The 124,401-nt window shown below is 35.0% G+C and overlaps 3 protein-coding genes and 4 pseudogenes across 7 annotated transcripts; 2 read left to right on the top strand and 5 right to left on the bottom strand.

The window, feature by feature from the left end:
* The window catches only part of LOC107512621, a 2,476-nt pseudogene extending 1,242 nt beyond the window's left edge, over window positions 1-1,234 (bottom strand).
* Window positions 1,235-11,936: 10,702 nt separating this feature from the next.
* ZFC3H1 (zinc finger C3H1-type containing) lies at window positions 11,937-61,111 on the bottom strand. 4 transcript variants are annotated; one of them, XM_016148377.2, is made up of 35 exons: window positions 60,304-61,111; window positions 55,493-55,906; window positions 47,622-47,686; window positions 44,761-44,959; window positions 44,305-44,528; window positions 42,864-42,987; window positions 40,879-40,976; window positions 39,726-39,935; window positions 39,371-39,535; window positions 38,318-38,452; window positions 37,468-37,589; window positions 36,912-37,061; window positions 33,618-33,792; window positions 33,226-33,357; window positions 32,318-32,860; window positions 32,124-32,233; window positions 31,177-31,308; window positions 30,949-31,070; window positions 29,894-29,995; window positions 29,522-29,641; window positions 28,482-28,665; window positions 26,716-26,902; window positions 25,169-25,357; window positions 24,255-24,492; window positions 21,538-21,643; window positions 21,256-21,454; window positions 20,615-20,709; window positions 17,392-17,502; window positions 17,019-17,123; window positions 16,723-16,888; window positions 15,517-15,617; window positions 13,935-14,036; window positions 13,260-13,299; window positions 12,943-13,005; window positions 11,937-12,813 (listed from the first exon to the last, which is right to left on the bottom strand). In XM_016148377.2, exons 1-35 carry the CDS (start codon window positions 60,890-60,892, stop codon window positions 12,676-12,678), a joined length of 5,955 nt encoding a protein of 1,984 aa, XP_016003863.2. In that variant the 5' UTR covers window positions 60,893-61,111; the 3' UTR covers window positions 11,937-12,675. The 4 variants fall into 4 exon arrangements, with proteins under 4 accessions (XP_016003863.2, XP_036093815.1, XP_036093816.1 ...); XM_036237922.1 differs by lacking the exon at window positions 60,304-61,111 and adding an exon at window positions 58,433-60,259 and having other exon boundaries at window positions 55,493-56,248; XM_036237923.1 differs by lacking the exon at window positions 60,304-61,111 and adding an exon at window positions 60,166-60,181 and having other exon boundaries at window positions 55,493-58,574.
* A 239-nt stretch (window positions 61,112-61,350) lies between these two features.
* On the top strand, window positions 61,351-73,426 carry THAP2 (THAP domain containing 2). The gene is made up of 3 exons (XM_016148379.2): window positions 61,351-61,836; window positions 67,459-67,654; window positions 69,663-73,426. Exons 1-3 carry the CDS (start codon window positions 61,766-61,768, stop codon window positions 70,050-70,052), a joined length of 657 nt encoding a protein of 218 aa, XP_016003865.1. The 5' UTR covers window positions 61,351-61,765; the 3' UTR covers window positions 70,053-73,426.
* Window positions 73,427-76,597: 3,171 nt separating this feature from the next.
* On the top strand, window positions 76,598-93,376 carry TMEM19 (transmembrane protein 19). Of its 2 annotated transcripts, XM_036237924.1 has the most exons (7): window positions 76,598-77,076; window positions 77,191-77,229; window positions 78,802-78,915; window positions 88,828-88,965; window positions 89,349-89,603; window positions 90,465-90,674; window positions 92,006-93,376. In XM_036237924.1, the coding sequence occupies exons 1-7, from the start codon at window positions 77,061-77,063 to the stop codon at window positions 92,167-92,169; spliced, it is 936 nt and encodes a 311-aa protein (XP_036093817.1). In that variant the 5' UTR covers window positions 76,598-77,060; the 3' UTR covers window positions 92,170-93,376. The 2 variants fall into 2 exon arrangements, with proteins under 2 accessions (XP_036093817.1, XP_016003864.2); XM_016148378.2 differs by having other exon boundaries at window positions 76,599-77,229.
* A 20,138-nt stretch (window positions 93,377-113,514) lies between these two features.
* LOC107512620 lies at window positions 113,515-119,284 on the bottom strand (annotated as a pseudogene).
* LOC118613933 lies at window positions 115,242-115,357 on the bottom strand (annotated as a pseudogene).
* A 340-nt stretch (window positions 119,285-119,624) lies between the features above and the next one.
* On the bottom strand, window positions 119,625-119,718 carry LOC118614476 (annotated as a pseudogene).
* Window positions 119,719-124,401: the final 4,683 nt, after the last annotated feature.

Genomic DNA, 124,401 nt, shown 5'->3' with positions numbered 1-124,401 from the left:
CTGGGCAACTACGAGGCTACATTTATCTGTCATCGTAACATACCTCCAGTCAGTGCACACCTAGTTCCACTCAGTTTTTAAAGTTGGTCTGCTAGGTTTTCATTTTCCAGTCTTGAAGAACTTCTTTATCCCTGTAATTCCTGGAACTTCAACTCCAATCCATTCCAGGGGTCAATTTATAGCTCAGAGAAGATATAATGTAACCATTTTGGTAAAGACAGATTCTCTTGCAAAACTCAAAGGTGCCAGACATAACTCTGAAATATGGAACTATATTCAGTAAGTTGGCTGCCAATCCATCCCAGAGCCCCAGTATCCCCGGACTTCACTATCTGCCCTAAGTTGTCCATGGCTCTTGAGAAATGGGCATTTACTCCTCCACAGTGGAGAAGGTAGGGGCTCTGAACCTGTATCTTGTTTTGCATCTTCACTGTGTAGAAAGGAAAAGGTTACCATAGAAGCCAGGCAGACATTGGCTAAGTTCTGGAGGAGAGGGAAGCGATCTCGGGGTCCACCCCAGATTTTCTCCAGGTTTATGTAAACTAGAAAGAGCCCACAGAGAAAGGGAGAGCACCTAAAACTGTAAGGAAAATGCCTCAATAAAGAGCCAGGAATCTTTCCGATTGATAAACAGTAGAAAAGGTGTGGAGGATCCCCTGTAAGATGGTTCCAGCATGTTCTGTACAATCGAGCGGGTTTTGATGAAGTCTGTGGGATACACTACAATGGTGAAGACCATGCCTGCAAGACTCCCAGACATGATGGTGCTCCACTGAGAAATATGGCCCACGTCACCCAAGAAAAGTGTGATAAAATTGAGGAAGGAGCTTCACAGAGCTGTAAGGGAAGAGGCATGGACAGCCCACTGCTCTCCCCTTCCTCACCTTGCAAATACTCCATACTTGCTTAAAACCAGTGCTGTTTGTATAAAAACATATACTCATCTATGGACGCAGCCTCTAAAAACCTCAGTAATCTGCCAAGATCAAAATACTATATGGCCGAAGCATTGAAACTCATTGGATTCGAAGGCTCCAATAAATAGCATTCTTTCTCTTGGCCTGAGTTCCAAAGGGGTGAGAAATAAGAAAAACTAAGACAAATATGGATCAACCTGTCACGTTTTCTAATAATAAAAGCAATTTTGCAGAATGTGGCTTAAATATCTCAGCAAGTGAACCTTCCAGAGTTACCCATATTCTTTTCCCAGATGCAGGCAGCACTGGATGACCATAGCCTCACCACATCGAGGCTAGGCTGTCTATAGTTACTCCATGGAGCAGCAGAATTAATGGTTCCTGTGAAGAGCCGAGTTCCAAATTTTTAAAAAGAGAAGGGGTTGGGGATTCTCCAAGCAGGCCAGACACCCTTCCCAAACTCCCCAGTAAGATCTAACATTCGTAGTCCCCTAGGAGAAATCATCGAGTGGGCTGAGAGACCAGGATAGTAACAATAATGGAGCTCCCTCTAATGAGAAGGAAGTCTCAAGAATGAGAAATACCTTTTTTATTGCTAATAGCTATTTTGTATTATTATTAAATATATTTTAAGTAGTTTAATGTCTGGAAAAGCCAGCGCATGAAAAGCTAATCTTTTTTGGAGACTTGATCAGCCCAGGCAGTATTAAGTACTCCTATGTACAATACCTCATTTAATTAGGAAACAAACCTATGTGATGGGTCTTGTCATCATCCCCATTTTGTAGATAAAAAGTTGTGCACGAAGGTTTGGTTGTGCACTAATAAATAGTGAAGCTGGGTCTCAGACACACTGTGAACAGCGACGCTAGTGATTTTCAAAGTGTGGCCCCTAGGAACTTGGTAGAAATTCACAATCTCAGGCCTCACTACAAACCTAACTGAATCAGAAATCTCGGGATGGAGCACAGCAAAGTGTCTTTTTAATCCTCCAGGGGATTCTGATGCAGGCTCAAGTTTGAGAAGCTCCTCATTCTATTGCCCCCCATGAGCTTGGTCTTTAGATGGGTTTGAGCTATCACTCCTAGGGAAAGGGAGAACAGGAATCAAAAGGTAAACAAAGGTAGCTATCCTGAGTGTAGAGAAAAGGGGAGTTGTGGAGGCAGACAGGAGAAAATTTATTTCAAATTAAAGAAAAATGAGTGAAAATGTTGACCAAAGACAACAAGGAGAAATATTTATAGGACTCTGTAGATGCCTCCATCCTTTGTTTACATTTGTCTACAGAGTTTGTATAGTACACATTTAGCACACATTATTTAGTAAACATGCACTGAGCAGTTACTTTGAGGAGGACTATAACATAGTGATTGAACAAACATTCAGAATCTCAACTCAAATCCCATCTCTAATTCTTAATAATTGTGTGAACTTGGGCAAGTTTCTTCACTTCCCTTCTTTAGAGAGCTAATGTATAAAATGGAGTCAATAAAATATCCACATTATACTGTATCCATCAACAAAATTCATTTTCCAATTAACTGCAAAAATTCATTTTCCAATTAACTGCAAAAATCAAGAGTAAAATGGAGCATGGGGATATATTAATGATAAGAAAGGTTTTATTCTCATTGGAGGGATTTGAGTTCATGTGTATTTGAAATGTATCTAATTTACTCCTCAAATGTTATATCTCTATTCCATAGTAGAAAAAGATCTTGCTTTACATTTTGGTCAAATCTTGCAGGCCACTGAGGTAAGGTTTACTGGAAGCAACAATAAGGAAGTTGTCCAAAAAAAAAAAAAAGAAAAAAAAAAAAACAACCTCCTACTTTTTAGCCAAAGCTTTTGTCTTAACAAGAGAATTGACCCTCTGGTTTACGCGAAGGGGCCTTTGATCTAAAGTAGGACAAATGTCATTGTTTCTGATTAATGTAACTTTATTTTCCAATAGAAAAATGAGAATTTTTGATATGTTGCTTTGTTATAATTAGAAAAGATGATTTTACCTACTAAAATCTCTAAAATATACAGTTTTTCCTTTGAATACCTTGTAAAGAGGAAGAAAGTTTAAATATTTTTTATGTATGACTGGAAGTACGTATCCCGGCCAAAATTCAGTGGAGGTAGACAACAAAGCTCTTCTATACAGCTTTTTTCAATTTTCTTAGTTTATGGGCAATGGGATGTAAAGTGGATTGGATTGGTCATATGCCTGGTTCAGTGTGGGAGACTGCATAAAGATGCACAAAGCTTATTAAGCATCACCTGAAGCAGAAGGATGCTGTCTCATTTCAAAGGAAAATGATACTAAAGTGATGGAAGTTTATTTCATTATCTGAAGGCCTGTTGATAAGAACTGCAAAAGTTTACCCAACATTTGGTTGTACTCATTCATTGCTTCTTTGGCTCTAGTCAAAAAGTCCAACCTTTGATGTGGGAAGATCAGTAAAACCAGCAGGTTTAAAGGAGTCGGTTTGACTTTTTCTAGTAAAACATTCTTACCCACTTTTTAATACAATTACAAATTGAAGAATTGCCAGGACTGTTCTGCATCCTAATTTTTTGGAATACAGTGGCAGTCTCAATTGAATGAGTGAGTGTTCTTTGCTTCCATTCCCTCCTTTTCTCCATCCAATTATGACTCGAATCTATTTCTGCTTGTATCAGTATCTCTTGAAGTAATTTAATCATGAGTGTGAGATCTGTAAGTCATTCATCGCTTTGGATCCCTCCTTTCTATAGAGACCGAAGAGGATCCCAGCTGTACAAGCTGCACCTGGAGCTACTGATGAGTTTCATTGCTCAGAGGAAAGAGCTTCCTCCACCACTGCAGAAGCCAGACCCCAAGATGCCCCCTCAATGATCTCCACCCGTTTGTATTCACACCCTTGAGTACTCCCTTCCCACATTGTATCAAGGTTGGTCTGTGTACATATGGCAGAAGTGATGATACATCATTTCCAACGTTAGATTTTTGGTGTCCTCTGTTTTCTTATGTCTCCCTGTCTCTCTCTCTCTCCCCATCTGGCTCACTCACTCTGGGGAAGTGAGCTGCCATGCCATAAAGCCAAGCAGGCAATCTATAGAGACATATACGTGGTGGGAAACTTGAGGTCTGCAAACAACTGTAAGCTTGGAAGTAGATCCTTCTGCCCTAGTTAAGCCTCAGATGATTGACAACAGCCCCAGCCAATAGTCTGATAAAACCATAACAGATCCCAAGCCAAACCACCCAATTAAGCCACCTCTGAATTACTGACCCACAGAGACTGTGATAGAAGTTTGTTGCTTTGAGCTGTTTAGTCTTTGGTGTAATTTGTTACACAGCCATACATACCTAATACAATCCTCCTATGAATAAACAAGGAATTATCATCTAAATTTCAAGAGCACTTGGAGATTTAAAACTTGGGGAGCCAGAGCTATTCTTTAGCATTAGTTTTAGAGTAAAGAGTACTGATGAGGATGTATGTAGATCGGTGCTTAGTGATGTGTTTCCAAAACCTGGTAGGCACACGCCTTTAGAAAACTATGTGACTTGTAGCCACTATGTTCCAGACACGTAAATAAATGTTCCAGTGATTTTATATTTTAAGCAATGCATTTCTCACTAGCCTAGAGCAATGCTTCTCAAATTTTAATGCTTACAAAAATATACTAATTCAGTAGGTCTGGAGTGGGGCCTGAGATTCTGCATTTCTAATAATCTCTCAAATGTTCATGATGCTGTAGATCTAGAACCACACTGAGGAGCGAAGGCCTAAATCATTGCAATCTCTTTAGTGCATTCCCCACACTACAGAATCTCCAACTGAAATAGCTATACTTTCTTTTCATCTCTTTACAAGGGCCAACCCCATCCATCAACACCATTTCGTTTCCAAACCTTCATTAAAACTTTTCTTCCAAATAAATGTAGGTCCAAACACATTAATATATATAACTTACTTGATTATTCTTTCTGTCCCAACTTGTTCTTTAGGTCTTCCTTACTTTATCGAGTAATTAGACCCCACCACCACAAGCCTTCTCTTGTTATATTGAAATGCTGCCCTAACCCACATTTCTGAGGCTTCTTCCCTCAAACTGCTTCTATAATCGCACATCAGCTATGGAGAGCTAATACTGTTGAGTGTTTAGTGTACCAGGCACTATTCTAAGCCCTTAACCTATATGATCGATCTTATCCTCACAAGCCTGTGTGGGATAAATACTTATATTAGTGTCATTTTACAATGAAGGAATGTTGGCTTCGAGAAGTTCAGAACTTTCCCAAGGTTGTTATAGCCAGGTGTTGAACCCAAAGGAGAAGATCTTAAGCATTATTGCTGTAGTATTTTTCTTTCTGAAGCTTCAGCCTTCCTTTCTCAGCCCCACCCCCTACATATCTAAACATGCAACTCTCTCGCTGTCGATTCTTCCGTACCTCTCAACTTGAATATAAAGTTACTACTTACGTCACTTAATTCATGTAGTTATAAGGACTTGCTCTATTTTCTGTCCTCAGGGTCTTAATCAGTTATGCTACTTATGCTTTTCAGGCATAGGTTCCCAAATGTTTCATTGAATTTGCTTAACCTATTTTGTTGTCAAAGGACTAGAAACTCTACTAATTCTCAAAAGCTCAAATTTTTAAAAAGTCGGGGAAAAGGTAGTAGATGTAAAGGAAATTTTTTAAATACCTGAAAAGTCCAGAGGTATGTTTTCAGACATAGTGAATCCTGCTGTCACGTCATTTTACTGTGCTTCACAGATACTGCCTTTTTTCCAAACTGAAGGTAAGACCCTACACCAGAAACATTACAACTTGCTTTATCGCGGTGGTCTGAACCAATCCCGCAGTATCTCTGAGGTATGCCAGTATCTCTTTCCACCTCCGTTTTCCTCAGGCCTCACATTCAACAGGTTCTCACAGTGCTGTGGTGAGGTAGCTATCAGTTCCAGACTAATATTCTGCTAACTTAGTAACAACAAAAAAAAAAGTGTCTCTTTCTCAGTAATTTTTTCAAAGGCCCCAGGATTGCTTCTCAGTGGACCAACTTAGTTCACTTTACAGGTTTTAGGTTGCCAATTAAGGACATGTAGTCAAGAACTTCCCAGGTCTGTAATTTATTATCTTTGTAACTTAAACTTTCCTGTTTGTCATCTGTAAAGTGGGGATTATAACAATTATCTCATAGGGTTGTTGTGAGAATTTAGATAAACCTGAAGCACTTAGAACACAGTCTGATAATGTCTCCATTAAGTGTTTGTTCTTAATGCCCATTCCTTGAACTCTGTCAACCAACTACATTTGGGAAATGTGCTTTCAGCTTTCCTATCTCAACTAAAGATTTATACAGTAGGATTATAGAACTGGAAAGGATTTTCATGGTTCATCATTAAAGTTTTTTGAGTGATTAGAACAAGCTGAGGCCACTAACCTCATTCTATATTGTTTACTCTACTTAATAGTGGTGTGGTGTATTTGGGTGTTCCCAAATATGTATTTTATCCTTCATTCCTCAATTTTTGCTGTCCACATAGCCACCCAAAATAAAGACTATTTCCCAGCCTCTCTTGCAGTAGCCAAGTGTCTGTGCTAAACAATACGACAAAGGTATATGTAGTTATGTCCAGCTTGAGGAAAATACTCAATTTTGTTTGTCCTTCCTTCCTGCTACATAAAATGTGAACAAAAGGGTTAGCACTGCAAAAGGCATCTTAAATCATCATTACCATTCACCACCCAGAATGCTCGTGTGCAATTTAGAAAAAGGCCCACCCTCACCCTAAAACTTTGGGTTCAGGTGGTCCCTTTGTGTAAATTAGAAAAAGGCCCCCCTTCCTCCAAACCAACTCAACCAGTGCCTTAGGATGCTTGATAAGCTGATCCTGGGCTTAATTGCAGACTCTACGATTTCAGCTCATGGCCATGTGCAGAATCTGACTGGCAGAACCACATGTGGCAGCACTTGGGAATGGAAGTCACATAGGAGAGAACAGCAAAATGTCCCTATGTCTCTTATCACTGAGGAATGCCATACCAGTCAGCCCCGGTCCACCTACTTGAATTTTTACTTAAAACATTCTATCTTGTTTAAGCCACTGCTATTTTCATTTTTTAAACTCCTAAGGCTCATTTGCAACATACTGGAAACCCTAGATTTTACTCTTGACTATTTTGACTCATACTTTTTTCCCCCTCCCAACTAGATCACATTTTTAGTACCTCATTAGTCACCCAAAGTGAATACTACCAATTATCCTCCGCTCTGCATTTTGTGATTTTATCTTTCCACCACTGGAGCCAGAGCTTCTGCCAGGTTGGGCCTCATTACAGTAAAACCTTATTGGTCTCTTTGGACCATCTGCTAATACAGTTTTACCTGTTACTTTGGGCAACACCAGAAATGATCCACTGAATTTAGATGGCAGTGTTCTCTGTTGTGTTTCTTAGAGACAGCATCTAATCCACACTTGAGCATTAGTAGATTGGTAGGGTTGTATGCTCCAAATGGCAGTAATGAAATCATGTCCAGAAAAAGTAAACTGTTACCTTGTAGCATCTCTTTGCCCTCAGAACTTTGGAATATGACCCCAAACTCTAAATATTTAAAGATGATTTCTATAATATGATCTCTCAACATTCCTGAGGTAAAAGCACATACTTCTGTATTTTGTAGATGTGGAAACAGATAAGGAGCAATGAAATGGCCTGTCACGATCACACAGCTAGTGGAGCTAAATCTAATATCCAAATCTCTTAGATATGTTTTCATTACATTGGTTCATTCTCTTTATCTTGAAACTATTTATTTCTAGCTCCATTACACTAGCATGAAGTGCCAACCCTATCCATAGGCAGTCTCAGAATCTTGACTATGATGTGGCAAGTTGAGTGTTTGTTTTGGTCTTGGCAGTAGATACCTTGACTATCTCCATTAATGCAAACAACTCCTAGTCCTCAGTCACTCTTCCTAATTGGTTCAGCTCCCTTAGGCTGTTGGCTATCATTCTCTTTCATAAGATTTACTTCAATTCACTAGGTGAAGAACATTTGCAAGATTTAATTTGCTTGATCGACCGACCAAACCTTGTAAACACATCTTTAATTCTAAGCTGATGATCAATCTTGATGCTTTCAAATTACTAAGGGCAAATGTAGTATATTCTCTTAGAACAGCTGTGTTTTCATGTTTGCATTTAGGCTTTTACTTAATTCATAGAATATGGCCCCTGAAGAGTCATATTCATTTTTATCTTAGGTGGCCTCCAAAATTTATTAGCCTTGCATGAACGTAAAATATGCGTTATTCTAGGTATTTGTGATATAATTAACTCATCTAGTTTTAACATTCTATTCACTGTCTCCCATGTAGTAAGTTGTATTTTTACACTAGAGGAAAAAATCCAGACCTACCAGCATTCAACCACAAAGCCACATTATTTAAGATCAGAACTGGCCTCAGATACTGTGGATCTTCTGCTTTCTTGATGAAACCAGGAACCATATACTCCTTTCATGCTCATGCAAATTTTCTTGCTCCCCAACTGATTTTATTCTGGCATTACTGATTTCTACATTGAAACACTTCTGGTATTGGACTAAAACGTCATTTTGGAAAATCAGTTTAAAGTACTAAAGACTGGGCCATCTCCAGGAAGTTCTACATTGACAGAAAAATAACCATGATTCTTAAAGAGAGTAATGGAATATAACTTTACAGCCTTGACTAGCACTGGAACAGGGCTCTGCAAAAGTTGTTGATAGTAGTAAATGTTGAAAGTAGCATTTTATTCATGTATTAACCCAAGAAGTTTATGGGGGAGGGGGGACTAGTAGCAACAGACTGCTACTAATTCCAGTCACTCTCTCCACATCAAGGCTGTTCAAACTGAGCCTGATAAGACTATCTCCTACTCAGTCATGCTCATGTGGACTTAGAAGCACAATGTGCCCCAAGAAATCTCCCTCTCCTGGACAGATGTGGCTTCTATAGAGTTTTACATGTCTTACCTGCCATCATGTCTAACAAATTTCTAGTTGTGAATGAATTAACACCAACACCAAAGAAGCTTTTCAGGAAGCTTTGAGAAATGTACAAGTTTCTAAACATGTGCAAACTCTTCTACAATATTCAAGTTTAAGTGGCACATATTTTTTGAAAATAGTATTACTGGCCTCAACTTTTTCTCTTCCTATTTTATGTCTCAACCATCCATAATTCACTGCCATACAGGAAGACGTTCCCAAGCACAAATCCAAATTCGGAGCCCCTTTGGCGATGCTTCTTGGTATGTACTGTTAAGCTCTTTATTCATCTTTGTATTGAGAGTGTCTAGCAGAGTTCAGTTAATTCTGAAATGGAAAAAATGCTTGGTTCTCCACTGTGGGGCCCCTGAAAATGTGTTGTGGAATCCCCTTTTGTGAAGGCCTCTACAGTGGAATAAGTGGAAAAGTGGAGACAAATCCTATACTCATTTTACTGTCTATGAAAAACAAACACAGCTTTCTATTATCTACCTCAAAGATGTAAAGAAGAAAAAAATGAAAACTCTTCACATTAACTGCAGCTATCTCAATTTAGTAGTACTCAGAAACGACCATATGGCTATTTCTGAGGAAGGCTACGTGTGTGGTAATGAAAGATGGGAATGCATGCAGGGTGGGGCAGCACGTCCTTAGATGGCTGTTCACTGGTCAATGAAATAGTAAACAGACAACTGAAGAAAACCTGCAGAAAGTGAGGACACTTTTTGGTGGTATATAGAATAGAGCCCTAAAGATATAGAAAAAAGAAACTCAACTCAGCTTTACCACCTACATTAAGAAAGATAAAGATATACATTCACTTGTAAAATCATGAGGGACAAAAAAGAAACAACCAAAAAGGTTCTTTAGAAGTTTGCCTTTTCTTGAATAGTTGTTCCAAAATGTTCTGTTAATTTGTACGGAGAGGCAACAATACTTTTGCAGGCATAATCCTCAAACCTGAAAGGTCACTAAGATTGTTATTTCCCCATTCTTCCCATGAAGTAAACTTAACACAGTGATATGAAAGCAGACTTAAGGAAACTATAACTTATCTGTGAACATGAGACAGCTTTAAGCAAAAATATTGGCGCTGCTTTGTATTATAGCCACATGTTCCTACTTTTTTCAACAACCTTGAAAAATAAATATTTGAACTACAATCTTCAATAAAGTCCCTCTACACTTGTTGTCAGTCTTAATCACCTTATGCTTGTCTGCTTAGTGCTTTTAGCTCTTAGATGTTGCACCTGGGATTCTAGCTTGCTTTATGATGTAGGTTTATATGCCCTTTAATTGAAAGCAAACCGCCTTAGATAATCCAGTGACAACAATGTTACAAGGTCCACTTTCCGTTAAAAAGCAAATAGAAATATTAGGCTGTTTCCTAAAATGAAGAAAAACACATAAAAATCACCACAATCTGCCACACCACTTCCTTTATAAGAGATAAAACCTCACAGCCTAAAATGCCTCTTTTGTGCTTTTTCTCCTTCCAACCCCCAACCCTTGGCAGGAGTGGGGGAGTACAAGAGACTGCAGTTCTCAATGACTAATCTTTCCTCATTGCATATTTCTCGGCTCAAAGAAAGACTTCAGTTGTACAACATGTTATATGTTAAATATTGTATTCATAGCATTACAATAACTATATCAACTTTAACCCAAAGTTTTATTTAATATTCTAATTGTTGAAAGCTCTTCGTTAAAAAACAAGTAAACTTGAATATCGTAGGATGACCAAAACATAAACCTCACTTGTAAGCAGTGTTTGCTTTTGTGTGTGTAGGTTAACATATCTGTAAAATGACAGAAAGAAAAAGTGATGTAAGAGGTACCTTTAAGGCAGTATTATTTCCATGAGAGCGCTTCATAATCTTAAAGAGCAATATGACAACTGATCAAAAAGGATACAGCTGCTTAATATATGCTAAGGGCTCTGCCTGAATGACTGTGTACAACATAGGAAAGGTGACCCCTGGAATTGTTACAGTGCATAGCCTGCGTGGCTGGACTAGAAATGTATGTACCAATGAAAGCTTTCTTTTTTAAAAAGAGGCAAAAGTTACTGCTGATGGAATTATTTAAGCAATAAATGGTAGGCTTTAGAACACAGAAAAACTCAAAACTTAGCACTGCCCTCCAAAAAACTAACAATGGCTTTCAAATAATCAGAGCAGGAAAAGCATTCAAACTTAGTTAAATGCATACGATGAAGCACGTCTGGGATTACTGTCTTCCACCCAAATTTCTTTGGTTTTAGAGAAAAACTCATTAGCTACTTTTTGGTTTAATGAAAGACACTAGACAAATGGGCTATGCTCTTGGCCTCACTAAATAGCACTTACTAGCCAAATATGCACTCCCTGTCTATTATGCACAGAGCAGGGTCTCAAAACATGGCTTATTCTGACTAAGCATCATACAAATGTACAGATGTACATATTGTCTAGTATTTCATAGGCCTGCTGCTCCACAATAATTAAGACTGCATTATAGCTGTAAGACCTGATTTGTTATAGCTGTGTGTGTGTCGTCAACCATTTTTCTATCCAGGTGCAAACAACCCACTATATACTGAAAACAAAAAGCAAGGTCCCCTTTATATTTGGTCATACAGATATTCAACATAAGACAGCATGTCACTAAGCAAGTCATTCAAACTACAGGTGGGAGATACTTTCTAAACACTGTGGTCTTAAGAAGTAATTTAATGGCAGTGCAAACCTATCTGATCACTGTCCTCAAAACAGAACAGGACCATCTTCTCACAAATTAAAAAGTCACTGAAATGTTTATGGGAAAGCACATTCAGGATAAGAAAGTATTGATATAGTCATAGTGAATAACCCTATCTCCTATTTCAACTCTTTCCCAGCAAGGTGTGAAAAGTGAATAAAGACAGCAACATTTTTAAAAAAGTTAACTTATATTAAAAATATTTTGTTTATAAACAATTTTAATACTACAAAGTAGTATTTCAATACAAAGCAGTTCAAATATTAACTGTTCTTTAAACTGTTAAACTTTATTATAAATTAAATTTCTTTACAAAAAATTGCACATAATATTTGACCACTCTTAGGTTCTGATGCACTGGCATTTGCAATAGTTTCTTTAATCTTCAAGTTAAACAGTCTCGGCAAGGAGTCCAGAACGTAGAAAGGGCAATAAACAACCCTGTTAGAGCATTCAAGTGCAACTAGCAGACTTGTGGCCATGGCAGTTACACTTTCCTTAAGGTGGACTGCTTAAGTTTAAATCCTGAAATAAAGAATCTCAAAAGGTTTAAAAGAGGAAGAACTAAAAGGGGCTACCTGCTTTTTACTGTAAACACAGCCCTGGAAATTAAATCCCAAACAAGAATCTCTCAGGCATCAGAGTGTGTCAAGTGAATCAGGACTAGCACAACATAAAGGGGAAAAAGTAAAAAATAAAAACAAAAACAAAGCAAAATTAAAATATGTCAGTCACTTTGAGGAACTATACTTACGTACATGATGTTATGAGAATCTGGCTGGGCCTAGAGGCAGGCCAAACAGGAAGTTCATTTATCCAATCGAAGAGGGTCATGTTCATTGCTTCCGGTTTTGAGAATAGGATTTTGTAGGGGACTTGATATGATCAGTAATGCTTGTCTGCATGACACAGACCTTAGCCAGGGATCAGCCTAATCTTGAAGGACCATTCAAATAATTTTGGCAATTATTATAAGGACTTAGAACTGACTGCACCCAGTGTTCAGTGATTCTTGCTTTCTGTTTTGTAACTGTTTAAATTTAAGAGCTCATTTAGGCTGACTCCAATCTCTTGGCACTTGGAAACTAGTTTTCTCAGGTTATCAGTTTTACCTCCTTCTGAAGCTTCAAACAAGAGTTGCTGTAAGAGACAGGGAAGCATAGAAGTAAGACTGAGCTACATTCTGAGCATTACCACATCAATGGATATGGCACATGCAGAAAATTTATAGAAAAACTTCAAGATGAAATAAAAGATAAAAAGCATTACATCTTTCCACAGTGATGCACAAAGAGGTAACTTCTGTAAGGCTCTCTGATATAAACGGTGGACCTATAAGATAGATATACACACAATTCCATCAGGAAACATGATGAAAAACACCTTCATAATCCTAACTATTTGAATGATACTTCATAATATAACATTCAAGACAAAATGGTTGCATGAGTTTGAGACTTTCCAAACATCCAGAGTTCCTGGGATGTTAACTTCTATGTTTTAATCTTTTTAAATTAGGAAGTCAAGAAAAGGAACAGAATGGCTTTAAAAAAAAGTGACCCATCTGATAGTAGGTTATGGCTTACCTCTCTTTGTCCCTTTAGAACAATCTCAGCAGCAATGGCTCTAAGGAAAAAAAAGGAATATAGAAAAGGGGGAAAAATTTACATATCTTTGAACAAAATGAGATACTACCACTGGCTGAATACTGACTGTGGGAATTTGAGTACAAAACTTCCTGAAAGTAACACGCTAAACTTCCAAGGAGGGTAACCTATAGTAAAAAGAAAAATTCAACAATTTTTATCAACTTTACAAGAATAAAGCAGACCAGTGTTTTGAAAATTAATAACGGTCAAGAAAAATATTCATAATTACTAGTAAAAAATATCTGGCACTAGCACATCTTTAAAAGAAAGAGAACATCAGACTATAAGGGAGGCGATAAAACCCTGCATTTCAAAAGAAATGATCTTAAAATGTGCATAACAGATTTCTGTATTTGATAATGGCACTGTTATCTCAATGTTCTCCTTCAAGGAAAACTATAGCTCTATTCATTGTGCTTTTAGAAACAATTGTTAATGAGCGTTCCCTAACTCAGTATAAACCCTTAGCAAGAGCCAAAAACAAATTCTAAGTTAGAGATCTGTCCTGGGGGGGAGGGGAGGGGAAGATGTCATTTCAGATTTACCTGTCTGGAGCAAATCTTACAAATAAAAGCAATAGCTATAAAAACATGTACATGATTGTTGCATTACATTTTCCAGGTGGCCAGGCATGTTGGGATATTATATGTAAACATCTTGGCTTGAAGTTTCAGAATCTGAACATTGCTTTCTTCCCATTCATGATGAAGTAGCCTGTAAAGTACATTCAGTAAAATGAACAAAGCACTACAAGTGTGGGAAACCCCAAATGTGTTCTATGAACAGAATATCTGATGAAGTACAGTTTTTGATCAGTTAAATTTCATCAAGACTATGCAGCAAGTATTTGCAGAATGCCTCTTACAAAAACTACAATGGGACAGGAACATGCCAACGAGCAAGAGGTCAAGAGTCATGCCAACTTCAACAAACTAAAATAAGGCTCTTATATTCCTACAGAATATTAAAGCATTCTCTCCAAATTACACTCCGGGTGTCTCCTCCCCCCGATATTCTAAAATAATGACTTGACATATTAATGCAACTTCCTGATATTTTTCTCGTTGTTAATTGCATAATCATGAATGACTCTTGAGCTAAAATGTTAAATACATTTGCTAATTATTAAGTTCTCTATTCTGAAAAAAAGGACAAGGAAATAAGGAGTATCAAAATACAGAAGTGGAGCTTTACCAGGAAAATCAACAATCAAACTACTACCTATATTGCAAAAGTACCTAACATAACAGAAACTAGTCAAAATATGACATCTTTTATTTTACGTGTTTTTACTAAAGGCGATATTCCACAATACGATGTTCTATAATTTGCTTCTGTAGATCAACATGCTGAGAATTTTTATTATAAAATGCTATGGTTATTTCTGACACAGCCTTAGGCCTTTGAATTTTGTCAGTCTCTTATAGCATTTTCCCCACATATATGCTAAGTGGAATGTAAATATTTTAAAACGCAAGAGAATATCTGATAAAATTAGGTACCTTTAAGTATCTTATGATCCATAAAACAAACAGAAACATAAGACACAAATGATGCAGTAAGAATGACTACACAAGTAGAAGCCAACCCATTAGAATGCAGGGTACCTTTTTGAATTAAAAAGTACAATTCTTGAGAGTAAAAATGGTTTTCTCTATCAGATAAGAGAAACTACAAAAGAAATGCTTAAAAATCTCTTTCTAATTGAATGTATGAAATCCCTAGATAAAGTGTCTCTCAAATGTGGTTTGAGGGCTCAAGCTCAGGAATCTGCGTTTTAAAATAAGCACTCCAGGAGATTGTGGTGCATGCTAATATTTGAGAGCGACTGACCTATCTGAAAACGAATCACAACAATCAGAATATAGATAGTTGGCTTCTATGTCTGTAATACTTTTAAAATCTCTTAATGTTCCTTTGACATGTAAAACACACTTACTGCTTATAATACACGTGCTAAGAACAGATGGCATGTGCTTAGAGAACACAGATGAACCTTACTGAAGTATATGCCCCCTTATAACCTGTAGTTTACTGGTGACCAGATTTTTATACTGACTTTTACACAAAATAGCTGGCTATCCTATTGCTTAACAACTCTGAATTATCAGTGAAGAAGTAGTGGAAGACCAGACTGTTCTTATCAAGTTCTCAAGAATAATTTCGTATGAAGAGCCTATACTATTGCACTTACCTCAGTGCAAGTCCGGAATTAGTTGGCATAATGGAGCAAAAGCGTTCCAAGGTTTTGGAATGCTGGGTCTTTGGAACACAGCTCAAATAAAAGTAAATAACCTGTAAAGGTTGAGGAGAGGGGAAAATGAGAGAAACAAGATGTGAAATCCAATTATCTATGTGTTTTAAAGAGAAAACCAAAATGGTCTTTAAGACATGAATGTATAAATTATAATGCATAATGCTGTTTCAGTTCCTACCATTAATTGTGACTTTCCAAATATGACTTAGGAAATGTGGTCTAGTGATGAGAACTATGGACTGAGAATACTGACAAGAAGCCAGGAGTCCAGGTTTTCATTCCTGAAACTACCTCTACTTGCCTTATAGCTGGGCAAGTCATAGGGCTAATAATACCTGCCACGTCTTGTTCATGGAATGCCCATGTGTAAATGACTTAATATCCATAAAGTAGTTTGAGATCCTGGGATAAAGAATGGCATAGAAGTATAAAGCATAATAACTGGTTAACCCGATAAGCAACAAAACCACCTGACCAAAACAAAAACAAAACAAAAAAAACACTCGATATGTTAGTATGCACTGAGCTTTAAGGGGGTGTTGTTAGCCTACTTTGCACTAAATGAAAGAAAGAAGTCTCTGAAAACAAATAACAACCAAAAAAACCCATTTCATTGCTTATAAGAAGATAACCTTATAAACAGATCAATAAATTCTACTCAAAATTCTAAACAGCATCTGCTTTCAGCTTTTTTATGTCCTAGTTATAGATATATTTGCTTGACAAAATATTAAAAAAGAGCAGTTACACTGTGTAAGCCCATTCTAATTTTGAAGTTACAGAATTTTTCATTCAATAAAACTTCTAACTATTCAAGCAAAACATTAGATATTACATTTATCTTCTAATCTTTCTTCTTTAAAGTGTATTTAAACCACAACATCTCTTCAATTTTGTTTCGATGTTAGATTCTTTAATGTACCATTATCAATATGTACATTTATCTTAACTGAACCTTAAAGGGCTCTGTTCATAAGTCTGAAAAGAGATAAGTAGTAAACACCGTCATGAATAATAGTAAACTGCTAGGAAAGTGGTCTTCGGAAAAGCTCTCTTGATATAAAACGGGAATTTTGCTGTCTTTGTTTAAGTCCCCTTCTTTTGTATTAACGGCTAAAGAAAAAAAAAGTTTTAAGTTCTTACCCTATTATGAAATTCATAGTTGGACCAGTAATCAGCACTGCTAAAAGGAATGGGGTATCGGGCCGGGACTGTAACCAAACATCTATTCACTAAATCGGTAAAAAGTTTGAATTCTTGGACTTTGTTTCTGGATCCAGCAGCTCTATTATTGGCAAAGACAAGATAACTGCCAAAAGAAAAATATTATAATTCAGAATAATTAAGCCAGTAATTCTCTTACCAAGAACACTGATCACCCCTTTCCCCACCATATCCCTTATTCCAATCCCATTCTTATTAAGAGGAACTAAACTTACTCCATCCAAATCTTCTGCACTATATCAGATCTCATGGCCACCCCTAATGCTGCCTCATATGCCTCCACTGTCTCTTTAATACTTGATTGAAGAGGATGACAAAGGCTGTTTAAAAAATGAAGGAAAACATTGTATGTCTACAGCTCAATTCTATCAGGTAAAGGAATGACAAAGTATATTTTAAACATCACAGATATTACTACAATGGAATCCTTCTTTTGATCTTTCTTCTTTAATAACATATAAACCTTAGCATCCCTTCAATTTTGCTCAGACTTTAACATTGGGTTAATTTTAACAGTGTAAGTCAGTTATAAATAACGAATGCAACCCTAGTATGCAACTTTTATCTCCACAGCAGAAAATGTCTCACCAGTAAATCATCCATAAAAAAGGAACTTGGTGATTCAACATCTCATCATCAAAATTCCCTTTACACAAACGAGCTGGAATGTCAAGTGGTCCTGGGATATTTAAGAGATATCTGGGGGAAAAAAAAAAAAACATACTGTTTGAAATTATGCCAATAATTTCACATAGAAATTATGAATACTTGAAAAAAAAATCTCATTTTCAACTTAAATTTTCTAATGAGAGTTTAGCTTACATGTATATCATACTGTTACATCTCTATCATCACTTACTTATTATTTTACACCTACATGAATAACTTCTCTCCTAAAATGAAATTTTTATTTTATCCCTGAAATTAAACAAACCACAATAATCATGTAATTAAACCTAACTAAAAACAGGAAAAAAATAAACTACCAAGTATCTAAAATTTTCTTACAAAATCTGTGCTTTCTTGTAAAAAAAGTTCTTTAGGAGTTACAGAATTTGATATAGAAAAACAATCTCTCCCATATATACAAACACAGACATAACAGTATCATTTTAATTTGAGACATATCAAAGTGTATTCCGTAATATGTTGGCCCATAAATCACTCGTCAAAAAGAGGTCCATGATCAAATAAAATTGGGAAATACTGAAAATTATAGCCCCCTCTTGAAAAGCCACAAAACATATAAGGATAGTAAAAGCTCTAAGATTAGTAAAGAAATCTATTTGACTTTGACTAATTCAGGTCCCCATCCTCAATACATTTCAATTTGTGTGTATAACATTTACCAACATCTTCAAAAATCATGTTTTTGAAGGAAATACATTGTTCTCAATGACAACTAGCATAACTGTTTACATTGGATTTAAAAATTATTTCAAGGGACTAAATTTTAATGGATTAAAGAAGCTGTATGGGGGCTTGGAGGTGAGGGAGAAAAACCAAAAGGAAGGGAAGAAATGGGACAACTAGAAATCAGGTTATCATCCTAACTTGGCCATAACTGGCTGTATTACCATGAGTTAATCACTTAACTTCTAAGGATATTAGTTTTCACAACTGAAAACTGAGGTAAGAAGAGATGACTTCAAATATAATCTATGTAAGACTCTATCCTTAAGCTACCTTCAGTATAGTTAGTGAAATCTCCACATTAACTGTTAGGGCCATCTACTAATCTTCAAATTGATTTGAAACACATGACAGTTACCCCCATCTAGTTCTTTCTGTATCTGTTTTTATAGTACATGTTATACAGAAAGAGAAATAATGGAATTCAACTCTAGGTATATACTACAGTTCTAAGTAATTTGCTTGTTAATTTCTACTCATGAAGTTAAAATATAAGATTTTGAACCTATTAAGAGCACTGACTTCTCCTATTAATAAACTTTAGCAGTATTTATAAATTTAAAAAATTTATATCAGTAAGTATGATAATGCCCAAAACTATCTAATTTAACTGTCATTCTCCTAATATTTGACTCAAAAAAGATTTCCTAAATTAAGAGAAATGCAAACTCTATGTAAGGGCTTCAGTATTATCTTTAAAAAACAAACAAATGAACAAACAAACCCTAAAATCAGGATACCTTTTTATCCCCAATGAATTATGAATTGACTATTTCCACAAAAAAAAATTTAATAAAGCTGACCTAGTAAACAATGAGATTATTTGGAGGCAACCCATTTCCAAATTTTTATTGATGCCGTTATTTATTCTGCTTTATTTAAACTGAACAAGAAGATCTGATGATCTCTGATTAGTTACCATGGCAGAAACTGGCAAAATCTTTTAAGCTAAACCAACTACCTCCATGCCAAGGAAAGATCAGAACTGGCAAGTATGTAAAACATTTGGTTCAGCTTCAGACTTATCCTGTGACTGAATTTGAGATGTTTAAGCAATCTAATTTAAACGGAAAGAAAGTCAACATGGGAAAGATGAACAATCTCTAAACTCCTTATAGAACAGTTTAATTCTTCTCTATTAATTTGCATTTTTAATCATTCCTTTGTAATTAATTTTAAAGTATTAACCTGGATGTAGCAGAGCAGAATTTCAGGAAGAGTACTAAAATCACTATGGCAATAAACTGGATACAAGAGGACAGATGTAAAGATGCAAGTCTAGGAAAATATAGTGGCCCCAACCTTATTTACCAAATCTCAAAAAAAACTGCCATGCTCACAAAATATTCTAGGGTAGACAGAACACTGACCTAACTGTGGGTTGTTTGTGAAAACATTTTTATATAACAAATGGAGGGAACACTTAAGAAAATAAAAATATCTACAAGCACTAGCCTTGCATACATAAAAATAAAAACTAAAATTTTTCTTCACTTATCAGTATTTTCCACAAGAAACTCTTTTAGGAGATATTTGGCTTAGGCCTTCCTTCTCTCTATTCTTCCTAACATAAAATTATAGAGTATAGGTCACAAAATATTTTTCTTTTAATGCTGTTTTACTTAGGATCAGCAACTACACCTATTTTTATAAACAAGGTTTTACTGGAACAAAGCCATGCCCATTCATTTATATATTGTCTATGGTTGCTGTTGCTATAACAAAATAGTCGACTAGTAGTGATAGACCATATGGCTTACAAGCCTAAAATACTTACTATCAGGCCCTTAAGAAAAAGTTTTCTGATCCCTACAGAGAGATGAAAAGGAAGAGGGAAGAGAACTTTAACAGCCTTCCAAGAAATCATTCTTCAAAATCTTCTGTGGCCTTTTATTGTTGTTAGAATAAGAACTCATAGCAAAACAAAGGCAGTAAATACAGAGCTTGACATTAGTTACTGAGAAAAGTGATGGTTGAGAAAAGAAGAATCCTCTAAAGCTTCTTCTTAACATCATTGCAGAGATTAGAACAGTTCTGTTTAAAATTTTAAAGGCGTATTATTTACATCCACTTTAGATCACCAAATAAATTTAAACTCATTTTTTAAAAATTCACTCCCAGGGTAATTCATAGTATTAAGTACTACAACTAACAATAATAAAACCTGAATGAATCACCATGGTGTTAACGTAGCACTTTTATTAGTGTCTTTAATATAAAAAATATAATGCATTTTACATCTTTCCTTTTTGATTAAATCTACTGCCTTCATTACAGTCTGAGAATGTTAAAGTGCTTTTTAAAAAGGTAGTCATCCACACAAAAAAAATATTGTAATCTTTCCACTAAACTATACTATTTCTCATTCCTCTGCAAATCAAGAGTTCCAAAAACTTACCGAAACAGATCCAAGTTACTATACTTCTCAAACCCAGGTTTAAAGAAGGATGCGATAAATTTCCGCAAAAATGGAAGAAGATTATCTTCTCGATTCTATTTTAAAAAGAGGAAGGAAGAATACACATTAAGCTCATCATGTTGAATTAAAATCTTTTGAGGGAGGAAAAACTAATTAGATAAGTGTCTTGAGTAGGTGAGGGGTAGAGATAACTTCTAAATTCTGATCTCCAAATTAAATTTACCAAACCATTAAACAGCTTAACACCCAATATACCACAGGCTCAAGTTTTATCCAATTACTTACTAGCTTCTATTATATGTTTGGCACTGTGCTAGGTATTGGGGCTCTAAATCTGAGTAAGACATGGTCCTTCATATCCTCAAGGAGTTCTTAGCATAGTATAGAAAGCAGCTATAAATAAAATTACAAACCAATTTAATAAGTCTAATGGTAGAATTATGCACATGGTATATATAGCAGAGAGAGTAAGAGTATCTAACACAGTTTGCAAAGGCCAAAAGGACCAGGAAAAGCTTCCTGGAGAGGCCAATGCCTGAAACATCTCGAAAGATAAATAAGAATTTGAGAAACATAAAAACATATTTAAACATTAAGAGACTTTTTTTTTTTTTTTTTACCTGCAAGATGAAGAATTTGCATGTGTAATAAAAAACCTCTGCATTCTGAGGATTTTTTTCAAATGCAGTAAGCCATACTGCCCTGGCTCTATCATGCTGATTTGTTTGCAAATATAAAGCAACAAGGGCTTCCAATAACTGGCAGTTCATGGGACACGACTCCAATAAATGTTTACAAAGCTCCACTGCATCCTCATACCTAAACAAGAAAAAAAACACATCTAAACACACTTTAAAATCAATTTTTAATAAAAGGGGAAGAGCTTGTCAATTAAGTTTTACCTCTCCAGCAGCTGGTGCAAAGCAATCATGTTTGTGTAAATTGGCACACAGACCTCTACCCTTTCCTCAACAGTAAGGCTCTCGTCTGTGCAAGCTTTTACCGCATCTATCCAAAAAACATCACAATAACATGAATCAAACATAAAATACATGGCTGTGTTATTTAAACTCTAAGAGACCAATTGGTGAAGATGGCCTATCCCCTTGCTTCACCATCACCTTATAATGAACTCCTGACTTTTTAACCCAAAAGAGGTATTTGAAATATCTCCAAATTCCTAAAATTCAATCTCTTACCCTCACTTTCCTAGGAAGAATAAAACCAACCAATACGAGATCTCACATCTATCAAAGTTTTCACTTAAACAAGTATTTCTGCATCTACCCTAAATTCCTTAAAATTGATCTCAAAAAAAAGCAATTAAATGAATTATTTTTTCATCTTTCTCTGACCCATTAAAAAGAGGCCTTACTCTGTTACATAGCCATTTAAATGTCTCCCCTAAACTAGATCCTTTCCTAATTCCTTTAAAACACACTTCTCCCTTGTAAAGAATCCTTTGATCATACTGCTGACTAGAGAATGGTTGTTTTACTTTGTACAATTGTCAGCATTTCCTCCTTGCCCAATGTATGACTTTCCAGGTTTGTGGAGTTTAAAAAATGAATGCCATTCAGAAAAACAATAACAGCAACAACAAAAAATGGGAAAAGGTGAAGAGGAATAAGAGGTTCAAATTTCTAAATATAAAGCAAGTAAGTCATGGGGGATGTGGTGTACAGCATAGGGAACATAGTCAATAATACTATAATAGCATTGTACTGTGTCAGATGAGTGCTGGACATATTAGTGATCACTTTAGGTAAACGTTGAATAACTACGGCATACACCTGACACTAATACAATATTGGATGTTAGCTATGTTTTTTAAAAAATCTTTAAAAAAATGAATGCCACTCTGAAACTGTACTTTTAAAGGATACCTAAACAAAGCTAAAGGCCTACCTTTGCATTCATTTTATTTGATTAGTTATTTGATAGTGTCCTTGCTCTTCTTTTAAATTTCTTTTTGCCTCTGCTTCCAAGAGATTTATATTTCCCCTTAGTCTCATTCATTGACTCTATTCTCCCTTTTGCCCCTTTACTGCTATACACTTAAATCTCTATTTCCTCAGACAAAATATCTCATAGATTCAATTACTGAATAATTTACTGCAAGAGTATATTAAAAAATGTAAAGCACTTTGTAATAAAAAAACTTCTATTTTAATAACTTTCAAATCCATTTCTCTCTCCATAATTGTCCACTTAAGGTCTACTTCCTTATTTCCTTCTGCCATCAGGCATTTCCCAGTTCGATGACCAATTTCCATTCACAGTTATCACTCTTAATACCAAAATCAGTCTTCCAAATTTACCAGTTTTCTATTATTACATTTTCCTTTTCCTAGTCTCAAGACCCAGAAATCATCTTTGACTATTTCTTCTCTGCTTTCCTGACAATGAATTTGTCCCCCACATCTCTATGTGCTAACTTCAAATATCTCTAAAACTCTTTTTCCAAGGTTACTTTTTGTGTGCCTGTTATAGCAATGAGTTTCTGGGTGGTATTTCTACTTTGGTACCACATCTTTTCAGCACATTTTTCCTTTCTAAAAGAGCCTCTACTGCCATCAAGTCTACCACACTTACAAAGTTCTTGAAAATTTGGTATCATTCCACTTACCAAGGTTTATTACTAGTATTCTCTAGCACAAAATTTTGACTTTAATAAGGACTCTCCCTTCTTCTAATCTCTCTTCAAATCCAATGTACCAATTCCTACTTTGTGCTTTTTGTTTACTTAGCTCTCCTAACAGGAATGTCCTACCTTTCCTTCCTTTTGTAGTTGGTTTATTCAAAAAACATTTACTAAGCACTTAGTACACAGCCATACATTATAGGCCCTTGGAAAATATAGAGGGAAATAAGATTAGGGTCCTATCTTTGAAGAGGTCCACTATGTTACATCATAGTTGAGCTTTGAAGTCCAGCTTCAAGTCCTAATTCCTCTATGAAGACTTCCTTGATCATGTCAATCTCTAATTGTCTCTTCCCTTTGGGTTTACGGCTTGTACCAATAATTCTATCAATCACATATCTTAATCTCTTCCATAAGCATAGAATTTAGACTACATACTAATGTCCAGTTCTATGATCTCGTTAATTTAATAATTATGTCAAACGCATTGATCTTATCTTCTGACTAGGCTACATATTTCTTAGTAGGAAAGAACAGGCCTTATACCTTATATATCTGCTCTACAGCAGATATATCATTTAGTATACAGTAACAATCAAATTCATTGATTGATGGAGAAAATATTAATTACTTGAAAAAATAAGATACTATCTTTAACGTCTTTCGCCTTGATAGACTACTTTAAAAAAATTACCTGATTCTGTGATTCAATCAATCCATTAAACCTATATAATCTACATATCCAGCTGATATCCTTTTGCCATAATCAGAAAATTAATTATGTAGTATGGTACAGATCTCAAGCTTTCACAGATGCCAATGCCCATCTTATCTGATTCAATCCTTAATCTTTTAAATATTTATGTATTAAAATATGAAACTATAATTTGCAATATATATTTCTATTCCAGTTATGAAGAATTATAATAAGGGATAAGCTGATGTTCTAAATAATTTATAAACTTTTATACTTACCTTCGAATACTGCTAACAACATGTCAGGATTAGTCTTTACATCTTGAACTGTTTGCCATGGCATTATAAATGGTTCTGTGTTAACAATTCTTGAAGGATTGGCATTAGATGGATCATAAAATTTTGAAGGCAGACTGTTGAATTCAATAAGATGTACATAGGCCAGCCATGCCAAACATCGATCACTTGTTTTAAGGTATTCAGCTACTATTCCATCATTAGCTGATTTCAATGCATTCTAGGTAAAATAAAAAAAATAATCTGAAAATGTTTTTAAAATAATGACTCCTAGTCCTAAAATTCAAATGTAAAGACGAAGAAGAATAAAAGTGTTGTATTTCTTTAGAGTGGTTCTTAAATAAATACCAGTCAAAATTTTGATAATCACCAATTTGTTTCAAATCACTTTTGAGAGATAGCGATACCAAATTAACATATTTTACTATACTAAAGTTCATGCCATACTTAATGAAAAACTATTAAATTTATTTGTACATTTTAAGTGTTTTGGTATTCAAAAATATAATAAAAGAAAACAGTAAAAACAAACACACACACACTTTACCCACATAGACGATTTTCACTCTGGACTAATTTTTTTCCCTTATTGTTAGAATACTGAAGTTTATTCTGGTGGGTACTGAACATATATTATTTTCATTTAAACCTCATAAACACTCTAAAGAAAGTATTATCCCTACAAAGCAAATGAGGAAACAAGCATAAATTTACTCACCTTCACACAGTTTATCAGTAAGTGGCAAAATAAGGATCAGTAAGTGGCAAAATAAGGATCTGAATTTAAAGCCTGTGTCCTTATCATTGAACAATGCTATACAATGCTATATCTATATGTTTTAGATCTTTTAAAAATTCTCAGCAAAGTATAATTTAATACTATAACAAATGTTTACCTGTAAAATTGCAAGTGCACTTTGGCATCTTCCAGTAAATATGTGCAGCTGAACTCGAAACAAAAGAGCCTCTAAAAGCTGAAAGGACAGAATATCTGATGCTTCTTGCTTGGCTGCTCCCATCAGAAACTCCACCATTCTCTCACATACGTAATCCTTTTCTTCAAAGGTGCTTTCTAGGTGCAGAAACTGCCCAAAAGGGTTTCATATAATTAATCTTGCTTTGTAAGAATAAACTGCAAAACTACTGATTTTTCACACTTCATTAATAAACTGTCTCATATTAAATCTTAAATTTCTATAAAAAAGATAATTATAAATATAATTATAAATTATAAATCTATAAACCCATCTTCTAGTACTATAACCTAGATTTTCCTTTCTACAAGTTGGAAAGTGAAGTCAGATGAAAACTAAAACACAGATGTACTCTCAGAATTATCACAGAAGCAATTTCATCTTTCCTTGAATCAATGGGTAAATGACAGCAAGACCATAATGGATCTCCAAAAGCTTGCATGCTTATGATCACGTACAATTTGTACTGCTTAGGTGTGTGACTATAAAGATTTTGAAAATTGCATTCATATTAGAACTAAGTGGCAAAATCAAAATACTTAAAAGACTTAATTAATCAACTTAAAAAATTAAGAGGCCCTTTAAAGACCAAATAACTTTAAGGAAAAACACCCTAAAAATCTTTTACACCCTAAAAATCTTTTGACAAATACCATTAACTTTGGTACAAGGCTCTAGGTCAAAAATCAAGTATAATTCATTGTCCAAATCTATTCCGTACTTGAGTGAGGAGAGTAAGAGTTAGGGTGGCATGTTCACTTATTCAATTTAAGGGATATGTTATCCAAATCTATTCATTCTGAATTTCAGTTAGCAAATAAATAATGGACTTAACAATAATAAATTTATCTGAAAATTTATCTTACTCTATCTAACAGTTTGAGTTCAGCTGGTAAAAGTTCAAATATTAATGAATACTTATTTTACAAGTGGATTAATTATCATTTTAAGTTTATAACTGGGTAAGAAATATCCCATTCTCTCAGAAAATGAAGAATCCATTTTTTTCACTAAATTTTTGTATCTTAGCAAGGTTTAATATTAGTATGAATTATGAATTAAGATTATTGCCGTGAGTAATGAGGACACTATTTCCTGGCATTCATGAAAATGTTAAAGATGCATAAGAAATTTTAAATAATTTTTTTTTCAGGTGTTTTGTACAAAATTCACTTAACTTTGTCCAAACTAAAACTGCTTAAAAATAGGTAAATGTAAAATGTTTCAAAGTATTTATTTTTTCCCCCTACCAATAAATTTAACAACAAAAATTACCTCTTCACTAAATATTCTTGTTTAATATAAATTAATCCTGACCCAAGGAAGTGGTTTTGAGGTTACTGGACACAGAATGCAAGATTATCTCTATAAGCAAATAAAATATACGATCTATTAAGCTATAAGTCAATATTTAAGATGACCCAAAGAATTAAGAACACACAAAGAACTATGTTATCTTTTTTACTCACGGTCCAAAAACTCTGATAATCAGGCGCATATTCAACAGCTGTTTCACACATTTCCTGCACCTCCTCCTTGGTTCCTCTTTTAGAAAACAATCTGAGGTAATGGCACCAAATTTCTGGATTGTCTTTGTTGTTTTCCAAAGCTCGAGCCAGAACATTTAAAGCAGAATCCAAGGACTCTGAACATAGCCTACATGTTTAGAAGCAGGAACATGTTTTAATGCTTGCAAATACTTTTAACCCATTTCCCCTGAGAATACTCACTAGTGACACCTGGAGCGTTTACCCCGAGATAACTCGTGGATTACAGTCCTACCCTTACCCTATATCTCACTTTTATTACTATTTTCTCATTGCTCTAGTATATTGATAGTCTTTAGAAACAAATGACATCATTCTATTTAATGCACTATTTTTAGTAGTGGTATTTCCATTTATAAAACATAGTAATTCTCGATTGCTAAAAATGTCAAATCCTAGAAAACGAAGCATTCCTAAATGTGATGTTAAACTAATGCTGACAGCGAGGTGCACTTTGTTTTTCTAAACTAGTCTAATGAGTTCATTTTTAAATTCTATTTTCTATTAGAACCGAACAAGAAGCCAGAGCCTCCTATGACAAAGGGAGCTAGATTAAAATTTTATATCACATCTCCGAAAATGATCCTGATTTCTCACACACCCAGCAATTCCTTTTTAAATGGATGTTCTATGAACATTTACCAGATAAAACCACTGTGTTATAAAACCACTAGATTATCAACTTCAAATGTGCTTTATGTTCATACTCAGCAATACCTTTTATGATTTACACTGGTCCAGGAATGGAAAAAGTTAAACAATTCTCCCTCAAGGCCAGCCACTGCCAGCACAAAATATCAAAGCTTTCAATATAATAGTTCTTTTCAACCGTCAAGGGCTTGCTATCTCTTGGAGAAGATAATTGTCTCTCGTGATCCTATTCATAAAATAATGTACAGATCTTTTGGCCTTCATTCAGTAAATGAGTCAGAAAAGAAAACACTGTAACTTATCCCATTAATGTGGAAATGACACACATCAAGTTAAATAAACACCATATTCAGGTATGTGAGGTGTAATAGCATTCTGCATTGCTGCTTTATCAAAAAAACTTCTATACCAAGTTTTAAGACAAATACATTCAGAGTAGTCTGTAAAAAAACAACTTAGTTATTATAATTTAAAAATTATAGTAATAAAAGGTTACTCTTGGTAATAAAAGAATATTCCTGGTAATCCTATCAAAAAGCACAAGAGTTAGAAAATGCACTTATGCAACAGGAGCTGTCATTTGTGAGATAAATTACTATGTACCTTAGCTGAACACCACACCCAGAAAAATAGTCAATTTACCAGTATTTAAAGGTTCTTAGACAAGCTTTAATCTCCAAATGAAAATTAAAAAATTTAACCTGTTCCACTACTCCTTTTTAAAAAACCCAATAATTAATCCTTACACCACTGAGAATTTACTGTTTCAAACTAATCCTACTTTGAAATAAGAGTCTACTACAATTAAAAACTGTAGCTAATTTATTACCCATACACTGAGCCATGTACACAACTCAAGATCTAATCTTAAACTTTTTCTAATAGCTTTTAAACAATAAAGTACTTTTGGCTTTGTCAAAAAACAAAGGCTCCATTGATACGAGGAAGGAAACATGATTACCAAAGATGAAAAAATCCTCAAACACATAAAAATATAAATGTGCAACAGTTTACACAAAGATTAGAAGAGGACCTACCCGTCATTTTGATTCAAGTACTTGTATGCAAGCTTGAGCCAAAGTTGTACATGTGAAGGATTTTCGAGCACACTTGCTTCTAAATTAGCAATGTCATCAGTTTCGTTTGTAAAGTATCTGACATCATCTGGAGTCACGACAGTATCCAAGGCTGGAACTTTTATTCGGTTCTCTGGCTGAAAGGCTATAAGAAAGTATCATTAGCTTCACACTTTCTCTTACCCACAGACCCAAAAAAAACCAATTAGCCTCATCTTTAAAATCTAAAAATCTAAAAATTCTGATGACATAAATTAGCTCAGAGTTTTAAGGTAAAGCAATTACATAATTTATTGTCCAAACCATGACACATCTAAGAGTGAAAGGTGTTATTAAAAATTACACCAGGACAACAGGCATAAACTAGGACTCTGCTGGGCAAACAAGTTGTATGGTCTCCCTACTTTGACGGTAAAGTGCCGTCAAGTGATAATTCAGTCATTAAATTTAAGAGAAAGTTGTAATTTATGAAGATGATTTATTCTACTACATCTAAATTACAGAATAAAACAAATAATGCAAACCTGAAATTACAGCGTAAGATATGCTTTACAATAAAACACTCATTCATACATTCCTTATTCACTGATTCATTCATTTTGTTAGCCTACTTACTGCATGTAAGTAGACTCATAGACTCAATGGTAAAATAAAATGAACACTGCCCTCAAGAAGATACAGGCCAAGCAGTGGTTCTCAAATAGGAACAGTACTGCTCTCCCGTCCCCACTAAAGCATGTTCAGAAATATTTGAAGCCCTCACATTTACTAAAGAGTAATCCCTGAATTTAGTGGGCCATAAATATAAAACATCCTGGAATATAAGAGGTAGTCCCGTACAAGGAAGAACTAATTGCCTTAAACGTCAATGGCATGACTGTTTTTAAAAAATAGATATTAAAAAAAATGGGCTAGTAGACACATCAAAAGATTAGTAAAACATATTAGACAAAGAGGGAACACTACAATTTAATGATTCTGGATCTTAAATTACTTCTTACCATACTTAATTGGTCCTGTAGACTGTTCCTCATCACTACTCAAGCTATTCTCTGAAATAGGTTTTCTCCAAAACTTTGGTTTCCACTTTCTTTTATCTTTGTAAGTTGTAAACGGAGGTGCTAAAGTAGAAAAGATTGTTAGCTGATACACTTAGATTTTGTAGTTCTGCAGGCTACCCAAATAATAATACTCAAAAAGTTAAATTTATTCCATTGTGTTAGAAATGACATACATATGGAGAACACAATGTCAAAAAATTTGCTGTCATAAACTACAAGATCTTTCTATGAGACAGAGAGAGAGAGAGAAAGAGATAGAGAAAGGGGGAGAGAGAGCGCACGCGCACGCGTGTATGTGAGACAGATACTCACTATGACCTTTACTTTCATTGATATTGCTAACAAGGAGAACGGCCATCTGGTCCATTGACATTCGATCTTTGTTTACTCCAAAAAGTTTCTCAACATATTTTTCTGAAATTAGAGCAATGCTATCTTCATAAAAAGTATAAAAAACATGGATTACAGAGATGAAGCTAATTAGAATATAAAATGAAGAACAGTTTAAGAATTAAAGTGATGTATATGGTACTACACAAAAACATCTTCTAAATGGCAAGCAAGGCTTACATGATCTTAACTACTATGGCAAACCCTACCAAGTCATGCATTCAATTTGGGCTGAAAAAATATATATTTCCTAAAACAAACTAATAAACAAGTGAAAGTTAAAGCCCCCAATTGAGAATGATTAAACAGATTCAGTTACTTTATGATCACTTTGGGTTGTGATAACACTAAATTAAATAAACACCAATTCCCTTATTTCCAAAAGACTTATAACTTAAGGTTTAATATTTGGCACTAAATCAGGGGGAAAACTTAACAATATTACTCACAATGTCTGACAATAACCTATGCTTTCTACTATGTCAAAGTATATCAAATCTTTTTTATTTCTTCAGTCATCTTCAACTCTACTTTTGATAAGAATAAATAAAAATAGGGGTCTATTTTAAAAAGTTACTAAAATGTCTATATAAATATGTTAACATACTCTTCTAAATAAACTGAGCTGTTTAGATGAGCTCTGTCCAAGGAACTTTCTGCAATGATATAAATATCTTATATTTGCACTGCTCTACTGGCAAGCACTTAACGATTATTGAGCTATTAAACTCAACAGTGGCTATTGAGCACTTCAAATGTGGCTAGTGTGACCTAAGGGAGTAAATTTTAATTCATTTAAACTGATGAGCAACGCATGGCTAGTGACTACTGCACTGGACAGAGCAGATCTAGATAGTGTCACAGGTGAATGTACATAATTATAGCTATTTAAAAGGGTCAACAAAAACTGAGTATAAAAATTTAAATTGCCTAAATTCAAATTTTCACGTGGGAAACAATAAGAGGTCTTTAAAAACCTGCTGCAGCAGCAATTTCTTCATCAGTGCTTGTCTCTGAACAACCAATTAAAGATAGATTATATGACAGAATGTCCTGGAACAGCTGTTTTCGGCTAAGCGTATAGTCTTGTGTATGCTGCCTAAAATAAAATGACAGCACAGAAAACATAATCATGTACATATCAAAGCTAAATAACCATGACTACCTTTTAAATCATAAAATGTTCACAAAGTAAAACTACTCACCACTGACAATCATCATCGTTACATGTTCCTGTTAAATCAAACCGGCAGAAACACTGATCCGGTTCAATCATGTTACTGTATGATACTGAACTCAGAGGTAGTTTTTCCTTGGTTCGATAGTATGGACTAAATCTAAGGAGAAGAGAGTTGGACATATTATGCTCTATTCATATTCCTCAGAAAATTTAGAAAATTTTCAATTTTCCTTCTCAAATTTCTGTACTTTGAGCATACTATTTACCTTTTTACTTAATACAAAAATTAACTCTAGAAAACAACCAGAATATCAAGTAATAGGGACAAATTACTTTTATACTTAGAATAAAAAAAAAAAATCTGAAATAGAAAACAAAATACGCTATATTTTAATACTGTTTTCCCACTACATAATAAAATGTGGTATTTCTTATGTTACCAGCCAACAACAAAAAAAAAAACTAGAAAGAAGTCTATATTACCTGTCAGGACCTTTACAATTTTATAATTAAATCATGCCCATTTAACAGTCTCACACCTTTTGGAAGTCTAAAACAGATAACTTTCCACAAACTTAGTCATCTGAGATATCTAAATCAATTTTATAAAATCTGGTCGATGAGCAACAGTAAAATTAAAAAAAAAATTAATAATTCTCATAAAACTCCAATTAATTTTTCCTAAAATCTCTAACAGACTAATCTAGAATTCTCCACAATTCTACCAGTGGCTAGAAATTAGAATTTGATAGAAAATAAACCCAAGTGTGAACTAAACCTTACTTCCTGATATGGTCTGTGTCTGACAAGAAGACAACTTAATTTTTATTTTCCCTAAAAGGACAAGTTAATTTTTCAGTAACCATGATCCTTTTTTTTTTTTTTTTTTCATTTTAATAAAGTATTCGAAGTTAAAATAGTAAAAACAGGAGCAATTCTGAAACTCAAGCTCTTTGAATCTTCCTTTTATACCTGTAGGACTTAAAAACTAGAAGAGGACTGTGGTAGGGTCTAAAAGGACATGGCTTCACTTCTGTTGTTTTACTCTGTGCTGTCACGAAATCTACATCCACGGAAATCTCCTAAAAAAGAAAACAGTGATTTCATAAGGCAAATAAGGTTAAAGTAAATTCTATATTTATAAAGGATATAAAATGTTCAGTTACCTGACCATGCAAAACTTTTTCTGTAATGCCTGTGGTAGTTTTTAAAATCAGTTGTTTTAAACTGTCAGCTTTTGAATATAATTTTTGCAATTCACCGATTTTTAACCCTAAGAAAAGTTCTGGTTTTTCTACTGTATTCTTAGTAGGTTTATTTATGCATTCTTTGTTAGGTGTATCAGTGTGCTTAAGGTTAGGTTTAGTAAAAGAATTGGATTCTAGGAAGGATCGTCTTCGTTCTCTGTTTGAACCAGACAAAATCTCATCATCAGCATCATTTTCCTCAGTGTCCAGACTTAATTTATCTTGAGTCAGATCATGAAGTGAGGGTTGAGGTAAAGAAAATTCAAGTTCCTCTTCCACAACTGGAGCAATACTTTGCTGTTCCTTTGCTTTAAGGGCCCGAGCTTCTTTTAGTTTCTGAATTTTCAGCGCATATTCATATTCTAGCTTTTGTAATCGTCTTTTTTCCATAGCAATTAATTCTGCTGAATGCTTTCTTGGACTTGATACTGGAGAATTGTCTAGTTTCATCAGTTTGTTTGGCTGAGGGAGAAAAATTATATAGATATTTTATTGTGCTATGATTTTATAAACAATTTTTGGTAAGATAGTTGTGCTACTTCCGCAATTCAATGCCAACATTATAACATTAAATCAGTAACAAGAATAAAACTTTTACAAAAGTCTCCAAAAGTTTTGCTAGTTAAACTGTAATCTATGAAAAACGAAAAAATAAAAAAGGTTGAAAAATGTGGATGTCATTTAAAAACAAAGCTTTAATCTTATTCTCTTCGAATATGTACACACACAAAAAAAACAACCAAGTTATTTTATACATCTCTTATCCTCAAAAGTATCATAAAAACCTTCTCCTTTCCAAAAATAAAATATATCTACAAAAAACTTACTCCAAGACGATCTTGTTCCAGTTTACGTTTTCCTATTTCTTTACTGGCCACTGCCTTTGCTCGAGCAAGCTCTTCTCCATACTTTAGAGTCAAAGCTTTCTTAACTGTAATACGCTGTTGTACTTTCTGAATCTGAAAATACAGGATAATTGTGAAAATGTAAATATAAACCTTGTAAAACAAATACTTAAAATACCTTCTTAAAACAAGCGGTTTTAGGGTAATCAACTAAAAATAAAAATATTCCAATATTATATTTCAGTGGAGAAAAATATATAGGTTATACATTCTGATTGCTTTAGTTTATGGCTTTGTTTTATAAAAAGTTTAGCCCATAAAAATGTGCAGTAAACAAAAGGCTACAATATTTTAATTTAAAAAAAGAACATTACTTGTTCCTGAAGCTTCTTCAAAAACATTCTGTTGACACTGAGAATTTTCTCTGTTGCTTGAAGTTGTTCTGTAAGTTTTATAATCTTTGTTTCAGCATTTCGAACAGATTCTTTCTTCTTAGCTTCTTGCTGTATTAGATTCTTTAAAACAGATTCATCTTTCATCAAGAGAATCCTAATTGAAAAACAAAAAAATTCTCATTAATGTTTTTCTAAACTTGTGCACTAACACCATTAGAATAAAAACTTAACACAGTAGCTCATTTTTAAAAATATATTTATTATATGCAGGTGAGAATTTAAAAAGATGAATATTTTCATATTCATCAATCACGCAGGTTTTCAACAGACACTATTACATTTTACAAAGTAACTATGGGTCTGGTCTTTTTAAAAATCATTTAAATCTAAGTAATGTGAATTACATTTGAAAAGCTATTAACAGTATATATTTAATGCTGGCTAAATCTGACCCTATATGACTCCTAAAAAATGAGGACTTAGGCAGAAAATTGTTGTTTAGCTTCATTTATAATGCTAATAAACACAAAAATAAACATCAAATAAACACAATTAAGCACATTTAATTATCTTTAAATCTTTAACTCATTTTATCTATAGCAAGGCAAGAGAAAGGAAAAGGAATTCTAACTTTTAAAAAATATACAAATGTGACATTTGGAACTAAGAGGTAATTACAACAGGACATAAGACAAATTTATGGATATACATTTTCATCTTTTAAACTACTGAATATTATGGTTTTAAAAAAAATGAAGCCTCTTTCCCAGAAAGATACCATAGTTCAACAGTCATAACAACTGACATCTAGAAAGAATCATACAGAGAATATGTAACAGAAAGACAGGCGGTAGAAAAATAAAGAATTTTTTAAAACCTCTTCATTTTTTAGAAAGTTATTAAAAGAGTTATTTTAAAAAATCTAAAATTGTAATCTTACTTTTAAAACAAATACAGTTACCACTTCTCACTGATAATTTTTGAAATTTATGGTCACAATATTTCATCTATAAAACACATTTTTCAGATCTTTAATATCAGGATGTGTCTTAGAATTATTGCATACCATAGTTTAGCTAGCAGCATGTTTTCCTAACAATGCATAAAATAACGTCTTGTTCATAAATGGACAAAACGTACTTTTATATACTTACTATAAAAGCTTACAAAACATAATCACTATTTCCTTAAGATATGTGTTGCCTTGTAAAAACACCTCAAATGACACTCTTTTTCATGATTTTACAAAATAAAGCGCACCAAGGTGCCTATAATGTTAGAAATGAGGCTGTAAACTTCTACCTTTTTTCCTTAATTAACTAACTATGGATGGGTGAACTTTTGAAGCTTATTCTAAAAACCATTTAATTGTTTATGTATTATTTAATGATTTTTCAACATTAAGAGTTAATTCATTACTGTAGTCATTTTTTTTTCTAACAAGATTTAAAGTTTAAGAATCAATTAGTCAGTTACTAAAAGCAGGAAAGGGAAAGTCTTACCATTTTTGCATAGAACCTCCCCCTAACATCTGTAAACTTAAAAGGGGACTAGCAGAACAAAACTCAGAAATATTGATGTTAACTAAAACTATTTTGCCTTTCATCGATTAATGATTTCAGGGTGTTTGGAGTGGAAAAAAAATAAGTATCCATAATATGATGTGATTATTTTTATCAAATAGATACTAATGGTCCTTACAAGAAAAAAATTTTCTAACTATATAGGGACAGATGTTAACTAGACATTGTAGTGTTCATTTGGCAATATATACAAAACATCAAGTCATTACACTGTATGCTTAAAACTAATGTTAAAAGTTTCAGTATACAAAACCAATGTTCAAAACCCCACAGCATTCCTATAGTCTAATAACGAACTATCAGAAAAAGAAATTAAAAAAAAAAAAAAAAAACAATTCCTTTTGCAATTGCAAGCAAAAGAATAAAATATCTAGGAATAAACCTAACAAAACTTAAAAGCCCTATGTAATGAAAATTTAAGACTCTATTAAAAGAAATTGAAGACACAAGGAAATAGAAAGATATTCTGTGTTCATGGATTGGAAGAATGAACAAAATTAAAATGGTCATATTATCCAAAGCAAGATTTAATGCAATCCCCATTAAATCTCAATGGCATTTTTTAAAGAAATAGAACAAGAAGAAAAAAAAATTCATCAGATTTGTATACAACCACAAAAGACTCCAGTCAGTAGCCAAAGCAATCCTGAGAAAAAAAGAACGAGGATGAAGGTTTCACACTACCTGACTTCAAATTATGCTACAAAGCAACAACAATCAAAACATCATGGGATTGGCGAAGAACAGACACACAGATTAATGAAAGAGAACAGACAATCCAGAAATAAACCTGCATATATACAGGCAAATAATTTGACAAAGGAGCCAAAACATACAAGGGAGAAAAGAAAGTCTCTTCAATAAATGATGCTGTGAAAACTGGAAAGCAACATGCAAAAGAACAAAACTAGATTGCTATTTTTCACCATTTATAAAAAATAACTCAAAATGGATCAATTTTTAAAGTTTTTAAAGTGATATTACTGATCCTAGATTTGTTTGATATTATTCTTTGTATGGTTAATCATTTTTTGAATAAAACATAGCAACTAAAAAAAAAACTGTTACATGTCGATTATATCCCCCAATAAAATAACCCCCAATATATGCTAATGAAATCAAATAAATTCTATCATTCAACATGTTCATCTTGTGAGGTTTTACACATGTTCTCAAAAATATGAAACACCACTTGAACACAGTAATTTCACAGAACGTGTAAGAAGTATATGGTCGTAACTTTATATTCATAGTGTATTAAAAGCGCCATATTTGACCGTATGTCTCATTGAACAAACTGGGTAATGACTATTTCCAACAATCGAGTCCACCTTTAACAATAAAAATATGCCTCCAAAGAAGGTGTTTCAGAAATCACGCCAGAAATTTTAAAGAAAATTCCAAATGAGGAGGTTCATAAATGTTATAAGCAATAAATAAGTTATATATAAATCTGTAGGGGGAAAAACTCCTTTGAAGTCTTGGTATTTTTATTTAAACATACTTCATTACTATTACTTTATGAAAATGTACAACTCAATAAAATGACAGCCTTATATAGTTCTACCAAGTATAGAAAAATTTGTAATCATATAGTATATTTAGCATTGGCATACACCACCAAAAATATACCCCTTCTAAAATAAGAACATTAAATACATACGGTATTTAATTAGATGATAAGGCTCACCTGTGTTTTTTAAGTTTTGCTTCTGCATCTGAAACCTGCTTCGTAACCATTGCTATTCTGCCAATCCCATCAATTTCCACATCGGAGTTTGCTGGGGATGATGAACTTGTCTTCAGGTGATCTGATTTAATCAAACGCTGTTTTTCCCGACTAAAATAATCAATAAAGACAAATGAACTGCATCAAAGGATACACTGAATTTATTACTTTAAAGGTGTATTCTATTTTATAACATAAAGTAAAAATATTAATCATATCAACCAATAATAATATAATGATGATGACCAACCAATATGCATCACCCAAGCTGGCACTGAAAGTTGACAGCAATAGTTTTTCTTTTTCTAAACTATTATGATCTCAGTGCATCACTGTATTCGTCTATAGATGATCATCTGGCTCTCCCTCCTGTGTGACTTGCAAAAACATTAACTCTGCATCTTGGATAAAATCATCCTTATTCATTTCCCAATGCCAATAATCTGTATACAGACTTAGTTCTAAGTACTGAAAAGAGCACATACTTTCAAAGCTGAAGACATAAAATGCCACTTACTTGGCAATCTCTTCCTTTAACAATCTATATTCAATCTTCTTTTCTTCAGGCAAAGCTTCAGGTGTTCGCATGGGATCATTTTCTTTTTCAGATTTCGGAGGTACTTTTGGTTTTGAAGCTTGCTAGAAAATATTTGAAGTCAACCAGATCAACAGTTTTCAATAATCCAACACTAAGATGTATTATTTTAAACTGCAACCCCGTGCACATTCATGTACTTAGAAATAGCTGAATATTGTCATTATTTTCTATTCCGTTTTAAATTAATTTTATGGGGGGAACATAGGTTAATAACATTATATAATTTCCAGGTGTACATTATAATACAATATTTGCATACTCTACTGAATGCTCATCACCTGAAGTCATCTCCTTCTGTTACCATATATTAGACCCCCTTTACCCATTTTGCCCTCTCCCCAGCTGGGTGTTAACCACCCAATTAATTGTACAATCACTAAGTAGTCAAGATCAACAGTTTGAAAATAACTGGACTAAATCATATCTAAATAACTTGTGCATTAAGAATAGGGATAAAAGTTGCACTTAGATTATCTACTTAAAAAAACTTGTTTTCTGGTAATATAAAACAATTTCAAAACTATAAATTTCCATAGTACAAAATTACCCACTATTTTGAAAAAGGGACAAGTCAACTGAAAACAAAAATAAATAGCTAAATCTATACACACTTCATTATATAAAGTCCTAATAATATAAATACTTAAAATAGTTCCACAATTTAAAATATTAATAATCAACAACTCTAAGGACTAATTTTCAGGAAAAAATAAACTTTAATGATTATCAATAAATCATCTTTCTTTTTATCTTTCATTATTGCACTTACCTCAGCAGTTCGTCTTGCTTCTTTAATCATGGACTCCAACCCACCAAAAACACTATTTGACTTGGAAGCCTCTCCATCAGATTCACTGTCATCTGAATCATTTAATGTTACCACCACTGATTTATGCTTTGGAAGCTGCAAACATTATGTATTTGTTACTCTAGATGACAAAAGTGTCTCTATTCTTTTCTTAGTTCTACCACAATTATCTGTGTGGTCTTGAATAAGTCACTTAACCTCTTCAAATTACAATCCATAAAAAATACAGGCTCCAAGTTGTCAGTCTAATCTTCCTTCTGGTTATACTGCATAATTAACTTTGTCCTACTCCACCAATACTGGTTATGTCAAAACATATAGCATTTTATATTGTCTTTAAAGGCACTACTATGATCACTTTCTTCATTAAATTTTATTTTCTTCAACTTTCTATAAAGAACCATATGTTGTCTAAATTAACTTTTACAACCAAGAAAAAAATTAGTAACTCTACATATTTATTTTTAAAAAAACCTTTTTGGCTTTCGCAGTTATGTATAGAAGGTAAGTGGCCAAAGCAGTTATACCTAACAAAGGCAAGCTTTCAATCTGGCTGCGTCCCATTTATTTTCCTTTGAAACTATTAGAAAATAAGGTAGAAACTGTCATTTCAATCTCCTTAATAAACATCATAAATCCTTAATTATAATCATTAATTAGAAAAATATGAACAAAGCATAAACAAATGGGGAAATTAAAAATTACACAATGTTAAAATTAAATCTAGAAAATCTAAATGAACCAATTTATACAGAAAAAAATAAAATGGCAGAGGAAAACATACTTCTGATAAAAAAAATGCTTCCCCAAAAACATTATCATAACTCTACCATTTTTCAATTGAAGAATCTGTTCCCATTTCACTATTAATAAATAAAAAATAAATTTGTATTTATATATGAATATGTGTATATAAATAAACTAAGAGGTAGGGAACAAGACAGTGTAATTGCATACAAATTTCTCACAAGCTGTTTGAATAACAGTAGAATTAAATATTTTGTTTATTTTTACCGAGATCACAGTTCGTGGAAGACGAGGTCCTCTATGAAACTTTGGATTCTGTATCCTAGGCTGAGATACTGTATTAATACTGACTATTGATAAATTACTTCTTGGCACAGGCTGTGAATTGCTCAGAACTGGAGGTGAAGGTGGGTCACTATTACTAGATGTTTCCTAAATAACAAAAAGATATGGAACATTTTTAAATAAAAAGAAATTTCTGTCATCTTTAAAAATCTCAAGCAAATTACTATCAGAGGTATCCCTACTTTACTAAAAGCTCAATGAATTCCAAATAAGCAAAGAGGGGCTACGTAGAACTAAGCTCATGAGCACCACCTAGAGGTCCAGGCACCTAAATTACCTCTGGCTTAAAAGCTCTTTTATTCGCTAGAGATTTAAGCAGCTCTTCTCGAAGAAGCATTTCTTCTTCCTCTTCCTCATCTGCAAATGGTGGTTTTGGAGGCTGTTCTGGATCTTCAGGTGGGAGAGGTGGTAAAGGAGGTACAGGAGGTAGAGGTTCAAGAGAAACACACAAGCCTTCGACATAAGGCTGGCTCAAAGGTGGCATAGACTAGTTTTTAAAAAAATATAATAATAATTAGCAATTTTACCCATTCCAAATGTTTATCTCTGAAGCGACATTCAATTAGAAAATAGTCAACTTTAGATTATTATTTTAGCTGTAAGCATAAGCTAACTAAGCATACCATAAACTAAACCAGAATTCAATATTTAGCCATGAAAAAGTATAATTTTTGCAATAAAAAAAATAAAATCAATATCTTAAACATTTACTTTATGAACTTCAAGATAATACAAACTTCTCCACTGCCATGCTTATCTTCACTTAGCAATCTAAAAGACACAGAAATCAAATTTCACAGGGTCTATCCCTCTAAGATGACTACCTGAAAATAAGTAGAGACTGAAAACTAAGAACATGATATTTAAGTAAAAATCTAATATTAGCAACCAAAGCATCAATCACCACTACTCTCTTAAATCACTGTGAAATGGCTTCTTAGAGATTACCAATATAGAAAACAAATTTTACCCAAATTCCTGAATTTGCATTATTATTGTTTCAAAGACCTTCCAGTATTACCCTTGGCATTTAAAACAGTTCAAGGAAAAAAAAAAAATGTTTTCTCTCTCCCTCTCTACTCTGTTATTTCCTCTATCTTAAACTTACTAAAAGGACACTAGATATCTACCTAGAATTGATTCCCTCTAACCTCCTGAGAAAGATCCAGTTTGATCTCTAGGTTCTCATAATCTAGAAATAACTCTGACTTTGTGATTCCACCACTTCTTTTTTCTTTTGAAAAGTCTACCAAATGGATAGCCTACCAATAATCAACTGCTTATTCCATAGCTATTAATTTTGGTAAACAAGTCTATTTTAAGGCTCTCTTCAAATCTAACCATTCAATTACATGCCAGTTTTTCAAAACAAGTTAGAAATGACAAAAAGTAACAAAATTCTCTTAGAAGTAATATCAATTCTCACTTACAGTAACCTGAGGTGGTGGAGGCAAAGAAATAGATGGTGCTGAAGAAAAATACCCCAATGAACATTCAGAAAAGAATGGTGGTTGCACCGGTGAAGGGGCTGAAAAAAATGTTTGTAGGCGTTTAATAGCGGAAATACTTAAACAGGAATATATTAATTTATATTTGAAGAAATACAAATGTATCTAGATAGAATGCAAATTACTTTATTAATTTCTGATAAAATCTTTAACCTCCAAGAGACCACCTCCACCTATTTAAAACTGCCCTTATGTCATCATAAAGTCAACCAACCACTTAAATTGAACATTAGACCTCAAAAAAACTCCCCACTTTGTTCTACTTTTGACCTAATGATGATAACAGGGAACAGAACAGGAAAGGCTAAAAACATTTTTTTTTTTTTTTTTTTACAAACATGCTGTTTAGGGAATAAAACAAATATTCCTTTAAATCTGCCAAAGGGCCCAAACAAAAGGAAAACAGTGCTTTGGTGACTTCATTGTTCCCTTTATGTGGAGCAAAGAAAAGTAAAGAAACGAACTAAGTTATATAAAAAGCAAATAGGACTAAAAATGGAACAAATGACCTACTGCATATAACCAATAAGTGTACATTTTTCCACACTTTAATAATTCTGAAATAATTATTGATGCATCTTAAACTGTTAGCACTTCTTCTTCCTTGGTAACAGATAAAAATTGTGCATTTTACCTTTAGTAGTGGCTTAAGATTCAGCGAAATATGGCAGATTCAAAATCTACTCTTGCTACCTAATAAACAAATAACCTTACGGAGAAACTAATGTTTCTTCTTTGTCCCAGTTGTCTCACAAATCACTATGGATATTACCTATATGCGTTATATGAAGCTGACTGTGGCCCAAATGTTACTATTTGAATATACAGTGGCCTTTAGAATATTTTACTTCTTAAAAATGTAAGTATCTTTAGTGAATAAAGAAAGTAAAAATTTGACAAAGCTGACAATACATTCTCTGTATATTTTACAAAATTATTTTTAAAGTCTAGATCATTAAGTTATTTTATAAGAAGAGTATTAAAAATATGGACAATACTATTATGAATCATCTCCAGGAACCTAGAAAGAAAATTTAAGATTGACCAAAGAGTTAAATTATGAAATCAAAACATATCATTTAAGATTATCAAACATGAGCCTAAAAACACTAACCTGAATGTGAGCATTTCTGGTAATTACCAAATCATATAGATTTTGCCTTGTTTCTAGTCTAGACACAGTAAAGTATAATTCTAGTTTGATTTGGTCTCACGATATGACCATAGGGGGAAATACACTGATCATATAGTCTTTTTAAAAAGTATTCCAGTTTTGAAGCCAACTGCATTTGGTTGACTCAGTCTTATGTGTTTTAATTAGTGAGAGAACAGGTATCTCACAGTCAATCACCCCTGAATATCAACTAAAGCAAATCTCTAGCCCTCAAAGATAAAGTCACATCTTAGAATATGCAATCTAATTGAAGTACACTCTGACCAATTTTAACCAGCCTTTCCTAAGATGTCACTAGTATCACTTTCTATCTTCAAATTCCTACAAAGCATCACTGGAAGGAGGAAGAAAGCCTAAAAGCAAGAAAGATCCTTTTAACTAAAACTCAAAATAGCTTGGATATAGAAATACTTAAGAGATTAAGGTTTGTTTTTTTTTTTAAAGTGTTCTCATCTGCTTTCACAATCTTCACTTTTTAGATCAAATAGTTAACAGCAGAGTTCAAAAACTGCCTTTTTATTTAAATCCTATGCAATGTAAAAGAATCTATTGGAAATATAGCTTAATATTACACACCTGAAGTTTGCTCTCCAAGTATTTACAACACCAAATAATGTCTATGGTTGAAAATCTACTAGCAAATCTCACTTTCATTCAAGGTTCTGGATAGCTTCATGACCATTTTCTATTTAATAATTATGAATATGCAAATATTTTGTTTTTTAGCTCATACCTGGAGAACTGGTTTCACTATCTGTATCCATAGCAACTTCTTCATAGTTATCATATTGATAAATGCCTCCTCCACTATCAGTAGGTTGCTTATCTAAGGATCGTCTCAGGTCAGGATCTGAAGACTAATTACACAGGATATTTAGTTTCACAACATTTTGTCTTAAGTCTATACTTAGGCTAGTAATTATAAAACAATAGTTACCTTTTAGGAAACAGTATCAAAAATCATAGTGATCCAGTTAAACCTGCCTATCACAACTGATTTGGGAAATTCAATGACAGGTGCACGGTAGTTGATATTTTATAACTGTCAGACAGAAAATGGAAGCTATCTACACATATGAAATCTTCCACAGCTGAGCTACTAAATAAGCAGCTAGTCCCCTCTAAAATAAAATAGTAACACCAGGACCATTCATTTAGTATAAAAAACTAGATGAATAAATTCAAGTGTTCTGTCATCAAAATTATAAAGATTATTTTGAAAAATTCAGTAACATTTTAGCTATGAATAATAATAGCTGAAAACTAGAAACTCTTGGTCAATGTGTTTGCATTTTCTTTTTTTTCTTCTTAACAATGTTTCACTCACAGAGATGGTGTGTAACAAACTAAAAAGTAGCAAAACCATACAGATGGATATAAGAGTACCGTGTAAATACTTTTCTCTAAAATAAGATTCTATCAAAGTGCTTTTTAGAAGTTTAAATTATGAATATTTATACATTCCTTGTTTAAGCAAACCAAACTCCTGACTCCCTAGAATTAAAGAGCTCTTACTTTTAATATCCCTCTATTCTTCATTAGTATATTCAAGTGTAGTCTCAAAGCTTTAAATTCTGAGAATTATCACTGAAAATAGCACTAAATCAATATTAAATCTCCAATATACTTCTTGATATCATCCGCAGAAGACAATAAGCCATTCACAGTCATTATCAATGACTTATATTAATAAAAGCTCACGAATGCTTGATAACTAATTAAAGTAGTCACTAAGCTTATTACTTAGGGATGATTTAACTTTTTTTAAAGTACTCTATACCTACTAATCATGACCAAACACACTTATAATTCTGTATTGCTGAACAATAAAAAACTAATGAAATTTTGCCCCTCTACTAAGTCATTATTCTAAGTCATACTTAGAATAAGTCATTATAAATTAGTAATTCTACCTTCTAAATAGAAAATGATGAAACAGCTAAATGCAGGCTCTGCTAACCATAAGCTGAGTCTTTCTTCATTTCTTCTATTTCTAATATCTATAACTATAAAAGGTTCATTCTCAATTATAACCTACCTTTCCTTCTCCCCAAGAGTTATTTAATAACAAACTCTATCAAACACAAGAGCTTTATGTTTCTTAGCTGACTGAATTTATAAAAGCACACTTAAATTTGAGCAATATTTTGATTTTTTATTTTTGCACTCCTTACTTTACTTCTTGATCGCCTCTTTCCACCAACCAATTTCATGAATCGATTATACTGCTCTTCCTGATTTGACAGATCTCGAATTTTTCTGATTTCTTCTTCTCTTTTCCTTCTTTCTTCTTCTTCAGCTTGTTTCCGCAAATCCTCTTCTTTCTGTCTTTCCTGTTCTTTTTGTTGCTGTAGTTTCTTCCATGCCTTTGTTTGCTGCTTCCTCAATGCTTGTTTAGCTTTAAATAGAAAACACAGAAACATCACTATCACATTGGAATTTGAGAATAAAATAAAACAAGAGTTTTAATTATTTTCATTATCATTAACTCATATATATAGCATTGCTCAGTTCATAGGACTGTTCTCCATTCAGTGCCCTATAATTCCCCAAACTCAAAACTATCTGAATTAAAATCTAACTATCCTGATACATAAAATAAACTAAAAGAATTTAACAGAAATGATCACCTGTAGTGCTAACTTTTTTGGCCGAATGTGTTTTTGTACTGGTTTTAACTTTCTGCTGTACAGTTTTCGTCTTAGTCAACTTTTCTTTGCTTTCTTTCATCACCTGCTGTTCTTTTTGTTGCCATTTTTTACTGGCTGACTGAAGAGCCAAAAGACGAAGTTGTAGTTCAGATAGCTCCTCTTCCTCTTCACCAAGTTTCTTTTAAAAAAGAAATAGTTGCAACTTTTAAAATTATTTGATCTTAAACATTTCACCAAATCGAATCTTTTATAAGATCAGAATTTAAAGTTAGTTTTAAGACAAATATAAATGGCAAATATAAATAAAATAAAGAAACCAGATTACTTACCATAGCCCTCAACCCTAATTTAGTTCCTATAATACAAACAGAAGATCAATCTGTGGACAGTGTGTGTATATATATAGAAGTGTAGGGTTGGAGGAGGTACAAGTGATGGAAGATGATGCAAAAAAAAAAAAGAAAGTTAAGAGTCAGAGATTAGCATTTAACTGGGCTTCCCAAGTAAGAAAGAGTAAAAATCTGATGCCAGCAAACATAAGGAAAAAAAATCAACCCAGGAGAAAGAAGGAATAAAGAATGAAATGGTTATCACGTGATTTACTAGCCTTATTAGTAATAGAGAACTGGTACACTGAATGTCAAGATTCAAATTGCAAGCATTTTAAAATATATATATTATAATTCTATAGTGTTAAAAGATAAAATATGTAAAGATTTGCTAACATCTGAACACTACATGTTCCAAAACTATAGATATATATCTAAATATTTAAAATATTTTAAACACTCAAGACTTATCTTCAGGGAAGCTAAAAGAGGAAAATAAAGAACGGATGTTTGCAAACTTGTTTCCAATTGAACTAACAATTTTTCACTCTACCTTTTTTGAGATAATTTTTTAAATTAACCTGTTCTTTACATTTTAGCTAAAATATAACTGAAAATGTCAGACAACCTATGCAAAGGTTCTTAATTGGAGTACATAAATTTGCAGGGGAGGAATGTAAAAAAGATCTAGTCCTTCGGCCTCCCCACACCTTTAAGTAAATGCGAAATTGTCTGATTTTCCTTTATGTAACAAGGGAGGGAAATCAAAAACATCTAAGACTCAAAAAGGTTAAAGTCCAATTATCTAATAACTTTTTCTTTATATATACAATACTGTATATAATATATATGCAATATATTACATGTATACGTAATATAATGTTACATATTCATTGCAGGGTGTTGGCTTATATAATTGGGAGGACTGGACTAGACCATCAGGAATGGTAGGCTGGAACTGTTGGGCAAGAATTGAAGGTGCAGTTCGCAGTCAAATTTCTTCTTTTCTAATAACTTTTTCTTATAGAATTAAATTAATTAATTCTTAAGCACAAAGTAAACAGTTGATTGGTTTCACCTTAATATGAACTATTATAAATCACTAACTGAACCACAATTATAATTTCGGTATTTCAGTTTACCCAAACCAGGGTATAGTTACCCTTTCCACTGTTGAGGAATATATGTAATGAATGAGTTTAAAATTATCATGATTCTTTTTAAAGTCGCTTAAACATACCAAATTCTACTGGTTGGTGCTGAAGTTCTAGGGCCGTGCTATATCCAATCTGGTAGCAATGAGACATGTGGCTACTTAAAATTTAAATAACTAAAATTGAATTAAAAAGTTTAGTTCCTCAGCCATACTAATCACATTTCAAATGCTTAACAGCCACATGTGGTCAACAGCTACCATACTGGAGAGTACAGAAAGAAACATTTCCATCATTATAGAAAATTCTATTTAATTTTGGAAAGTGCTGATCTAGAGAATTTAACTAAAGTAAAGCTGTCATCACTGTTTCAGAGACTTAAAAGTCTTTGACTACTTTTTAAAACTACTCCTTTTGGAATGCAAGAAAACTGATTTTGTCATGCAACTACATACTACTTAAAGCAGCTACTGATCAGCAAGAAGAGCACTGAACCTCATTCGACTTGCTCTGACACTTAAGTACTCTGAACTTTAGGCAAGTCACTTAACTTACCCATATGAATCTTATTTCATCTCTAAAACAGATTTCAACTTACTTTATAGCTATCGTGAGATTAAAAAACATATACACTTATATACGCATTATGTGCATGTGTATGTGTGCATGTGTGTGTACCTGTTATATGATCATCCTTAAATCATCTGTTTTAAAGCTCCTAGGCTCTTTGCTCATTATAATTTACTTATAAAAACTAACTGGAATCTTAATGGAACAAACTGTGGTTATTTCAGATGTCCAATTCGACAAAGAAAAGGCCTGGCTTATTAAGTGCTATTAAATGTCAAACACAGTGCTTGATGCTTCTAGATTTTATCCTTAACCTCACAACAACCCAGAGAAGAGATAACATTAAACTCATTTTGTAAGGAAGAACAGAGGTAAGCAAAGGCTAAATAAATAGCTTATACATGATTAGTCAGCTAAGAGGAGGAGCTAGAATTGGATATCAGGTCAAGGTCTTTCTAACTCCAAAGCTTTCCCACACAGGATAATCCCCCCAAAAGTGAAAAAAAAAAGTGAATAAAAATTTAAAGTTTCAAAAAACAAATAAAAAGATCACCTATAGATATGTAAAACACTCCTGTTAAACACAATTTAACTAAACCCAGTGAAAAAATACTCCTAGACATCTCTCCAGATTTTATCTTTAAAGGCTTATGTCCAGACTAAGGTACAGCAATATGAAAGAAAATTAGTGGAAAGCAAGACAGAATTTCCCTTTCAAAAGAACAGAGTAAAGCAGTACAAGAGTCAGTCTTATAGAAATATCTAGGCTCACAAAGCAATATCTTACCTTTTCAGATAGAATATCTGAGGCACTAATTCTTCTTGTTAAATTTTGTTCTTTATCTTCTAATCCTTTAAAACAAAACAGCACATTTTAAATACTCTAAAAGACAGCTACGATCAATTTAATTATTTTAAAGGGTCTCATTAAAGGATCTCATTTTCTTAATCTCTCAACCAAAAGAATGCTGTTAAGAGAAAATAAAAATCTGACCAAGCTTCTCATATCGGTCTCAATTAAAAGTTACAAAGCAAAATGATTCAAAATATTAAATAATAATTGAAAGCCTATTTTGATAAAATAACTTCTAGAGCAAAAATAATTATTTCTAATGAGAACAGAATTTATAGAATAGACAAGAACCAAAGCTGCATTACCAAATAGATAATTCGCATTGATAAACTATAATAATTATTAATTCAAACTTCAAAATTTAATGAATTCAACATTTAGATATGTACTGGACTTAGGCATTAAAGAAATAGTCCTCTGTTTTCGAAAAGCAACAGAAGTAGGTAAGTATCAACAAAATTAAATCCATTCATACATTTTTCCCGAATTCTAGCCTTGGGCCCAGATTTCTCAAGTTATTTATAAAATCTTACACATTTCATAATCTATGACAGCTCTACAAATCATAATAAAGTTACAGTACCTTTACAACAGTATTGAGATATACTGTTGTAGCTAAAACAGAAGTTAAAAACTATGAGACTCTCCTCACAATAACACAACTGAAGTCTACTCCAAGCCTAATTTTTTTTGATAATGCCACCTATTAGTGTTCCAAACATCCTAATTTGATTGCTTAAGGAGGTCTACTGTAAAAGAATAAACAACTTATGCAATAAACATAAAATAACTATACAAAGTAAATAGAAGGCAACTACCAAATTTTGAGTTAGGTCAGTTCTGCAATAAGGCCTGTTTTGGAAATGTGAATTTTTTGCAACCTGATATATTAGAAAAAAATGTGAGCGTAACATAAATTTCATATTGGCTTATGTATGATTTGTCTCTGAGGAACACTGAGAGAATGCAGAAAACTTCACCCAGGTGATCAAAGCCATGTAGAAAAACACAAACCCCAACAGTTTTGAGTATCTATCAACTATACCTCAGTTTACTGTGCTAATAGCCACACCCATCCACATCTGGTGTTACGGCTAACTGTCCAATTTCAGATAACCTCCCTTGCTCCACCTCATAATTCATAAGCTGAAAATCTTCTACTTCTATAAGCATACTTTAAATCATTTTCAAGGTAAAATGATATACATTTCAAGCATTTTTTTACCCACTTAACGTGTAAAGCTGTGCTGCCTATTAGGGTCCTAAGCTTTTTCATGCATCACAGACACGTGTTGTTTCCTGAACACCATTTTGTCCATAAACCCTTTGGTTTTCATTGTGTAATTCTGCAGTATAAGTGATGTTTAGGAATGCGTGTCACATTATAGCAAAACTGACCATACTTCAAAGAATACTGGAATAATAACTGTTAGAGAAAAATGAAAAAGGAAAATAAAGACAAACAGACTTCCAATAATACATGTAGAAAGTACTAAACTCTTCTCTTACATAAGAAACCTATGAGTTTCATTAGGTCATAAGAAGCCTATTAGTTGATGAGGATCTCTTTCATCTATAAAAAGTGGCAGTACCTCCCTTTAAGGTAGCATAGAGGAAATATCCAGCAAGTTAACAGGTACCTTATGAGTATAACATACCTTAAAAACAAGCACAAACCATAAATTTCAGACTATAAATCTAACTTTAGATTTATAAATCTAAAGTCATAAGTATTATAAAAGGTTTTTATTTAATCGACCAAATGTGAAGTTAGGGCACCATTCTACCTATCATGTGTCTCTACAATAAAAGTATTTCAATTCTTACTCAATACTGCCAAAATGAACATTGGTCTTGTGCAGTCATACAGTATTTTAAATTTATTACATGGTGTTCTAAACTGAACTAAAGATAGTCATCAAGAAATATATGAACTGTAATAACTGAAAACACCCCATGAGAATGGAATACTTACCAACTAAAAGGTTACGAAGGAAAACTATTTTTTAGGAAAAGAAAAATCAGAAAGTTATAAAAAAGTTGAGATGTATATGGTATCAGAGAAATCCCCAAATTTCTAGATCAGTGAGATAAACACCACTGAATATAGTAGACCTGTCTACTATATTCTCAACATTGTGGCCAGAGTGATCCTCTGAGAATATTAAACAAATTATGCCAGTCCTTTGCTCAAGACCCTGTAATAGCTCCCATTTCACTCAGAATAAAAACAAAAGTTCTCATAAGGCTCCACATGATCTGTTCTAACCTATCATCTTTGACCTCTTCTCTCCTGCTACGCATCCCCTCACACCATCTTTTAGTGGAACAAGCCTCTTTATTATTCCCTAAATACGCCAGGCACCCTTTTGCTTTAGGATCATTACTCTAGTTGAGTGATTCTCAAATTTTAGCAGGATGTCTTGTTAAATACAGATTGTTGGGCTCCATTTCCAAAGTTTTCAATTGGTAGGTCTAAAGTAAGGCACGAGAGTCTGTATTTCTATCATATTCCCAAATAATACTGGTCCAAGGACCACAGTTAGAAAATCATTGCTCTGGCTACTTAATCTTTGCCTAGAAACCTCCTCCACAGATATCCATTGGCTATTTCCTCACCATCTTCAATGCCTTTAAATCTCACCTTCGAATCCAGGCCTCTCCTGATCACTCATTACTACTACAACCTGTACGCTTTCATCTCTTCTATTCCCATCCTACTTGCCCTGCTACAGTTTCTCTCTTTCTATAACAATTATTTACTGCCTCCCCTTCTAAAATGCAAGCCCATGAAGGCATAAATGACTATTTTGTTCACTTATGTATTTCCAAGAGCCTGGAATAAAGTGCTCAATTAATTTTTAAATGGATAAAAGAATGAAATGAAAAAATAAAATGGAAATGAAAAATGAATTCTGCAATTTGGTCAAAGTAACCTAGTATTCTAGCAGGGGTAGAAAAGCAGACTGCATCAAGTTAAGAGGGAATGAGAGGTAAAGAGAATAGAGTCATCACAGACTAGCCTTTCCAGAAGTATGATTGAAAAGAGAGAAGTTGACAGAGAATGCAAAATAGGGAAGAGGAGGTGTTTAAATTTTGGCATGGAACATTCTAACATGTTATAATAAGAACCCCATTCAGAGAAAGTGGTTAAAGATGAATAAAAATAAAACAATGGACCAAGGTCTCAAAGAAGATGAGAGAAGTTTAAGAGCCAGGAATATAGGTGAAAATAAAATGGCCGTAAACAAGGAGAGAGTCACCACTTACTCAGAGGGAAGGATCTGAAGTGAAAATCAATACAGATATAAAGTTTACAGTCAGGAAGTGAGAAGTTGGAAGTTAAATGAGATCACCTGAAACAGAAGGCAAGTTCATATGCTGACAGCAGTTGAGTAAGTAAAAGCCTAAAAAATGATGATAAAGGTTTAGAAATGGAAGAAATGGGGGGGGGGGGGGGCTAACCAGTAATTTAAAGGTTTGATGGCAGAGCTGAGAATCTGGCTAAAGACTGGGGGCAGAAAATACATATGTCAAAAAACTAATCGATATAACTTAGTGATTCAGATAAATTTTAGCTTTTTGTTTTTCTCCATTTCCTCTTCCACACTAGTGCCAGTTATTTTTCTAAAGTAGATACCTGATTACACCATTTTTCTATTTGTTTATAAAGTAAATCTAACTTCTTCAGCAAGATATTTGAAGGCCCTTCGTAATCCAATCTCAACCTATCCTTTTATAAATTTATATCCGACTGCACCCAGAAACATACCATATAGCCCACAATGCACCTATAATCTTAATATCCTTTTAAAATTCTCTGTGCTTTCATCTGCTCATTTGGTTCCTTCTATCTTCACAAGTGGGACACTCATTTTTCAAGAAACAAATCCAACGTTTCCATCACTATGAAAACTTTCTAAATACAGGTGGGGATACTTGATCTTTCCTCTGTATTACTGCAGGCTTTGAGACATAATTCTTATACTGTATGATACTTATGTGTATCTTTTCTATCCCACTGAGTTATACTTTTCAAAACTACATGTCTAGAATCATTGTTTTAAATTGAAGAGGGTGTGGGAAATGTCTCTGAGAATGAGTAGCCAACATCAGTCACTACTAGGTTTGCAACCAAATTTACACCACATCGATGGCCTTGAAAACTTCAAAAATAAAATGGTCCTGGAGCAAAAGTCTACTCGAGTGCCTGGCAGCAGCAAAAGCAAACACTCTCTGGGGAATCCACCTTTATTCCAGGCCTCAAAAATTTTCACCAAAAAATTTCAAGGAAAAATGAGCACCTCACTTAAAAAACAAACAAAACTCACCTAATCAAGAAAAAAAGGTATCAAAAACAAGAACCAGCAGAGATGGCATACATCAGAAATCAGACCCACGAAGACCTCAGATATTGGAAATTAGTAGGCAAAAGGGAGAAGCAAAACAAAACACAGTTATAGGTTACATGTTTAAAGAAATAAAGATAAGTCTGAAAAAATAAGCAGAGAGAAAACTAAAAAGAATGAGCCAAATGATCTGAGAAACAAAATAAAAATGAAATACTAAAATAAACCGTAACTGAAATTTAAAACTCAAGAGATGGGCTTAAGGCTCATCAAGCATAGCTAAAGAATCAGTGAACTGAAAGAAACATCAGATGAAATTTCCCAGAATGTAGCAGAGTTACAAAGGCATGGAAACTTAAGAGAACGTAAGGGAAATGGAAGATGATTTAATATAATGTACATCTATGCAGTTTCAGAAAAAGAGAATGGGACAATATTTTAAGATATGACAATTTTTCAGAATCAATGAAAACAAGAAGCACAACAAATCCCAAACTGAATAAAAAGAAATGTACAATCAACACATCACAGTTAAACAACAGAATATCGAAGACAAATATAGGATCTTTAAAGCAACCAGAGAAAGAAGAGAGATTATCTTCAAATTAGAAACTATTAAAACTGATAGCTGAGTTTCCAAAATCATAAATGAATGCCAGAAAATATCTTCAATGTGTTAAGAATATAATCAACCAATCTCAAATTCTAAACCTAGGAAAATTATCTTTAAAAAAGGGCAAACAGAATATCTTTTCCATCCAGCAAATATACATTAAAGGAAATTTTTTAAAATGTATTTGAAGCATAAGTGGCTCTAGACATAGAAGGAAAAGTGAGCCAAGAAAGTGCTAAATATATGAGCAAAGCTAGGCAAATATTGGTCCTCGTATATCAGAGAAAGGGTAAGGACTTATGATTAACTCTACGCGTTGGTAAGAATTCATGTTATAAATCCTAGAGGAACCAATATGAGAAGGGAAACTTAGCAACTAACTTCCAAACTAGTAAAAAATATATATATATAAAGAAAAAAATCAAAAGAAGTAAAAAGGAAAAAAGAAACGAAAGGGAAATAAATCCAAAAATCAGTAATCAAGGAAAAATGTTAACAAACTATTGTTCTAGTTAAAAGACAAAGACTGTCAGACTAAATTACAAATGAAATTCTGCTCTATACTATGTACAAGAGACATGTGAGACATGAGGATACAGAAAGACGGAAAGGATGGAAAATAATATACAAGGCATATATATTTATCAAGAGAAAGATAATGTGGCTATTAATATAGACAAAATAGTCTTTTAGGCAAAAATATTACTAGAGATAAAGGTCACTACATTATAAGAAAAATGAATCAATTCTCTAGCCTGAAAGTACTTAAAGCAAAAACTAAAAACCACAATCACAGTGGCAGATTTTAACAAACCTCGATAACTGATAGACCAAGCAAATCAAAAGAAAAAATGAAGACATGAATAATATGAAAAGCTTGATCTAACAATCTATACATTTCTTTCAAACACATACAGAACAATTCAAAAAAATCGATCACGTATTAAACAATGAAGCAAATATTTCAAAAGATTGGTATCACATAGAGCTCATTCTCTTAAAAATCAGTAACAAAAAATAGTTAGAAAGCCTACATGTTCATAAGTTAAAAAACACATTTCCAAATAGTCTATAGGTCAAAAAGAATTTAGAAATGAATTTTAAAAATTTATATATCACATACTGAGATGCAGCTAAAGCAGAGATTCCATAGCCCGAAATGATCTCAATATGAGAGAGGCTGAAAACTGATGTTTTAAAAGCTATGGACTTATTTATGGGGAAATTTAAAAAGGGAAGGTATTTGGGGTGGCTGCATAGTGTAGTCGTTAGCAGGCCTGCTTTACATGCAGGTCCTGGGTTCGCGACCTGGATTCATGCCCGGGATGCACACGCGAATGCATGGGAGAAGAAGCCCATCTTTAGAGATCCAGTTCTTATGGCAACATCCGTAGGTCAGGGGTGGTCGTGGTCGTTGGGGGGGAATTACAGAGGAGAAAGAAATAAAATAAAAAAGAGAGAATATTCAATTTCTAAATGCTACAGATAATAAAAAGGTAAGAGATTGAGAATAACTTTTTATAAACTTTACAACTTACAGGAAATGGATATGCTACTAGAAAAATATAGTTTACCTAAACTGCCTTAACCAAAAATAGAAAACATGATCAGTAGTTTAAAACTTTCCTTGAAAAAAACTACCTCCAGGCCCAGACAATTTTACCAGCAAGATCTACCAAACAGCTCAAGAAATGATCCCAATCTTGAACTATTATGAGGAATAAAGAGGAAACCACTCCCCAACTCATTTTGAGCATTATGATCTTATACTAAAATCTGGCAAGAAAAAGAAGGGAAAAAAATTACAGGCTACAAAACCAGATGAAAAATTCAAAACAAAGCATTAGCAAACCTTTCTTTATGAAGGTTTCAAATTGCCAAAAACTGTAAGAACTCTAATATCCCTCAGGTGGGAAATGGATAAACAAACTATAGCATAGCCCATACAATGGAACACTCTGCAATAAAAAAAGAACTGCTAATAAATACAACCATGTAGATGAATGTCAAATACATTATACTGAGTGAAAGAAGCTAGAATCAAAGGCAATGTACTGTATGATTCCATTTACAGGACATTCTGGAAAAGACGAACCACAGGGACAGTAAAGAGATCAGTGGTTACTAGGTGGGCTAAGGGTTGGGAAGTGAGGGACTGACTACAAAGAGGCATGAGAGAATTGGCGGGAGTTAATGGAACTGTTCTATGTTAATTGTGGTGGCTGGCAATGGTTACTCAACTGCCTGCACTTGTCAAAACTCGAGGAACTACACACTTAAAAAAGGGTAAACTTCACTGTATATAAATTATACCATTACAAAAAAAGAGGAAAAGAAAAAAGTTACAAGCCAAATCCATGACGTATAAAACCAATATATCATGAACACACTGGATTTATCCCAAGTGTACAAGGGTGGCTTAACACTACAAAATCAATTAATATAATCCATCACACTTATAACGGAGAAAAAATGAGATGCATACTCTTCTCTATAATGAAGAAAAAAGACATCCATTTCATTCTGAAAATCTGAAACAAACAATGGGGGGGGGAACCCTCCTTTACCCAACAAAAATTTAACATTATATTTAATGGTAAATGTTAAAAGCATTCCCTTTAATTTAGGGAACTAAGGTGCCCCACTATCACTTACGTTAAAAACTGCATTATAAGTTCTGACCAACATGTAAGGCCAAAAAAAGCTTAGAATGAAACAAAGCATCATTATTCAACGACTATGTAGAAAATGCAAAAAGAATTCACAAATTAGAATCAAAGAATGCTACCAAAATAAGTTCTTTAAAGACGACTCTTATTAATTAAAATGCTTAATTCCATTACCTTGACTAGATTCAGTAGTGTCAGATTTCAGAGAAAGCTGTTTCGTTCCATCTTTAACCTTTTTCAACCGGTTCTTATCTCCTGGTAAAGTTAATTTTTGCCTGAGTGGTTTTAATTCGAAGGCCTGAAAAGTTTTGACCTGTGTTTTCTCCTCAGGAGCAATTTCTTTACTTGAGTCTTTTGTAATACTGGCATTATCAGTGCTTGTTTGGTCCTCAAAGTTCAATGTTTTAGGATCTTCCTGCACAGTCTCTTCTTTGCTACTCAAAGCTAGTTTTTCATCCTTATTGATATACTCTAGTTCCAACTGTATTTGCTTATACTTCAAAAGTAAATCTTCAAAAGTTTCTTCCCCGCAGTTTTCACTTTTTGATGAATAATTTTTTCTTGATGGAGATCTTCCAAAACTTTTGGCTGAACAGCATATTAAGGAAACCAGTTTTCAAAAATTTTCCAGTTTATTTAACAAAAATATATTACGTTATAGATGAAGTTTCCCTTTGTTTTTCAAGAAAGGTGAAGTGATATTTTTAAATTACTAAATTCCATTTAATATGTGCTGCTAATGCCCAATTTCATTATGTGCCCATATTTCAAATTTAACTAATATCCACATAAACAGTCCACTTACAAAATCACTAGTGTCAGTTATTACCGGTAGTTATCCACAAGTATTCCACCTAGTTAGGTTACAGCATCCTTTCTTCTGTAGGTATCAGGAAAGCCCATAATGAGCAGGATGTTAAAGATTCTTTTCTAAAGGAAGAGGGGAGAGACTGGTTTGTCACAGATGTGGGTAATTTACACTTCATATAATCAGGAGGAAACATTCTTCTTTTTAATTAGTGTCTTCTTGTCTCAAATTAAAAAAAAAATAAAGATAAAAATAAAAACTGATAAATAACAATTAAAACTAGTTTAATAAGAAATATTTGCTTAAAAACCTAATACATAACAATCTTAAAGCTCAAGTATACTAACATCTAGCACATACACAAGACAATGAAGATAGTTATACAATAAAAATATAAACCTTTATATAGTATTCAAAATGTATCTTCTAATTTTCCTCTAAAGGATATCTAAACCAATCAATTTTGTTATTTTCTTTTCTAACATAGTGATACACAGAATGTAACTTCTTTCCTGGAAATGGCTACATAGTTCCAAACCACAACTTTTATTCGAAATAATTCATAGGTATAAGAACAGTTACACCTCACTTCTCCTAAAAATTAACAAGAAAAAAACAAGTACTTTATGTATTTAAATACAATGTCATTTATAGATCATTTGAACTAGCTAGAACAAAACATCACAGTTCCCAAATATTTCTTGTTTAGTAACTTACAAGACAAGCAACCTGAAAAGACTGTAAACTTCCCCAATAACCAATTCAAGAACTGGAAGCAACACCAAATATTTTAGAAATTAAACGAGCATTACAACTGAAAACCTTAGCAGTTCTGTAGCAAAACTGTTCCAGTAAAGCTCTGGTTTTCTGATCTCTCCTCTTCAGAGCCAAGTTTCTTGAAAGAATGCTAGTTTCTCATTATTCTTCCACCAAATGGAATCTGGCTTCTGCTGAGTTTATTCATGTTTTCAAACTGTATTTTTTACCTGACCTCTCTGTAGCACTGGACACTATAAATCACTTCTCTCTTGGCTTCCATAACTATACTCTCCCCTTGTTTCTCTTTTTTTTCTCAAGTCTTCATGACTCCCTTGTCTCCAACTCCTGCAATAATAGTGCTCTCCAGTGAACTCTTCTAAGCCTCTTCCTTTTTCTGAGTGTTATAATGCACTTCCACAGTTCTACGCACCAAAACAGAGAAGTCTGGCCTAGTAATAGGCATTTGGGGCTTTATCTCTCACAAGCTATTCCCACATATTGCTATTCTAGAATACAAATCCCATTAGACCTTTTCTTTTAAAAATCTCATTAAGAATAGAGTCCAAATCTTTATAATGACATATTAATGCCTTCATGATTTGACCTGTACTTCCTTTCCAATCTCACCTCTTCCCGGTTCATCACATTTTATGTACAGTTTTGTGTAGGTTTTTCTGTTCTTCAAATTCCAATTCAAATGTCACCTCTTATGTGAAGCCAGAATTACTTGCTCCCCCACCCCATTATTACATATTCTTTGTATATAAATTCTGTAATTATCTGCATTTACATCTCGCTTTTCAGTGGAGCTATCTAAAGACACAACCACAGTAATTAAAAAAAAAAAAGAGGACCTTGGAAATATTTGTAAAGGGAAAAGATTCAATAAACTAACACGAAATAAGGACAGAAAAATGAGGAAAAGTAATTGTTAGGACTATAACTTACTAACCTCCTTCAAGGCTAAATGAAATCCTATAGTCCATCCAGGACAGCTGGGATGAAACCAACACTTAAAAGATTAAATTTTAAGCTGATCTAGATGCAATTGATAACTGACACTTGTTTTGAAAAAAAGATTCTAGTGAATCTTTATAACTGCAGGTGAAAACAATGACTTTCTACTGATGAGAGACAGTGGCCTGATATTTTTGCTCTCAACAGATTTGAAAGTTTAAAACGGTAGTCATCCAAAGGAGACATATGCTAAGATTAACTAAGTGTCTATCCTTAAGAAAAATTAAAAATGAAAATAAAAATAAGTAGTGCAATAGAATCTGATTTACTGTTTCTCGAAAGCTACATCTAGCATACCTTAATCACTATGGAGAAAGAAGTTGGAAAAAACAACCACTTGCACTCATGCTACCTCACTTCTGGATTATGGAAATGAATCACAGAATAACCCTTTTTCTTTCTTAATGCAACATTTGTTAAAAAATAAAAAAGTCATTATAATCACCAATAAAAATATGAATTAAACTGAGTACAACTTTGATGCTAAAGGTATTTGAATTAAAATTTTGTATTATAAATTATTTGCTCACATTACACAAAAGTGGCCAGGAACTATGTTTTCTTTCACAAATTCTTATAAAGAATACCACCTCTAGGATGGATTAACGATACTTCACGAGAAAAACAATGAGCAGAGGATCAAAACAAGCATCCTTTTCTTAAGTGCAGCATCTGTGAAAAGAAAAACAGGAAGACAGCTCATTTCTGATAAGTTACTACAGAAATCAGACTGGGTATCTTCCTGCACTTTTTTTCACATCATATGCCTTTTTATTAATAAAAACATATAAACTGAATTAATAAAGGTATATGGCAGAGACCAAATTGGTATTGAATGGACAGAAAGGCAGGCAAACCCATTCATCACTCCTTTCTCTAATACAGAATTAAGAAAAAAACTGAGCTCACATACTTTTCATGTACTTCGATTAGAACTTTTTACATTAAACTGTAATTATTTCCATTTGTCCGTCCAACATAAATTACCACTTTCATCTTTTATATTCTTAAAATATATATGTGCTCAAATACCTTCTGTTTTTAGATTCAGAATTAACTAATATCAAATTCTCAGTTAAAAATATATCGGGCAGAAAGAGGTTTTCTAACTTCTTGAAAGAACATCCTGTCCTTTAAAAAGTTAAATATCTACATGATTTTCTCTGAAACAATCCTGGAATGCTCCTAACCCAACTTTTGGTTGCAGAAGTTAAGTTTTTTTCAGGGCATTAGCAACAGAAGCTGCTACTTCTTACCTAAACCTACATTTCTTGCCCTCTTTATATCTTGACAATCTATCTGAAAAAGACCACATGGCTCTAAGTATTCTATAAAAATGTTAAGTGTCTCCCAAACAAATGTCATTATACATAAGTTTCACACATAAATATATTGTCATTACACAATAGAAATTACAACCAGTAATAAAAATGCTCCTTAGTAAACTATTTTTATGCAATTATCATAAAATAAATTAAGACGTAGTTCTACAAATCCATTATAAAATAGCAAACCTTCAGATGATCGACTCAGCATTAATCCTGAGTATACTCAGGAATGTTAAAGATAACTATGCATAAAGTTAGAAGGAACAAAAATCAGATATTTTGCTATTTTCATTCTCAACCTCTCTATAATCTCCGCTCTCCCATACACCCTATGGCTTCAATATATTAAAATTAAAATGCCATTAAATTTATTCTCTCTCTAACCCACATTTGTCAACACTAAGAGTTATAAAATACCCCAAAACTGAATGTAAAAAATAAAGAAGTTTAAGAGGTAAGTTTTCCAAAGAATACAGGAATTTAAAAGCTCTGAATTAATACAGTTGGGGAAGATATCTGGTCTCTTTATTTTCCACTTTAAAAGGCACCAACATGTAAGACTAAATCAAGGATTAAAAAAAAAATTACAAGTAAAAACAGTATTATACAAAATGAAACTTCATAATTTTCAATAGCAAAGTGCAATATAAGCAACAGCATTCCCCAAACTGTTTGTAACTGTATTTTTTCTCTAACAATCCAAGTCAACCTCATATACAAAGTCCCTGTGCCAGCAAAAACAAATGCTAATGAAATTTGGGCTTCTGACGAACTATTACAATCTCATTTTACACTTAAGATTGCACTAGCTTGGCCCCAAACCACGATACGTTCATGTTAAAAAGCAACACACCCAATAAAGCAGTCTTTAAAAACAAACAAACAACAACAAAAAACTACAGCGTGACACACACGGATCACCAAAAAACACTTACTTTAAATTGACACAGTGACAAAAAAAAAAAAAGCAGTTCTGATGGTTCAGAAAAGTTACTCATCTCAGACCTAGTAATGACGCTAAAGGGAACTTTAGTATGTGACACACCCAGGGCAGACCGCCACGTTAAGGATACAACTCTTCCGAGGTGGGGAGGGCTCACGCCAGCTCTGACTGCTGCTGAATCCGGATCCCGCTCCTCCTCCCAGAGGTGGTCTGCCCCCCGGCTTGCCTCCTCGCTCACCCCCTCCACGCCCCCGACTCCAGCGACTCCCACCCCGGTAGGGCCTGCCTCGAAAGCGGAAACGGTCCAAGGCGATGTGGCTCCGTTCCCAGAAGGACGGCCGGGGGCTGCTTTCGGACAGTGAGCTCGAAGGCATCCGCACGGAGGGCGGATGAGACCGGAAGGGCTCTTTGGGTCGGTAGCTGCTGTGTCCCCTGAGGTGGCCCCGCTCCGACGTGTGCCGTGAGCGTGAGAAATTCCTCAGCTGCTGCTGAGAAGAGGACGACGACGACGAGGAGCCACCACCTCCGCCGGATCCACCGCCCCGGGCCGGGTGAGGAGGCCTTCGCCGCGGATATGGTAACAGCCCGCCGCCGCTGCTGCTGCTGCTGCTCCGGCTCCGTATCTGGCTATTATCATCGTCGCTGATCTCCCCATCTTCTAGTTCCCCTTCTTCCTTGGGCGAGAGGCCACTGGAGGCCGGAGTGTCTGCGGTCGCCATCCCGAGAGCAGCGCCTTCAACACAACCTTAGCCCTCCGTCCGGGATTCGCTCGACAATTACCTTCCTCCTCGATTCCCTTTTCTAACGGACCTGGTCGGTGCGGCCTTCCCTTACTCGGACACCTAGCGGGCTCTGCTCCCCAACTTCCCCGCACCACAGCTCTTTCTCGCCGGACCGTCGCAACCCAGTTCCCTTCCCTAGCGCCCCCTTGCTCCTCCGCGGTCGGACTCTTCCGCCTCGCGAGAAAGCGGCTCTGAAAGTGTCTCTACCCGTGATGTCACTTCCTGCGCCACGCAGGAAACGCGGCTCCCAGTTCCCGCGATAATCCTCAAGACAACGCAATCCTTGGCGGGACCTGTAGTCTTTCTTTCCTGTCTTGGGGTTTGCGTTTCCACTCTACAGCTCACACCTGCCTCAGACTCTGGATAGGGATATCTGGGTGGGTGGCGGAGTGGGCGGACCTGTTCTTAATCTCCGCCTGGAAAGAGTTTCTTAGTAATGGTTGGCGGGGGTGGGGAATACCTCTTTTCAATTGTTCGGAGGACGGCTGCCAAAGAGATGCAGTAATCCCACTCCTTTTTTGCGTGTCAGGGAGGAGTCGAGTTATTCCGCCATGTTGGTGAAGGCAAAGGAAGGCGAGTGAAGCTCCAGGACTGTCAGCCCTGCTGGCTGAAGTCCGCCATATTAATAAAGAAAAAGGGAAGGTTGACACTTCCCCCACTCCCCCCGCCACCACACACCCCTACCTCCCCACCTCGCTCCCACGACTCGGTGGGCCCTTCCCCTGCCTCACTTGCCCAGTCGCCCGAAGGAAGCATTAGCCAGCGCCTCAAAACAGGCTTAAGACAGCGCCGAATGAGGGGGAAAAGGAAATGCCGACCAATTGCGCCGCGGCGGGCTGTGCTACTACCTACAACAAGCACATTAACATCAGCTTCCACAGGTAACCTGGGCAGGGAATGGGGGTGAGATGTAAACGCGAGCTGCTAGATCTTGAGTATTGCCTGTGTGGAAGGAATAGTACGGTTCTAATTCTAATAACTTCCTTACTTGGGTGGTAGTAGGGAAGCATTTTATTTACCCTTTGTGTGTGTTATCTCAAATCTGTCCCAATTTTTCTCTTCTTTCGGGGAAGATTTATTTCTAAAAGTAATCCAAGTTCTGTACGGTGATTGCTCCTAATAGAAAAAGTGGCCAGAGGATACCTTCATTTTTTAATTCTTTCACTCCCGTGTATTAGACAGGTCTTGACATTAATGACGCCAGAGGAGGAAGCGAGATCTTCCTACTGAAGTCGGCAATCACCTTAAAATCCTACTGTGTTCCCGTTAAAATTACGAAATTCTCACTAGCTGAATTGACATGGGAAGCATTTAGATTTCTAAAAGTCACATCCAATAACTGCGGAGGAATTGAGTCATCACTGATTATTACTGAATTAAGCAATATAAGTGAAAGTGCGAAAGATAAGCTTTCTAATTAGAACAGAGTAATAAAAGAATTTAGATATTGTTTTTCCTTCGTTTGCTAGAAGAGCAATCAAAATTCTTCGGTTCTGTCGAGTCAGAACTCTTGTAAGCACTTTGAACGCTACATTAAATATAAGTACTTGGTAAAGTTTATGTTCTCTGCAAGTGCCTGCCATGTGGCTGAAGAAAAGAAGCATTAAAAGAGTTTAGTGCAAACAGTTCTGATTTGATATAGCTCACAACTTAATATGGTCTTAGAATGTAGAAATTTATATATTTTTGACCTTTTCCCTATCTCATTGACCTTTTCCCTACCTCATTATAACTAAATGTACCACCTTATTAAAAGTTGCCACTTAAAAAAATCTTTGTGATGTTTCTGTTTTTTAGCTATTTCATGCAAATGAAGTCTTTATTCATACATCCATCAAATGTTTACTGTGTTCTTATTTGCCTAACATTGTTCTAGGGATCCAGAAAATTCTTATACTCCTGGAGTTTAGAGTATTGAGAAAGAAAGACATAAATAATTTCAGTTAAGTGCCACGGAAGAGACATTCAGGGAGACCACTTAGCCTTGAAAAGTCAACACTTCTCAAAGGATGTGAAATTTCAAATGAGATCAAAGAATAACATTTGTTCCTGTATGCTCCTTTAAGAATTTCCTATTTTATACAATTAGTATTTGAGAAGTCAGAGAAGGTTTGAAAAGAATGGCATGATTAGATGTGCATATTAAAAGGCCCTCTGCAGTATAGAGAATTATAGTGTTATTTAAAGTGCTGGTCAAGCATCATCAAAAGATGATTTTGATGAGAAAGGAGCTTTTTAAAAGAATTTACCTACTATTTCACAGGAAAATTCTGCTACAGTGTCATCTGAACTAAACAATGTACTTCATTGCTAGCACCAACCATCACTAGAGGAGAAAAAGTGAGAGCTGATAGAGAAAAAAGTTGGAAACCTGTAGTAAAACAAAGATGAGTACCCAGTGGCCTAGACCGGAGTGGTACTGACAGTAGGGATGGAAAGAAGTGGACAGATTTGAAAAATGTTTGAGGAGAAACTACTATATTTGGTCATTTGAATTAGAAGATAAGGGAAAAGGAGGAGTCAAGGAACCAATAATATTGAATGTTTAAGTATGCATACCTCCTTTCCACATTTGACCATTTGCCTCCTATGAAATTAACATCTTCATGTGTAACCTCAGAAATTTAGGTCTTAAAGTAAATTATAAAAATACGTTTTTATTTCCTAAATACAAACAATATTAACTAACTCCTCTCCTAGAACATTGGTAGATTCCTTTATTCCCAAGTATGATTTATGTTGCCTCAACTTGACTCTCCATTATTCTCTTACCCACTCCTGTGTAAGTATCCCCAGTAATCTTCTGAAACGGCAAATACTAACATGAGTTGTCACTCCTACATTCCTCCTTCAAATACTATCTACTTTTGAGTTTGACACTAATTTGGTGGTCTTCATCTTACTTCTTTGGCCTATCTTCAGTCTCCTCTGCTAGCTCCTCTCCTTGTCCCCTGACCTAGGTCTTCACACTCTTAAAAAGATTTCAACTCTTTCTCTGGTCTCAGGTAACATTTACTTGATGCCTCCCAAGTCAATATCTCCAGTCCAAATCTCTCTAATGAGTTCCAGAACTATAGGACAAGTCTCAGTTTTTCCCTGGTCTATCTTTCAGTTCCTAATATTCACATAAAAACTGTACTAATGAACTTGTCCTTCCCTCAAACCTACTTCATTTTCCATATTCCCTTTCTCAGTAAATGAAAACATCATCCAACCAAACTGGGAGGTCATCCTTCCTTGACTTCTCATATTCCCTCTTGATTGGATTATTACAACACCCTCTTATAACATGTTGTTAAATGTTTAGCCACAGCATCTCCAGGGTAGGGAATAGTCTTCATTTGTAATATTTTCCCAGTTTCCCTGATATAAAGACTCATCACGGCTGATTTCAAGCTGTCAGTATGACATCACTGATTATAGAGTTGGGAAGAAATGTGCAGTACCACACTATATATAGCATTTATACCACACAGATATAATAGGTATAACCTTAAGAGTATAGATAATACTAAAATAATTAGGATTAGGAGGTGATGAGTTTTTAGTATTACCTTTTTATTTAATTGCAATTTTGCATTATTTAATTTTTAATAATAGCTGTCTTTAACCGCCAGTTGAAACATTTTGTTAACAATCAGCTCTCAAAATTAGGTTTTTTAAAGGCTTACCAATGCCATTTTAAATAAAGTTCAAAATTACTCTTAGAAGGCCCTCCAGCATCATTTCATGTCGTAACACTCTTTCCTGTCCCTAAAATACTCAAAAATCTTCACTACCACCCTAATTCCCCTAGCTAATCCCTACTATCCTAAGGCCTCCTGACAAAATTAGTTCCAGTTTTATTTTTCCATGGGACCTTGTACTTACCCTTTTATAGTACTCATGATACTTATAATTACTTTTACAACAATAACAAGTAGCATTTATTTCATATTTACTATGTACTATGCCCTGGGCTAAACATTTACTCACATTTTCTTATCCCTAGAACCATCCTCAGTACCATTACAGATAAAAGGCCTACATAAAGGTTACATAATTTGCTTAAAGTCACCCAGCAATTATGTGAAGGAGCCAGAATTGGCAACTTGGTTTGATTCCAGAGACGATGCGTTTCAACCACTGTTTTCTACTGCATCAAACTATTCAATTCTCTATCTTCCCCATTACAGTAAACCCTTATATAAAGAAGGTATATACCATGAAAGTAGATAGATATGTTTTGTTTACCACTATGTCTTCAGTGCCTAAGACAGTTCTTGGAATATAGGAGGCATTCGGTCATTTATTAAGGACTCAAGCAAAATAGCATTGTTTAAAATATCGAGTGGTATTTCCAAAACATCCAATGTTTCTAGAAGTCTGGTTCTATTATTGTATAGACAAAAATATATCTGTTACCACTATGTTAATTTTTCAATAGTTACAAGATGATTTATTATTACTTAAAGTCAGCTTATGGGCTACATCTACCACCCTTTGAATATGCTGAGAAAAATTCAAACACATGCAAAACATGATTAAGGTCGATATTATAAAAAGCATTATCCAAAAATACATATAAAATTGTTGATTATTCTTATTCTAACACAGATAATTAAAGATTAATTAATAATGCTAAACTAACCCTCCCCCTCCTTAGTTAATTTATTCATTGATTCACTCAGGAAAGTTTATTGAGTGCTTACTTAACAGGATAAAGCAGTGAAAAACATAGCTCGTAACCAGGAGAAACTTAAAATCTAGTGGTGAAGATAGATAACTAAGGAACTAGAATACAGTGATGTTAGTTCTGTATGACAGGAATGTCTAACCTCTGTCTTCTGATCCTGAAAAACTACTTTGGGAAAATGAGATTCCTAAACTGAGTTTTAAACGAAGGAAATAAAATTTGGTCAAGTTAAGGTTCAGTTTGAGGTATTTCATAATTAGGGAGCTAGTTTTAAAAAGAACTTGAAAAAAAGTAATAAAGTGTACATAAATCTGAAGAGTCTTATACATATAATATAATGATAGTACTTACTTGTTCTGAGTCTTTATTGAGGCCCCAACAAGCAGTTGAGAGTAAGTTTAGTGCTATAAACTAAAGCTTGATTTTTAGCTTAGGCAAAAGGAAACATTTCCAAACCATTAAATACTGGAACAGAGATCTTTAAAATGAGAGTACATTATTATTAAGAGACGAGGGCTAGGCAGAGTAGATAAATTCTCCACCAGCAATTTCTAATGAAATAGAAAAAAAAAAAAAAACACATGAACTGTAGAGTGACAAACAAATGTTAATATCTTCAGATCATCAGTATATTTGGGGTTCGGGGATAGGGACAGGTGATGGGAGGGTGTTTACCGGTAAATCTAGGCTTTCATCTCTTACTGCTGGTAATATGAGCAAATCTAATATATCTGATAAAGCCAAAGCTGTTACCTAATGAAGGCTTCAGCTGGGGCTTCTGAGTCATATGATCTAACATTAATGGTTCTTTTTAAACACTACTCAGTTCATAATTAATACTTAAAGGATAAGGTAGTCAAACTGAAAATGAGTTAAACTCAAGGCTTGTTACATGTGTTGATTCTTATGGTTCCAAGTCAGTCAACACAGTTACCACGAGAATTTTTAAACAGTCCGTTTTTCTCTTCTTTACTGAGTACAAATTGGTATATTTTATATTTCATATTTGAAATAAATATGAAAGGAAAAACATTCCTGCCAAGGTTGTCAGCAGGATTTTACTTTTTGTAATAATTATGCTTTCTACTGTATTACAATAACTGAAGAGTTCATTTTTTTAAGTATGCATCTTACAATGCAGTGAATTAGTATGTATAGTTCGTAGCATATTAAGAAATTTTTGTTGAGTCCTTATTGTTTGCAAGGCACCATGCTAAATTTTAAAGATAAATAGATGAAATGATATAATAATCCCTGTCCACAAGGAATTTATAATCTACTTTTATTTCAGTGGAAATTTATTCAAATGGAAAAATTACAAAACAGTGTGGTGTCATAATGAAAGAACACAGAGGAAGGAATACCAGAATTTGTCTAGGCTTTCCTTGATAAAATTTGATCTGTAGATATCTGATTTGTCTTGACCCTATATATATCAGCAGCAGATCAAAGCATTGTGAAGTTACTCCAGCTTATAATGGTTCTATGTAAACTTGATCTGGATCAGCTTAGTCTTATATTTTACTACTCATGTTAAGAACTAGGCAAGGAAAAATGATCTCTTTTTTTAAAAACCTGAAAAACCACTCGTCATAGTTATTTATTATTTTTTTACAACTTATAAAACTTAGCATGAATCGTTTTCTGTTCCAGTGTCAGGATATTGGGAATTTAAATTTTTATGTGTAAATAGAAGTTACTTTTAAATCAACACCTCTTAAAATTTATTTTAATCATTTAGGTACAACCAGAAGTATGATAGTTAGAATTGGAGTTGTCTGAGTTGTCTTTTTTGTTTGTTTTTGTTTTGTTTTGTTTTGTTTTAAAGGTTTCCTTTGGATCCTAAAAGAAGAAAAGAATGGGTTCGCTTGGTTAGGCGCAAAAATTTTGTGCCAGGAAAACACACTTTTCTTTGCTCAAAGCACTTTGAAGCTTCCTGTTTTGACCTAACAGGACAAACTCGACGACTTAAAATGGATGCTGTTCCAACCATTTTTGATTTTTGTACCCATATAAAGTCTATGGTAGGTAAATGTTGCTTTTTTTTTTTTTTTTACCCCATTTTTAGAACCTGTTCCTTTCATTTATATGATTCGGAATATTCTGCAATTCATATAATGATATGCCTCAAGGAAGTTGCACAATTTCCTCTTGTGCAGTAAAGGTGCAAGCTAGAATTAGAGTTCAGGTCTTCTGATTCCAATATTCTTTCCCTGATCCAAATTATTCTCTTTTATATTACTGTCAGTTATTATCAATAACTGAACCATTGGTAAAACTGAATAATGAATAATGAAACCTCAAGCACCACTCTGCTCTGATTTTAAGATGATACAAAAACATGTGCTAAGTTCTTTAAGAGCACAACACCCAAAGAATACCAGAGCCACACCAAAGAATAGAAGTTCAAAAGAAGGTATAACCAAAAACTTAACAGAGTTCAGACATTTAGGCTGGGCTTGAAACTGGAATTTAGAATTTAGGAGAGAGTTCTTAGCATAGGACAATTGCAATAGCATGATAACAAAAACCATTGGGTTGAGGAGTGAGTGGAAAATAATCAAATGTTAACAAGTGATATTTAAACAGAAAGAGGAAATTAAGATAGAGGATGAATGTATTAAAATAATGTTTATGTAGTTAGGGAAGATCTGACCAGAGAGGAAAAAGCTAGCTAAGAAAGATGGGGTCACCAAAAAGTAAAAAGGGGTAGAATGAACAAAAATAGAAAGCTTAACTTTGAAAAGTAGGACTGGCATCTTTTCCTCTGAGAAAGGAAAAATGCTGCTTTTCTTGAGTTTTCGTGACAGTTAAGTTTATAAATATACAAGAGTTAATATCTGAACAGAAGAGAAGATTATGGTAAATATAGTTATCGCAGATATTAGAAAAGCCCTAGAAGGTCAAGAACTTTGTCTTTTTTACTTCCGAATCCTCAGCACCTCAAATAGTGCCTGGTACATAATACACACTCAAACATTTATTGAATTTCAGGTATACCTTATATGTGACATTTTAATCATTTATTGATTCAGCAAGTATTTACTAAACTTTACGTTATGTCAGAATCCAAGTTAGATGTTGAGGATACAAAGATCAAAAAAGAGTCCTGTCATTTCTCCTAGGCAGAGAGAATACCAAATGTAGGTTTCATGAGGACAGGAACCATGTTTTTGTCCCCAAGAATTCATAAATAAATTCCTGTGTTTCAATAAATATTTGTTGAGCGAATGAAAGACACAAAGTTATGAGGTTATGATACAAGCTGGAAACTACAAGTGGTTTAGTATTGCTGGAGTATAAATCAAGATCATGAATGGTGGAATGGGGTAAGATCCTACATGGTATAGTATTTTGGTATAGTATAGGCCTGATGTGGGCAGTAGCATTAAGAATGCGAGAGAGGAGATGATTCATGATAAGAGATATATAGGATATAGAATAGGACTTGATGACTAATTGAATGAAAGAGATAAAGAGAAAAAAGGATCCTCAGGTTTCTGATTTGGACAAAAAGTTTCTAGCCAGATTTTAAATCCTTGAATGGAAGCTGTAACTGAATAACAAGTAAGTCTATTCAGGAGCTTGATACTTGGGAATATGTTTTTTTATTAAATAGGACTCAAGGTCTGAAATATTAATCAATTGAGAGAATAGTATTTACCTAAAAAAGAGATCAAATTAGTATCATAGATAAACCAAATATCTAAATACATTATATTGGCCTTAGTGAGGATTTTTAAAGTCTCCATAGAATCATACTCAGTAATTTGGAAGAGACCTTGGAATTCCGTTGTCTATTTCCAAACCAATGTTTGTATCTCTCTGGATAAGGAAGACAAAAAGGAATAAGTGGCTGGAGTTAATCCAACCAGTTGAGAAACTTGAATCCATGATTACATGAAATGGGCTGCTGATGTTTCCTATATTTTAAAATCAGTATTTAAAGAGCTCTTATACAAAACTGAACAAAATGTATTTTTTGTGATACTCCATAATTTATGTTCAACCCTCTAATTTTATTCGGCTCAGAAACTCAAGTCAAGGAATCTTTTGAAGAAAAACAACATTTGTACTTCAACTGGACCACCTAATTTAAAATCAAACATTAGTAGTCAGCAAGTACTACTTGAACACAGTTATGCCTTTAGAAATCCAATGGAGGCAAAAAAGAGAATAATTAAACTGGAAAAAGAAATAGCAAGCTTAAGGAGGAAAATGAAAACTTGCCTACAAAAAGAACGCAGAGCAACTCAAAGATGGATCAAAGCCACCTGCTTAGTGAAGAATCTAGAAGCAAATAACTTATTACCTAAAGGCACATTAGAACACATTTTACCAACTGCCTTAAGCAGTCTTCCTTTGGAAGATTTCAAGATTCTTGAACAAAATCAACAAGATAAAACATTACCAGTTCTCTAAATCTAAAACACATCAAGAATACCATCATTTAAGATTAGCCTACAGAGAACTTAATGCCCTTCCTGCATTCTACTCAAAGGTAATGATATTTAAGGAAATCATGCCAAAATTGGATATTTAATAAAGTTTTACTTGAAGTAACATTATTACTGTATAATTTATGAAGACTCGATTACAAAAGAAAAATGGAGAACTTTTTATGAAACTTATTTGAAAAAGAATGGAAGTGCCTTACATGAGAATTACGTACTTAAAAATTTTGCTAAGAAGTTATGTTTCCAAGATGTGTTGTGTTTTTGTCTTTTTAAACTACTTTTAAAAGAACAGTCTATGACAAGTAATGTGTTTAATTTATATTTTAAAAAAAATTTTTTATATGTGCCAAAGTTGGGACATTACATTCTAAATAAGATGCTAAGTAGGAGTTAACCAACATTAAATATGACTTTTAAACTGCTGGGTTTTATATTAATTAAATTATTATTGGCACTGTGATTTGGAAACTTTGTTTTTTAAAAAGCCTGAGGTACAGGGCAAGTTTTTTTATTTAAACTTCTGTATCTTTTTAACAGTAAAAGTGAGCTAATCATGACCTCCTTATAAGAATATTAACTTTTAAAATAGGTTGTAAAATATTTCGATAATATTTTTTAATGTGAAGTACTCTTGAGTCATCTAAGTTAGGTAAGACCTCAAGTACTTTAGACTAGTAAAAACTGGTAGCAGATTATATATACCTTCTAAGAAAATATGTTGTAAAATAAGAGATCAGAATCTAGCTTTTACCTTAATTAAACAAAAAGATAACCGTATACTACTTTTACTCATAATAAAAATAATACATTTTTAATTTCAAAATTGATACATTAATAAGCAAATATGCCACCAAGTTCCATGTTAGGAAATTCTCTCTGCCTTTGTATTATGTTGATACCAAAACTTTTAAGCTTTTTTCCCCATAAACCCACAATAGAATTTAATCATAGAAAAGTACTTGCCATATTATATCTTTATAACCTAAAATGAGATCAGTTTATCTTACACATCAGCTTGCTTGCTTCTTCCTTTTTAGTGAGAGTCAAACAGAACTACCATACTACATAAGGGAAATGAAATGTAGTTCTCTATAAAAATACATGTGTCTGTGAATAAAGCTATGCAAGTGCTAATTATTTTACAATATAGAATATCAAAATTATTCTTATAATTGCCACTTGAACAATTAGTTTGCCTTACTTCACCAGATAAATGTTTAATAAGAACTTTTCCCTTCAAAAAGCTCTGCTCAAATCATGCAAAAATTTATTAGTTATTTGATCCTGATTCAAATGTCTGACACCACCATATGAAAGTAGCATACATCTAATTATAAATTGCTGTAAATCTTTTTAGAAGTTAAACTTGATGAAAACTTGATAAAAAAATAACTTTTTTTTTTTGTGACATCTGCTTGGATCCTAGCAAAAATCTTTTACAGTATTAGCACCCCTCTTTTAAAAAAGAATGCCTCCCAAGCAACTAGATTTCACAAAGGCAAAGTAGGAAAAGTCTGTTTTAGTTATCATCAGGCACTTACAATAAATATTTATGAAAATCCTTTTGAGTGTATTGTAAACCTTTTTAGTCATTGCATCTGTATCTTAAATGTTGGATGTGGCTCCTTAGAATTGTCATTACATGTTTGTTTTTTTCTAATATGGTTTCAAATATCTTTTTACCAATATATAATCATCAGCAAACATATTCTGACTATATCTACTTTATAACTTAAAATAAGTTAGGCAAATAATCATTTAAATAAAAACTATGTTGTTCAAATATAAACTCTCATGTGTTTCACCACCCTTCTCCAATATAAAACAAAACACCAATTAATGTAGGCTGTTTCCTATCTACAATAATATTTTGGAATCTAAAAAGTCACAAAACTAGAACAATGTAAAATACAACAAGCTTTTGACAGTCTTCATTCATTATTTGAGACCACTGAATAAACTAGCATTAAGTAATTTTAAAGTAAAATTTTTTTGTTTTCTCTGTCATTTTCATATTACTATCCTGATAACATGCTCCAAACTCTCCCTGCATCAAATTCTTTAATTAACATACATTTGCAGACTTAAAACTAGTCTCATATATAGAAAAAAAACCTAAAAGGAATCTTGTAAAATCTTGTTTTCAAAGCTTGCTGATAAACTTATCGCTTTGACCATGTATCATAAAACTAATTAAAATTATGATAGCTCTTTGTCCTCTGCCGAACACAACATATATCCTCTGTTCATTCAATGTCTGTCATTGTCATTCATTCTATGTCTAGTAGGCACTAACCTTTATAAGGAACTACCCAAATGAATATGACCCGATTTTCTGCCCTTACGTTGCTCAAACTCTCCTGGGAGAAAAAAATAAATATTATTTATCATACTATGTGATAAATGTTTTAAAAGACATGTGTGAAGTGCTTTGGTAAATGGTGTAGAATTGGTATTTAATATAAACAAACTTCAGACCAGACCTTTTTATTATAAAATACTTTTCTTTCGAAATAGATTTCTTCTTATGACTTAACCAAAGGAAGTAGAAGGATGTTGGTGTTGACCTGAATAACATACAGTGTTTTTTTAAATGAGTTTTAAGACATTTTTCCAATTAAAATGAACGCTGAATAAATTTGTTCTTAATGGTATACTTGTTAACAGGGAAGCAACTAAATAAAACATTACATTGAAGCCAAGTTATTGGAGTTTATTTGACATTTGCTATCTACTAACAGATCTTTAGCTCACAGTCTTAAAATTAACAAAACACTGTGGCACTCATTAGTTCTCTTGTTTTTAACAAATATTTTGTGTGGTAGGTGGTATCTCCAATTTACAGGTGAAGAAATCCTTGTCGAAGTAATTATTCATTCAGACATTTATTGTGTGCCAACTGGCACAGGGATTGGAATGGTAGTAATCTAGGAAGTTCTAGATTGAACACCAGTTTTCAGCCTCTAAATCTACTCTGCCCAACACATTATAACTCTCTGAATCACATTGTTAGGACAGGTCATGTGTCTCAAAAAAAAAATAAAAATTTATATGTATAGTTAACTTAGTCTACGAAGTCATTGTTGATCTTCTCTAAGGAGACTTTATAATGTTGGTATTTTATGTCATTTCTCAATGTAAGAATACGGGTAAATTTTAATTTTGGTATAATATAGAAAATGGTTTATCTTTATGCCAGAAAATGGGATTCTTTTGGTATTTAGACAGTTGGAAACTTTCTAAAATTAATGATTTTAAAATGTACATTAAACAATTGCATATTATATTCACAAAATGTAATCTGAGTATGTTGATATTAAAAACTTTTTTCCAAGGACATTATTATCATGCCTATTATTTCATAAAAATGTACATATCTGTGGAAGTCCTTCCCCTAAACTGACCCTCTAAAATACTTCTATAGAAGTTCTCTCTAAATCGAAGTAAACTGTAAATAAAAGAAAGTTAGTGTAAAGCCTGGAAGAGGAATTATTATCATTTTTATTGCTCGTTATACCTAAACATACATTATAGATTATTTGCACCTTTTTAAATGCCAGTTATGCAATCTAAACCAAATATAATGAAGGGCTATTAAAATTCTGTCTATCCTGACAATAGTTGGAGGCTAACACAAAGATTTATTTGTAAATATGATTATCAAAGCATTATTTTAATAACAAAAGGAAATGATGTGATTTTTCTTAATTTTTTTCTGATATTTAAGGTATTGTCTAATATTTTAAAACATACTATCTTATCATTCACTAAGAGACATAGAGTAAACTAGGATGAACAGATAGACATGGTCCCTGTCCTCAAAGCTACTGGAAAAAAATACCCATTTGTTTATTCCTGTCCTCACTGTTTGGTACCCTCTTCCTAATGTCCTTTTAGAATGAGTTGAATCATACGACAAATCAGTCTTCAGTTTGCTGCCTAGGATTTTAAAATTTATGCTCCAAGTTTTTTTTTTTTTTAATCTTTAGGTTTAATGTCAGGAAAATAGATATGTACCTTTCACATGAATTTTCGGTTTAATTAGTTAGAAAATATTTCAAGCCTATTTCCAACTCTACTCCATTCTTTCGAACTTCCTATTTTAATGATCTTAACCACCAAACCTTTACAAATTGCCCTTCCCTTAGCTTGGTTACTTAACAAACTCCTTGTCATCCTTCAAGTCTTAGCTCTGACACTCTCTCTGTGTCACCAAAGTGACATAAATGCCTTACTCTTTGATTCCTGACTTATACGTAAGTTGGATAAAGTCATCATATTATTATAATGTAATTGTCTACATGTCTATTTTCATCTATGTTCCTTTGAGGCACTGTGCTTTGTTTTTTTTTCTTATTTGGCCTCTGGAATCTAATGTATATATTAGGCATTCAAATATCAGCAGATTTCAGAATATCTAAACCACTCCTTTGGCTTAAATTCAAAGGGATTATACATAGAATCCACTGATATTTTCCTAACAATGGTAAATGATTTTCGCCATTGAGATGATTTTTATAATTGGTATTAAGTACCAAATGTCTACCCCAGAAAAATCCAAACTTGATTACATCAAAAACATAAGTAGGTATTTATATTGTTACATTTAAAGGTTATTAATGCAACAATGAATTGGCTCTGATTACTATAGAAATTCTCAAATTGTCATATTTTCTAAGGGGAAGCAATCTATAGTAAAACAATTAACTCTGTTGGAAAGTAAACAAAGGTGTTCAACTTTCTCAACTTCTCAGAACCTTTAATAATACATTCTTACAGTCTTATGAAAATACAAAATTTCTCAACCTTAAATTTTATCAGATTGGGAATGAGGGTAGTGGGTAGCATACCTACTAATATCTCCAGGAATATAGTTTAGGAAATGCTTAACCAGAAATTCTGTTGCTAGAAAATGGATTTTAAAGTAAATAGAAAAAGTACTTGTTGAAATTTTTAAGATTGTCAAAGTCTATAAAAATCATATTAAAATCACAGTTTTTTAGAAAAAGAATAAGTATATCTTAACTACATTATTTCTTCCACATTGTTTTAGATTTAAGCTAGAATAACTTGTTTATGGAGAACAACAGCAATAATTGGACACTGGGGAAAAATGGAAGAGATATTCATTTGAAGGGTTTGTCACTGGCACTATTATTTCATGTGCAATTTTAGCCAAGTAGTCATGAAGAAGGCATCCAGGAACTAGTCTGAGACATCCAGGAACTAGTCTGACACGTCTAGACTTCAGCGTTGTTAGGAGAGGCCTGACACAGTGAGGCCATGATTTTCTGCTGGACATAAAAATCTCAGAACACCAACATCAGACAATGTTACCTTATGATTATGATGAAGTGAGGGGCAAAAAGCAAGATTGGTTCATAATTTTGTCCAAGCGGAGACAAAAACAAATACGCTAAACCACACAAAAAAATTAGCTTTTATTAATAATAGTAATCATTTGGTATTGCTGATATTGGCCAATCAGCGTTCTTAGGTAATTATTTACTTGTGCTGAAAAGACTGAGACAAAAACTAGGCATATACTATGTTTCTGTATAAAGACCATACCCACATGTCATCTAGTAAGAGAAGGCCACTACTATTTAGTGCTACTTCACAAATTCGGTTCTTAGTTAACTAATTATATTCCTTACTAAAGAAAGCATGTTGTCTTGGCATGTATTTTGAAAGTTAAATAGTGTGAGTTTTTTAAAAGTTAAACACTTTTGAGTGTTATGTCTGAAATTGATTTGCCTCTTCTTACATTGTCACCAATTAACTAAAAAGTTCATAAATATAATTATCAATTAGTTACTGTTTACCCAGGCAAACAAAAGTCAACTTCAAATAAAACGTGTATTCAGCCACGAGATTCGGATCGTTACTGATAAAAAAATGTTCTGCTTTCTAAATCGACAATGCAAACGCTCCAAATATAAGAGGCGTGGGAACAGATGTCCACATTGAAGAGTGGTATCATGACAATAATTTGAGAGCTCAATAGCAGAACGATTTCTAACTTTAGCTTTATGCCTCTAGCAGCCAGCAGAGGCCAGCACACAGTAGGTACTAAAGGTTTCTCAGTCATAAAATTCAGTTTTTACAACACAATACCTCCCTCCTTAAAAAACAAACAAAAAAAAACCCCATATTATATGGCATCCACTCCTCATGGACAAAGGAAGTACTTGAATATTATGCTTGAAATGGACTTATAGGCCTAAATTTATTTGCATTCTTTTACTGTATTACTACTCAGGCGGCGATTTCACTTTTCAGCGTTTGGATGTGTCCTCAACGCTAGGACCTAAGGTTCGAGACAGTTACACTATTCTGAGAAGAAATATAAATCCTCAAGGTCCAGCCCGCAACCCTCTACAACTCCGGCCTACTCGCCGGCTCTTGGAGCCGCCCTTTAAAACGCTCACGTGAGCTAGGCGACGTCCTCGCGCGACCACGGCGCATGCGCGTAAACAAGGCGACGCAGCGAGCAGAGACGCGGCGAGACACGGCCTGAGCTCTATAGACCTTGACTCTGGCCCGTCGGAGCTAGACGTTCGAGCCGCTCGGGCGGCCATCGGGACGTGACTGCCCTCCGTCGCGCCCTAGCTCGCCGCCGAGACTCACCCCGGTCTCGACTCCACGTCCTCCACTTTTTGGCTACCGACTTGCCTGTTTTGGCGCGCAGGGGCGGGCGGTGGGGGCGAAGGTTGCCACCCCCGGGACCACGCTTTGGCTGTTTCTGCTTTCTGGTGTAATGTGACTGCGGTCTAGGACCGGGCTGTCTGAGGACGTTCCTTGCTTTTCTGGTGAAACGTTAACCTCGCCCAGACGAATTTGAGCTCTCCACCAGCAAGTTTCCAGAAATAGTTCGGGTTTATATTATTTTTTTGATAGGTGGAAGACGTTGGCATTTGTGTTCACAAGTGTTTTGCTGGCGACTTGAATAACTTTTTCTCAGGAATGGTATATGCTTTTCCCTCCAGGTGCTTATAGCCTTTTTTTCCCCATGACAGATCTTGATGATAATATATGCAAAAAATATATAAAGATGATAACTAATATAGTTATATTGAGCCTGATCATTTGCATTTCTTTAGCGTTCTGGATTATGTCTATGACTGCAAGCACCTATTATGGTAAGTATAAATGTTCTAAGCCGTTTTTCTATCATCGAATGGGTGGTGAAATCCAAAACTCATGTCCTCTGAATGGTTATCGATTGTGTTTACTTCTACAGCTTAGATTTAATTTACTAGAAAGCAAACAGTACTTTTTAAAGCCTTTCATAAGTATTGTTGTGGTAATACTAGTTATACCCTTTCCATTTTATGTTTCACGTAATTGTTACATCTGTCATGGTGAGAAGTAGGTGAAGTGAAACAGTTTTGTAAAGCAATTGCAGTGATGTTTTTAATAAGAATATTAATAATGCAGTTTATCAGTTTCGTGTGTCCTGTAAAAGTAAAAGATGGTATAAGGCTTACATTTGGATGATTTATCTGCTGTTTGCTGTCTTCAAAAGAAGACTCTTTTTAAAGTCTGAAGCCACTTTGCATAAATATAAGGAACTCTGAACTCAGATCTTTAAAATTTTGAATCTGCTTTAAAGCATAGTATGCCTTTACACAAATTTCCTGTAAAATCAGAATACTGTTCAGTTCAAAAGAAAAAGTGAGACGTAGAGTGAGAATGTGAACTATTATAAATGGTTATATCATAAGTGATTGCCAGCTCAGTCTTTCAGGGCTGTTCATTAATAGTCACAGTGGGGGCTGAAGGTTTGGGGAGGAGATGGCAAGAGAAGGTTTTCATTAATTGCAGTATTACCGACTTGAACTAATTAGCATAAAACAGCATTAAAGTGCCACTTGGAGCCAAGCACCTGATGCAGATAAGTGATGCCGTCCCAGATATTTGCATGTTACACACATGGGAATAGTTTTGCGGAAATAGGATTTTCCCTATTTTTTTGAACATTTAGCCCTCTTTGTCTTTCATTTTTCCATTTTCAGTAGAAACATGGACACAAACAATAGTTGACATTTTCCCTTGCTGTCATCACTCAACCTTGGTGTTTAGGAGTCTGTCAGGAATTGTGAGGACTTCAACCTGGAAAACCATGACCTATCTGAAAGAGGCGTCCTGTCTTCATCTGTAGTCAATTCTGCCAAGTGAGCCTGAGCTTCTGGTTTTTTAAACAGAAGCCAAGGATCTGGATTTTTATATGAAATCTCCTAATTTTTAAGTACTGTCTCAAATTATTTGAAAACATGCTAATGGAACAACACCTGTGAGCTGGATGCAACCTTTGGAAAAAATCAGTAGCTAACCATTGAATCCTGAGATGTATAGCATATGAAAATATTACTTTAAAAAAAAATCTCTGAAAGGAAGAAATGAATAATTGGATACACTTATGAAAGTTCTATATAGTTCAAATCTCCAAATATATTTGAAATATTCCTTATTATAAATAGTTGTAAATGGTTCCCAAAAGTTGGACAGGACTTATTTGGTTATTCCCAATAGTATATAGTCTCTCTGAAAACATACAAATCTAAACATCAATATTTTACTTTGGTGACTTCATCTCAGTTTTTCTAGTTATTAACAGTATTTTAATCCAGAACACAATTATCACAGTTTACATCCAAGCCTAACTTGTGCAGGCCTCACACAATTTGTGCTCTACCTTTATAATTTTTCAGGTAACCTACAGCCTATATCTCCTTGGCGTTGGCTGTTTTCTGTTGTTGTTCCTGTTTTGATCATCTCTCATGGCTTTAGAAAGAAAAGTCTAGATCACAGTGGGGCTTTAGGAGGTATGTTTTCCTTTTGAATATTTAACCATATAATAAATGCTTATACAATTTAAATTTATGTTTTCTGAATTCCAAATATTTAAATAACAATGTTATATATTTTAGACAATGATAAAGTTATGCATTGCTCAGCTTTCCTAGTCTGTCTAAATTTCAGAAATTAACATACTCTTTTAGTGTAACTTTCTGATTGATGCCAAGTTAATACAATAGGCTTTTGAAGACCTTGATTTCCCTGTTCCTTTAGTTGGTTTAAATTATCTGCTAGCAAAAACATTAGAGCACTCCTCATAGGTGTACAATAAAGGAGCCATTAGAAAAAATATCTAACTGACATAGTGACATTTTTATGTGAATTTTACCACAAAATCAATAAGTATCAAGAATGGTTATGTTTTATTTGTTTTGCAAATGTTTATGTTGTACATACTATAAGGTATTGATGTTAGCACTTTGGAAGTATTAACTCATTTATAGCAAATAATTTGAACAATCACTGCTTGAATCTAATAACAATTACACTTTGCTAAAAATGTCCTTTTCCAGATAGGCTTGCCTTGGTTTTTATTATTCCTGACCTCTAGCAAGAAGGGTCAAGTCCTTCTTGAAATTCTGTCTTCCTTTGGCTTCCATGTTGTATATTGCCTTGCTTCTCCTCTTATTTTTTTTTGATATCTACTTTTGTTTCTTTTCTACTACCTTTACTCTTCTGCCTTCTAGCCTTAGGGCCTCTAACACCTCTCCTACCTAGCTTGATTTAGAATTAGAAAATAAGTGTTTGAACCTTACAACTGCCACTTGTCTATCTCTCTCAACTTTTCATGCCACCTGACTCCTCAAAGTCTCATTCTTCTTTATCTCTTATGAAATGGGTCCTTTTGGAACTTATTGACAAAGTTCAAACAAGATAATGTGTGGGAACATGTCTTTGTTAACTATAAAATCTTAAACATTCGCTGTTAGTGATTTATTATCTACTTTCAACCATATTATAAATTCCCTGAGGACAGAGTGTATCTTATGCTTCTTTGAATAGTATAACACATAATAGGTGCTTAGGAAACATATGTAGATTGATTTGAAAACCTCTACTCTTTTCCTAATCATTTCGTTTTATGGAATATTGGTATCCTTTTTTTTTGTAGCTCTTTTTTTCCATAAAGACAAAAAACTAATCTTGATTCAATGTATATATCATAGTACTTGGGAATACTATAATGGAGTATAACTGCAAGTCACTTAAACTTTCAATGTTGTAGTTTTCCCATCTGTAAAACAAGAGGGGATAATAGTACCTATAGCATTGACTTATGAGAAGTCATCCATGTAAAATATTTGCCATAGCATGTCTTTAGTATGCTTGAGATTCAGAAGAGTTTCATAACTTCCCCAGGATCTAGGTATTTAGAGTCTTCCATGACACAGGAACACAAACCTCAGTGATAACAGAAGAAGGAGGGGAGGGGTTGAGGCAGTGCTTAAGGTGAGCACTGAAGGGGAGGGCTCTGGTCTCCTTGAGAGTATTTCTAGAATACGGAGAAGATCACATGAGGGGACATGTGGGAAAGTGCACATACAAAGCACTGTGCAGGTGATTTGCTCCAAAGAAGTATTATCTAGTCTGGTTACTTAGTATGTTCCTTTGAATTTAATTTTACTTGCCAAGACTATTAGATTTAATGGTTTACCATTTTTTCATTTAGTCATTCAACAGATATTTAGTGAGGGTCCCCTATATGCCAGGCACTTTGGATATAATATTGAACACAATGGATAAAAACCCCGCTGTCAGAGAGCGTACATTTCTAGTCAGGGGAGAAAGATGATAAATAAGATCGGTTTGAGGCATTTCATCTCCAGGAGGAGATGCTATAAGTGTACTGGAAGTGCACAGCCAATGGAGTGTCATCAGAAAAATCCAGTGATTTTGCTTCGTGATCTCAAAAGGGTGGCCTTAACCTCTTTTTTGCCACCATAGTTCAGGTCTGGTGTTCATTCTTTCTGAAATAGAAACCTCATTCTGTTACCAGAGTTCAACAGAGTCAAGAAAAACTGGTTTATGCTGCTAATCGTCACAAGGGATTGATATATGAGCCAGAATGCTACTTTAATCAGATAAAATATAGGATTATCAGGCCAACTGGAATACAAACATCACTGTTCGACATATCCTATTCTTATAGTCAGGCTACTTGGGAAATCAGATTATAATTAGAAGGTTGCTTTGGTGAGTACATAATCTGAGAAACAGTAATGCAAATCCGCAGATCAAAGGATCTCATTCTTTGGTTTTAAACAAGTCAGCTAGCCTCTGGTTCTTTTGGCCTTCCTGCAGCCAAAAGCTTTTCTTAAAGGTTTTATTGAGCCATGTGATAGCCAGAAAAAAGACCAGGTGCTGAGCTAGATAGAGAAGACAAAAATGTCTTCTGCCTTGGAGCTGACATTTGGAGCTCTTTTAATGATGTCAGCAGTTTTGAAAGAATTTATATTGGCTTATAAATAAGGAACAGCAGGAGTGTTGTGGTGCTTTCAAATCTAAGACCCACAGAGCCAATTGAGATTAATTATGAGCCTTTATTAGCCGGCCGGGGACTGACTCTCTACCACGCAGGGTTAGAGGAGATCAGCTCCGGGGTCTTTGTTTGAGGCAGTTTATGAAGCCTCTGACTACATCCTAGAACAAAGAGAGTAAGAAAAATACAGAAAGCAAAAGTTAGCCATTAATGTCCTTCACAAAGATAAATGTATCTGGGGAATTGCTAGCTTAAACATAGCGTGGTAGACAGTCTTGTTATCTGTATCCTGGAATGTTGCACCTCCTCCTGGGGGCTGTGGTGCCTAGAGGAATCACCTCCTTGTTACTGTTTTACTGGGAAGTCTTCACCCTTACATTCTTAAAAGAGGCAGCTTATAAAGTCTAAAACTACATCAAACAAGCAAGCAGATTACAGAAGCAGACACTGGCCATCTTCGTATCTTATACAATACATTTTCTAAAACCACACCCAAGCAAGTAGGACAACTTCTGGTATCTAAATATATTTCTTCCCTGTAGCTGACTTAGTTAGTTAGTTGGCTCACTTGAAAATTTTCCACCCTTAACAGGAGGTGATCCATGGGCAGTTATAGGATAGGTGCACAGTCCGTAAGGAAGGAATATTTACTACTTTTGATTACTTGTAGGCAACAGTCCCAAAAGTAGATGCATAAGCAGGATGCAGTGGCATCTGGTGGTTAGCTATTTCTTTTTAGATAGGCTCCTGGAAGTTAATTCAGAACTCCAACATACACAGAAATTTGAGAGGTCTTTTGTTAGTTGGACCACAGCAGGTTAATTACCCTACTCTCTTTTTCCCACCCTCTGGGCCTGTGTAATTAAATTTAATAAGGACACCTCAGAATTATTCTCTTGTCAGTGTTTTCTATTTAGACCTAACCAGCCTTTTTTGATCCCCACAGGCTTTTTCTAGGCAAATTACATATGGTACAATTGATTAGATTTGAGTTTATTAAATTATAAAATTTCAGTCCTGCCAGAGATTATACCCAAGGCACATTGGTTGAGATTTTGGTTGCAACTCTACTCCCATTCTCAGAGACATCTGTAGACAGTGTTGTTTTACTCAACAGCATCTGTTAGGTGGCATCTGTTAGGTATAGAATTTACCTGTTTTAGATGTAGAAGTCAGCCTAAATTCTTGAGTCTTCAAATGCTTTGATAGAGCCTTAGTGTCATACATATTAACTTCTTATCAGTGACACTTAGAGATTGGAGAGTTGGCTTGGGGAGGTGGAGTAGACACAAACCAGAGATAGCAGTTACTATTCTAAAAGTTTAGACATCCCCCAAAGTTCCCAGACATTTTTAAATGACATTAAAGAAATCATTCCTGTAAAGCCTTCAATTTATTTTCTCATTCCAAACCTATCATCAAGGTGAAAAACATTGATCATTTCATGTAATATTTTAAGGTGGTTGAAGTAAAAAAATGTAGGCGACTTTTATAACATTTCAAGTTAGGTTGTTTTGAGGCCAACTTCTTGGGGTTTAAAGACCATGGAATAAATTGTTAGCAGTGACTATCCATAAAAAAGTGATGGGAGTTCGGAGGGAGGCAGAGAGAGACACCTTGATTTTTACTTTGTATACTTCCACATGTTTGACTTGCCCCTCCAAGAGTCATGTACTACTTTTATAATATTTTAAAAGCCAATCGAAAAAACTTAAAGGTTGGATAACAATAAATTTTAAAGGTATTTTAATAATAATAATACATACTTACAAAAAAATAGTGTTATTGTTGAGATTTTACCACTACAACTATTACTACCCATGATATTAGTTAACACTCAGGGCTTTCTACATGTTGGATAATATATGTATGTTATAAAAATGACCTCTTTTAAGTTTTCACAGCAAGCCAACATGGTAGGAATTGTTATTCTTATTTAATAATAAAAAGTCCAGGCTTAAGGTTAGGTAGCTTCTCCTAGTCATGCAAAGGTAAGAGAGGAGCCAGGGTTTGAACTCCAGACTATTCAGCCCCAGAACTGAAGCACTTCATTAGTATACACAGCATAACCCTATTTCTTGCATTCTCAGTTAAAATGTACCAGACTTAAGTAAAATGCCAATAATTGAGTATCTCTGGAAGGGTCATTCATTCAGTGTCTCGGTAACTCATGGTACTTGAACCAAGGGTCATTCATTCAGTGTCTCAGTAACTCATGGTACTTGAACCATGAGTTAACCAATAAAAAGCACTACTACAGAAATAGGACCCTGGTACCCTGTTCTATTATTTAACAAAATATTACTTAATACGTATTTATTAAATAAATACTAATGTATTTAACATTTAATATCTATTATTCCGTTACTATAATTTTGGTTAACGTGTTATTTAGTAAAAATCTTCATATAGAAAAACTGAATGTGTTTATCTTATGAGTTACAGAGAAGAGAAATTGTCAACCGTAGTTAATCAGGGATGGAAGCATTTATAGTTAAATATATAAGCAAGCAGCCTGGATAGTGCTACACCCAATAACAGTGCTTTGGTGTGGTTATCACATTCTGGGAAACTGGTTCTCAACCCTGCAGGGCTAAAACTTGAATTTTTTGTCAGAATCACAAACTGGGTCTAAACTGGAGGTTTAAACTCAAGTTTAGACTTGAAGCAGCCAAACTCATGAGACCAATTTACAAAGCAGAATGTAAATTTTTTGAGTGCCACTGATCTAAGTGCTCAGTAGTAGAATAGTTCTCTCCCTAAAAGAAGGACTATAAAATTAGTATCAAAAGTGAGCTCAAAAGTTAAAAAAGAACATATAGAGAATGCTACCTTTTGTGTAAGGAAGAAAGGAAAATAACAAACCTGCATAGGTCCGGTTGTCTTTATAAAAAGAAACAGGAATGATAAACTGAAAAACAGTGATGTTGGTTTACCTACAAAGAATAGAGGGAGAGCAGGAGGGATATGAGAGGAAGTGTAAACTTGATTTTTGAAAACATGCCAGTGTTCTACATATTCAAGAAATAAAATTAAATCAGTAAAGATGGGAAAAATCTAAAACTGAAAGCAAACTAAAACGGATGAACCTAATTGTATTTTAAGTTAATACCATAAGCACACTGAAGGGGGAAAAAAAAGTAAGATGAACATTGTCTTTATTCCTTCACTTTTAGGTTAGAAGAATGGGAGAATCGCAAGCCAATCCAAAACTATTTTTGATAGACTCCTTTTTGTTGTAGTAAGGGTAAAGCAATTCTAAAACCGATGTAATAGAGGATTGAACAAATGAGTGAAATTGTCATTGAAGCCAGGGTTCTTACTAGGGAGGAAGAGGCTTACAAATATGAAATGAGGAAAAGCAAGAGAGAGCCTGTGAGATGGATTGTAATTGGAGTTATTAGTGTAATCTCATGATTTATAAACTATATATATATGGGTATTTACATTTATATGTGCTGCACATGTATATGTATGCATATATATGTGCGTGTGTGTATATTTGTATATACATATGTGTGTATTTATTTGCCCTGTCCACAAAAAGCAAATATACCCTAGTAGCAATGAGCACATTGTAAGCCTAGATCTTGACTTCTAATATTCATTTCCCCCACTGAAATAAACTAGAACTCCTCAAAGAAATGACACCTTCTAGGGCTGGGGCAAAGTAGATTTGGGATAAATGTAGAACATCTTGTTATACCAAAAAGAAAGGAAGTGCTTAAAAAAATGTGTGTGTGTGTGTGTGTGTGTGTGTAAAAGCTTGTCTTATTTTGTCTGATATTAGTATAACTAACCCTGCTCTCTTTTGGTTTCTATTTGCATGGAATATCTCTTTCAGCCCTTTTACTTTCTTTCAACCCATTTGTGTCATTCGATTTAAAGTAGACAGCATATAGTTGGATTGTTGATTCTTATCCATTTTGCCAGTCTGTCTTTTAGTCGAGCATTTAATGCATTTATGTTTAAAGTAATTACAAATAAGGAAAGACTTCTGTTATTTTGCTGTTTGTTTTCTATATGCTTTATAGTTTTTTTGTTCCTCATTTCCTATATTATTGTATTCTTTTGTGTTTTAATTCTTTGTACTGAAATGTTTTAATTCCATTCTCATTTCATTTTGTGTATATTCTATAACTATTTTCTTTGTGATTACTATGAGAATTACATTTAACATTCTAAAGTTATAACACTCTAATTTAAATTTTTGCCAGTTTAACATCCATAACATATTAAAACTCTGTCTTAATTTTTCCCTCCCATTTGAAAAATAGTTTGGCTGGATATAGGATTCTTTGCTGACACTTTTTTTTCTTTTAGCACTTTGAATATATAAGCCCAGTGCCTTCTGACCTTCTGACCTCCTGATAATCTTACTGACGATAAATAGTTTGTGGCAAGTTGTTTGCCTCTTATTGCTTTTAAGATTCTCTCTTTGTCTTTGAACAACTTTATTATAATGTGTTTCAATGCAGATTTCTTTGAAGTCATTCTACTTGGAGTTTGTTGAACTTCTTGCATATTTATATTCATATCTTTCATAAAACTTGGGAAATTTTTAGCCATTACTTCATCAAATAACTTCTCTGCCTTCTTCCTCTTCTCCTAGAATTCCCACATGTGTATGTTGATCTACTCTATGGTGTCCCACGGGTCCTTCAGGCTCTATTCACTTTTTGTTAATTTTCTTTTTGTTCTTCAGATGGTAATTCCCATTGTCCTGTATTCAAATTTGCTGATTGTTTCTTCTGCCCGATGTGCCCTTTACTCTCTGGTGAATTTTTTATTTTTGTTTTTGCCTTTTTAGTTCCAGTATTATTATTTTTTTTTTTTTTTGGTTTCTTTTTAGGTTTTCTGTCTCTTTATTCATATTTCCATATTGTTCATACACTATTTTCTTTACTTTTTCCATATCTTCCTTTGGTCCTTTGAGTATCTTTAAGACAGTTGTTTTAAAGTCTTTGTTTAGCAGGCCCACCTTCTGGCCTTTCTCAATGACAATCTCTGTTCATTTATTTTTTTTCCTTTAGATGAGCCATACTTTCCTATATCTTTGTATGCCGCTGATATTTTTTGTTGAAAACTGGACATTTAAGTCGAATAATGTGATAACTCTGGAAATCAGAATCTCTTTTGTCCCCAGGGTTTGCTCTTTTTTTTGTTTTGTTTTTGATTGTCATAGGCTTTCCTTGTGCTAAGGTGTAAACCTAATGCCTTCTCAGTCTTTTCCGAGCCTGTGCCTTTCCTTGGGTATGCACAGTGACTTCCTTATATCCTCTATAAATGAAATTGCTTTTGAATGTTCTAGTCTTTAATGTCTGGCTCTCAAAATGCAGGAAAACAGAAAAATGAAAGGGGGTTGGTGTCAGCCCTTTAAATCCTCTGAAAGTCATCTCAGGCAGATAGGGAGGGGCTGGCAGCATTGTGGGGTGGAGAGCAACAATGGCTGCCAGACTCTGTGTCTGTACCTCTGTGATTAGAAGTAGCAATCAGTGATGAGAATACAAATCCTGGTATATGGAAAAGAAGGTCCTTATTGCCCACCTGGCTCCCACAAGCTGTGTGCAGGCTGCTCCTACACTGCCCACCACATGGCTGAGGGAGGTAGACTGGGAGCTGCTACTCTGCTAAGAGCTGAAATTGACAAAACTTGATTGCAGTTTCCCTTTCAAACCTTTCCCTTGAGGTTACAAACCTCAGAGTTTTAAAATAGTTTTAGCAGACATATTTTTCCAGTCCAATTATTGGCGGGGTGGGAAGACATATTCTTGGTGCTTCCTATTTCTCCAGGATTCCTCCCAGAATCCTCTTTCTTAGTCATATTTGTAGGATTAAATAACCATTATGGTAATAGAAATGAGCGTACTTTGCTATCTCCACCACTGAGTTTTACTCACAAAAACACTTTGAAATTTTGTGACAAAGGGTCTTTAAAGAATTTCTGGGTGATTTAAAAAGCCAATTTCAACATATGTTTACACTTTTCTTATACAATTACCTAGAGAGATGCTTTATAATTTCTTACTTAAACAACTCACAGAAAGTTCTTTAAGTCTCAAGCTTGTTTGACTGATTTAGCAGTTGATGTCATGGCCTTTTTCCATATTTCTGTAATAGCAAGAACAAATCTTTCTTTTTATTCCTCTTCTGTGTTATGAAACGTAAGATTCCCTTGTTTGTTTTCCTGATCGAACAATAGGTTTTAAAAAAAACTTCCTTGAAATTGGTTACTGATGGGAAAATTAAGGCTATCCTCTTCTTTGCCCAAACAAGTCTCAAAATCTAAAATCACATTCACAGAACATATTCCATTTTTAGTTCCACAGGCAATTCAGAATTATTTTCATAGATTTAAGTGAGAAAACTTAGCTGAGAAGTGCTATATCTTCTCAGTTTGTAAGGCTCAACAACAGAAATGTGAAAATTCTTAGAAAATTATAAAAAGGTTTTTTTTTTTTAATTTTCTTTATAAATTAGAAAATAAATCTCAGACTATGGGGGGGATATAAAAAATAGAAACCTGAAAGACTTTATAATCTTACCTCTCTGGAGAAACCACCATTAATTTGGAATTTTTTCAGACTAGCCGTATTTGTATTGTTGTGGCACGTTCAAATCTAAGACCCACGGAGCCAATTGAGATTAATTACGAGCCTTTATTAGCCAGCTGGCGACTGACCCTCCCCACTAGAGAGTCAGCCCCGAGCCTCCAGAGGAGGCAGCTTATAAAGCCCAAAACTACATCCTGGTTGGCCTTGGTCAAGCAAGCAAGCAGATTACAAAAGCAAAAGTTAGCTGTTAGCGTCTAGCACAAAGAAATATGGTTTCTGGTGGACAGCTATGTTATCTGTACAGTAGCGGCAATATTTTTTTTTTTTTTTTCTTCTTGGGAGCCTTGGAGCTATTTACTCCTAGGCAGCTGGCACCTGAGGATATCACTCTCTGCCCTGTCCTTGGGGCTGACTTACTGAGGAATTGATACCAATAACCATAAAAACATATTTTCCAAAGTAGTAACAGCTAGAATAAAGAGGGGAGATGTGAACAAGGAAGATGTTATTGAAATGCATTTTTTACACTGTTACAGTATAATATTTACAACATACTGTTTAATAATAATAATATCATACTGCGTTCTGCAACTTGATTATTTAAAAGTATCTAAAATGATGTATTTATATAGTATAGTCTATTTGAAAGTAGGTCAAAATGTGGTAAAAAAATCATCTCAATTTAATCAAGTTGACATTGTTTACTGTTTGGTAATATCTTGGTAAAAATGGAAATGTACATTTCAGTTTTTAATGTGAAAATAACCTATAAAAATGCATTCTTTTCATCACAGCATTAATATATAGACTAATTACAATTCCGTATGAATATGTATTTCTTTCAGGGCTGGTGGTTGGATTTATCCTAACCATTTCAAATTTCAGCTTTTTTGCCTCTTTGCTGATGTTTTTCCTTTCTTCTTCGAAACTCACTAAATGGAAGGGAGAAATAAAGAAGCGACTAGATTCAGAATATAAAGAAGGTAAAATGTATTATGTTTGGCATTATTTAAAACAGTAATAACTTTGTTTCATCCTAACATAAGATCGAACCAAAATATGTTTAGACTGTTGAAATAGATAAATTTTATCTGAGAATTACTTTAAGTAGAAGCATAATTTAGGTTGTCGTTACTTCGCCACAATAGCAAGTGACAGCACAATTTTAGAAGCATTGAAGTCTGTCATTAATTTTCTAAAACAATTTAGAATGTGGGCAAAGGTACTATCTCACTTTCAGTTATTTAAAAAATTTTAGTCGTTTTTCTTTTATTAAATGTTAAAATATAAGTTCATATATCTGCAATGATATTCCTTCTGAGGAAAAAACATTTCTTGTCCTTTTTATCTACTTGTTTGCTTCTAGGTGGGCAGAGGAATTGGATTCAGGTATTCTGTAATGGAGCTGTAGCCACAGAGCTAGCCCTACTGTACATGATAGAAAATGGCCCTGGGGAAATCCCAATAGATTTTTCTAAGCAGTACACGGCTTCTTGGATGTGTTTGTCTCTCTTGGCTGCACTGGCCTGCTCTGCTGGAGACACATGGGCTTCAGAAGTTGGCCCTGTTCTGAGTAAAAGCTCTCCAAGGCTAATAACAACTTGGGAGAAAGTTCCAATTGGTGAGTTTTAGTATGAAAATTAACAATAAAACCTTTGATTTATCGTGTTTCTTTTTAAAGAGCCTTTTAAGAATTTTCGTTAGCCTTCTTAGTTAGAAAATTACCGTAGACTTTTATATTGGTGATAATAAATAATATTTACAGGAAATGTTAGCAAGTCCTAGATAAACAATACAAAAACATGTAGAATGATTCACAGAAATATCAGTGGGAAACGGAGAAAATAAGGTGTTTCTTGAGGGCCATTATTATGTGATCAGTGTTTTACCATGTATGTTAGTTCCCCATTACTGTTCTGAACTACTGCTACTCCTCCTTTTTTGTCTCTGTCATCACCTCCTCCTGTCCCTTCCTCTTCTTTCCTCCTCCTCTTTTTTCTCCTCTTCTATCTCCTTTTCATTTGCCTTCTTTACCTCTCCTTTTTTCCCTCTTCATTATCATCATGAACAGCTAACATATTTGAGTACCTACTATATGCAAGGAATTGTTCTACATGCTCTACATGAGTTACCATTTAATACTCCTAATAATTATGTGAATTCTTTTATTATTTCCATCTTAACAAACAAGAAAACTAAGGCATAGAAACGTTAGGTAATTTCACTGTCACATAGCTTGGAAATGACAGAATTGAGATTGAAACCAGTCAGTCTGGCTCCACTGACCTCTTTTACTTTACTGCTTAGAATGTCAGCGGATGCTGAGGTCTTATGATCTTATGGTCTTAGGATCTTTGGATTAAATCAGAAGCCTTTCTTTAAATTAGTCTTGTTTGAGTAAATACTGAGCTTTTGCTTTCCTTGCCTTTATGTGTTTGCTGATTGTTAACCGTATGATTTTATCCGTGTGTTTCTTCTTCAGGGACCAATGGTGGGGTTACAATGGTGGGCCTTGCTTCCAGTCTCCTTGGTGGTACCTTTGTGGGCATCGCCTATTTCCTGACACAGTTGATTTTTGTTAATGATTTGGACAGTTCTGCTCCCCAGTGGCCAATCATTGCATTTGGGGGTCTGGCTGGATTACTGGGATCAATTGTAGACTCATATTTAGGAGCTACAATGCAATTTACTGGTGAGAACAAAATCTTATTATTGCAACTTATTGGTGTATAAAAGAAATGGGAAAGAGATATGAAAAGAAAAAGAATGATATGACGAAAACAATTCCAAAGACACAGGGAGTCGAGGGACCAGGAATGGTAGGTCAAAATCTCTTCTACAATTTTGATTTTTTAATTTTTTTTTCTCAATTAATTGAAAGAGAATTGGTCCTGCAGAGCAATGAGTAGAAGCTGTGTGGGGAGGATATGATAGTGCGGGAAACGGACATTTTTCCTAATGGGACTTCTCCTGATCCCCGGAAAGCAGAATATTTGGGATCAAATCGTTTTAATGCCCCCTTCTTACATTTGTTTTCAAAGTCTGTCTGAGAAAGAATTATTGTACTAATCTGACTGTACACACATGGCCTGCTTTTCTACTCTGACACCATTGTGCTTGCTGTCCTCCCCACTGAGTTTTTAGCCCCACTTAAGGTATATGGGAGAGTCAATTTTTCCCAAAAGCTTCCTGTGCTTTATTTCTGAGGCTTTCCTGTCATGTCAGTATACTGACATTTTGTTTAGTGTGTTTTGCTCAACATTTTTATCAACGATATTTTTTTCTTTGAGTTATATAATGAAGAGCTGGAAGTCTGGAGAAAATTTCCCTGAATACAGTTCTGCCAATTCTCTCCCTACCAATCAGAATGCTTGTTTTCTCAATTTCATTAGTCTTACCTAGCTGCTAACAAAGAATCAGAATTCACACTAAAGGGAAACTTCACTCAAACATACATACACCACACACAAACACACAAACACATGTTTTTTAAAGAGTGTAGGTTTTATTCTGGACTGGGGTCTAACTAGGCAAGTTTCTGATCATATCGAATGGATTAAAAAAATTGTGGGCTATGGGAAAATTTAATTCATTCAGTAAACCTTGGTGTGCCTCCTTCGTGCCAACACCATGCCGGATCCTGGGTATCCATTGCAGAGGCTTGCAGACCTAATCTCTGTGCTCAGGTTGGTCTTGCAGGGGAATCATTGGGAAGGCAGGCCCTGTCTGCCAGTTACATGCCATCTCTGCTTTTCATATTCCTGTTGTACTTCTGAAGGAACTTGAGCAGTGTTAAGAGGAGTGTTGAGGCATACTGAAACTCATTTATTCAAAGAGAGCTTTTGTGATCAAGGGTTCCATGTTTCTCACCGTATAGATTATCTACTAAAGTCATTTTGTAAGTGGCTGAGAATCTTTCAAAAAAAATTTTTTTGGAAGAGAAAGGCTGATTGGTTTTGTTTGTTTGTTTTTTAATCAAATCATTTGGATTTTCCACCTTACTTGGCTTCTTTTCCATTCTAGGTTTGGATGAAAGCACTGGCATGGTGGTTAACAGCCCAGTGAAGGAGGCGAAGTACATATCAGGGAAACCCATTCTTGATAACAATGCAGTGAATCTGTTTTCTTCTGTTCTTATGGCTCTCTTACTTCCGACAGTTGCTTGGAGTTTTTGGCCCAGGGAGTGAACTTTATTTCATTTACAAAGGTTGAAACTGGTAAATTCAGCTAAATTTGCAATCCCAAATTTCATTCTAAGAGGAATCATTGTAATGGCAAAGGAGAAATGCCAACTCCTCCCATATTCTGAACAACCAAAGTGACTCCATCTTAGATATAAGACTCCATCTTAAGCACAGGCCAGTTCCTGGAAAGGCCGCAGATAGCAAGACGATCACCCCACCCTAGACTCAGCCAATCAGAGCAACTATGGAAAGTAACTCTCCAAATTCCCTGCCTTGTTCCTTGGCGCCATCACCCAACCAATCCTGCTAAGAGACAAGCTTGTACCAATCCTGTACTGTAACTCCAAGACATCGATCGCTCCCTGTGCTTAAGATTTTTCCCTTCAAATACCCTTGAAGCCTCATGTTCGGGACCGCCTCCTACTCACTGCTGCGTCGGTGTGCGGACTGCGGTCCGGACTCGAGTCTGAAATAAACTCCCTCTTGCTCTTGCATCGGTGTCGGCTTCTTGGTGGTTCGTGGAGATACGAGTCGGGGCATAACAATTCCATTATGATGGAATTCTACATTTCCTCTTGTTCTAGTCCCTTGTAACAGCTAAAATAGTCCAGTGAAAAACAAGACTAAATAGAGGTTACCCTTTTTTTTCTTTTGTTAAATGGACCTTGATTAATGAATCTGTAATGTCCCTGTACATTGATACATATTGAACTGAAAGCTCTTTTTTGAACTGAAAGTTCCTACATAATAGATATAAATTTTGTTTTGTTTAAACCACAGTGGTGACTAAAAGTGATAAAATTTTAAAATCGTTCTCAGTTGTGCCAGAGAAATGCCACTATGCCAGTTACCCAAATGTTATATCTGTTTTAAGTGGTTTAAACCGATGTGTTTGAAAGCCTGAATAAGTGTAGTATCCTGGACTTCTTGCATTACTTGCCATTTATATATGTACCTTACTATATATTTCAGTAGATCTCTCAGTAGAAATTATCTCAGATTTAATACTTTCAATGTATTTTCTATCTTTCTTTGAAATATACATAGGAATCTGCTTTGCATTAGCATCCTGAACAGATGAAAGAGTCACTGGGAAATTATAATAATTTCTTTATTTGCTATCCTGGAATTCACTGGAAGGTGCTGTGATTTCCTATGATGTACCTTTTAAGTTTGCTCTTCTTTACATTATAGCCTCAGCTAAAGTGAAGTCTATGTTTCAATTTTTTCTTTCATTGTGATTATGCGCTAAAGAGTTTGATGTGGTATGGATTTTTTTTTTCTTTTTGCGAAAAACATTTAAAAATATTTCTCATGTGATTTCCACATTGTTCTTTCCCTGCCCCTTTCGCATCTTGGAAAAACTGGGGGGAGATTCCATAAGCCACCATCAGAGTGGATAAAGTGTAGAATTCTTTATTGGTGGCTCTACTACAGTGATGATCTGCAACTGACTTGGTTCGTGGAGGAGGGAAAAAGAAAAAAAACAATTGACACTGGTATTTCTTAACCCAAACAACTCAGTGGATCTTAACCATTGCTTTTCAACTTGGAGTATACTTCGGAATCACCTATCCATTTTTTATAAAAATACTTGTTTCTGAGCTTCACCTTCAAAGATTCTGACTCACCTGGTCTGGGGTACAACCTGAGTATTGGGACTTTCAAAACCTCTAGCTGCCCCTTAGAATCATGTTGGGAGTTTTTAAAAACACTGTTGCCAAGACCCCTCTTTAGATCAAGTAAATCAGAATGTCTGAAGGTGAGACTATTTTTACAAAGTTCTCTGGGAGAGTCTAATGTTTAAATAGGTTAAGAACTACTAAATAAGAATATCCTAAAGCAGTGGTCCCCAACCTTTTTGGCACCAGGGACCCATGCTTCTATGAGAATCTAATGCCTGGTGATCTGAGGTGGAGTTGAGGTAGTGCTGCTAGTGCTTGGGAGCAGCTGCAAATACAGATGAAGCTTCAGTCGCTAGCCAGCCACTCACCTCCTGCTTTGCAGCCTGGTTCCTAACAGGCTATGGACCAGTACTGGTCAATGACCTGAGTGTTGGGGACCCCTGTCCTAAAGCACTATATCTAAAAAAAGCTTCAAAAGACTGAGCCTTTGACATGGTTTCATAGTGTAGCAGTTACTACATCTGCTTTACACGCAGGAGATCCTGGGTTCTTGTCCCAGTGGAGCCATAGTCCATGGTCTATGGCCATGCCACCCTGAACAAGCCCAATGTCTGATCTTGTGAAGCTAAGCAGGGTTGGGCCTCATTAATACTTGGATGGGAGACTACCTAGGAAGACCAGGTGCTATAGGCATAAATAATAATAAATTTTTTAAAAAATGAGCCTTTTCATTTTTATGCAGACAACTATTAGCAATAATGCTATATGCTGTCTTTATGGGTGAATTAGCTTGTGATAGTTATACAATGTTTTATGTTATATCACTTAGCAAATCATTCCTGAATCAGTTTTTCATGCAGCTTGTTTTTTCCTGCAGCTGTTCTAACATGTCTTTTCTCTCTTCTGGTGATTAGTCCTCAGGACATACAGTGGGACAAAAATATTTATTGAAACTATATTTGGGTTTGGGAAAATCATCATATTCACAGTTTGCGGAAATACTGCCCTAATAATCTTTTTTTGAGAATTTAGGACTAGTTGTGGTTTGGAATAAAAAGATTTTCAGATTTTAGGAAGGTAATAGGGTATATATAAAATATTTTACTTAAAAGTTCTAAAATTGTCTAGGGTATGAAATACACTAATATGTCTGGTGAATGTATGAATAGCACGAATAAACGTCATAACTACAGACTATCAAGAGCCTCACATCAGGTCAGGTTTTATCTTCAAACTAAGGAAGAAACCTTCTGTTTTCAGAACTTTTTTTGGATATGAGAATTGTAGATAAAGATTTGTGGCTCTTTTTTCTAATCTTAGTAGTTTACTGTAACATCTCTTTTAATTTGATATTGAACTAGTTCAGCCTATTCTATTCTAGCAGTTTATATAAAAAACACTTCTCATGGAAAGTCCTCCTTGTAACTATATAATAAAACAATATTACCTATCCAGGCAGCCTAAAGGTATACATACTATTTCTTATCTTTATGTTACACAGTAGAGGAGAGCAAGATCTATGTGGCTCAGGGCAGCTTTTGGGGGGAGACTTGACAACTTCAAGGAGTGGCACTTGAAGAATCATATGGGGCCACCAGGAAAACAGTGAATTGATACAATAGGTCATTTGATTCTTAGTTTATCTCATTACTTATCTATGCCTCAACCAAGGTATATATATCTCTTTTGTTTCTAGCTGCTATATATATAGGATACTGGCTTCAGAAATGCCAATCCCATCTCTTAGGTACAGGCCTAGTATAGAGAAAAATTACGTGAGGTAAGATATTGTAAACTGTCACATGCCTGCAATCTGAACTGTTATGCACAGTGGGCATAATAGAGCCCAATCATCTGACTTTCCTGATGCCATCACAATGAGAAAAAACTGTAGTTAGACACCAAATCTCAGGTAAATGTACTATTTTAAAGATATAAACACAATTATGCAGCATAATTAGTTAAAGGAATATCTGTTGCTATTACTCAAAATGGTTCTGAATATTTTAAATATATATAGGTGTTCAGTCTACAGCCATGACACCTGAACAAGCCTGATCCCATCTGACAGGGTTGTGCCTGGTTAGTACTTAGATGGAGACCACCTAGGAAGACCAGGTTCTGTAAGCATAAAAAATAAAAAATAAGGAATTGTAAGCTGACAAGGTCCTTGCAACCTGAGGTCAACCAAGGGTTGCCTTGCCTAAAAAAAAAATGAAATAGTGTCTTAGCATTTTAATTTATAAGAAATGAATCTTAAAGGAATGCACAGAAAACTCTACATAGTTGTATAGTCTTCCAGAATTAAAGCATTTTTGTAATAACAATAGTTGATGCTGTGCCAAGTACTGTTTTATATACCTTTTGCCAACATTAACTCATTTAGTTCTCAAGAACCCTATGAAGCAGGTCTGTTCATTCATTTTGTACCAATAAGGAAACTGGGCTTGAAAAGATGTAATAATAGATCCGGGACGAAGACATGAAGATTAAAAGATAGAAGAAAATAATAAGAGTTTGAGAAACTATTATTTTTGTTGTGATAGCAAAGCTATAGTTTGTTCAGCTACTGAACTAAGGTTTTCCAAGAGAAGTAATAACTCAACAGGTAATTGTCACTGCAGGAACAGGAAAGCTGAGCTATTACTATTCAACAGCTTCACTAATTGCTCTCTGAAGTTTTTGTTTTTTTTTCTAAAGTGATTGGCAACAGGTTTACAATTTGTGAATTTAAAAAGTTTAAGATTTTAACAGGTTTCAGATTTGTGAACTTAAAGGGGTTTTTTTTCCTCCTTTTAAGAAAGAGAAAGGCCATGAGAAAGCCAATGTCAATATATATCTTAGGGAGTATAGTGTAAAGAGGAATACTGTTTAGCTATTAAAACATTTTAGATGCATATATGTTGGCATCAAAGATGTTCATGATATATTAAGTAAACAATAGTTTAAAACCCAGAATTGACAGTATGCTTTCATTTTTGTTTAAAAAATATTCATAGCTATTTAGCCATTGAAAAAAGATCAGGATGTATATATACTCATAATGTTAATTATTCCTGGGAGGTGGAATTATTAGAGTTTTAACATTTCCTTTATTTTTTAACTTTTGTTTTTCAATTTGAGTTGGTGTTCAATATTTTATAACATTTTACTTTAAATTTCAATATCTTCTACACCGAATATCCTTGTTTTTGAAATTAAGCAATGCAGTGATTTTTGTTTAAAGGGCAGATGGGGGAAGAAAGTGGTCACTATACAGTACACAGGGGACATGATATCTTTTCAATAAATGATGCTGGGTCATTTGATAGCCGTATGAGGAAAAAAAATATATCTTGACCCCTTTTGCACATCGTATAGAAAATCAATTCCAGTTGGATTACAGAACTAAGTGTGAAATGTTATTTGAGAAAAATATAGAATAACTGTGACTTGGAGTAGGGATGATTTCTTAAATGGGACACAAAATTGCCTACCAGAAAGAAAAAGTCAGACTGTATTAAAATTAATAATTTCTGTTTATTAAAAGACACTAATAAGAGTGAAAAGCAGCCCACAGAGGAGGTAGATTTGCAGCATGTATACTCAACAAAGGATTCATATTTAGAATATAAAACAAACACCTGCAAATCAATTTTAGAAAGACCCTCAACTCAATAGAAAAATGGGCAAAGGATCTGAACAGCCACTTCATAAAAGATTATATCCAAATAGCCAGTGAACATCTGAAAATGTGCTTCTTTATTCATCAGAGAAATGCAAGTTTAAAACTACACTGGAAACCATACCTATCAGAATGAGTGGAGTGAAAAACGAAGGAAAATACTAGATGTTGAAGGAGATAGAACCCATATTGCTGGAGGGAACATAAATTGATAAAAGTGTTTAGCAGTATTTACTAAGGTTGACTTTCATACTTTGACCCATTAATTCCATGCCTAGGTGTGTACTCAAATGTTCATACCTGCTGTCATAATCCTCCCAAGCTGGGAACTACCCAAATGCCCATCGGCAATCATCAGCAAAAATTGGATAAGTATGATGTGAAATATTCACACGATGGAAATATATAGAACAATGAGAATGAACAGCCTACACCCACACTCAGTATGGATGAGCCTTACAACATAATGTTGAATGAAAGAACTCAGACACAGAAGAATCCATACTGTGGTTTCATTTATATAAAGAATAAAAATGTGCAAAACGTGTGCTAATAGAAATCAGAGATAGCTGTTACCCCTATGGTGGAGAGTAATGAACCAAAGTTTCATGAAGGGAACTTCTAAGGTGCTGAAAATGTTTCTTGGTCTGGGTGCTGGCTATGTGAGTGTCTAGTTGTGAAAATGTTTAAAGCTTAATGTTTAGAGCATTTATTTCAATTTTAAAAAGGTAAAATAATTATCACAATAAATGGAATGCTGTATTTGATTATTCCTGCTTTTAAAAGAAATGAAAATATCTAAAACCTTTTGTGAGTAGGGAGTGGGGAGAAACTTTCCTTTTTCTCAGTTTTTTTGCCTGGTTTAATAATTAAATCTACATGTAACAGACTAACAAGAAAAGAACCAAATTTAATTCTATATGTACGAGAATTACATGAGAGCTTCAGGAACAAAGTTAAAATGAGGTATATATGGCATTCCAAGCTAAGGATGAAGTAAGGCAACTTGGGGCTTCAGAGGGGAAGAAGGTCATTAGAAAGACGATAAAAAGAGCAGATGTTCAGTAATTAGAAGTTTGCCCTGCCCTATAGATAGTTCATAAAAGGTTGTTTCTGGTAATAACTCATTATGGACCAAGCCCCTAATTTTAATTCTTCAAGGGAAAGAAAGGTAGAAGTGTCTTGTGAGCCTGCAGAGTCTCGGTTGCCTTTAGCTTAGAATAATTTGCATACTACATAGGCATATCTTGGGGTGGCTTGGTCTGAATCCATACAGCGTTTATCCTGATGCAGAAGAAACTGTGATTGTTGGGGGGTTTGATCCCAGACTTAACATTCTGTTTTAGGTTTCTCACTTTTATGTTGTATTTCACACCTGAGCAGTGAAATAGTGGGATAGAAAGAGTATAATTGTGAAGTAAGGAAACCTGTGTTTTAGCTTCCAGTCACCCAACAAAAATTCACTTGATGCCTCTGTGCTTTAGGCACTGTGTTGTGAAGCTGGAGAATTAAAGATGAGTAAGAGAAGGACCATGCCCTCCTGGTCTGATAAGATAGGGGAAGACGTGTAACTAACATGTTGAACAGATATGCTGTGTAGACTGACTTTTTTTAAAACTTTATTTTTGTCTTCTACTGCCCCTTAAAACTTCCCATAACCTTATATAAAAACTCCAGCAAGCCCTTGACATTTCTGCATATTCTTAGAAACCAGTAGGAAAGTAGGTGAACTGTGAGAGAATAGAGAGAACTGTGTTCCCATTGTAGACTTTCAACCTGAAACAAGTCCAAGCTGAGGCTGGGAATGAGACTAAATTAAATTCAAATTTTCTTTCTTTTCTTTTTTGTTTTGTTTTGTTTTTACTTTTTAATCTAGGTTTGGTTGTTATAAATGCTGAATTGAGACTGTTGATAAACTAAAGTTTTGTCGATGGTAGTTGTATGGATGGAATGTTTGTATTCCCAAAGAATTCGTATGCCAAAATCCTGACCCCCAATACGATGGTGTTAAGAGATGAGGTTTGGGGGAGGTAAGTAAGTCATGAGAGTGGAAACCTCATGGATGGAATTAGTGCCTTTATAAAAGAGGCTCGAGAGAGCACCCTTAATTTCTCTACCACGTGAAGAAATGAGAAAAAGTCCTCACAGAACCCAACCATATTGGCAGTCTGATCTTGGACTTTCAGCCTCCAGAACTCTGAGAAATAAATTTCTGTTCTTTGTAAGTCACCTGGTCTGGGGTATTTTTGTTATAGCAGCCATTACTCACCTGACAGCAGCTTTCTCTTTGGCCTGTTGCGGCGCAATCAAATTAAGGACCCACGGAGCCAATTGAGATGAATTGTGAGCCTTTATTAGCCAGCCGGCGACTGACTCTCTACCATGCAGGGTTAGAGGAGATCAGTTGCCAGCTCCCAAAAGAGGCAATTTATAAAACCTAGAATAAGCAAGCAGATTACAGAAGCAGAAGTTGGCTCACTTGAAAATTTTCTACCCTTTACAGCCCCATTTTGTAACTGGTCTGGCTAAAGAGCCAAAGAATCATGCAATAGGTTGTCAGGTTCTCTATGGAAGTGTGTATTTGTGATTCTCACTTCAGTCTTCTGATGTGTTATAGCATCTCCACCAAAACTGTGTAGTTAGAATCATTCTCATACTAATACCCTGAGTTCACACGTTATGATGAGTTGCTAGTGTATAGCAAGGGTATGACAAAGTGCAATGTGAACTTTACCATGAACTACTTGCATGATCTAGGAAGAGCTGGAAGAAAACATTGTTGGACAATAAAAGTTGAGTAAAAGTTTGTTAAGTCGAGATGGTGGGGACTCCCTCCCAGAGGGTATGACAACTCATCCAAAGACAGTTGTGAAAGGGTATGACAATTTAAGGGGTTAGGGGAAAGTCCACTATGATTAGAGATTAGGTGGAGGACAGTTGTATGAAATAAAGCTGGAGAGGTAGGTTGAGATCCATTTGTAAAGGGTCTTAATACTAGCTGTATGGCCTTGGGGCAGGCAGAACACATTTCTGTCTCTGTGGAAAATGGATTTAATAAGTGCACTTTCTATTTCACCCTATTATCAAATGAGTCAATATATGTGAAAACCTTTGGAGAAACTACGTGGTAGGCAGAATAATGGTCCCAAGAAGATGTCCATGTCCCAGTCTTTAGAACATGTGGCTATTTACATGGCAAAGGGGACTTTCAGATGTGATTAAGGTTAAGAACCTTGAGACGGGGAGACTATCCCGGTGGGTCCAAGCTAATCATTGTTCTTAAAAACAAAACTTTTCCTGGCAGTGGTCAAATAATAACAGCAGAAGAGTCAGGGAGATGCTGGTTTTAAAGATGGACAAAGGGGGCCATGAGTCAAGGAATGTGAGAGGTATCTAGAATTTGGAAAAATTAAGAAAATGTGTTCTTCCCCTGAGCCTCCAGAAAGGAACAGAGCCCTGCTGACACCTTGAGTTTAGGACTTAACCTCCAGAACTGGGTAATAAATCTGTGTCATTCTAAGCCACTCATTTTGTGATAATTTGTTTCGGCAGTCACAGAAAAGCAATAAATTATGTCAGTTTTGAGAGGCAACACACTTCAACAGTCTCTGGAGCTAGATTCCCTGGGTTCAAATCCTTACTGTGCCACCCACTAGCTGTGTGACTTTGCTTATTTAACCTCTCTGTGTTTCAGGCTCCTCTTCCACAAAATGGAGCTATTAATAGCACCTAGCTCATGAAGTTGCTATGAGAATCAAAGGAGATAAGCTTTCTACATACCTAACAGTCTCACATATGCAGGCATACCTCAGATATATGGCGGGTTCAGTTCCAGACCACAACAATAAAGCAAATGTTACAATAAAGCAAGTTATTTATTTATTTTTTTTGCTGGTGGAGGATCTTGCCTTCAGTTTGTAAAAAGCTGCAACATCTGGAACCCACAATAAAACACGCTATGCCTGTATTAGGTAATCAGTAAGTGTTATCATTATTGTTTGACATGTCTAAAGTGCCAAGCAAGTGTAAGGAGCTTCTGCTCTTTTATATTTATCATTATTCCATGGAAAAAGATAACTTTCAGTATTATATGAATGAACCATGTTTATGTAATTCATCTTGCAAAATGATTTTGTTGTTGTTTTATAGGAATATTTTTTCATTCTGTAAGAAATATATATATTTTTTTACACCAATCTCTATTAACCAAAACCTCATTCTTAAGCTTTTGGGATCATTTTTTTTCCTAATGGGATAATGGATGCCTACTATTAGGCACAAGGCTCTCTAAATTCTTAAGCCTTATCAACAGTTATTCCCCTGCACATGCTTCAATTTGCACCATTACTAGCTCCAGAGTATATCTTAGGCTTTCCAATATCGCCACATTATTCCAAACATTCTTACTAGAGGGTTTTTGCTTTCCATTCTGGAAGAAAATTCACTGGAATCTATGAGAAGATGTTTGTAGTTCCACATTTTAAAACAGACCTTCAAGCAATAGGCGTATGGTAAAAAACCTGTTCCTTTACTCTCCCCGCCCCTACTCCAAATACCCTTAGAGCTTTTGATGGAAGAAGCAAGAGATACTACAAAAACACCATAGATGCTCTCTAAATGTCCAGATCACTGTGGACCTTGCTTAACTTCCCTCTGGTGGAAGAAGGGGAAAATCAACTGTCTTGAGAGGAGCTGTGGTCTTTGAGCCATCTTTGTGTCATGCTTGCAGTTTCAAGTTTTCTAAGAGCTAAATGGGCTTCACAAATTTATACATAATAAGAAAGGTTAAAATGTACTGGACGATTTTCTTACTACTCACCTCCCACCATTAGATTTTTGTGTCCCCAGTTGTAATCAGTGTTGCTAAGGTGATGTGACCTGTTGGTGTGCAATTCATAATGCAGCCTTCACAAACTACAAACAGCCTTATAATTAACATTGTAAAACAAGAGAAAGGATGATAAATTTTTATCCAAAGAATTGGAATTGTTGACCTTAAACAGCAAGATATTTCCTCAGCAAAATGAGTTTATTTGGAAACAACAAAGAATTGCAATTTGGGACATGCAGGCCAACAGAGAGCCACAGGCAAGTCCAGAGAATAAAGGAGAAAGATCTTTTATAGAGGGAAGAGGGAGTTCAGAGGGGCTTTTGTAAGCAAAGAATCCATTGGAGGAAACTGGAGTTCAGTGTGTAGTGGCTGAGTGGTTGCTGGGTGAGAAGATCCTCCTCCTGCTAGAGTAGTAGAGTAGAAAAACATGTTCCTGTTGGAGATAGAACTAGTAGATTCCTGTTTGGGGTAATTGAAGATGAGCGGCAGTGCATGAGAGCTCCCCCTACAGGCCCTTTCCACTCCAATTTAAACGAGATCTCTGTTTACTAATCTTTACAGCTAATTAACAAAACAGTTCGATCTTAGTTTTCTAACTTCTTATTTTGGAATTTTCAAAACACATACAAAGTAAACAGAATAATATGGGCCCTGATGTACCTACCCACCTCCTGGCTTCGACAATTATTGATGTTCTGCCATTCTCGTTTCATCTGTACTGCTACTCATTGCCTATTTTCACTTGATTTTTTTTTTATGGTTCTGTTTTTTTTGTGGCAAGTGTTTCTACATTGAAACACAAATATTTTTAATTGTACAACTTTAACAAATGATGCACCCACGTGATACACACTCTGTCAAGATACAGAACATCTCCATCTTCCCAGAAAATCCCTGTTGTCATTTCCTGTTGATCCCTCCCCTTCCCAGAGGTAATAATCATAGATGTGTTTCTCCTGTTCTAGAACATCATCTAACTGGAATACAGAATATACTCTTTTATGTATGTTTTTTTTCTTTCATTGTAATATCTGAGCATCAGCTATATGGTTACAAGTATAAGTAATTTCTTCTAATTGCTAAACGTATTCCATTGTATAATGTTGTAAACAACCTCCAAGATGGATCCTGCTTTATTGCCTTTCCATCTTGAATACAGCTGGCCTGTGTTACCAATAGGATATTGAGGAAATGATAGTATGTGACTTCTGAGGCTAAGTCACAAAAGACATTATAGCTTCTACCTTGCTTTCTTTTGGGTCACTCATTCTAGGGAAAGCCAGCCTCTATCTCATGAAAACACTTAAGCAACCAGTGGAAAGGCCCACATGGGGAGAAACTGAATGCCTCCTGTCAACATCAAGCCCTAAGTGAAGTAAATTCTCCCGTTTTAGTCAAATCTTTAGCCTGGCCAAAATTTTGACTGCAACCTTATGAGGGACTCCAAGCCAGAACCTCCCATCTAAGATGCTCCTGAATTCCTGACCCGCAGAAATTACGTTCATGAGAGATGTTATCTGTAGTTTTCCTTTTTCATAATGTCTTTGTCTGATTTGGTATTATGGTAATGTTAGCCTCATGGTGAATTAGGAAGTGTTCCCTCTGCTTTTATTTATTTTTTATAACAGATTGTAGAGAACTGGTATCTTTTATTCCTTAAATGCTTAGTAAAATTCACCAGTGAAATCATTGGTTTCACCGGTACTTTCTGTTTTGGGAGGTACCTAATTATTGATTCAATTTCTTTAATAGATAGGCCTATTCAGATTAATTCTGTGAGTTTTAGTAGATTGTGTCTTTCAAGGAATCGGTCCATTTCATCTAATTTATCAAATTTGTAGTAATAGAGTTGTGTATAATATTTATTATTCTTTTAGTGTCTGTGAGGTTGATGGTGATGGCACCTCATTCCTGTCTTTTCTTGCCTTCGCCTTTGTCTTTTTTCTTGGTTAGCCTAGGTAGAGGTTTTTCAGTTTTATGCATCTTGTAAAGAACCAATTTTGGTTTTGGTGATTTTTCTCTATTGTTTTCCTGATTTCAATTTCATTGATTTCTGTTCTGATTTTTATTATTTCTTCTTTTTGCTTTAATTTCCTTTGGATTAAATTGTATTTATTTAGTTTTTCTAAATTGGAAGTTTAGATCATTGATCTTTCTTTTTTCTAATGTATGTATTCAGTGCTATAAATTTCTCTCTGTACACTACTTTCACTGCAACCTACAAATTTTGTAGGTTGTATTATAATTTTCATTTAGTTTCAAATTTTTAAAAATTCCTTTTGAGATTTATTTTTTGACCTATGTGTTATTTAGAGTGTGTTGTTTAATCTCCAGATATGTTGATTTTTTTAGCTATCTTTATGTTATTTATTTCTAGTTTAATTCTATTGTGGTGTAAGAGCAAACTATGTTAAGTTGTAAAGGTATGTTTTATGTTCCAGAATTAGTCTTGAGAAGAATGTATATTTTGCTGCTGTTGGATGAAGTATTCAATAAATGTCAATTAAATCCAGTTGATTGATGGTGTTTTCAGTTCAACTCTATCCTTACTGATTTTTTTTCTTTTTTGCCTCTTGGATATGTCAGTTACTGATAGAAACATGTTGAAGTCTTTAGCTATAACAGTGGATTTATATGTTTCTCTTTGAGTTCTATCAGTTTTTGCCTCACGTATCTTCTTCAAGCACACTGATTCTTCAGCCTTGTCCAGTCTATCAAAGGCATTCTTCATTTCTGTTACATTTCCATGATTTCTTTTTGATTCTTTCTTGGGCTTTTCATTCCTCTACTTATAATACCCATCTGTATTGCCATGTTGTCTACATTTTCCATTAGAGTCCTTAGCATATTAATTAGTTATTTTAAATTCTTGGTCTCATAACTCCAAAATCTCTGTCATATCTGAGTCTGATGCTTGCTTTGTCTCTCAGACTGTGGGTTTTGCTTTTTAGCATGCTTGTAATTTACCTGGCTATTGCTTACTGTTAATTCCTCAAAAAAATATTCCCTAACATTCCAATGAAATCAGTCCCTCTAGGTCCCACTGGTCACTAACGCTGTAGTTTTCTTCAAAACACCTGTCACAAGGAATGCATGATTGTTTTTTTATTTGTGTGATTATTGGTTTAATGCCTAACTCCTAGCCAGACTATAAACTTTATTTTGTTCTACCTCATCTCAGTGACTTTCCCCTAATACTATGCAATATACCCCATAACTCATGAATATTTAGCACATGAATAAATAAAAAGCTGTTATTTCTTAATTTTGACCAGAGAATGAAAGATTAAAATGTAGTCCTGTAAGGAGTTTTTGATCCCCAAATTCAAATAGTTTATGTTGTGAATGAAGAAACTGATACCCAAGTATTTAAGTGACTTGCCCCAAATCATTCAACTAATTACTGATGAAATTAGGACTTGGTCTCATTTCTTTCATTTCTCAGCCCAGTGAATGTTCTAGTACTAAGTGATTTGCTGCTGCAGATATAAAACAAGAATATTGAGAAAGTAATTTAGACATATGGGATGAATGAAGTTTTAATAAATACAATAAAACAAAAAATTTTTAAAGAACATTTTATATTTCTTTTTGCTGATATTATATTGTTGCAGGAAGCGACACCTGACAGAGGAAATTGGACACGCAAACAATTTTGTTAGAGGAAGGAGAATTTATTGCCAATGGAACACATGGGGCATGGCCGCACCAAAGTATGTGCTCCCCTTGGTTAGATTTATACAGCTTATGTACTTCTGCAGTGTCCATGCAATGGTAATGATTCCTATGTCTGAGGTTCAATGTGTACTTCATGACTCAAATGGGGAGGGGGAGCTTCAGGTGAGAGGGCTGCAAGGGGAGAGAAATTTCCAGACCACCTGTTTTATCTATATACAGGTCATTTTAACTTTTAACTTGTGGAACCCGCAACCTTGGTATTATCAGCACTGACTGTTATAGGATTTTCGATCACTAAAGCTATAAGCAGGAAGCAGCACTTATTGATGCTGATACTGGCTCAGTGGATTCCTATCCAAAGGCTGAGCCCTGATTGTAACATAACAGTTTTACACAGTCTTATTATTCCCACACAACTATAGAGATAAGGAAGAATATTAGCAAGCTATGAAGCAACAGTTGTGAGCTGGAGAGTCCTTGAGATGGTGAAGTTAGCTATGGGAACAGGTAACAGGTAGAGAGCCCTGCACACAGCTACATCCGATACTCCCAGATCTGTGCAAAAGCAGTGAGAGATGCACTGAAAACAGAGTTCAAAGCAAATGCCAAGAAGACTGCTGGCAGCAACATAAAAATTGTGAAAGTGAAAAAGGAATAATCTACCCCAACTAAAGTTTGAAATACTACGTGTCCAAGGTGAAGATGTTTGGGCATGTGTTATGGCAGACTGAAAACAACCTCACTTCATGGGGAAAAAAATACATATCTTGTTCATAGACTGACAATGACAATAAATTGACATATGAGCAGAAGGAGGATGGAGCAATTAGGAATGGTTTTTAACCAGTTCAGTTGGACATTTCTGCAGGCTGTTTCTTTTGCATTATTCAGATGCCTCCTCTCCTCTCTTAATGTACCTAGAAAACATAAGAGATACAATCAAATGCTAATCGAACTAATAAGAGAAATTAATAAGATGCCTATATATCAAAGTAATATACTAAATGAAATAGTTTTTTTAATTTTCTGATAACAAGCACCCAGAAATGAGAAAAGTATTCTATATTCCATTCATATTAGTAGAAAACCTATAAAATGCTTAGGAATAAATCAAAAACTATGAAAAGAAACAAAATTAGAAATGGGAAGACACACTGTATTCTTGAATAGGGAAAGTTAGCATAAAAATAGCATTTCTCACAAAAGTAATATATTAATGAGTTTATAATTATGTGTATAACGAAATTGAATAAAATACTCCTAACATTTATATGGAAGGTTAAATGTTACAAATGACCCAAGAAAATTTTGAGAAATAAGAACAATAAAGTGGTACTGATGCTGGACAGGGTGAATCCCCCCAAGTGGGGCCTCAAGTCTTGCACCCAGAGTCCTCAAAAGTTCTTGATTGAGGGTACGAAAGATCAAGCACATGCCAGAGTTAAAGACGAGTGTTTATTAGAGAAAGAATAAACGCTCTGTAGACAGAGCATGGTCTCCTCTCAGAGGCAGTGAATGAGAGAGACTGAGTGAGACCATGAGTATTCGAGGAATTCAATTTAAATCTGTTTTTCTTTCCAGAAGGATTGGCATGTAGCGTTAAGGACACGAGGAAGTAGTTGTTGGTGATCTCAGCAGGAATCTTCCTGTAGGTTCCCTGTAGTCTGGCTTTATGCTGATCAGCCGGGTTCCCATGCCTAGCAGCATGTTGCAGGATGTGAATGCAACTTAGTTTAATATTTGTTCTCATGCCTCTTCCTTTTTTCAGTATTTGTCTTATTAAATTTTGGACATGTAATACAGATACTCTGTCAAATCAATATGATATAATATGAAAAGAAAAAAAGATTAATAGAGTCAAAAGAAAAAACATTTATATACATAAGACATTTAAAGTGATGGATTAACTGAAAAGAGGATGGATTTTGCTTTTATTACAGTAAAAAAATATAACATTAAATTTACCATCTTAACTATTTTTAGGCGCACAGTTCAGTAGTATTAAGTATATTTACATATTTGGGGAACAGATCTCTAGAACAAAATCAAAACTCTACACACCCTAATTCCTTCTCCTTTCTCCCTGCCACCCTCAGCCCTCGACATAGCCACCTTTTTGTCTACTTTATTTCTCTGCGATTTTTACTTCTTTAGAGACTTCATATGAGTGGAACCATGTAGCCTTTGTCCTTTTGTGACTGGCTTTTTTACCTTCGCATAATGTCCTTGAGGTTCATCCATGTTGTAGCATGTGACTTAATATTTCAATGTATGCATAACAACATTTTCCTTAACTATTAATCTGTCAAAGGACACTTGAGTTACTTCCATTTCCTGGCTATTGTGAATGATACTGCAATTAATGTGGGTTTGCAAATATCTTTTCAAGATTCTGCTTTGAATTCTTCTGGAAGTGAGATTACTGGATCATATGGTAATGTAAAAAATTTTTTTGAGATAACTACATACTGTTTTTCATAATGGCTATTCCATTTTACCTCCCATCAACAGTGCAGCAAAGGGTTATCCTTTTAAAGAGTATTGATTTTATTTAATCTACTTGAGGATCAGCTTGATCCATTTGAGGCTTATCATTGAGCATTGGTATGGCAGGCCCAAAGGAGACTTCGTTCTGGTCTGTGTATCCCTATTACTAAGACCTGAATCTTCTGAGTGTGACAAGATCTCTCTACTGTGACTGGTGGGAACACAAACTATTCCCTGTTCTGTGTAAACTCCAGGAATTGTTCTGCTTACTCCTTTCCAGTGGATATTTCCAAGATGCCTCTCACTCATGGGCAAATTAGTACTCAGGCAAATATTTGAAGGACCTCTCTATAGTTCTCCAGAAGTCTGTCTGTGCTTAGTGCCCTGCTCTCCAATTCCCTGTATTGGAAGTTCTAGCAGCCTCAACCTCCCTGAACTCTGATCTCTGTCTCCCCAACTTTTTTGTAATATTCCTTTAAAAGCTTTTGCAGTATTTCTATAAATTGTTGAACTTTTTCTGCAAGCTACTTTTGGAATAACTTCCTTTTTCCGAGGTTTTATTTTATTTTAAGTGTTTTAAGTGTGTTTAGGTAGACTTTACTGTAGAGTCAGTTAAGCTCTGCTAGTAAGGTGGGACCTCTGAGATCTCTATTGAACTACCCATTTTTCCAGTGAAGTCTCTTCACTCTGTCTGATGGACACTAGAATGATCACAATGTTTGTGTGCACTGTAGGAATTTATAGAGCTCTATAAATGTTTCTTCTTCAGTAGTTGTTCTTTGCCTGGCCCCACTCTTCGCCCACAAGATTGGAATTTAGTCTAAAAGGTTCATATCCAAATGTCTTGAGTTCTTTTTCTAGCTCTTTTCTTTCCTATTCACTGTCTCACAAATTTCAATCTTAGCATCCCTGAACTTTGATCTGTATCTTCTCATTTTAATGAGATTCTTGCACTGTAGCTAAAATCATCCCCAGATAGAAAGCCAGGGATTTCTAATGCTCATCTAGTTTGTTTCTATTTGCTCAAAGATCACAATCTGTACTGCCTATTGTTCATTTATTTCATTCCCTACACCCTACACTTTTCCAGTTATTTGCAGTTAGGGGAAATCTAGCTTTGACTTAATAATTCTTTGTAGCAGTTCCTGATATTCTTGAATGTAACTGATTCTTTGTAGCAGTTCCTGATATTCTTGAATGTAACTGATTCTTTGTAGCAGTTCCTGATATTCTTGAATGTAACACAGCATCTGAAAATGGTCGATGAAGCTTCCTTTGTTCCTAAATGTAGAGGAAGCACATGAAAATGGAAGCAGTAATGATGCTATTAATGCTGTCAAGTTGGCAGTTGTTTTTGTAATGAAAACTACACCAGGTGTTTTACAGGGACACAAAAAAGATAAATATTGTTCATTTCTTTTTTTTCCACAGAGCATCTCTGCATCCCATTGGGGAAGTAAAGAATGTTGAGTCTCAGTAAAGCTTTACCTCCTTCTTATTCAATCATAACAAATAATGTAGCTCATAAAATCTATGCCTTTGAGAGATTTTATTTTTTTGCCCACGTAGAAGTGACAACGAATAATATACTAGTATCAGTAAATGGTTTTCAATTATTCATCAATTTAATAAAATATGTTTAAATGCCTATAATGGGCCAGGTACTACAGTAGGCACCAGACATACAAAAATAAATAAGAAACAGCCTCTGATGTCAAGAGGCTTATGAGATAGTAAGTAGACAAGCTCTTGAAGATTTAATTATGGTATATTATATAACTGCAAACATAAGAATGTATAGGGCATTACAGGACCACAGAGAAGAGATAACTAATCCATTTTAGAGGGGAGTGGTTAATAAAGTCAAATGCAACAGATAAGGCTAGACAGATAATTGAGAAATGTCTATTGGATTTTGCAATATGAAGAAAATTATTAATTATACCTAAAGAGTGCTATTGAAGCAGATGGAGTGGTTTGAGTTATGAAAAAATGGAACAATGCATGAAGACATCTTTAATGATGGAGAGGCCGTATAGAAGGAAATTAATGTCTGGAGCCATACTACTTACATTTGGAAGCTAGCACTAATGCTTCTTAGTGTGATTTTGGTTAAGCTACTTAACCCTTCTGTATTTCGGTTTTTCTTATCTGTGAATTGGGGATAATGTTAATAGTACCCACCTCATAGTACTGTTACTAGGATTAAATTCATTAATATATGTAAATAGAAGCCTGGTACATAGAAAATACTGAATAATTGTAGCTATTTCTATTATTATTAGGTAGGAGAGTTGGAAGTTGAGGAACATACTGTTGACCTAGTTTTTAGTGATCTAGAAGGCGAAATCATTTACTGAGAGTACTTGTTGTCTGTTTCAATCAGGACCAGGAATACCAATTAAAAGATAGAGATTGTCAGACTACATTTTAAAAAAAAGCAAGACTCAACTACAGGTTGTCTATAAAAAAAACCCATAGACATAAAGAGATTAAAAGCGAATGATGGAAAAAGAATGTTATAATAGCTGTATTAATATTAGACACAGTAGACTTCAAAACAAGGAATGATATCAGGAATAAAGAAGGATAGTACATAATAATGAGTAATCCTTCAAGAAGATATAATAGTCTATTGTAGTGCAATCAATTCTAAGACCCACAGAGCAAATTGAGATGAATTATGAGCCTTTAGTGGCTGGCTGGCGACTGACCCTCTACCATGCAGGGTTAGGGGAGATTAGCCCCAAGCTCCCAAAAGAGGCAGTTTATAAAGCCTAGAAACACACCCTGGCTAACATCAAACAAGCGAGCAGATTAACTACACCCTGGTTAACATCAAACAAGTAGGCAGATTAACCACACCCTTAACATTCCCCACTGGTTTTTAGGGGAATTCAAATCATTGATTCATCATCCTGGAGCGGTGGGTAGTGAGTTCCGAGAACCATGAGTTTCACTGCCTACACCCCTTTTTGGACATACATAGTTAACCAATTAATTACACAAGGTCCAAATAATAACCCTAGAAATGCTAATATTAGAGGTCCTGCAATAGAGGAAAGCAGAGTAGTTAACCACAGGAACCAATCAGTTAAACATGTTCTCATACCAAGATCCTGTCCTCTGGTGTTGTTCTTCTCTGTTGCTGAACCGTTGTATGACTAAAGCTAGGCTATCTCTAATAATGCCTGAATGGGTAGCATAAAAAACAGCAGGTTTCACCTAAAGCCATAGAAAGACCCCCTTGCTTTAGGAATAGTAGGTCTAATCATCTCCTATTCTGAAAGACAACTTTTGTAATGAGTTTACGAAAGTTTCTAAGATCCTGTAAGTCTTTGTCTACTTGTTTACTGAGTGTCCGGTAGTTGGAATCACCAGTGACTAGAGCTGTGGTCCCTACTGCAGTGGAACCTGCAATGCCTATACCTACTGGCAAGAAAACTAAGATAGGGGATGCTCTCTTAGCTCGGTGATCTATATACAGAAAATGTTTACGCACCCCCCTCTGTAGATTAAAAATATACTTACGGAACAACATGGACTAATATACAAAATCCTCCAGTACCCTGTGACCAGTAGCCAGTATTGATACAAGGAGTAAGTCTGGTATTACATGCAAAACAAGTCCCTTGGGGGGCTACTAGGTAGTAATGGGAAGGAGTAGCTATGAGGGTACTGAGAAGTGGGCCCCTGCTCCCATACTGCCAAACTTGTCCCCTCCTACAGTGTTAACACCAGTTACTGACATAGTAAGCTCCCAGTTAACTGACACAGGCTGATGGGGATTACTGGGTTATAATCAGAGGAGTGGAAGAAGGAAGATAGAATTAAGGGGGCCCAGACTGGACCCGTAATAGTCTTATCTTTAATGAGTCCTCCGCCCAGCTCAGGGTCCATTGTTTTGATGCCTGAGGAGGATGGGCCACCTTAATCCTAGTGTGGTGAATCCAGTGGCAGCGTCCAGCTACCTTGACTGTAGTGGGTGTTGTGAGAATGACAAAGAAAGGTCCATCCCAGCGGGGCTCAAGAGAAGCAGGCTGTACCTTTTTCACCCAGATCCAATCGCCTGGAGCATGGTTGTGTGGCTGGACTGAATGCTGAGCGGTTGTTCTGGTGGCAGAGGCCAGTTGGTGTGTCTCCTGCCATGTGAGATAGAGGCCCTGAGCGGTCTCCTGCTTGGTGGAGAAGGCTTCAGTCCATCCTGCGTGGCTATTCGTTGCAGCCCTGGAATGTAATAGTCTCTTTTTAACAGTTCCATTAAGCTGGTTCCTCCCAAGTTAGTGCTCTGGTGAACCTGGGTTATAAGGTCTCGGCTCAAGGCCTCGGGCACCACAATGCGGCCATCCGGGAGCCTAACTCACCCAGCAGATTCCTTTTTTCCTCCCAGTTTGTTGCATAGTTCAACTTCCCCTGGAGTGTAGGTAGGGCACCCTGGGTGGTAGGGCCGGCAGAATGTCAATTGGCCCCTCTGGTTTTTGGGCAGCCTCCTTTGCTGTCTGATTAGCAAAGAAGTTGCCTTGTTCTACCTCAGAGCTGAGTTCTGGTGCCCTGGGCAATGGATGATTGCCACTTTCTTTGGCAGCCAAATTGCCTACCAAAGGGCAGAAGGGCTAGTATTTCTTCCTTATTCTTTTCTTCCCAAGGTCAGCAGCCCCCTTTCCTTATATAATGCCCCATGTACATGCTGTCCATGTAGATGTTAACAGTCTTGTTTTTGCCACAGCCCGCTGAGCTGAAGTGCCATGGCTTAGGGCTTGTGCCCAGATGACAGTCTCAGTGGTAACCATTGCAGCCCTGGCATACCTGACTCCTTCTGAGACGAAGCTACTCCCATCCATAAATAGAGTAGCATCCGGATTCGGCCAAGGGCTGTCTGTCAGGTCCATTTTGGTGTAGGTGACGTTCACTAGGACCTGAAGGCAGTCATGCAGGAGTTGGCAAGGGTCATCGTCAGGCAGTAAGGGTAGCTAGGTTGAATGCGGCAGTTTTCAGGAGCTTGTTCAGTGCTGGTGTCCCAGGATGGACGGGTATTCGGGAGTACATGATGGACATGGGTAGGATCAGTGGTGGGCTGCCCATTCAGTTCGAACTTCGAACACAGCTTTGGCAGCTTCTCGGAGGATCCGCTCTTGTTCCTCCAAGGTAAAAAGGACCTGGAGGAGCTGCTGATAGTCGTCCAGGTTGGCTGATGAGTAAAGTAGATAGTTTCCAGGAGAGAGGTTAATCCCTGTGGTTTCTCTGAGAAAGAAGGGTTCCGATGTTTCCAGTTATACAGATCACTAGTAGGGAAAGGAGCATAGACTATGAAAGGCCTCTGATGTTCAATCCCTGCAGGGGGGGTAGGACGATTCGAGGAAGAAACCTGACCCATGTTAGTAAAAACAGGCAAGAAAAGAGAATCCCCATAAAAGCCAAATAAGCCAGGGCTAGGATCAGCCTCTGACCCAGAGTGTAGTTGGGCGGGGCCACGGAGGCCAGACCCAAGGAAAGAAACAAAATAAGTAAACTTATGAAGACCAAGGCAATAGGAGGGTAACAGTACATTTGACCAGTCTGGACAGAGAGACACAATACAGACAGACAAGACAAACTACAGGTAACACAAAACGCTAGTGTACCCAAAAACCTGAGTACCTGAAGTCAAGTCTGACGTCTCAGACCTTGACCAAACTAGGGAAGTATTGCTGAATCCAGCCTTCCACCAGTTCCCTTTAGAGCCCAACAATAGGCAGATCCAAGCGCAGTCTTACTCACCAGTGAAACTATTCCAGATGGCTCGTGCCCAATTGTTACAGAATTGAAACTTTTGTCCACCTGCCCTCCTGGGCGAGTCCGCCTGGCGTCCGGGGCTGAGGAACGTCTCTTAGCAGCCATCACCTGGATGGCGCAGGTCCTCGCCAAGGTGGCCGGGGTCACGGGATTAGGAGATCTCCCCCTCTGGAGAGATCTCTCTGGGGCCTCCAAATGTTGTGGTGCGATCAATTCTAAGACCCACAGAGCCAATTGAGATGAGCTTTATTGGCCTGCTGGCGACTGACTCTCTACCACGCAGGGGCTGGAGGAGATCAGCCCCAATCTCCCAAAAGAGGCAGTTTATAAAGCCTAGAACCACACCCTGATTAACATCAAACAAGTAAACGGATTAATCAAACCCTTAACAAGGCCTAAATGCGTATGCACCTAACAATGGAACTTCAAAATACATGAAACAAAAACTGGTATAACCAAAAGGAGAAACAGACAAATCCACATTTAGAGTTGGAGACTTCAACATAGAAGCAGTAGACAGAAAATCAGTAAACATAAAGAGCTGAATAACCTTATTAATTCACTTTACCTAATTAAGATTTATAAAAAATTTGACCCAACAATTAAACAAAGTGTTTGTTTTTTCTGTATGATAATGAAAAATTGTTTATTGACATCTAAAATTACCCATTATATAAATTAAATTAACAAAATAGAATATTGAATAATAGATATAGTATGATCTCATTTTTATTAAAAATAGCTATGTATACAGATACATTGATCAAAATGTTAATAGTAGTAAGATTATGGATGATTTCATTTTCTTTGAGACTCTCCATATTATCTGAATTTAAAAAATAACGTTCACTTGATCCATAATTTTCTAATTTAAACATTATTCCCATTATAAAAACAATCAAGTGGATATTAAAATAACTCGTTCTTTTTTCTTTTTTAGGTGAGGCAACTCTTTGGTTGACCTCACAGATTACAAGGACCTTGTCAGTTTACAATCCCTTATTTTTTAATTTTTTGATGCCTACAGCACCTGGTCTTCCTAGATGGTCTCCTATCCAAGTAACCAGGACCAACCCTGCTTAGCTTCTGAGATCAGATGGGATCAGACTTGTTCAGGGTAGCACGGCTCTAGGCTAAAACAACTTTTTCTATTATAAAACTTGATTTAAACATACAGTTTTCAAGTAGACAATACTTTGAAGCAATCAAATTTCTGAATGCAAATCAACATGTTTAATTATATTCATCTTGATGCTGTTTCTGTTTAAAGGAGGTCTCTAACAAATGATCATGATGATATTTTATTTTTGTATAAAGTTTATCATTTTGTTTTAATGTCTATAATATCCATTAGATGCCTCTCTCTTCTCTTTACTGGTTATAAAACTATAATTAGGCATTTTAAAGATCTGCTTATAATTTTCCCTTTTAAAAGATATTAATGTATATAAATAAAACATTTACAGATAAGGATCTCTACAGAGTAATATACTCCCGAATATCTTAAATGCTAAATTTAATTACATTTATTTTATATAGCAATTAACATTATTGCAAAGAAATGGAAAATATTTTTATATATAAATATTTTCCCACCTAAGTGTAATTGAAAAGTTTCATTGAGAGTCAGTTTAAAATAATAAGAAAGAAAACAATAGGGAAAATACTGTATATAGCTACCTGTCTTTTAGTAATATTAATTTTGTTTTTCTTGCCAGTTTCAATCCATTGACACACAGAGCTTAGCACCATACTAAGAAGTCACACTATGACCTAAAAATATGATAGCCCCAGGAGAACTAGTGCCATCATTATTCATTTTCAATAAACATTTAACAGAATAGTGATCAAATATTGTGCCTTAGAACCTTAATCATGCAATACAAATCAATTTATGATATAAATCGTAATGAAGAACACGTGATGGCACAGTGAGGCTCTACATTTTCTTTGGAAACGCAAAAAGCTCAAGGATGTGATCAATCTTTTTTTCAGCTCTCGTAGCACGAAAGCTGGGTTTTCTAAGTAGGATTTCCACAAATTTGAGAAGTATGACATTGTAGCACCATCAATAATTCTGTGATCAGCTGACCAATGCACATTAATGATCTGTGCCTTATATATGTCTCCTTTCTGTTTGAACCAGGAAAGGGCCTTAATTATTCTAAGAGCCCCAGATGCTATTGAGGTGGCAATATCACTGGTTTGGCATAGGTACACCAATTGATCCAATGTAGGAAAGAGTAGAGTAAGTGTTCCTTCAATAAGATCAGTGGTATTGAGCTGACCCACAAAGCCCAAATTCTGTAGGTGGTTCAATTAAGATGCAATCTCAAATATGGAACAGATCTGAATGTTTTTCACATTAGGGACGATCAACCCCTGCTCAGTATTCATTGCTATTCCAATGTTACGAGAAGACTTACATGTTAAGTTCTGGCAGTTTTCATTCCCAGAAGCATTAAAGATAGGAAACTGTAGCAATCCCAAGGAAGCAGCCCTTAAAAAAGGCATAAAGGAGAGTTTAATTCCATGAGCAGAAACAATGAGTTTTAATTCTTCTCATAGTTTAACCAGTTCAATAAGGTCAACCTCATCACAATACTCAAACTGAGGCATCTTCAGGGATGCAGACATGATCTTGATCATTGCCTTCTGATAGTTTTTTTTTTATTGACTTATGGATGTTTTTATTGAAATATAAGGGATGGGTTGGGAAATGTACTGTGGGCGGTTATGTACATCAGGGCACTGTCCAATCTAATCTCCCTGGGATAGCTTCTGCAGCTTTTTCTTTTTCCTGGAGCTGCCGCTCTTGCTGCCAGCAGCTTCTTCGGGTCCACTGCTGAGCAGCTGCTCCTTAAAAGAGAATTTCCTCTTTTTCTTGGGGACATTCCTCTTTCCTGTCTCTTCAGGGTCACTAACTGGTTCCTCTTTGGGGAAAGATTTCTTCCTCTTGAAGAAGGAAAGACTTTCACTGCCAGCTGTTTCTTCGAAATTACTACTAATCAGCTCCTCCTTGGAAAAAGATTTTTTTCTTGGGTTTGGCGAAAGAGACAGGTGGGTCTTCCATTTTATTCTGCTGAGGAGCCTCCTGCAGCTTTTGCTTTTTCTTCTTTTTGGGTCTTTCATTTATCTCCTCACACTCCTCTGGCCGTACTACTGTTGTTTTCTGGAGATACAAGAGCAATGGCAGCCAACTACTTTTTTTCCTTCTTCAAGCATTTCTTCTCCTGTTTCTCCAGCTTCCTAGTTATCTCAGCAGTTGCTTCCTTTGCCTGAACAATGGCTTCCTTCATGACCTCCAGATTCTTAAGTGGAATCTCTTGGGGCTTATAGAAAGATAGTCACTCCTCAACTTGTTCTCGAAGGTTCTCTCCAAATACTCTTGTGGGTACCTCAGAGAAGCAATCAATTCATGAGGCAATATTGCATTTGTTTGCCAGGTATCGGGAGATGTGGTCTTTATTCTTGGCAACTGTTTGGCCAATGAAGGTGGAATGGAAAATGAGTCCATATTTCGGGGTGTTACCCCTTGTCTTCAGGGCTCTGGAAACACAGTCCCTTTTGCTGGGCCCTGAAAATCAGTCAGACACCAGGACTGGCCATTGAAAGCTTCTTATGGGTTATGTCCTGTAGATATTGGAGGTTTTGATATTGGTGTAAGTTTTGCCTTTTGGTTTTGGTGGAGGTGGCATAATTTCAGGTTTTGGTAAAGGAGGTAATTTAGCTTCTGTCCGCTTTTCCAAATAGTTGAGACTATCTTCTTTAAGTATTTGCCATCTTTTCCTGAGCCAATAACTTCACTCAGCTTAATATTGTTTTCCATTGCAAAGTGGCAAACTGCTGGAGTTACCAGTGTCTTTTGGCGTTTTATCTCTTGGTGTGTGTACTCATCACGGGGCACAGAAGGAGTTTCAACAATATCTTCTTAATCTTTTAAAGCTTCCATTTTCATGTCTATTAATGGCTTCCCCACATAGGCAATAGTGTCTAGATTATAATACAGTTTTTTAATGACTCCACCGTGGCAACTGGTGATAGTTAACAGAAGTTTTATCATTTTGAACTTCTCAGATGCTATCAAATTGAGACACAGCATCACTTTTCACATACTATTTTTTAATAGTTACTTCTGTAATCCCTTCTCCAACGTCTGAGAGTTTGAATCAAACTCTCTCTTCCCGTAGAACAGCAGTTGTTTTCAGCATCTGACATGGCTGACTATACTCAAATGAAGAATAACCAAAGAAACACAGATATATTGGCTTCAAAACATGAACATTACTACATGTTTGAAAGTAGTGAACACAAATTTTAAAATGGAGTTGGAGCTGCCATCCCAGAGGAACTGCCTTGCACATTTCTGTCTTACTTCTCAAACATTTACAATCCAAAGTGTTTGGCTTTTTTACTTGGCCTCCCTTTTAACTTTTGAGAGTGTATATTTTTATTAGAAACTGGTAAATTCTGAGCATTTGAAAGTTTGGCTTAAATCTCTTCTTTCACAAGAATATATAAAGTTTCTTGAGACACTTTTAGTTAACACTGTCACCATAAGGATAAATGGTCTGGAACTATTCCTTTCTCTCTTCCCTAGCCCATATGTTTCTTGGAATGTTCTTGTTTTCTAAACTCTAAAGAAAATCTCCCAATGGCTTCTTTCTTTTTCATTTTGAAGGACTTCTGAATTACAGTCTTGAATGTACTCAGGCCAACATGGTAAATTTCATTGAGCTGCTTGTGCCCCTTTGTGGCCAGCACTTACAATTACAGCTCAGTTTTGTTTACCAGCAAGAAGCATTTATTTGAACTGTTGCTTCACATACCAGAATAGGAGAGCTGGCAAGAACCACGGGGAGATGAGATCAGAACCAACTGAAAGTTAAGGGCATAGTTCTTGGCACAGGAGAAAGTGGATAGTTGAGCAAGGAAAGGATTCTGATTGAAAGGAGGAGGTATGGATGCCAGATTGTCATCAAACATGGCTACTACACATTGTGCAATTGTTTCTGTGTTGCCTCCCATACTAGAATATGAGTTCCATGATGGCAGAGACATTTTGCCTGACACTTAACAAAAGTCGTCAAATGATTGAGCAAATAAAGAAGCAAATGGTTTTAGTTCACAGAAAATTCACAGATGATGACTATTTTTCTATTTTTAAAACATTTTAATTAAAATTATTAGAATGACATTGGTTAAAAAACTCAAATAAGTTTCAAGTGTACAATTCAGCAATACTATATATATATATATATATATATATATATATATATATATATATATATATAGTGTGTTCACCACTCAAAGTTAGAGTTTCTCCTGTCACCAAGTATTTGACTCCTTTGACCCCTATCTACCTCGCCCCTCCCCCATTTCCCTCTGGTAACCACTAATCACAAAAATGGCACGCTTCATGAATTTGCATGTCATCCTTGCTAATCTTCTCTGTATAGTTCCAGTTTTAGTATATGTGCTGCTGAAGTGAGCACTCTATTGTTAATTATTCTTAAAATGGTAAATGCTTTAACAATTTTATTTAACAAAGCCACATGTGTCCAAAAGCATTTCTCAACCCTCAGTAAAGTCTCAGCTTTATTTACTTATTTGTTTTAATTATTAAATATTAATTGAGCACTACATTCTTGGATCTGGAAATTTAAAAATGTGACAGACACAGTTCTAGCCCTCAGAAGGGAGCACATTAGACGATACTGGAAATCCCCATCATGCTGCCAAGACCCAAATGTCAGTTCGATCCTGGCAGCTGCAGGAATATCTTAAGTTTTATTTCCTTTTCCTCAGGTTCCTTTGTCTTATTGTATTCCTGTTTTTTTTCCCTCCACTTTAACTCCTAATACTCTATTTATTCTTTTTCCAATGATTGCCTATTACATTGTATTAAACTCAAACTTTATATATTTATAGAAAAGCTAATAAGAAATAAATGCATTTGTATTAGAATTTCTCTAAGTTGTTATAGAAGTGTTTTTGAATTCCTTTTTTTCCCCTAAAGGAGAAATGTAATTAGAATAAGAATGCATTCCCTGTAACAGTTGCAAATAGGAACCAATGTTCAATGGAGGATTATAAATACCTTGGGGATACAAGATGATCCTAATGGAGAAATGAAGCTGAGAAATACTTAAAAGGTTCTTTAAAAGACGTACATAGAAAATAATGGCAAAATTGGAAATAGTCTCCTGAGTTCTTGAGTTTCTCATTGTCTTACTACTTGTTCAGCCATACTCTCTGCTTTTACAATATAATACACCCAGGGGATATAACTTATGCAAAAATATACACACTTTATTAGGCTAAAGCAGGGTTTCTCAACCTTGGCATTATTGACATTTGAGGCAGGATAATTCTTTGTCGTAGGGCTGGCATGGGGAGGGGAGGCTGTACTGTCCTGCACATTATAGAATGTTTAGCAGCATCCCTAACCTCTTCCCACCAAATACCAATAGCCAAAATGTCACCAGATATTGCTAAGTGTCCCTTGGGGAGCATAATTATCCCTGGTTGAGAACCACTGAACTGGACTAAATCAACCATTTCTAGTTAGTTCCTGAGCATTAAAAGTTTATTTCAACCCCTACCATTCTACTAAAACTGTTCTAACCAGGATATCCAATTACTATCTTGTGGCTAAATCAGGAGATTCTTATCTAACCTTATTTAACTTGATTTCTCCAAAGCATTTCACGATTCTTTTTTTCTTCAAACATTCTCTTCTCCTTGACATTGACTTCTCTTAGTTTTCCTGCTACTTATTCAGGTGCCCTTTTGTAGCTTCTCTTCTATTGTCTATCCCTTTGCAGCTTCTCTTCTATTGTCCATTTTTAGTGCTGTGCCCTAGGCCCCAGGGCCTTCTCAATTTTACACATCCTCCCAGAATGATCTTATCCATTCCTGTGGAGTCTACTTCCCTGTCTGTATCGATGACGCTCTTATCTTTACCTTAAAAGCCCAGATCTCTCTTCTGTGGTATAGGCCCAACTGCCTACAGATATTTTTACTTGAGACTCCCTCAGGCATTTCAAAATTAAAAAATGTCTAATAGAACTATTTGTCGAGATGGGAATAACCAAATTTTTTTTCTTCCCTGTGTTTCCTATTTCAGTGAAAAGCATCATCTTTACCAATTGCCTAAGCCAGAAAGCAGGATGCAAATTTTTCCTTTTCCCTCCAGTTTGCATAACCATTGTTCCTCAAGTCTTATCTGCTCAATTTCCTAAATCGGTGCTTTTCAAACTTTAGCATGAATGAGAATCATAAAGAGGACTTGTTAAAACACAGTTTCCTGGATTCTGTCCCAGAAATTCTGATTTAATGAAGGAAGTGTGGACTGAAAATCTGAGAATCTGCATTTCTAACAAGTTTCCAGCTGTTGCTGATGGTCTGAAGACCACCCTTTGTATCTCACTGTCTTAAAGGACTTCTCATTGTGCATGTGATAAAGCCCAAAATTCTTAGCATTATTTTCAGGTTCTATGTGATCTTATTTATTCCTTTACATTCATCTCTTACCTGGTTCATCTTATTCCTGGTGCTTGTTTTAATGCTATGCTGTTCCCTGAAACCTGAGTACCTATTGCTTTGCCTAGCTGCTGATTCCTGCTCCTCCTTCACTGTTCAGATAATTTATTTACTCTATAGAGAGTACAAGATCTTTGTCCACAAACTCAGGTATGGAAGAAATTGAATTTTTCTAAAATTGAATTTAATTGTTTGACTCCTACAAAGTAATAGAAATTCAATTTCAATGTGGAGATGAAGATGGAAGGTCAGGCAACATCCTGATTATACGGGATAGGTCATGGTAAGAAGTACGAGTTTGTTTGTTTTCTTGAAAAAAAAAATCACTCTGGCTGCCATTTGGAGGATAGATTGCAGTGGTGATGGAGCAAAGATAGAGGCAAGGAGACAAGTTAGAAGGCTACTATAGTAGCCTAGGAAAAAGTTGATGGGTTGGACTAGGGTGGTAGAGATGGATAGTTGATGGATTCAAGATCTATTTTGGAGATACAATTGACTGGACGTGGTAGTGGACTGGATGTGGGGAGTAAGAGAAAACAAGAAGATACTGGCTAAGTTTTAGTTTCAGGAAATAGATGTATAATAGAACTATTTGTCGAGATGGGAAAAACCAAGGGAGGAGCAACTTTTGGAGAGAAATTGAGGGATCCGTTTTAAACATATTGTGTTTGAAATTTCTATTTGAGATTGAGTAAAGATGTTACATGGGGGTTGCCTATACATAGCTGGTGCTCAAGGAAGAGCTCAAGAGTAAAAAGATATAAATTTAGGACTCATTAGCATGTAGAAGATATTTTAAGCCGGAGGACTGGATGAGGCCACCTAGAGAGAGAGCGTTTTATTGCAGAGAACTGAATCTGGAAGCCCACTAAGATTTAGAGGTTGAGAACAGGTAGAGAAATGAGGAAAGAGATGGAGAAGAAGCAGCCAATAAAGCAGGAGAAAAGCAGAAGATTGTAATGACCTGGAAGTCAAGGGAGGAACATATGCCATAAGAGTATTTAGCTGAGTCAAATCTCCTGAAATATTAAGAAAATTAAAAATAAAAGAATGTGTCCATTTGATCTGACTTGCTTTCTTCTGGAATAGCTGAGTTAGTTGCCATTCTTATGTCAATTTATCATACTTTATAATAACTGTTTTAATTATCTGTGGCTCCCATTAAACTATAAACTCTATGAGTACGGAAGTCATATCAGATTGAATTACATTTGTAGCACAATGCCTGGCAGATAGTAAATGCTGAATAAATATTGACGATGAATGAATGAATGAATGAATGAACTGAAGATATACGAAAGGCCATTGACAATCACCCTCCCTCTGAAATGAACAAAAAGCATTATCTGACTCCTCAATGCTGGAAAATTTATCAAAATTCAACAATCCAATCCAGGGCCCCATATAATCACACTGCAGACCATGAAGTTAGTCATAATTGGCAAAAATGGCATTAAAAGACAGAGAGAAAGGAGGGGGCATCAAAAAAACTAGGACATTATACATTAAAAGTAGTTTGTAAACCTTATTACTACCACAAAACAAGTGGGCTGATTCTTCTTGTCTTGTAGAAACTATTAGAGCTATAAATTACCTTTGTGTGGCAACTTTTCCCATTTGGTACTGTGTTACATGTTCATGGTTAACTTGATTCCACCTATATAATTATGCTTGTGTATATTTTGTTTGTTTGTTTGTTTGTTTGTAGAGGTCAGGAAAGAGAGGTTTGTTTTTTGGTGCAAAGAAGCTACATGCATTGGAATTTATACTCTACCATGCCTCGTCAATCTATCACTGAGGTCTCCTCACATTTTTTTCAACTCCTATCTAAGAAGAAAGTTGAGTTCCAGTTTTTTTGTGGCATCTTCTATTAAGTTTACATAGACCAATCATAGTGGACTCCAAGACTGACTTCAGTTCTTAAGAGCATAGAATCTATCCCAGAATTAGCCTGAATTTATTTCAATGCTTGGACTAACATAGGTTACTTGTTTTCTCCCAATATATTTATATATTCATTTCCTATGGTTCTGTAACAAATTTTCACAAATTTAATGGCTTAAAATAACAATTTATTTTCTTACAATTCTAGAGGTCGAGAGTCCAAAATCAGTTTCATTATTGAAATTAATGTTTTGGCAGGGCTGCACTCCCTCCAGAAACTCTAAGAGAAAATCTATTCCTTGTCTTTTCCAGCTTCTGGAGGCTGTCGGCATTCCTTGGTATATGACTGCATCATTCTAATCTCTGCCTCCATAGTCACATTGCCTTTTCTTTTGTGTGTAACATCTCCTTCTGCTTCCCTCTTTGTGACTGCATTTAGGGACCAATCCAGATTATCTAGGATAATATCTTTATCTCAAAAAGTTTAATCACATTTGAAAAGACTGTTTCCTAAGAAGGTAACATTAACAGGTGCCAAGTATTAGGACCTGATATCTTTGGAGCAAGGGACATTATCAATCTGCCACAATTTACATCCATATTCACCCACTCTGCTCAAATTGAAGTATTGCAGTCCATGAACATTTTGCAATACTTTTCTTAAACCCTAGTATAAGTTAAACCTGGAGAATTATTTCAACTTTAAAAATTGTTTTATTTTACTGAAATTTTAAAAAATAGTTTTGATT

This window comes from Rousettus aegyptiacus, unplaced genomic scaffold (assembly GCF_014176215.1).
Source record: "Rousettus aegyptiacus isolate mRouAeg1 unplaced genomic scaffold, mRouAeg1.p scaffold_m13_p_2, whole genome shotgun sequence".
Lineage (NCBI taxonomy): Eukaryota > Metazoa > Chordata > Mammalia > Chiroptera > Pteropodidae > Rousettus > Rousettus aegyptiacus.
Note: the sequence above shows the minus strand (reverse complement) of the source record. Positions and strands in the feature narration are given on the sequence as shown.

What these genes read in the sequence shown, in the direction of transcription:
- TMEM19 (XM_016148378.2), top strand. Translation starts at nt 77,061, where the DNA reads ATGCTTTTCCCTCCAGGTGCTTATAGCCTTTTTTTCCCCATGACAGAT. An exon ending in TTGGGAGAAAGTTCCAATTG is followed by an intron (nt 89,604 to 90,464) that starts GTGAGTTTTAGT and finishes TTTCTTCTTCAG; the next exon opens with GGACCAATGGTGGGGTTACA. An exon ending in AGCTACAATGCAATTTACTG is followed by an intron (nt 90,675 to 92,005) that starts GTGAGAACAAAA and finishes TTTCCATTCTAG; the next exon opens with GTTTGGATGAAAGCACTGGC.
- THAP2 (XM_016148379.2), top strand. Translation starts at nt 61,766, where the DNA reads ATGCCGACCAATTGCGCCGCGGCGGGCTGTGCTACTACCTACAACAAG. An exon ending in ATTAACATCAGCTTCCACAG is followed by an intron (nt 61,837 to 67,458) that starts GTAACCTGGGCA and finishes TTTGTTTTAAAG; the next exon opens with GTTTCCTTTGGATCCTAAAA. An exon ending in GTACCCATATAAAGTCTATG is followed by an intron (nt 67,655 to 69,662) that starts GTAGGTAAATGT and finishes TATTCGGCTCAG; the next exon opens with AAACTCAAGTCAAGGAATCT.
- ZFC3H1 (XM_016148377.2), bottom strand. Translation starts at nt 60,892, where the DNA reads ATGGCGACCGCAGACACTCCGGCCTCCAGTGGCCTCTCGCCCAAGGAA. An exon ending in CTCCACCACCTCAGGTTACT is followed by an intron (nt 39,936 to 40,878) that starts GTAAGTGAGAAT and finishes TTTAAAAACTAG; the next exon opens with TCTATGCCACCTTTGAGCCA. An exon ending in AACGATGATGATTGTCAGTG is followed by an intron (nt 31,071 to 31,176) that starts GTGAGTAGTTTT and finishes ATTTTATTTTAG; the next exon opens with GCAGCATACACAAGACTATA.